Source organism: Eumetopias jubatus, unplaced genomic scaffold, assembly GCF_037043125.1.
Source record: "Eumetopias jubatus isolate StellerSeaLion01/CBP00866 unplaced genomic scaffold, mEumJub1_p1.0 scaffold_9, whole genome shotgun sequence".
Taxonomy (NCBI): Eukaryota; Metazoa; Chordata; class Mammalia; order Carnivora; family Otariidae; genus Eumetopias; species Eumetopias jubatus.
In genome coordinates this window covers 112,495,164-112,638,057 of record NW_028274815.1, presented here as the reverse complement: position 1 = coordinate 112,638,057, position 142,894 = coordinate 112,495,164, and the positions used below count along the sequence as shown (strand labels likewise).

The window sequence follows — 142,894 nt, the reverse complement described above, 5'->3', positions numbered from 1 at the left end:
TTTATCAGATATGTTTTGCAGATATCCTCAGTCTGGAGAAGTGGCTTATCTTTTCAATCTAACATTTTTTCACAAAGCTGAAGTTTTTACTTCTAATAAAGTCCAATGGAATCATTTTTTTCTTCTATGGATTGTGCTCTTAGTGTCAAGTTAAAAAATTCATTGCCAAACCCAAGGTCACTCAGATTTGCTCTTATGTTAGCTTCTATGAGTTTTATAGTTTTACGTTTTACATTTAAATCTAAGATCCATTTTGAGTTTACTTTTGTAATAAGTATAGGGCTGAATCTAGCTGCACTGTTTTATACATGGATGCCCAATTGTTCTAGCATCGTTTGTTGAAAAGATTATCCTTTCTCTGTTGAATCGCCTTTGCTCTTTTGTCAAAGATCAGTTGACTACATTTGTGTGGGTCTATTTCTGGGCTTTTTATTCTGTTCCACTGATCAACCTGTGTGTTCCTTCACCAATGCCACACTGTCTTGAATAACTGTAGATCTATAGTAAGTCTTAAAGTCAGGGAGTGTGAATCCTCTGACTTCATTCTTCTTCAGCATTGTGTTGGCCATTCTGCGCCTTTTGCCTTTTCATTTATAAAGTCAATTTGTTAATATTAAAAAAAAAACTTGCTGGGCTTTGATTGGGATTTTGTTGAATTTATAGATGGAATTAGGGAGAATTGATATCTTAAAAATATTTAGTCTTCCTGTCCATGCACATGAACTCTCTCTCCATTTATTTATATCTTCTTTGATTCTTTTCATTGGAGTTTTATAATTTTCTTCATATAAAGCCTATACCTATTTTGTTGGACTTATGCCTCCATATTTCATTATTTTTGCTTCTAATGTAAATGGTATTGTGTTTCCAACTATTCATTGCTGGCAATAGAAAGCAATTGATTTTTACATACTAACTTTATATCCTGTGACCTTCCTATAATCACTTATTAGTTCCCAGAGTTTTTTTGGTCAAGGCTTTGGGATTTTATACATAGACAGTCACGTCCTCTATGCAAAGACAGCTTTATTTATCCCCACCCCAATGTGTGTATCTTTCCTTTTCTTATCGCATTAGCTAGGACTTCTAGTCCAATGTTGAATAGGAGCGGTGAGAGGGGTACCTTCGCATGTCCCTAATTTAAGGGGGAAAGTATCCAGTGTCTCTCCATTAAGTATGATGCTAACCATAGGATTATGGTAAACACCCTTTATCAGTAAGTTTGAGAATGTTCCTATTATTCCTAAGTTGTTGAGAATTTTTATCGTGAATGAGTGTTGGATTTTGTCAAATGCTTTTTCTGCATCTACTGATATGATCATGATTTTTCTCCTTCAGCCTGTTAATATGATGGATTATATTAACTGGTTTTTGAATGTTGAATCAGATTTCCATACCTAGAGGAAGTCTTATTTGGTCATGGTGTATAAGTCTTTTTATACATTGTTGGATTTGATTTTCTAATATTTTTTGAGTATTTTTGCACCTACGTTCATGAAAGATATTGGTCTGCAATATTCCTTTCTTATAAATGTCTTAATCTGGTTTTTCTCTATTTCTTTAATAAATATAGGCCTATTCAAATTATCTATTTCCCCTTTTGTGAGTTTTGGTTGTTTGTGTCTTTCAAGCAACTGGCCCACTTCATCTAAGTTAACAAATTTATGGGCATAAAGCTGTTCATAATATTCCTTTGTTATCCTCTCAATGACCCCTCCTCCATGTCCAATACTTGTAATTTGTGTTTTCTTTTTTTTCTTGGTTAGCTTGGGAGGCTTACGAATTTTAATGATTGCTTCCCCCAAAGAACATGTTTCAGTTTTGTTGATCTCTATTGATCTGTTTTCAATTTCATTGATTTCTGATTTGATTTTTTATTTCTTCTTCTGCTTATATTGCTCTTCCGTCTCTATTTTATTTATTTTTTATTTAAATTCAAGTTAGTTAACATATAGTGTAGTATTGGTTTCCGGAGTAGAATTTAGTGATTCATCACTTATATATAATACCCAGTGTTCATCACAAGTGCCCTTCTTAATGCCCATCCCCCCATCTAGCCCATCCCCCGCCCACCTCCCCTCCAGCAACCCTCAGTTTGTTCTCTAGAGTTAAGAGTCTCTTATGGTTTGCCTCCCTCTCTGTTTCCATCTTATTTTATTCTTCCTTCCATTCCCCTATGTTCATCTGTTTTGTTTCTTAAATTCCACGTATGAGTAAAATCACATGATATTTTTCTTTCTCTTATTCTTATTTTTGCTTAGCATGATATCCTCTAGTTCCATCCATGTTGTTGCAAATGGCAAGATTTTATTCTTTTTGATCGCCGAGTAATAGTCTATTGTATATGTATATACCACATCTTCTTTAGCCATCCATCAGTTGATGGACATCTCTAGTTTCTTAAGGTGGAAACTTAGATTATTGCTTTCAGACCTTCTTTTCTGATATATATAATATATATGATATATATTTTAATATGTTGTATTTCATATTCATTTAACTCAAAATATTTGTAAATTTCTTGAGACTTCTTTTCTGATCCATGCATTATTTAAAAGAATGTTGCTAAATCTCCAAATATGTTGAGATTTTCCAGCTATCTTTCTGTTACTGATTTCCACTGTGGTCTAAGAGCAAACCTTGTGTGATTTCCATTCTTGTTCAGGTGTGTTTTATGGCCCAGAATGTGGTCTATTTTGATGAATGCTCCACATGAGCTTTCTAAGAATGTCTATTCTGCGGCTGTCAAGTATTCCATCAATGTCCATTAGATCTAATTGATCTTTGGTGCTATTCAGTTCAACTCTGTCCTTACTGATGTTCTGCCTGCTGGATCTGTGAATCACCGATTGAGAGGTGTTGATAATAGTGAATTCATCTATTTCTCCTTGCAGTTCTAGCAGCCTTTGCCTTGCATATTTTGTCACTCTGCTGTTAAGCACCTACAAATCAAGGATTTTCATTTTCATCTTTTATTATTAAGTGGTGCCCCTCTTAACCCCTGATAATTTTCCTTGCTCTGAAATCTGCTTTGTCTGAAATCAATGGAGCTACTCCAGCTTTACTTTGATTAAGGTTATCAATGGTATAGCCTTCTCCAGTCCTTCACTTTGTATCTATTTGTGTCTTTATACTTAAAGCGGGCTTCTTGTAGCCAATATATCATTGAGTCTTGTTTTTATCCACTGTGACAAGGGATTTCAATTGATCCTTTAATTGGTGTATTTAGATCATTCACATTTAAAGTAATGATTGAGGGGCGCTGGGGTGGCTCAGTAAGCTCCTGCCTTGGCTCAGGTCATGATCCTGGGCTCCCCGCTCCGCGGGAAGCTTGCTTCTCCCTCTCCCACTCCCCCTGCTTGTGTTCCCTCTCTCGCTGTGGCTCTCTTTGTCAAATAAATAAATAAAATCTTAAAAAAAACCCTAAAGTAATTATTGATATAATTGGACTCATTTAATTTCTATGTCTGTAACTGTTTTGTATTCATTCCAATTTTTCTTTGTTCTTTGATTTTTTTTAAAACTTCCCCTCTGACAAGTTTTCATTTTATATGTTACCATTTTCTCTCCTTTTAGCATATCAATCACTTCTTTAAAAAATGGTTAGTGGTTTCCCTAAAGTGTGCAATGTATGCTTACAACTAATCTAAGTCCACTTTTTAAAAATTGATGTATAATTGACATATTAGTTTCAGGTATGTAACATAATGATTTGATTATCTGCATGTAAGCACACTTCAAATAACACTATACCACTTCCTGCGTAATGCAGGTGTCTTGTAACAGGGTAGTCCCAATTCCTCCCTCCCATCCCTTGTAACATTGCTGCCACTTCCTTCACTTACCCATATGCTATAATCACCCGGTTTGTTGTTGCTATCCTTACTTAGACCTAGGTTATCTATAAGATTAGGTAGGTGTATAAACAACAAAGATTTTTTTTTTTTTTTTTTACTTAGGCTCCATGCCCAACATGGGGCTTAAACTCAGGACCCTGAGATCAAGAGTCACATGCTCTATCGACTGAGCCAGCCAGGCACCCCCAAACAACAAAGATTTTATTTTACCTTCATTTATGTAAATCTGAGTTTCCAACCTATTACCATTTTACTTCTCTGTGAAGAACTTTTAATATTTCTTGCAAAGCAGGTCTACTGGCCACAAATTCCTTCAGTTTTTGTCTAAGACTATTTCTCCTACACTTTTGAATGATAATTTTGCTGGATACAGAATTCCAGGCTGGTGTTTTTCTTTCGACACTTTAAATATTTCACTCCACTCTCTTCTTGCTTGCATGGTTTCTAATGAGAAGTCTCATGTAATTCTCATCCTTGTTCCTCAATAGGTAAGGTGCGTTTTGTTCCACTTTGGCTTCTTTCAAGATTTTCTCTTTGTCTTTGTTTTCCTGCAATTTGACTTTTCTTTCTTTCTTTTTTTTTTTAAGTTTATTTACTTTATTTAGTAATCTCTACACCCAACATGGAGCTTCAACTCACGACCCTGAGATCAAGAGTTGCGTGCTCTTCTGACTGAGACAGCCAGGCACCCCTATTTTCCTGTAATTTGAATATGATACGCTTAGGTGTAGATTTTTGGTATTTGCTCTCCTTGGTATTTTCTGAGCTTCCTGAATTTGTGGTCTGGTGTCTATCATTAATTTTGGAAAATTGCCATTACCATTACTTCTGCTTTCTCTTTCTTCTCCTTCTAGTTTTCCTGTCTTGTGTACGTTACACTTTTTTTTTTTTTTACTATATAATTATTATTTTTTAAAAGATTTTATTTATCTATTTGAGAGAAAGAGAGCACAAGCAGGGAGAGCTCTCTGGCTTCTCTGGCTTTTTAAGTCCAGGGAGAGTAGCCCACATGGACGTAAGGGTCTCATTCCAGAATTCCAGGAGTTAGCAATGGCCTTCTGGTTTTGGGGTATGATCTCCCCAAAAGCTACCCAGTCAATGGCTTTTAGAGCAATGGCTTTTATGTCTTTTGCCAAATTTGGGAAGGTTTCAGCTATTATTTAAGTATATTTTTCTGCACTGCACTCCTCTTCTTCTTGTGGGATTCCAGTGACATACATCTATTTTGGTATTTTCCCAGAGACCCCTGAAGTTCTGTTCATTTTGTTCATTTGTTGTTTCTTTGTTCAAGTTGTAGGATTTTTAGTGGTTTATCTTCAAGGTCACTGCTTTTCCTCTGTCATCTCTGATGGGCCACTACCCACCCAGTAAGTTTGTCGTTACTGTATTTTTCAGGTTTAAAATTTCCATCTGGTTTTTCTTTGTATCTTCTTTTTCTTTGCTGAAATTATCTATTTTTCTGTTTCAGGACTATTCATGCATGGTTGCTAGCTGAAGCTTTTCTTTTTCTTCCTTTCTTTCTTCTTTTTTGGGTATAGCTACTTTAAAATCTTTCTCAGATAATCCCAACATCTGTACCATCTTGATGTTAGCATCAGTTTTTTGGGGGGGTGTTGGTTTTTTTTTAAATTAAGGTAAGCTCTATGCCCAATGTGAGGCTCGAATTCATGGCCCTGAGATCAAGAGTCACTCACTGTACTGACTGAGCCAGCCAGGCACCAGATGTTAGCCATCTGTTGATTGCCCTTTCTCATTCCAGTTCAGCCTTCTTCTGGCTTTTGGTATGACACATAATATTTGATTTTAATCTGGACTTTTTGGGTATTATATTATGAATCACTGGTTCCTTTTTAAAACTATGTTAGTATGTATTCAACTTGTTCAACTTCAGAATGAACATCATGGCTCACTTTTGTGGTCTGTGAGCTTGAATGTCAGTTTAGTTTTAAATAAGTACGATTTTGGTCTGCCCTGCTGTGTGCTACGCCGAGGCCAATCTGAAACAGTACAGTATTCCACTTCATAGTTCGGTTCTCAAAGCTTTTACTATGTTAATTCTGGTGCGTTTCACACATAGGTCACTTGTGGGTGGGTGTGCCCTGGACTTCACACACAAATTGAAGCAATCTCTTTTTGCAGTTCTCTCTTCTCTGTAATCCTCCCCACACACTCAGGCTGTGAGAGGGTGGGTGCTGCCTCTTTGTTACCTTTGCTTAGTGCAGTGCAAGGGTAGCAACAGGGTTCTACCTTGCTGTCACACACTCCATGAGGATGGGAGAGGGAGGGGGATTCTCACTGATCACATTTGTGCAGAGTGGGGCTGACTGACAGAGCTCCACATCACAGTCATCACTGGTAAGGAGAGAGAGGACTACCCAGATGGTAGTGCATAGCAGGGATGGTGGACAGTCTCCACACCACAGTCTCCCCAAAACCTGCTGGAGAGGGAGGGTTGTGGCTTATTTCATGGTGTTTGCCCGGAGAAGAGCAACCATTGTCAAAAGGTCTATCTTTCATTGCTGTCCCTCCCTGCCCTTTGACCCCAGAAGGTGGGCTTTCGTTGGGACTTTGTGCTTTGGGGATGGTTTTGGGTTTGGGCTTCTCTGGTGCCCAGGCTGGGATCTAGTAAGCAGGAAAGCCTGTGAGGACTTCCAGCTATATCATCCCTTGAGACCCGAGTGGTCTAGCCAGTTCACCTTTTTTCCACCATCAGAGGAGTCTGATTGTTGCTTCATATATTTTTGTCAAGTTTTTGGTTGTAGTAAGTGGAAGGAATAGGGTGAGATCCACTTACTCATCTTGTCTGGAAATGGAAGCCCCGTGTGTTTTTTTAAAGTCAACTTTTTGAGGTAGAATTTACATGCAATAAAACATACCCATTTAAAGTGTACATTTCCATGAGTTTCAACAAAGGTATATACCCATGTAACCACGGTCAAAATATAGAACATTCCCATCTCCCAAAAAGGTTCCCTTGTGCCCCTTCCCAAGCAATTCCCCCCACCATCCCAGGCCTCAGACAAGTGCTGATCTATGTCACTATGGATTAGACTTGTCTTTTCTACAGAGTTTCAGATAAAATCACACAGAATGTATTTTTTTTTTTAAAGATTTTGTTTATTTGAGAAAGAACGACAGAGGTAGCAAGAGAGGGAACACAAGCAGGGGGAGTGGGAGAGGGAGAAGCAGGCTTCCCGCTGAGCGGGGAGTCCGATGCAGGGCTTGATCCCAGGACCCTGGGATCATGACCTGAGCCGAAGGCAGACGCTTAACTGACTGAGCCACCCAGGCACCCCAGAATGTATTTTTTTTTTTTTTAATAAAAGTCTGCCTTCTTTTGTTCAGTGTGTCTGTGAGATTCATCCGTATCACCAGGTGTATCAGCAGTTCATTCCTTTTCATCGCTAAGTAGGATTCCATTATATTTTTATGTATGCTTTTGTTTGGATTGTCACCATCCTCTGCTCTTACCTGGCAAATCCCAAGAGCGAAAGGACCACAGTAGCTCCTGCCACAACCACTGCTGTGCTTCTGCTCTCAGAGCTCCTCCTCTTTGATCCAAGGGAGGAAAAGCTTGATGCATCACTTAGTACTTGCTTCAAGGCATGGGTAGGATACAGTTTCAGAATAAAAAGATGGTTTCTTCTGGATTTACCTGCATTGATCTGCTCTGTCATATACTTACTAATCCCATGTTCAGACCAAAGTATATGAAAACAGTCATTCTCTTGGCAGGGAGTTTTATGGGCTTGTAACTTTGGTCTTATATTGCTGTGCCCTCTGAATTAGTAATAGAGGTGTGGACATGCTCTTCATTTTATGCAAGCATAACTATCAGATCGCTGTGTAGCATGACTAACACCATCCCTCCATGTTGAATTCCTGGTGGCTTGTGATGAATTGGGTACCTCACCAAACACTCTTATCTACATCCTCAGTTTCTCTGTTTTCTGTCCAACCCATACACTCATATCCCCAGTGGAAGAAATTTGGTACTCTAGGCAGCTGATTCACTTTGTGATGGTAAGTGACACACTAGCTAAGGGGTGACCTGAACCTGTAGATTCTCTCCTGGCTAGTTACGTTTACAAAATGGATACATGATTTCTCTGACTGCTGCCTTCACAAAATTCTGCATTCATACTCACAAATGAAGTGCTAAGTGGTTTTTATACAGAAAAACCAGTTTTGTTTTCTACCAGTGCAAGTTTGGGTATATTCTTTTAAAAAAGATGACTGAATATTTCCCATTTAGTCTTAAGGTAAATAGATGGTTGCCAGGTTTCTAGTTATATTGGTTTCTGTACTATCTATCTGTTCAGACACAAGCTCCTTTTAAAATGTGCCTAGTCAGAATTTCTTCATATACTGCAAAAAAACCCCCAACATATTGCGACAGATGGAATACAGAAGTAGATGTGAGAATTCAGCTGTCTTCTATTAAGCCAGGCATTAAAGAGATTTGCAAAAAACATAAAATAATGACACTCTTTTCTTTTTTATTTTTTTAAAGAGTGGCGAGAGAGAGAGCATCGGGGGAGGGACAGAGGGAGAGAGAGAATCGTAAGTAGGTTCCATGCTCAGTGCTGAGCCTGATACAGGGCTCCATCTCATGACCCTGAGATCATGACCTGAGCTGAAATCAAGAGTCGGACACTTAACTGACGGAGCCACCCAGGCGCCCTAATGCTACTCTCTTAATATGTTTTGTGAGAAAATATATTTGTGGAAAATTTAGCTATCAAAAAAATAATACAAGAAAAACTTTCAGACTAAAGAACACATTTCCCGATTAAAGTGACCTTCTAAATGCCCAGTATTGTAAATGCAAAACCGGAGGAGATGAAGAAAAGAAAAAAAAAGAAGACCCACACAACGCCATATTATGAAATTTCATCATACCATGGATAAGCAGAGGATCCTGGAAGATTTCAGAGGAATAAAAGCAATCACATATAAAGCAACAAATCAAAATGGCATCACCCTTCTCAACAACACCAGAAACTAGAAGACAATGCAGCAATGCCTTCATTCTTAGGGAAAACACTTAGCAATCTACAATAATATTCTCAACTAAACTATCACTCAGTTGTGAGGGTAGATGAAAGACATTTTTGGATATCACGTGGTAGAGTATTATAGTAATGGTCCCCAGTGAATCACAGCTCCCTTCTACTATACCCCTTTGGGATGTGACTTCAGCATTCCTCCCAGGGAGAGGAGTCTATTTCTTCATCCCCTTGAGTCTGGGCTGGCTGAGTGACTTGTTTTAACCAACAGAACACGGCAGAAATGATACTGTGTGAGTTCCACAGCCAAGGCTTTAAAGAAGCCTTGAAGTATCTCCCCTCATCTTCTATGGAACTGACACCAAGCTGTGAAGGTGGGGCGCATCTACTGGAGAATGAGGCCACATGAGAAGATAGCTAAAAATGAGGCATCAAGACAAAGCAATCTAATGTGAAATTCTTAGAGCAGCTTAATGGTGTCTCCTATTAGATGTCATTTTCTTTAGAATTGTTTATATATTATTGTATGTATTTCTTTTGTATTTTTATAATTGTTTATATATTATTATATATTTAGGGTACGAGATTTTTAAATTTTGCAAACATTTTCTCTTCATTATGGCTTATTTTTTCGTTATGCTGTCTTTCCGCATACAGTTTTGTTTTTTTATGGTCACATCTATTAATCGTTTCTTTTGTCTTTATGTCTTTGGATTTTTTTTTTTTTTTTTTTAAAGAGAGCACAAGCAGGGGGAGCAGCAGGCAGAGGGAGGGGGAGAAGCAGTCTCTCTGCAGAGCGGGGAGCCCGATGAGGGGCTCGATCCCAGGACCCTGGGATCATGACCTGAGCTAAAGGCAGATGCTTAACCGACTGAGGCACCCAGGTGCCCCATCTTTGAGATTTTTAAAAAAGATTTATTTATTTGACGGGGATGGGGTGGGGAGAGGCAGAGGGAGAGGGAGAGAATCCTCATGCAGACTCCCCACTGAGCATGGAGCCTGATACAGGACTCGATCCCAGGACCCCGAGACCATACCTAAGCTGAAATCAAAGAGTCTGACGCTTAACATACAGAGCCACACAGGTGCCCCCTTCTTTTCTTTTCTTTCTTTTTAAGATTTATTTAGTTTAGAGAGACAGAGGGTAAGAGAGAGTGGGAGGAGGGGCAGAGGGAGAGACTCTGAGCAGACTCCCCACTGAGCACAGACCCTGACACAGGGTTCGATCCCACAACCCATGAGACCATGACCTGAGCCAAAACTAAGAGTCAGATGCTTAACCAACTGAGCCACCCGGGCGCCTCTTTATTTTGTTTCTTAATCCTCACCACCACCATCAAACCAGTATAAGCTATTGGTGCAAAATGACGGTCACTGTCAAAGAGAGAACTTAGAGTTTTAGATAGTTGTTTCTAAGGAGTGGTCTGGAGTTAAGAAAGCCAGGCAAGGAGCTGCCGCTTTTCTACTGACTTTTCCCTCACAGTCCAGGCTAAAAGTTACATTGATAAAGTGTACCCTGAATCTACTTACTATCCTCGCTTCTACCAGTCTGGTCAAGGCCTCTATCATCTCTGCCCTAAATGACCCCAACAGCTGGCTCACTGGTGTCCTGCTTCCACGCTGGCCCCCATTTCAGTTATCCATTGCTAGGAAATAAACCACCTAAAGACCAATTTATTAAATCTCATAATTCTTTGGTTTTCCTGAGCTGAGGGAGGTGGTTCCTCTATTCATGTGATGTTGCTGGGGCTGTGGGCATTTGTGGGCAGAATGTCCAAGTGCCCCTCTCATCTTTGCTGAGTCCTCAGCTGGGACTCTGGGCTGTGGGTTTCAATTCTCTTCCATGTGGCCTCTCTGTGTAGCTTGGACCCAAGGGCTTGTGTCCCAAGAGGGAGGGAATTCTCTTAAGGCCTGAGCTTGGAAATCCCAGAACATTCCTTCTACTGTCTTCTACAGGTCAAAGCAGCCATAAGGCCAGCCCAGACTTAAGGGGAGTGGAGGAATCGCTGGGGGCCATCTTTGGATGGCCATGATCTCCTTCAGTCTATTTTCCACTTTCCAGAGACATCTTTTTTTTTTTTTTTTAAAGATTTATTTGAGAGAGGGAGAATGAGAGAGAGTGTGCGTGTGTGTTTGAAAGGGGAGGGACAGAGAGAGAGAATCTTAAGCAGACTCCTCTCAGAGCATGGAGCCCGACACAGGGCTTGATCCCATGACCCATGAGATCAGGACCTAAGCCAAAACCACGAGTCAGAAACCCAACCAACTGAGCCATCCAGGAGCCCCTCCAGAGACATCTTTTAAAAACAAATAGACATCACTCTCTGCTGAAATCCACCAATGATATGATCATGCTCACGGTACTGTCACATTTAATGTCCTGCCTTACCTGGCTCCTGCCCAATCCTGTACTTCATACTTCTGCTCTCCCTATATTGGTCCTTACCATCTTCCCAGCACCCTTAACTCACCACCCTGAACCTTTGTACTTCCTGTTCCATCAACCTGGAACAGTTTTCCCCCAAGCCGCACTTGGCTACTTCACCTCATACTTTGGATACCTGACATTATTTATTTATTCACGTTTTGGGTCTCCACTAGAATTTAAGGTCCTTGCCGGTAGTGCCTTTCTTGGTCCTATCCTGTTATTTACTCCTGACACCTAGAAAAGCATTAATCACGGGGCTGGCATACCACAAATATACCCTGTGGTTAACTGAATTTATTTCCCTACATCTTGGGCAGGTACCGCCTTCAGAAATGTATGCATTAATTTTAAAATAGGTGAACTACAGCGGTAATTAGCACACAGATCCAATCGTGTGCCCATGCTACATACCCACTGGCAAATATTTCTACCTTCCTAATAAAGCTGACAGCTGCTTTCCTGGGTGCCTTGCGGGAGAGCTGCTGCAGCAAGCCCAGCCTCTGATGGGTCGGTCTTCAATCTGTCCCGTGCATGCACGGGACTCAGGGAACTCAGAGGAACTCATCAGGCCACACTCTGGGCAGAAGCCAGGGGAGTGCTGCCCTCGGTATTTTCATTTTAATCCATTTTGGTGTCAGCTGTCCCTCATTAACTCACTGAATTTAATTAGAGGGTTGAATGAGAACCCCTAAACTATGGCATCTAAGAGACCACTGTAGTCCAACACTGTCAATCAAAGTGAACCCACATACACCCAGGAAGCTGGCTCGCGTTAAGGGCAGTATGTTTACAGACACGCATCCCATGGGTCAAAGAGAAATCTAGGTCCAAAACAATATTAACAAAGCTTGTTTATTCATAAACTTGCAGCAAGAGAACCCTTCTGCCACCACCCTTGTTTCAGCAGGGGTTCAAAGGTGTCAGGGAGTATATTTCATCGAGTCAAAAGGAAATGCTGTTTCAGTGAAAACCATTCTACAAGGGTAGGATCAGTGGTGTGAGGGAGACTCACGGGTGTTCCAATACATTTGGCCATCCTTGGTTAGCTGCAAGGGGGCAAGTAAGCAGTTTGGGGACATTTCGAAAGAGGAAAGGGCGGAGAGTTTTCTGTGGCCAGCCATTTCCTGGAGCAAGCGGGGGTCGACAGGATATTTACTTGTAGTCAAACTGTCATCATGGTTATTGGGGGTGGGGGGGTGGCTGCTTTCCTGTAGGAAGTTTCTCATATGATCGCTCAATTTAAAATAATTATAATTTTAGAGTTGAATTTTGACCCACCACCCATGGTCCCCACCCCGAGTCCATTCAATGAATGGAAAACCTCAGAAACAGGGTAATTCGGTGTTTGAGCCTTAGTTAAAAATGGTCAGAAGCAGAATCAGTTTTCCTGAATCCTAGGACTGTGTATATAACCACCATGCTTCTCAAAAATAAAACAAGAAGGAAAACAATGAAAATAGTCCGTAGAAACATAAACCAGTTCTAGCCACGCCTAAGGATACCCCTGCTTCTTTAACAGACCCCTGACCCTGTCTGTTATGGGGCTTGGAGCTCTGGGCTTCAGAGGAGCCTAAGCCCCTCCCCAGTACTGGGAAGAGAGTCCTCAACTGGTCTAGTCTCCACAGATTTCATTCTTGCTAGTGAACATAAGGGAAAAGTGGGTTGGGTGGGTGGGCGGGTGGGAGAGGGGAGGGCATCTGGAAAAGCAAGTTTGAGGGTGTTTTTTTAAGAGCCCATAGAAGTGGTATTTTCTGCAGTGGGACATGGGTGGGGTTTGTTTTCCGTATGTGGGGAAAAGGTTCATACAACTTGGCAATGTAAATTGAAAGGCAAAATCTCTTTTGACCCTACAATCCCCCTTCTAGTATGTTTTCCTACAGAATCAATGTATTTAGGAAAGAAAAAAATTAACACATGCAAAGACGTATTGGCTTTTTGTTCTAATAAAAGCAAAGAATTGGAAATCCCCAACAACAGGGCATCAGGAAACACTGTGAAAGACTTTGAAACAGGTCCCCCCCAACCCGCCCACACCTGAGTGTTTTATCTATAGCCCACATACTCTTTAAGCTACTTTATAATGATGTAGATTGAAGGAAACAGATCACGCCGGTGATTCTTGTCCATACATATGCAAACTGCACCCTGTAAAGTCCTAAGTGTAACTGATTATTACTCTGCAGATATTGGCCAATTCTGCCAGTTGTATATCCTACTAAGCAAATTTTTCAGCATTCCTACTGGGCTAATTGTATTTTTATTCCTTGGATTCTCCTTTGAACCAATTAAAATACCTTACTTGTTCTCTCATTAATGAACAAGTTAAATAAAATCCTTAACGTGTTCATTTTGTATTTGAGTCATGACTTTACTTTCTAAAAACAAAAATTATCCTTTAGCAAGGTGGTTAATTTAGTACATTCATTTGATCTTACCTACAGCCCTCTTCAAAATAGATATAAAGAACATATAGCAGGGCGCCTGGGTGGTGCAGTTGGTTAAGTGTTGGATTCTTCGTTTTGGCTCAGGTTGTGATCTCAGGGTTGTGGGATCAAGCCCTGCGCTGAGCCCCGCGCTCAGTGTGGAATCTGCTAGAGATTCTCTCTCCCTCTGCCCCTCCTGCTTGTGCTCTCTCTAGAATAAATAAATAAATCTTAAAACAAATAAACAAACAAAAAACTGTTACATGTTAAAATTGAGAGAGGGGCACCTGGCTGGCTGAGTAGGTACAGCATGCAACTCTTGATCTCATGGTTGTGAGTTAGAGGCCCATGATGGATGTAAAGATTAACTAAAAATCTTTTTTAAGATTTTATTTATTTGAGTGACAGAGAGGGAGCATGAACGAGCAGGGGGAGGGGCAGGGGGAGAGGGAGAATCTTAAGCACGCTCCAAGCTGAGCACAGAGCCCAATGTGGGGCTCAATCCCAGGGTCCTAAGATCATGACCTGAGCTGAAATCAAGAGTCAGATGCTTAACCAACTGAGCCACCCAGGTGTCCCTTAAAAATCTTAAAAAAAAAAAAAAAAAGTTAAAGAGAAACAAAGGCTCCATATTAGTTTCCTCTTGTTGCTGTAACAAATTACCACAAAGTTAGTGGCTTAAAAATGATACCCATTTATCATCGTAGTTCTGGAGATTGATTAGAAGTCCAAAATGGGTCTCATCGGGCTAAAACCAAAGTGTTAGCCAGGCTGGTTCCTTCCAGAGGCCCCAGGGGAGAAAAGTTTCCTTGTGTTTGCAGCTTTGTGAGGCCACCACAGTTCTTGGCTTCTAGTCTCTTCTTCCATCCTCAAAGCCAGCAAGCAAGGCATCTTCAGATGTTTTTCCTCGGACTCCTAAGGACTCTTGTTGATTATACTGGACCCACCCACACAAACCACGATAATCACCCTACCTCAGGGTTCATAGCATAATCACATCTGCAAAGTCCCTTTCCCCTTGTAACTAGTCACAGTCCTGCCTCACTTTAAGTTCGGTGTGAACTAACAGCATCCCTTGTTTCTGAGTGAAGGTATCATTATACCGAGTGCTGAATGCAAGAGCACCTAGTACAGGATCTCATTTAAATTTAATTCAGAAGTAACAGGCAATACTAGAGTAGGAAAATAAAACAAATGTTGCTTCTGGGGGTAGAGTGGGGACTGAGAAAGGGCATAAAGGAATTTTCTGAGATGGTGGTCATAGTCTGTATCTTGACAGTGTTGTAGGGTACAAAGGTATAAACAAATACGAAATTCTAGTATGTATTTAGAGGGAATTGTAGTGATGTCTGCCATTCTGAAATGTGATATAATAGGATGGATTAATAGAGGGATGGATAAATATGTGATAAATAGGTACAGTAACATGTTTATGGTAGAATCTAGGTGGTGGGTATACAAGTGTTCACTATAAAAATCTTTCAATCGTTGTTTGACAATTTTTATAAGGGAATTTTGCAAAAAAACAAGTCATGACCCTGAAATATCGCTCCAGTGACTTAAATTAATAAAGGGATGGACTGTGTTTCGACAGGTGCGGGAGTATCACTGATGGTCTCCATCACAAGGGAGGAGGGGAGTATTACTAGCACACACAGGGTGGGGGCCAGAGAAGCTACTGGAACCAACTAGCCTGACCACATGACAAAGAATTTCTACACCAATGTCACCAAGGAATGCTGATTTAAAACCCCAATCTTCCCTTCGTAACCTTCCATCAATTTGCTGCCGCACATCTCCAGCTGAGCGGTGGATCATTTCTTGAGAGCCGGTTGCATTTCCCACTTCTTGGTAACTCCGGAGAACCCAGCAGAACGCTCTACCCAGAATACATATTTAAAGAAACATCTGATGATGGGGTGGCGGGGGGGCAGGGGGGCTCCTTGACAGTTCTTCCACCAGTGAAGATGCAAACCTACAACCCCCCCACCCCCCAGAGGGGCCAACAGGGAAGGATGTTCCTGCTACAGTTCTTTTGCCAAGCCACAATCCCCAACGCGACATCCCCACCGGCAGGGCCCCTACCCCACCCCCTTGTACCAAATGGCCCAGGAGGCACCTGAAAGTAATCACCATCACACGGAGCTGAGAAAAGCCAGCATAAAGCACTTTTATTGCAATAATAAAACTTGAAACTCATACGTAGTGCGGGGAGGTGGGGGTGGGGGGTAGGCAGCAAAAATTTCTCTCACCAAATCACTACACAGGACAGCAAAGGGGTGAGAGGGGGAGGAGAAAAAGCCAGGAAACTCTGATAAGAGCAGGGGGAGCCGAACATCAAAAACCAGGAGATGCTGAAGCTGTGATGACCAGCATCATTTTCTCAAGACAACACTCAAGGGTTTGTCATGATGGCTGGGCTTTCATCGGGTGTTAAGTGTCTACAAACAGCACCTTCAATTTAAACTTTCGATTAAAATTCTTAAAATTTGGGAAGTGGAGCTTGGATAGCTATGCGATTACAAAAGTCCTGAATATCCGTTAGAAAAACCACAGGATGGGAAAAAAAAAAAAAGCCAGGCCGCGAAGAAGGCTTCAGAGGTCCCTGTTGGCCTGGGGACAGATACCTGTAGTGTCCAACATCGCAGTGAGAGCATCTGCTTTCAAAAGGCAGAGGGTTTAAGGGGAGGCTGGGGCGGGGCAGTGCAGGCAAAGGCTCTCCCCCCTCCCCGCTTCAGTTTTAGGTAGGGCTTTTAATTCAACCCAAGGACATCTCTCAACTGGGAGAGTAATTCGGCCCTCGACAGCGCCTCAAATCTGCTATGGCTTTGCAGCGCAGCAGCAAGAATGTTTTATATATAATAGATAAAAATTTCATCCAAAAAAAAATAAAATAAAGATTCTTGCATCCCACCCCCCCCACACCAAATCCTATTCTAAAGTTAACCCATTACTTGTGCTGTTAATACTTGACTAATACTTAAGTGGAAACCTAGATCCAAAAGACTGAAACTGAACCTTCACCCCAAAACAAAAACGAAATAAAATGAGTAACTTGAGGTTTATGGCATATAGTTTAGGTCAACACACATACGAGGAGAAAGGGAAAGAGCAAAGCCGGGTGACAGAACACATTCAGTCGGGGTCGATGTTTATACAAAGAGTGTAGTGGAACATCAGGAATAGCTCCGTACGGATTCGCGTGTGTGTGTCTGGAGGCGCCACATCCCTCCACGGCACATCTGTTGGGAACAGAAAATCTGTCAGTTCCAGCAACATGGTGCTCTGTGTGTGCGGTGGGGAGACACGGGCTGTCTGCCATATCAAGTCCCTTCCCCAGGAGCTGCAAGGTCTCACCTGGAACCAGCCACTTCTGCTCCAGCTGGGGAGAGCCTGCTGGGCTTGGGCTGGCTTCCCAGGTGAGCAGTCTCCTTCCTGCCTAAATTGGTAGTGTTTTTTTAAAAATAAGGTGACATCTACCTTGCTGAGGAGAGCCAGGACAGTTCCCCATTATCACTGGGTCTCCCAACTTGGCTGCACATAGGAATCACTTGGGGGCTTTAAAAACTTGTCATGCTTGGCTCCCACTCCCAGTAATTGTGGTTAACTGGTCCAAGGTGTGGCCTGGGCATCAGAAGAGTCTTCTATTAGGCTTCCTATGTGACTTTCATGTGTGCAGCACTAAGTTGGTACATCCCTCAGGTTGAAGAGATTTAGGAAGTGTCTGTGGTCTTGATTCATTTACTCAAACCTACAACTTCCTAGGTGTGCCCTTGGGCTTTCCTTTAAGACCTGTGCAAGAGCTCAGAGATGTTCTTTGGTGGCGTGGGGGGAGGCTTAGGCCAGGGTGACTCGTAGCCCTCTCTCCCCTTCATCCTACCAGATTGACAGAATGCCTGTACCCAAATCAGTGTAATTCCAAGGCTCCCTTCAAATACTTTTATGTCCAGAGGGTTCAGCTCTCAAAGAACAGGAAAGAGGGTTTGGACTAAGTGTAGACCTTTGGGCAGACAGAGGCTCTGTAAAATGTTATGAGTTCCTTCCTGGTGAGAATGACAAGTAGAGAAGCGAGGGTCACCAAACCTGACCCAGGTATGTAGGGCTCAAACCACACAGAGAGGAAATAGCTAAGAATTTAAAAAGCCCTTGTACTTAAAGAAGTCCGCAACAGGACAAGGTTAGACCGTAAGAGACAGGCTGGCAGCCACCTGTGACAGCTTTTGAACAAAAGCATTCTCACCCAGCTCCTGGCTATGGTCCTCTGGTTCCAGGGCCAGGAGAGGGGCAAACCTAGAGCTCTGGGGCCAAGTGGAAAGAAGATGGCAGCATTCATGTGTTTTATGATTCTTACCCACATGAAAAGTTATGAGCCATTAAGACACTGAGTTTGGTTTCCTAGAGACGAGGGTAAATGGAAGGAAAACAAGTCCAGGAAGGGGAAGCAGGAGAGGGGTTCTGGTCCTAGTCTGCCACTGCCTGGAAGTGACCTTGAGTAAAGTCTTTCTCTCTGGACCTCAGTTCCTTCACCTGTTACACAGGAAGGCTGATCAACTCCTCAGATCCCTTCTTAGGACCGAGAGCCCCTCTGTGCTTCACAAGCACCCCTTGGCCTCACCTTTCCAGCCACAGAAAGTAAGCGGGCCTGTGTGCTCCGGTATCCCGGGCCTGGCCCCGAGGCAGCTGGCCCAGGGGGACAGTGCCCCTCTCACACCCCCTCACAGGCAGTGGCCTCGCTCTACATGGCGAGGGGGCTGCACACACTAGGACGCAGTAAGCAGTCCTCAACAGTCTTCCTTCTAAAGAACTAAAAGGCTGGCATTATAAATTTGGCCACATTTCTGGTTCCCAACTCAATTTTAGTTTCTAAGTTGAATAGAAAAACATCCTTCATTTAAACAGCTACTATCAGCTGCCCCATCCCAATGAGTTTGCTGGACAGCATATGGCACAGGGTGACAAACTTTTGCATTCAAGGTGTATACTAATAACTAAAACTGAAATGCTACCCAACAGAGCAAGAATGCAGGGGGAAAAAAAAAACCCGTGGCATTTTTGGTTCTGCTACCCACCAAGCACTGAGTGTAACACGGGAGGTACAAAGGTAGGAAAAGACCCTTCGGCACTCACGTCCTTACCCAAGAATGGGGAGCTCAGGGAGGAGGCCATTCCTGTCATTCCAGCTTCAGAAGCTCCACGTCAAAGACGAGAGTGGCATTTGGTGGGATGATGCCTGGGTGCCCGGTGGCACCGTAGGCATAGTCTGGGGAGATGGTTAGTTTGGCTCTCTGACCCACACTCATCTGTGAAAAGAACAAAAAGACAGACTCAAGCGGACACACTCCCCAACTGTCTCTGTTAGCAGCAGGGCTGTTTATTCGGGTGTCCCTTAGCTAGTATCACGGGACTTGGACACACCAGGGACCATGTGGCTGCCCGGGGGCCGGGCACCTCCTGGTGCAGAACCTGGAGGTTGGCCATCAGGGTGCATGATCCCTGCATCTGGCTGAGGGGCCCAATACAGATGACGTGCACCTTTCTGCGCAGGGCTCGATGACCTGACTCTGGCAGCCAGCACTGTGCCAGGGCTGCCACCTGGGCCTTCACATGGTGAGTGGCATCTATGCTCCTAAAAAAGGAGTACTTTGACCAAAACTCTGCTTTAGAAGAAAACACGTACACGGAAAGTAATATCTGGGGTGGTCTGCTTTTCCGTACTTTCTGTATTTTATACTTAAACTCATACAGAAAAACTTTAAAAAAGACATTTTACAAAGTAGCATGTATAGTAGGCAAAAGAGGGAAATATTTGTATATTTGCACCTTACCTACATGAACAGAAAACATCTTTGGAAGGACACAAATAATACCAGCATTTTTCCATGGGGAGAACAGAGCACAGCGGTCAGGGTGGAGGGAAATTTTTCACTTTTTAAAATACGTTTCTACTTTTTCATTTCCTAATCAAATAAGTAAGTTTCAATATATATTTTCTGAACGGTGAGCAGGCTCTCTGCTGTACGTCCAACCTTTCAGCACTCTTTGCTCAGCCTCCTGGCAGGGGCTCCTGGCTCTCTGACCCGGCCCCAGCGACAGCGACTAAGATGAAGCCGCAGGCTGCGCTCAGACTCGAATGTGACTCAGAACCCATGCTCCTCACATCTCCTTTGGGAAACCGGGACATGCTGGACCAGGGTGGTAAGGGCAGTTAAAAGCATATGGCTTCATCTAATGAAATTCAAAACAGTCATGTCCTTTTACCCAGCAATTTCACTTCCAGAATCTTCTGCTAACAACCCAAATGCCCATTTGAAGGGGGGCGGTTTCACAGGCCCATCCACACCAGGGGTCAGCCACTAGAAAGAACACAGTGGCCTTAAGAGCAGGGAAAGATGGCGAAGACACGGAGGGGAAACAAGCAAGCTGCCCAAACAGTACCTGTGGCAGGCCCGAGTACTCGTCAACATGTAAGAGCAAAACAACAATATCAAAAGAAAGGGAAAAGGGGCATGAGACGACCCCCCCTTCTTCCTGTGCTTTTAACTCAAAGAAATATCCTGTGGAGTTTCAAAGATGCTCTGTGCAGGTCTCAGACCACCCAGACTTCTCAGAAGTGACAGGCCTATGACTTACCCCCAAGCACAGTGGGTCCAGGAGGAGACTGGGCACCTCCCCAACACCCAGTCAGGCCTCGCCAAGCTTGGAATGTCAAATAGGCTGATAACACTATCTCCGTGGCAGCCATGGCTCTTGGAACACAACACAGTTATTGTTCCAGTGCCGGAAGAGCCACAGAAGATGGCTGTCGTGTGGACAATGGTTGGCACGGTCATGGGGGATGGGCTACAGACCCAGAGCCAGCCAGACGCGGGCAGCAGGGACAGAGGTTTCCAAAGGGAAGTGAAGTACAAAGATCCTCTCATTCATTCTTGCACTGCCAACCCTGTACTCTGCAGGACAGAAATCTAGACACTTGGGAGTGGGATGGCTTAAAGTTTCTGCAAGTTGAGCAGTTCACTTGGAGATAACTCGGTGATGGTTTAGAGAGGAAGTAGAGCAATGTGTATTCTGGAAAAGAGAAAGACATCTTTCTCTCCACTTTGGTTACATCTCAATTCTCTTCCGTGAGAGGGAAACAGACGAATTACCTATGATGCAGGGCTGACTCTAAAGCTCCCTGAGTCTCAGGACGCTGGAACCTGGTTAGTGCCGGGAAAAAAACCTGCTGCGCTTCAAGGACGGCTAGCACCCAACTGAAATTTGGCACCCCTGGGTCCCCTGTTGTCCACTGGGAATTCTGTCGTGTCGGCAGAACAAAGCTGTTTACACAAATGGGGAGGGAGGGCTGAGGAAACAGACTCAAGACAAACAAAATGACTCCATAAGTATGACCTCTCAGAAGGGGTCTGACACAACATGGCCAATAGTAAGACAAACGCAAATTAAAACCACACCAAGATAACATTTTTCACTCATTGTATTGTCCTGAATCCAGAAGCTGAACGACACACTGCTGGCGGGGCTGGGAGGAGACAGGCACCCTCCCAGCCCACTGGTGGCGGCTCAGTGTAATCCCTATGGATGGCAACTTGGCACTATGTCAAAATACAGTGCACAAGCCAGTGAACCACTCACCCCTCCTTCTGAGAATCTGCCTGTGGCAACACTGACACAATGTAAAATTAAGTCCACACGAGATTAATCACTGCAGCATTGTTTATAATAGCACAATACGGGAAATGACCATCAACAGGGTACTGTACTGATCAAATAAATAAAATACACCCACCTAAGGGAATGTGGGAAGAGAGCTTCCTCCTCTTTTATGTCCGGATATATACAGTGTGAAAGATTAAATGAAAAAGCAAAATGCAGAACACTGTGTGTGTCTACAGCAAAAAAAAAAAAAAAAAGAAAAGTATGTTTTCGTACAATGCTTAAGGAAACTCTACCAAAAAAAATACCATGAGTTGCTGGGGATGAGGGGACTGGCAAAGACGGGGTGGGATGGAAGTGAAATCAATTTTCCACTCACACCTTTTTTTATTTTTGAACCATCTGAATGTCCTACCCAGAAGCATCATTTAAAAGGTAGACACTAGGAAACAAAACAAAACAAACGAGAGCATACCTGGGCAACCCCTTCTTCCCAGCCTCGGATCACCTCCTGCTTGCCTAGCATAAACTTAAAGGGCTTGTTTCTGTCCCGGGAGGAATCAAATTTCTTTCCATCTTCAAGCATCCCTGTGAAAAAGGGCAGTGGTAACATGAGCAACAAGGAGTGATGACATGAGGTGAGTCAGAAACCGGCAGCAGAGTGCCCATCCCGGACACCGGCGCTGAAGGGCCTGGCGGGGCTGCCAGGGGCCTGAGGAGGAAGCGCGGCGTCCAGGGAGGATTTCCTGTGTCCTCAGTGGGCCTCTACGGAGTTGGCATAGTCCCTCTCCCTGGGGGCTGTGAATGTTCTTCCCGACTCCCAGGCAGTAAGCTGACCACCAGAGGCAGGCAGGTGTCTGCCCTGGCCTGCGAATGGGGAAGTGTCCACGCTCCCGACATGAATTTCCAGCATACATGGACCTACTCAATCCTCCCCCAGCACTGCCCCCATTTCACAGAGGAAGGAAGTGAGGCAGAGGGAAGTGTGAAGCAACCTGCCAAAGTAGTCAATCCCAAAGCCATGTTCATTCAACTACTCCGGTGTCCCAGAAGCCAGACAAACCACAGTGGCAGCCTCTACCAAAAGGGGGACTTCCAGAGATGGAGAGGCTAATGAGAGGAACAGATACCTGCCACTCCTCGTTCAAAAAGGACCATCGCAGTGGTTTCTCTGGAAGCCAGAGTCAGCCAATGAGATAGCTATCACTGAGGTCCTGAACTGTCAAACCACCATCCCAGACTGGAAGGGGTAAGCCAGCTGTTGATCCACAACTAACGCAAGGCAGATTTTATTGGAGGCTGAGGGTGGGTGCCCATGATCATTCTAAGTGTCACTCAAAAGACCCAGCAAAACACAGAATTCTGTTGTGTTCGGATGTTTTCAGAGAAGGAGGGAAATCCTAACATAAACCCCAATGTAAAAAACAATGTCAACCCTTGTAAGTGGGATGGGGAAGCAGAGATCAATTGAGAGCTTTATCAGAGCCACCAGGCTAGCTGAACTTTGACAAAATAGGAAATGGGCAATGGCGGGGACAGGAACTGCTGTCCTAACAGAGCAGGAAGGCAGACAGATGTCCTGGGCAGAGTGGGTGCTGCCGTCGCCTGAAGTCTGGAGTTGGAGGCTGAGGACTGCGAGGGTGGGGATCCACCCCTGCCAAGTCAGTGCAGGGCCAGGAACTGGGGCCCCAGAACTAACAAGCTGGGGTGTCCACGGAACGCATCTCTTCCCCAGAACACAATCATGGCTGACAGAAGAAATGAGAAATGGCAGGACTTGAGTAGTTTCCTATAAATGAGCAGCTGGGGGAAAAATAGATGTCCGCCCTCCAGAACTCTCACGATAATCTGTCCCTTCTGAGCTCTCCTGCACACACTGAACCTGACCTACTTGAACCCTGCATTAAGGGTGAGAGTAGGCAATGAGCAGTCCGGAGTCTCAGAATCCTTTGACTAGGCAGAAAGCCTTTCCATTCACCCACCCGAGCCTGCTTAAAACAAAAATAAGGAAACCAGCTCCAAGGCTTAGTTAACCTACCCACGGTCAGAGTCAGTGGGTAGTGGCGCCTGGCTCTAGAAAAGGCAAAAAGAAAAAATAAAAAAGCACCAAATAAAACACAAAACAAAACCCCCACATAAGAAGAGAGCGAGAGACAGAGAAGCAACACAGACAATAGCTAAAATGTGGTTTTTAAAACACCGGACACAGCAATAAAGGAGAGTAAGCCCTGAGGGGAAACTAACAAGGCAAACCCGTGGACTGCCCAGCTAATACCCTTGGGCGTTTCCAGGGAGAGGAACCTGGATGGAGCTCAAGGCAGCTCCGAGTCCAAAGGACACAAACCAGGAAGGAGAGAGGTGTAGAGTGAAATCCCTAGAGATTTGCAGAGGGTCCCGCTTGAGTCTTCAGCAGAATTCTAATCAGTGCGTGTGTTTGAGGAAACTACTTAAGGTCAGGAAAAGAACTACCCCAAATTGGAAGGAACAGTGCCCAGCGCTTACACAGAAGTGAGATCAATGACTATTCCCCTAGGCAGACTGGAGAAAATCCTGGTTTATGAGGCACTGGGTAGGATACCCAGAAGTCTCATCTCAGTAGTGGGGAATAATCAGCCCCAAACTGAACACTGCTCCAGACCCACGTAGCAAGTCATTAAAGCAAGACACAAAAGGATCAAACTGTTTCCAAGTAACTTAAATGTTTCCCAGTACAAAAGCTCAAGAAAATTTACAGGAATAAAAATATCCAACACCCCAAAAAGGTAAAATTCACAATGTCAAGCATCCAAAATTACCAAGCATGCAAACAGGAGGGAAAACACGACCTACAATGAGATTGATCAATCAAGTGAAACCACCCGAAACTGACAAGAGATGTAAGGACAGTAAGAGTCAAACCAAACGTCCAGACATGAAAACTACATTGGGCTGGAACAACTGGATACCCACAAGCAAAAAGAAAAACCTGGGACCTATACTTCACATCAGAATCAAATCTCAACCCCAAATGGATAATAGACCTAAGCGTAAACCTAAACCTGTAAAACTTCTAGAAGAAAACACAGGGAAATAATCTCTGTGACTGTGGGTTAGGCAAAGATTCCTTAAGATATGAGGCCAAAAAGCACAATCCATAAAAGGATAAACTGAACTTCATCAAAACTAAAAACTTCTGCCCTTTTTTTTTAAGAGAATTAAAAACTCAAACCACAGACTAGGAGAAAATCTTTGCAAAGCACATATCTGATAAAGAACTTTGTATCCAGAATATATAAAGAGCTCTCAAAACTCAACGATAAGAAAACAAACAGCTCAATGAAAAAAGGGCAAAAGATTTGAACAGATACTTCACTGAAAAAAAAAAAACAAACAAGTGGCAAGTAAGCACGTGAAAAGATGCTCAACATGATTAGTCATTATAAAAACGCGTATTAAAACCACTAGGAAATACAACAACTACTTATTAGAATGGGTACAACTAAAAAGACTGATCACATCATACACTGGGGTAAGGATGTGGGGGAACTGGAATTCTTACACACCGCTGAAGGGAATATAAAAAGGAACGGCCACTCTGGAAAACAGCTGGCCGTCCAAGTTAAACATATACCTCCCATATGGTCTGACCATTCCATTTATCCTGGATAAATACCCAGGAGAAACGACAGCCAGACAAAAAGACATATACAGATGTTCATAGCAGACTCACTTGGAACAGGCCAAAACTGGAACAACCCAAACAATCTGCCAACTGGTGAATGGATAAACAAGTACATCCCTACAACAGGTAACTATTCAGCAATAAAAAAGAATGAACTACTGATAACATGGGACAACATAATAATCTCAATTATGCTGAGCAAAAGAAGCCAGACACTGGTCTATACACCGTACAATTCCATATATACAAAATTTTAGAAAATGCAAACTCTGCTGACAGAAAAGCAGGCCAGGGGGTTGCTGGGGACGGAAAGAGGAGGTTTCAAAGCATAACAAAGAGACCTATCAAAACTTATGAAATTGTACCCGTTAAACATGAGTGGTCTGCTGGATGTCAATTATACCTCTACAAAACTGTTTTTTTTTTAAAGGGAAAAAAGTGAGATTCACTAAAATCCTACATGTGTTTCCCTCCTACAGCCAACTTGGCAGCTGGTGGCGAGGTACTTCTTCTGTAAAGGGAGGGAGCAAGTAAAGCGGGAGGCCCGTCAAGTCTCCGCCGCTGCTCCCATTTTAACTCTGGACATCCGTGTGCCAGGACCTGGAGCCCTTGAACAGCAAAACCAACTGCCAAGCTAGTGCCATAATTTCCTAGAGAAAGCACACTCTGATGAGAGAAGGCAACTGAGGTTACAGTTCAGACATGACAGCTGACACTCTGAGCTCCAGAGGCCACTCTTAGCAAAACCCATCCCTGGCACGGCCCTCTATTTGCAGCACTGACGGATTTCATTTCTGACTGCACACAAACCTATGCCTCACACCCCACAGACTGCCTGGGACAGCTCCGTATTCTCCATTTCGAGAACGACTTGTCTCTCCTGACTGAACACAGCTTGGGGTCACAAACCAGGCCTCAGAGTCCTTCGTCCCTATGGGGGTCAGCTCAGCCCCTGGCACCCGCCATGCTGGCAGCACTCGTGCCCACTATAAGACTGGCTTTGCCTGCACAATTTTTAAGAACCAGCAGGACAAGCACAAGGCCTCCATCCATATTTAGACCTCTTCCCTGTGTGGTAGGAAGAATCTGAGGGGTAATCCCAGAATGACAGTTTTTACTTTTAGCACCTTTAAATGACGAATCAGTGAGAAAAAAAATGGGAAAACTTGGGGGTCTCTAGCTAAAAGCACAAGGACCATGAAAGGAGCAAAAGCTATGGTGGCATGAGGGACCGTGAAGCAGCCTCTGGCTGCAAGACCGTTGATGTCACCTCCGTCTGAGCTGCCTCCCAAACGATTCAGCTGTTCTTTGGGGGAAGAATCAGACTCCAACCCTTGGAGAGGGAGCAGGAGAGCTTTAAAAAAAAAAAAAAAAAAAAAGATGTGGAGAAGAATCCCAAGTTCACCTCCCCCACAGCAGCCTGCTGGTTCCTGCTGCTCGCCTGTTTCAGGGTGTGCTCGCTCAGAAGGAACCAGCAAAGGCAGACCTGGCCAGCGGCTGCTGAGCAAAGTGCCCTTGGACTATGCTCCTGGTACTTGGCCCAAGTCACAGAAGCAGTGGTGAAGACCCAGGGCCAGGATCTGGAGATTCAAGAGGACCACGGGGTTATTATTTCACTAATAATGCAACAGCGCGTCATGGAAGACAGAGCGCCCTGGGCCCTCGCCAGGGTGGGGAGGGGGACCGCTGAAGGACCTGAAGGGAGGGCTTCACACCCGCGGCACTTAAGGCTCACAGCTCACCATGTGGTCCTCAGCTGCTGCTGGCCTCTTTGCAGGGGGTTTCATAGGCAGCATTTTACAGGGTTCAAACTAGAGAGAGTCTTAAAATTAAAGACGAAAAGCCGAAACCTAAATCCAACGATGACAACAACAAAACAGAACATCCCACACTCCAAACTTGCCAAACAAAATAAAGCTCTTGCCATTTACAGATGGAAGAGGGAGAAAGGACTTCTGCTTTCAACTCAACAGGTATTTTTTTTTTAAGATTTTATTTATTTATTCATGAGAGACAGAGAGAGACAGAGAGAGAGAGAGAGAGAGAGAGAGAGAGAGAGAGGCAGAGGGAGAAGCAGGCTCCCCAAAGTGCAGGGAGCCTGATTCAGGACTTGATTCCAAGACCCCGGGATCATGACCTAAGCCGAAGGCCTTCACTTAACCATCTGAGCCACCCAGGCGCCCTCAACAGATATTTTCTTAAGTACAAAAGTACAGTGATTGAATGGAGGAGGGGAAACCAAAGTGAAAGTCACCAATTTTTCTGCAGAAATGCATCTGAAGCCCTTTGGAACATTCCCAAATGGATGTACTGACCCAGGTGCAGATGGGCATACTGACCCAGGCTGGGCTGTTTCCCTTCCTCCCCATTATACACAGAAGCTCCCTCAACTGCCTTTCACCTAACTGCCTTGCCAAAGACTCCTACAAACCACAGCCTGCACAGCCCCGGCACAGCAAAGGAGCCTTCAGCCACCAGTCTCTAGTCACCCGTCGTTCTTCTTCCCAACGTGCGTTTTATGCTTACCAATGGCCGGTCAGCTATGTCTACTCTCAGGCTCATTTATGTCAGTTACACTTACTGAATATAGAAAACATAAACAGTGTGCAAAGAAAAAAGAGTGGTCCTAGCTGACCCTTTGGAAAGACTCAACAAAGGCAAGTCACAAGAAATACTGCTAGGGAATAAGTGAGTGTGAATGAGACTAATGAATGATTGAAGAAAGAAATCTTAAAAACCTAGAAAGCTTTTTGGGGTGCCTGGGTGGCTCAATCGGTTGAGGGGCTCTTAGAGCCCTGGGATTGAGCCCCACGTCGGGCTCCGTGCTCAGCAGGGAGTCTACCTGAGGATTTTCTCTCCCTCTCCCTCTGCCCCTCCCTCCGATCTCGCTCTAAAGTAAATAAATAAATCTGGAAAAAAAAATCTAGAAAGGTTTGGCACTGATACACCCTCACAAGAGTCCTTACTGTTTTGATTTTAAAAGAATCCAAAATTCAGACTTTTGCAAGAACTTTGATGGGAAACTCTACCAGATGAGCCATCCTAAAAGAAAGACGTGGGCCTTCAGCAAATGATTTATGTTTGGATTTGAAATAAAATGAAATAAAATGTTTAGAGAAGCCATGTCACTTTAACGATCAGCCATCCCACTTGCCCCCGTCACGATGACTGGAAAGAGATTCTCCACCCGGTGGCAGCTAAGGGGTATGAATCCAAAGCTTATGTCTTTGCTCCATTTCCAGGCCTCGCTGGTTGCATGCCCTGGGCAACCTTCCTGAATTGGGGGTTCTGAGAACTCCACGCGCATGATACGATCAAAGGTCAAGTGCCCACCCAAAGAGGGAGCCAGCTTCTTCCTCCCCATCACACAAACCCAGTGCAAGAACGTATCCCATTTCTTATCTGGAAATGCTCCTAACCTTTTGCTAAATCTTTTTCAATTCTATGACCAAAAGTGTATTTTCAAAGGAGGTCCCATGACGGGAAGAACACACAGGGTCTCAGAACACGAACCAGAATGCGTGACCTTGTGGGCATGCCTTTCCATTGCCCACTTTATCACAATACAAATAAAAGGACTGCCACATTATATGTCATGGGGCTGGGACCGGGCAGCGGGGAGACGCACAGAAGGAAAACAATACTTAACAGTGGCTATTTGGTAATGGTAGAAATATGTGTGATCTTTAGCTTTTCTTTTTTTCTGTTTCCCAGAAAACACAGAGGCAGGAAGCCGTAGGGTAAAATGGGCAAAGGCATGAGTTCTGGGGCTTGGCTCCAGATGCTTATAGTAATCCCCCCCCCCCGGTGTCCCTGCTTCTGCCCTCTTTCTCCTACAGTTTAAACTTGGCACAGCAGCTACAAGGACATTCTTCTAAAATACAAGGCAGACCCTATTACTCCTCTGCTCCAGACTCTTGCATGGCTCCCCATCTTACTCAGAATAGAATCCAAAGTCCTAAAAATGGCCTAGAAGCCCTGCAAGGGCTGCCATCCCACGCCGGCATCCTGCTGACTTCATCTCTGATGACTCTCACGCTTTTCCACTCCAAGCACATGGGTTCCTTCTGTTCTCTCTAGACACCAGGGATACTCCCACCCCAGGGCCTTTGTCCCTGTTGCTCCCTCTGCCTAAAATGCTCTTACCGGACAGTCACATGGATTACTCCCTTACCTCCTTCAGGTCTTGTCTCAAATGTTACTTTCTCATCGAAGTCCTCCCAGGTCTAGCTAAAATCTCAAACTTCTCCTGTCCCCTCTTTTGTGCTTACTGGCTAATGTACAATATATTTTTGCTTATTAATCATATTTGTTATCTGTCTTTCCTACTACAGCATAAGACCTATGAGGACAGGGACTGTGTTATGTCTTCTTCATTTCTGTATTCTTGGTGCTTAGAACAGTGCCTTGCCATCAGGGAAATCCAAATCAAAACCTCAATGAGATACCACTTTACACCCGTCAGAATGGCTAAAATTAACAAGTCAGGAAATTACAGATGTTGGCGGGGATGTGGAGAAAGGGGAACCCTCCTACACTGTTGGTGGGAATGCAAGCTGGTGCAACCACTCTGGAAAACAGTATGGAGGTTCCTCCAACAGTTGAAAATAGAGCTACCCTACGATCCAGCAATTGCACTACTGGGTATTTACCCCAAAGATACAAATGTAGGGATCCGAAGGGGTACGTGCACCCCAATGTTTATAGCAGCAATGTCCACAACAGCCAAACTGTGGAAAGAGCCAAGATGTCCATTGACAGATGAATGGATAAAGAAGAGGTGGTATATATACACAATGGAATATTATGCAGCCATCAAAAGGAATGAGATCTTGCCATTTGCAATGACGTGGATGGAACTGGAGGGTGTTATGCTGAGTGAAATAAGTCAATCAGAGAAAGACATGTATCATATGACCTCACTGATATGAGGAATCCTTAATCTCAGGAAACAAACTGAGGGTTGCTGGAGTGGTGGGGGGTGGGAGGGATTGGGTGGCTGGGTGATAGACATTGGGGAGGGTATGTGCTATGGTGAGCACTGTGAATTGTACAAGACTGATGAATCACGGATCTGTACTTCTGAAACAAATAATGCAATATATGTTAAAAAAAGAAGAAGAAGAAGATAGCAGGAGGGGAAGAATGAAGGGGAGTAAGTCGGAGGGGGAGATGAACCATTAGAGACGATGGACTCTGAAAAACAAACTGAGGGTTCTAGAGGGGAGGGGGGTGGGGGGATGGGTTAGCCTGGTGATGGGTATTAAAGAGGGCACGTTCTGCGTGGAGCACTGGGTGTTACACACAAACAATGAATCATGGAACACTACATCAAAAACTAATGATGTAATGTATGGTGATTAACATAACAATAAAAAATTATTAAAAAAAAAGAAAAAAAGAACAGTGCCTTGCACAAAACATCTGTTTTGTCAGTAAGTACTTGGAGAAAAGTACTTTCCCCTTCCAGGCCTTTGCACACACTTGGCCAGCTCTTTTCTCCTACCAGCCTGAGCCATACACGTCCAAGACCAGGGGCACTTCTACCCCAGGTGTGGGCTGCTAAGTCACCTCTCTTGTAAAAGTAAGGCACAGGGGAAGGCACTCCCTCAAGGTAAGCACCTCAAGGGCAAGGTCGAGGCTTTCCCCAGCTCCTAACACGTTTGATGAATGACTGAGGGAAGGGCTTGGTGTGCTGACCTGTGTGTAGGAGGTGTGAGAGGAAGTAGTCACAATTTTATTAATCCACAGGAATGGGGCAAAGTCCAAAACGTAATTTTCTCATTCTTATTCTAACTTAAAGGAAACAGAAATATTATACCAAACATAACAGGAATGTGGGCTTTGTCTGCCTCTGCTAGAGTCCTAAATGACCAGCGTGAATCCATGCCAGGCACTGATGGGGAGAGACCCTGGAGACCACCACCAGTGTGGGTCTGGTCTCCTGAGGCCTGCAGGCCACTGGGGAAAGAGGGGAGGCAACTGTACACAGCCTGCCTGTGAGCAAGGCCACAAAGGAAATGGACGGGCACTCTGCCGGAGAATCAGAGGTGCATGTTGTATGCATGGGTGAAGAACCACTCGAGCCAAGGTCAGTCAGGGGAGACTCAGTGAGGGGTGCCCCGTAAGCTGTGACTGACAAGAGCCTGCCTGTGGCGGGGAGTGGCGGTAGTGTGGTGGCACCTAAGCGCAGGGCCAGAGAGCTCCCTGGGAGGGACAGGCTTGCTGGGTCAGGAACTGAGGGCAGGCCAGGGTTGTCTGAGCTCCTGGGAGGGGACGGGTAAAGGCGGGGAGAGCAGAGATGGCAGCACCCAGGAGCAGACTATTCCTCCCCCCACCCCACTCCCTTCCCTGCTCCTCCTCCCCCTCCTCCTCAGTGTCTTTGCACTGCTAGAATTTATCCGGCTCAAGTTCAAGGGAGCTGGGGGAAGGAATACAAGGACTCAGTTGAGTTCTTCAGCAGGTAAAAGAACAGGAGAAGCAAAAGAGAAAAATGACCCATCACCATGAGCACCAAAGGGAGAACTGGATAGTACACACCTAAGTTATCCAAAATACCCCTGGCCTTTTCCATGAGAAACAGCAGGGGACAAGACTATATTTAGAGAAAATCCCAAGGCAGACAAGCGATCCCTAGTTTACGGATACAATGACCCCATCAACACTTCATAGAATCAGTTTAAGCAGGCTCCACACCCAACATAGGACTTGAACTCCCGACCCCAAGATCAAGGCACATGCTCTACTACCACCAAATCAGTTTTTGACCACCAAAAACGTGCAAGTTCAAAAGCCTATGGGTGAATGGGTAAATTTCATGGTACATAAATTGTATCCAATAGAGCTGTTAATGAAAAAAAAAAAAAAGTCTATGAGACCCACCAAAAGGAACCAGAGCTCTCTGGAGAGATGACTGAGGCCAGGACCAGAGAAGGGGAACCAAGGAAGTGATTAAAGAATAAGGGGAGCATATCAAAAAGGTACCGGAGGCAGCCCAAGGGGCTCCGACTGGCCAAATCTGGGACAATGTGAGTGTCAAAAAGAATAATGAATATCAATGATTTTAAAGCCCCGAGGAAATTTATGAGTCCATAGTATAATGACAACAAAAAAACAAGTCAATGGGGGTAGGGAGAGTCATCTGTCACCACTGGGGAAGATGACAAAACAAATGCCTCACTTTAAAATTTGATAATTAAAGGAGAAGAATTAAGCTTTACCCTATTTTATGGAACGGCAGCTGATAAATGTAGAACGTATAAAGGAATTTTAAAACTGCCACTCTATAAATGCCAATGAGATGGTGTCTTCCAGCAAGAACGATCGGGGTGCATTGCCACAGGTGGAAGGGGGATGAGAAGCAGGCACAGGAGGATGCCCGAGAACCCCAGAGACTGCCAGCCTCCTGCAAAGGGGAAGATGTACCTTCAAACTCGGCAGCACAAGCAGGGGGGTGCCCCGCGGGGTGCTGAGCATGGAGTCCAGGGTGTCACGTGTGAAGTGATGGAAGACGGCCCCAGACGGGGGCGGGAGTCCGACAACACTGGAGCAAACCGGGGACCGGCGCAGGGCATTCAGAAGGTAACAAGCCCGCTCTCTCTCTCTCTGAAAACCCAGGGTCATTAGGAAAAAAACCAGTGTGAGGACTCATCTAGGTTGAGACAAGACACAATATCCAACTGCAGTGAGCCAACCTTCAAAGAATTCTGGTTTCAAAAAGGTAAACACTTCAATGACATCTGGGGTGGTTTCGAGAGGAATTTGGCTTCAGGTACTATTAAATCATTTTAAGTTTTCTTAGATGTGGCCGGGAGGAGGATAAGGAGAATATTCTCATCCTTAGAGACTCGAGTACTCAGAGGTGCCGAGCCGTGTGCAGCTGCAGTGACTACGAACAACCCACAGATTACGCATACATGTGTGTCTGTTCTCTAAGACAGAAACGGCAAACATGACGAAACGTCAACCATCGTAGAATCTGGGTCGTGGGCACAGGGGTATTTATTTTGATTTTTCTCTCTGTCTGAAAACTTCACAAGTAAGAGTTACACATACACACAAGTATGCTACGGGGCCTTCAGTTCACTTAAGACAAGCGAGCCTTCTGCTCGTACCTGTGCAAGGAGAGAAGAGGACACCCGCGTGACTGCGTATGTTGGTAATCACAACCCTAGAAGAAAGATAATAATGCTTCCAGAGCAAGGTCTATTTCCGAAATGTTACAACCCCATTACGTTCAGGAAATCTGAGGGGAAAACGAACGGACACCCTCGCACGGCAGCTATGCCGGTGGGGGGCACAGCGTAATGCACAGACTTGTCGGACCGCTGTGTTGTACACCCGAAACCAATGAAACGTTGTGTATCAGCTATCCTTCACCCAGAGAAAGGACTGGCACCTCGACTTACACAGCCAGGCTGGTATAGCCCAACCCTGCCTCTCTCGTGTCCGCCAGGAAACAAGGAAAGGGAAACAAAAGCTAACAACCTCCCTCGGTACGTACACTTAGCAGATCGGCTGCGCCTTTCTTAGCCAGTATGTTCTCTTTGGTAGGTAATGTGTAGGTCTGTTTGAACATGAACCCTCCCTCAGACCTGTCTCTCTTATCAGTGCCTACTTCCCTACGTGTAAAGGAGTGGAGGCCAGGGTCTGGGCCCCAACCCTGTCCTGTGTGAGTCTGGGCCACTCCAGGAGCTGAGGGTTGACACCTCTCTCCCACTCTAGGCATGCCAGGTGGTGCTGGCTGGCTGAAGGAGCGGCGGGGATACATCACCCAGCGCCTGGGACACAGGCGCCCCGTGAACGTACTCGCCCCCCGCAGGCTGTTGCGCCCATTTACAGAGGGCACACGGAAGCTGACATGAGTGGGACAATTTGCCCACGCGCTCATAATGTTACATAGCGGAGGGAAGATCCGAAACCCAGCAAAGGAACTCACATGCCCTTTGGGGCTCACCGTCCACCGGGCACCACCTCTTCCCTCCTGCTCAGGCTGGCGCACGGCGCTCAGGATACAACCAGAACCCTGTTTCTGACCCTGCCCTCAAGAGTTCAGTGTCCACACAGTGGCCAGAAGGGAGTGGGCCTGTTAAAATCCAAGTCAGCTCATGACCCTCTGATGGCAGCCGCCTCCCTCAGAGAGAGAAAGCCAACAAGGCCCCACCATCACCTCCTCCTCCCACCACCCAGTCCAGCCACACCGGTCTCCCTGCTGTCCCCCAAGCACAGCAAGCACGGCCCAACCTCAGGCCCTCTTCCTGGAAGACTCTAGCCCTGGGCAGCACTCTGCCAGCTCCCCAATCTCCTTTGGATAAATACTACAATGTCATTTTGTCAGAGGCCTTCGCCATCCACCCTCACCAAAAGCAGCACCCTCTCCCCAAGCCCACACTCTGCCTTCATCTCTCCACAGTGCTTCTCGCCACCTGACATTCACACCGGCCTCGTCACCCCAGGGAAGGCCCACCAGATCAAGTCTTTGCCGATGTAGCTCACTGGCCACGTCCCCAGTGCCTGGCTTGCTGCCGCTGCTCGATAAGCACCGGCTGCAGGAAGCAAAAGGGTCCTGTCGCAGCCCCCCTGAATAGTACAGCCTGCCTGACTGAGGACACCATGCCGTGGGGGTGGTACCGGACCCACCTGCGGAGCCTCTGGGGGTGAGCCTTCCTCCCAGCATCAGAGCAGCCAAGAAACACCAGCAGGCGGGTGGGTGGACGAAAGCAGAGAGGAGGGGGGAGGCAGAGGTGAGAGAGAAGCAACGGGCTGGAGACGGGGCTGCAGGAGAGTGGCCACCTCAGCTGCCCTCCATGTGGACCTTCTGAGGAGGTGGGGCTGAGGGACCCCCGGTTCTTCTCATCTAGAAAGCCAGGTTACTGACAACTTAAACCCAATCCCAAGGGTGAGATGTCAACTAGTTTTTAGGAGGATAAAAAAAGAATTCCTTCAATCCACTTGAGGTTGCTCTGACAATGGCAGGCATGTGGCCCGCTGATATGAGCAAAAGGGACATAAGCCTAGCTGTGTGTCAGGACAAGCTCAACAATAAAGATGACGACGCTACCGAAGGCAGGGAGGGCGCTGTGAGAATCCACTTGATCCTCAAGGCACATCCTTGGCAGGTTATCCTTCCAGCTCCTTCCTCCCACCTCAATGCCTGTCATGCCACTAGGAGGTGCTTGGCTGGTGACAGGAGAGTTTTCATTTTCCCTTCTGGCACCAGAAAGAGGTGACGCAGGCTCTTCTTTGAAGCCATGTGCGTGCTGTGCTCTGCTAGAGGCCACAGAATGCACCAGAGGGAGCCTTGAGAGTGGCCTCAAGGCTAGGACTGGCAGCCACCAGCAGCACTTAGAATGTCCATGTGGTGAAAGTCAGTCTGTGCTCTGCCTATCTCCGGCGGCCGAGAGGGGAGTCTGGCCACCTTCCTTCCACTGCTGTTACTCTGGACCTGCCGCCAGAGTCAGCAGCAGCAGACGCACGCCAGAGAAGGCTGGAGCAAGTGTTTGCCTGACCCGAACCTGGGTCAATCAGAGTATCCCTCCTAGGAACTGTAATCACTGGAGTCACACAGCCAAGCAATGTGAGAAACTGGGCCCGGGGGTGGAAGGGCATGCAGGGGACTTCCAACATCCCCCACTTGGGAAAGGCGGAGAAAAACAAATCTGACGAGGGAATACTGACGCAGCCAGGCAGAGAAAAACAGGGATGAAAACTAGGAGTATCATGCAAATTTCTTCTCCCTTCTTGAGGCCCAGTGGGCTTCCTGCCTTTGAAGACCCTCAAGTCCTTATGGTACTCCCCCACCTCCATCATGTTCCCTCAAGATGAATTCTGTTCCCACAGGCTTGAAAGCCCTTGCTGCTACAGATGAAAATCTCAAAGCGCCTACCCATTCCTCTCACGCCCCCACAGGTCTCAAACAGGTTCTTCCTGGGAGGCTGGTGGCAAAGACCCGCAGGAACAAAGCTGCCTGCCCAAGAGCAGCCTATTCTGTGAGCAAGAGGCAGAGCTGGCTTCTTACTAAGGCGCCTTTGTAGGGTTTATCAAAAATGAAATGAAAAAGAAAGCTTTTGTACCAATGCATACCAGGGTCCTGCTGCTGTGCTGGGAGCGTGTGGGTGGGTGCCACCCTCAAGGAAAACACAGACGTGGAGAAGAGGCACTGGGAGCCCTGATGGTGTTCTGGGTCCCACGACCATCTGTTCTCTTAGGAAAGGCTCCAGACATGCTGTGTGGGGACGTTTCACCAAAAGGCACAGTGAAACATGGTTCTGCCTACACGCTGTGGATCCAGTCCTGCCATCAGCACTACAAGATGGGTAAGCCATGGTTGAGGGACAGAGACTTGGGAGTGAGACAGACATAGCCAATTACCCTAATGTGGCTACTTATCAAATGGGGGTGGGAGAAGTCACTTCATCACCTGAGTCCCAGTGTCTGCCCCAGTTGGCTGTGGGAACCAAATGAACTGCCCACTCACCCCAGCACTACAGAAGGCAATGCTTACTCTTTTCATCCCACGGATCAAAAGCAACCAAACTGACAAGCTTTCCTCCATTAGAGCTCCTAGGCTCAGGTGCTGACCATGGCCTACAAAGACAGCCATTTAAAATGTCAAAAGCACTTTCCAGTTTCATTTCACAGGCACGAGAAAGTTCCCTATGAAGATGGGTTTCAATACTTCCTCCTTGGGTAGCCTTTTAAAAGGTTCTAGTTCTTAACCCCCCTCCACCCCCTGCCCCCATTTCTGCCCTTGGAGAAGGGCCAGAGAAACAAAGCAGCCAAATAAGTAAAAGGGCATGGGAAGGGAGATGTTAGGTGCCTTTCTCTTCCTTCCCTATGAAAGTCATTTCCCTTAACAGAGGGCTCCCCTCATAATCTGGGAGAGAAGGGTAGAGCTCATCCCTCAGCAGCTTAGTCCTAACTGCCTACAGCCTACTACCCAAGAGGAGGAGAAAGAGGAAAAGGGAGGGAAGGAGAAGAAACAGAGGAAGGGGGAGGAGGGAACAGAGGAAAGGGTGGGAAGGGGGAGAAAGGGGAAGGAGGAGGGGGAGGGAAGGTTATTCATATCAACAACTGTGGCTACACCAATCCCCCCCCCCCCCCTCCAGCCCACAGCCATTGAGTCTCCGCCTGCTCAGCCTCCACCCCCCTCCCCAATACAACCCAGGAGGACCTTGTAAGGGCATGGAGTAAAAGATGGTCTCAAGGCATCCACTCTGAAGTCTGAATTCTGGCAGAGTCTAATTCTGGCTGAAGGTCTACAATCTCCGTTGGCTTACATTACTGTTTGCTACTCTAACTGGGCCTCAGTTTCCTTCTCTTTAAAATGGGGGGGGGAGAGTTTCTACTCCTAGGAGGGCTGGGAGTCGCGGGCTAAATTACACGTTCAGTCAGCCTGGCCCGTCGCTGCCACTGAGGCTTGGATTTCTAAGTGGCTCAAAAGTAAAAAGAGGAAAAGGACTGTGCGGACCGAGCTCCTCCAAGGCCAGGCTGAACCAAAGCAGCGCCTTAGGAACCCGGGCGCTTCTCCAGCCGTGGCGGAGGGATGAATCCCGACTTCGGAAGAGGCAGCTCCGAAGACTGGAAATTACCTCGCCTTTATCTCCATCCGAGGAAGGGCCCGGAAGGGGAGGTAGGGTGTCACCCGGGACACAGATATGGTACAAATCCTTTCTGATGGTCCCTGGCCAGGGCGCTGCCCGTTCCGGGGCATGTGACCTTGCGCCAGCAACTTCACCTCCCTCCCCAAGCCTCAGTTTCCCCATCCGTGCAGTGGGCACAGACTTGCTCTGGAAACGCGAAAGCGCCGGCCAGACCGTCCCGGGTTCGGCAGGCCAGAGGTCGCCCCCTCGGGGCTGCTGCCACCGCCTGGGCCTCCGCCTTGGGCCACGCGGGCCCCGCCGCCACCACGCCCCGGGCCTTTGCCCCCAGGCCGCCTTGGCCAGCCGCCCGGAGCCGAGACCCCCCCCACCCCGCGAGCCCGCCGACTCACCCGTGTAGTGAACCACGCAGGTCTGGCCGCGCTTCGGGAAGGTGCGCCCTGAGGAGGGAGACAGACAGACAGACAGACAGACAGACGGGAGCGGTGAGCGGATGCGCGCGGCGGCGGGGGCACTCCGGGCCCGCCGAGCGCGCCTACTCACCGTCTCCGGGGGAGATGGTTTCCACCTGCACTCCCATGGCGGCGGCGGCGGCGGCGGCGGGGGACGCTGGGCGCGCGGGCGGGCGGGCGGCGCGGCGGGCGGCGTGGACCGACAGCGGACCTGGCGGCGATTCCCCGGCTCTGCCTCGGCTCTGCCTCGGCCCTCGGCGCCTCGCCTGCGCACGCGCGCGCCCCCGCACGCCCCGCCCTGCGTGCGCGCCCCCACACGGCGCGCACGTCCCCGCAGCCCGGGCCGCGGGCTGGGGGACCGGAAGCTCGGCGGCTCCGAGGCCTCCGGATGCAGCCGTCTGGAGGGCAGTCCTGCTTCCCCCACCCTTCCTTTCCCGTGCTCCCGGCCGGGCGGGCGTCTCTTTCCCCAAGTTTCCGCATCTGGGAAATGGGAGTAATGACTGGGGGCTGGCCGCTTACCGGCTGGGTGACTTTGAGCAGGTTCACACTTTGAAGTACACACTTGCTCAAGAAGGATGGTTGTGGGAGGTCAGCGCATATGTGCTTTCATGTTAGCGTTCACCAAATGGTTCAAGATTCTGAGCTCTGCTTCGTTGGAAGAGGAGTCGGTATTTACACTGCCCTGCATGAAACCTGTCATGTCGTGTCGGGATTTCACTCATTCACTCACTCGTTCATTCATTCATTCGTTGCTTACAGACTAAGGTGTTTTTTTTTTTTTTAAATATTTTATTTATTTATTTGAGAGAGAGAGAGAATGAGAGATAGAGAGCACGAGAGGGAAGAGGGTCAGAGGGAGAAGCAGGATCCCTGCCGAGCAGGGGGGCCCGATGCGGGACTCGATCCCGGGACTCCAGGATCATGACCTGAGCCGAAGGCAGTCGCCCAACCAACTGAGCCACCCAGGCGCCCCTAGACTAAGGTTCTTATTGAGCCCCTCCCATATGCGGTGCGCTGTGCTGGGCGCTGGGGAGACAACAGCGAAGGAGACAGATTCAGTCCCTGACCTCGCAGAACTTAGAGTCTGGTGAGGGAGAGACCATCAAATTGCCATAGAGATAAATGTAAAGTTTCAAATTTGTTAGTACTGTGAGTGATACATATTGTTATGCTCTGAGGCGCCTATAACAGAGATGCCTAACTTAGTCTGGGGTGTATGGATCGCTTCCCTGAGGTAGCCAGGTTTAGCCAAGGTCTGAAGGAGTTGACCCGCTGTGTGTATGCCAGTAGAGAAGGAACACACAGAGGTACTGTGGCCCCAGGGAACACTGTGACACAGCGCAGGACTGCAGGGAGGCGGATGTGCATAATCCTTCTCTGGGTCTTCCTATATGTGCTCCTGAGATATTTTAAACATGTCCTCAAAGTTCTTGGACACTCTTCCCATCATCTATGTCCCCTTCCCTAGAATCTCAGTAAGAGGGATGCCTGGGTGGCTCAGTTGGTTAAGTGCCTACCTTTGGCTCAAGTCATGATCCCAACGTCGTGGGATTGAGTCCTGCATCAGAGCCCGCTTCTCCCTCTGCCTTCTACTTCCCCTGCTTGTGTGCTCTCTCTCTTTGATAAATAAGGTCTTTTAAAAAAAAGAAGAAGGAGAAGAAGAAGAATCATCTCAGGAAGCTTGTGACAGCTTTGGTATTTTTATATTATTTCGGATACGGGCTGTAACAGAAACCAAAGTAACAGTGGCTGAAAGGAGACTGAAGTTGTTGTCTCTCTCTTCAAACAGTCCAGAGGCAGGTAGGGCAGGCAGTTCAGCTTCACAGGCTGATCCTTTTACTTGTGCTTCTCCATCCCTAGGATCCTCCTCTCCTGTGCATGACCCAAGTTGGCTCTCCAGAATGTTTGCATTGCCAACCAGTGGAAAGGGGGAAAGGTGGGAGGTGAGGGCATATCTCCGTCCCTGTAAGTGCATGACCTAGAAGTTGCATGCATCTCTTCCCCTCACATCTCATTCGCTGCTACATAGTTGTGTGGCCAAATTGAGCTGCACAGGAAGCTGGGATATATAGTCTTCATTCGGGATGTCCCTGTGCCCAACTAAAAATAGGGGTTCTCTGCCTACAGAAGAAGGGGAAATGGATATTAAGAGACAAAATTAGGGGTACCTGGGTGGCTCAGTTGGTTAAGCACCGATTCTTGATCTCAGCTCAGGTCTTGATCTCAAGGTCCTGAGTTAAAGCCCCGTGTGGGTTCCACCTACTTAAAAACAAAACAAAACAAAACAAAACAAAAACAAAATTAAAAAGGGAGAGCTCCCCAGTGGGCAGGACCGCTGCCCCACCCCATCCTGCCTCCTCCACCACCACCTGGGGAAAGTCAGACTGCAGAGTTCCTGGCCCAGCCCACCCTGTGGCTTCCCTCATTTTCATTCTGTGATCTGGTGGTTCTCTTATGGCTCTGGACTGGGCATCAGTTCAGAACATAGACCGGTCTTTGAGGCAACGTCCATCCCAATCCACAGATATAAGATTTTGCTTACCTTTCCGTTAGGGGATTTGCCGAGAACCTCAGGTTTGCACCCCCTCTTCTTCACTGCTTTGGGGAATGGAAGCATGTGACTACATTTTGGCTGTCGGTAGTGAGATGTAGGGCGGGCCTGAGATGAATTGGCGCCCAGGGCGGATGTGTGCTCTATAACATGAGGGACACTTAGTAGATATTTGTAAGACTTTTTAAGTAACTGGGAGAGTTCCTTTCCAACCTGGCTTTTTTTTTCTTTTTCATTGAAGTATAGTTGACATACAATGTTACTTGAGTTTCAGGTGTACAACATAGTGATTCCACCACATTATGCTGTGCTCACCACAGGTGTAGCCGCCACCGGTCACCATACGACACTGTAACAATACTGTTGTTTATATTCGCTATGCTGTACCTTTCATCCCCATGACCTGTTCATTCCATAACTGGGAGTCTGTACCTCCCACTCCTCTTCACCCATTTTCCCATTCTCCTGCTCGCCTCCCCTCTGGCAACAATCCGAATGTTCTCTGTATGGGACTGTTTTCGCTGTTTTTTGTTTGTTCATTTGTTTTGGTTTTTAGATTCCACAGTGAAATCATACGGTATTTGTCTTTCTCAATCTGACTTACTTCACTCAGCCTAATGCCCTCTAGGTCCATCCATGTTGTCACAAATGGCAAGATCTCATCCTTTTGTATGGCTGAGTAATATTCCACCATATATGTATATTGCATCTTCTTTACCCATTCATCTATTCATAGACACTTGCTTCTATATCTTGACTATGGCATATAATGCTGCAGTAAACATAAGGATACATACATATTTTCAAGTTAGTTTTTTGGTTTTCTTTGGGTTAAAAAATACCCAGTAGTGGAATTACTAGATGGTATGGTATTTCTATTTTTAATTTTTTGAGGAACCTCCATACTGTTTTCCACAGTGGCTGCACCAATTTACATTCCCAACAAAAGCACAAGCTGGTTCCTTTTTCTCCACGTTTTTGACAATACTTGTTATTTCTTGTCTTTTTTATTCTAGTCATTCTGACAGGTGTAAGGTGATATCTCATTATGGTTTTATTTACAATTCCCTGATGACTACTGATGTTGAGCATCTTTTCATGTGTCTATTGGATGTCTTCTTTGGAAAAATGTCTATTCATGTCATCTGCCTGTTTTTAATCAGATTTTTTTGTGTGTGTTGAGTTCCAAGTTGGTTTTGGTTCTATGTTCATACGTACCTAGTTATTAATTTTTTTTACAAAATTATTATTTATTTTCTCATAAGACTTAATTTGTTAGCTTAAGCCTAATTATTCATTGATAAAAATGTTGTGTTCAAATCTTTTATTTTTTTAATTTTTAAAAAAGATTTATTTATTTATTTTAGAGCGAGTTGGAAGGAGGGGCAGAGGGAAAGGGAGAGAGAGAGAATTTCCAGCAAACTCCCTGCTGAGCGCCAAGCTGAGCACGGGGCTTGATCCCAGGGCCCTGAGATCATGACCCGAGCCAAAATCAAGAACCAAATGCTTAAAAACTAACGATGTAATGTATGGTGATTAACATAACAATAAAAAATTAAAAAAAAAAAGAATCAAATGCTTAACCACCTGAACCACCCAGGTGCCCCAGTGTTCAAATCTTTTAAAAATCAAACTTTAGTAACCAGAAGAACTTAAAACAGAAATAGTGAGTGACTCTAAGAGATGAGACAAGGAGAAAGGAAGATTAGACTTTTCATTTAATATCCTTCTGAACTGATTGAATTTATTTTTACTCTCTGTGTGTATTATTTTCATGGTTTATAAAGGACACATGATGTCATTTGAGTCTCAAGTTAGAAGCATCCCTGATGACAGGGGAAGTGATTCCTTCCTTGCAACTCCAAAATTTGAAAAATGGGGCTTAGATTTCTTTGGGTTTATCCTGTTTGTGTTTCATTCAGCTTCTTGAATGTGTATGTTTATATCTTTCACCACATATGGGAAGTTTTCAGCCATTAGTTTTTCAAATATTTTTTTCTGCACCACTGTTTTCTCCTGTTCTTCCCAGATTCTGATGACATAAACATTCATTCTTTTGGAATTGTCCCCACCAGTTCCTGAAGTTCTGTTCATTGCCTCCAAATCTTTCTCTGTGTTGTTCAGATCGGATGATTTCTTTTTTTCTTTTGAGAGAGAGAGAGAGTGCGCACACACAAGCTGGAGGGAGGGGCAGAGGTAAAGGGAGAGGGAGAATCATAAGTAGACTCCATGCCCATTGTGGAGCCTGGCACGGGGCTTGATCTCATGACCCTGAGATCACGATCTGAGCTGGAATCAAGAGTAGGAAGCTTAACCAACTGAGCCACCCAGGTGCCCCCAAGATTAGATAATTTCTATTTTTCTATCTTCAAGATCACTGACTTGTTTCTCTGCCATCTCCATTCTGCTAGGCACCCATCCGAAGAGTTTTTAAGTTTTTGCTTATTTTATTTTTCAATTCTAAGATTTTCATTTTGTTCTTTATATGTTCTATTTATTTGCTTAAAATTTCTATCTGTCCATTTGTTTCTAGATGGCTTGCCCTTATTTGCTGGTGCATTTTTATAGTAGCTGTTTTATTTTTCATTTTTTTTAAAGATTTTATTTATTTGAGAGAGAGAGAAAGAGAGAGCACAAGCTGGGGGAGGGGTAGAAGGAGAAGCAGGCTCCCCACTGAGCAGGGAGCCTGGCACGGGGCTCGATCCCAGGAACCCAGGATCAGGACCTGAGCCGAAGACAGATGTTTAACTGACTGAGCCACCCAGGCGCCCCTATAGTAGCTGCTTTAAAGACTGTCAGATAATTCCAACAGCTGTACCACCTCAACATTGGCATCTGTCGATTGTCTTCTCCCATGTGAGTTGAGATTTTCAGGTTTCTTCATATGTCAGGTCATTTTGGAATGTATCTGGACATTCTGAATATCATGTTGTAATACTCAGAGTCTTTTAAAAATCCTATGGAGAATGTTGACATTTTGTTCTAGCAGGCAATTGATCAGATTGGCTCAGGCTGTGAGTTCCAACCAGCCTTCTGTGGGTTATGACTTCGAGGTCATTTCTATTTTCAAAGCCTCTCCCATGCCATTTGAATCCATCCTGTGTGTGCACCACTCAGTGGTCTGTCTAGGGCCTGGGCAGTAGTCAATCTTAGAGTAAATTCTCAAAGTCTATGTCAACTGTTTAATGTTTAATTTACCTATATGAAACAGGGGGGTGGGCCCAGAAGTTTATAAGCAACTTTTTAGGTTGCTTTCCTGAGCTCTTCCCTCTCTGTGATTGCCTCAATAAATTTTTGGTTTGCTAGCACTCCTCTTTTTGGTCCTCCAATCAGAAATCTGGGAACTTATTTGCTTAGTTCATACTTATATGTGGCCTGTCCAAAGGTGTTTGGCTTCCTTACAGTGTGGTGGCTGGATTCCAATAGGGAGTGTCCCAAGAGAACCAAGTGGAAGCTCTATCACATTTTAGGACCTAATCTTGAAAGTCACATCACATTACTTATTCCATACCCACCCCCACCCTAGATTAAAGGAAAGGAAACTTATACCTCACTTCTCAGTGGGAGGAGGGTAAAAGTCACATCACTGAGAAGAGTAGGCGGGATGGGAATCTTTGTTATAGCCATTTCTGGGACATACAATCCACCTCAAAGATCTCAGTGATTATTAAAATACTAAAATACCTCCAAAACAGTTACTAGATAGCAGTGCCCCCTGTCCCCTATTGCCTTTCTCCCTACTCTTCTCTGGGGCACCGCCTTCTCAGACCTCTCTGTGACCTAGCAATTGAAGAGTTGATAACCTGGCACAGCAGGGCCCCCCAGGAACCTGTTCCAACCTAGGGCCAGTCTTGTGATCAGCATTGTCCTGCTAGTTGTTAACTCTTTTGAGTATCACCTCTGGCCCTGAGGTGCCCCACGCTGGCAGCTTCCCCAGCCTACTCTAGAAGCGTGGGGAACTTCAGGGAACTTTGTAAGCCTCACCTAAGATGTGGGGTTTTACCTTCGGGTGTGACCTTCTCCAGTACTTTTGATTTTCCCCTTATCCTAGCTAACTCTGCCTTTTGCAGGATTTGTGCCCTCAGTGGGAAGCCAGAACACAGAGACTCCTACCCACCTGCCTCCCATCCTTTGTGACCCCATCCTCCCATGGTGGAATCTTTTTACCCATCTGGCAAGGCAACAGGTGGCTGACCTGAGTATACGAAATGCAGTGATGGGTGTTTTGTATATAGTGGTTTATCGAATCCTCATCCCAACATCACTGTTACTAACCCCCTTTTACAGAAAAGAAAGCTGAGGTGTAGTGACGTGAAGTTGTCTATGGCTACACTTGGTAGACTGAAAAATGGTCTCCCAAAGAAGTCAGGTCCTAATCCCTGGGGCCTGTAAATGTTACTTTACATGGATATAGGACCTTTACAGATATGATTAAGTTAAGGATCTTGAGATGGGGAGATTATCCAGGATTATCAGGGGGCCCTAAATGCAATTGCATGTATATAAGAGGAAAGCCGAAGGAGATTTCTCTGTCTCTCTCTCCTTCTCCCTCTCCCCCCTCCTCCCCCGCCAAAAGAAAGCGATGAGACATTTGAAGATGCCGGCGTTAAAAACCAGAGTGATGTAGCCACAAACCAAGGAAAAACAGCCGACACCAGAAGCTGGAAGACTCAGGTAACATTTTCTCCCCTAGAGTCCCCAGAAGGAGTGTGGTCCTGCCGACACCTCGGTGTGCCCAAGAGATACTGATTTTGGATTTCTGTCCCCCCAGAATGGAGAGAATAAATTCTATTGTTTTAAGCCACCAAGTCTGTGGTAATTTGCCACAAGAGCCTTAGGAAACGAGTACCACATAAAACCAGAAATGTGCCCGGGTCCGTCTGGCTCAGGTAGGCAGCCCTGGATTGAAGGGAGCCTCAGCTGAGCCCAACAGCACTAACAGTAAGCATGCAGAGCACTCACCTTTCCCACAGGGAGACCCGGGGGGTGAGCAGGTGGAACAGGCAGGATGGACCCTGGCCAAACAAGCAACCATAGTAGGTCCGATGCTTCCCTCCCTACCAAGAGACACAGGGCAGCCAGGGCTGGGGAAACCCCGTCCACCCTCCTGGGAGCACGAGTAGCACCCAGCAGGAGACCCAATAATACCAGATAACCCAAACTGACCAAAATCATATAGCAAAGGCTCTAAAAACTAAACTGTCGTTGGAATCGCAGCCCACAAAAATGGTCCAGGACCTGGATGTCAGACCTAAATAGGGTGCCTGCCTGCTAAAATAAAGGGCTTAGATAGGACCTGGCATTTCCAAGCATGATAAACAAAATGCTCGGATACAACTGAAAATCACCCATCCTAATAAGACCCAAGAAAATCACAACTTGAATGAGAAAAAAAATCAACTGACTCCAGCATTGAGATGAATCTGATATTAGAATTATCCAAGGAGGTCTGAAAGCAGCCATCATAAAAATGCTTCGACAATGAATTACAAATTCCCATGAAATGAAGGAAAAAAATAGATAATCTCAGCAATGAAATAAACATTATAAAAAAGAGATGTAAAAAGAGCCGTCAGTAAAAACTATGTTAAATTTAATATAGATACAGATGGCTACACACAGAAATATTTATGGATATGTGTATATTACAGATTAGTATACACACATATATTTCTTTGCTCTGTTGGCTGTCAGGGCCTAAAAGAAAGACATGCAAAGAGCAAGGAGCCCACTTAGTGCCCAGATCTCGGTTTCTAATACCATTCTCCAATAAAAGGAACCAGGGCTCCTTGAAGAAATACCCAATCCAGGATCAGGGTAGGAAATATACAAGATGATCCTGAAGCATCTTGTAGTGATAGGAAGTAAGAAAGTGCTCAAAACCAACCAACTGGCCGGCCGACCGACCGACCGACCGACCGACCAACCAACCAACTGACCGACCCAGGATCCTGCCAAGGAGTCTGGGAGGGGCAGGTGCGTGAGAGCAGGGTCTCTGTAAGCCCTGAGGGGCCGGTGGACACTCTATGGAGGCTACTGGGAGGACAAGCAGCCAGAGCAGTGGCCATTGGCCTTGGCGGTGTGGAGATGTTGGTGGCCTTGATAGAGCAAAAAGGCAGGAGAAAAACAATTGTCACAATCCGGGCTGCTCCCTCCACACCAGGGCAAAGTGGCTCTGGCCAGGCTGGTCTCCACTCTGCCAACCCTCCTGGGGTGTGGCCAAGTTCAGTGTGGGATTGAGCCTCACTTAAGTGTTCCGGTGACATTTCTTGTTTGGGTGTCCCCACAGTCTCGTGCTTACAGTCCCTGGGGCATGAGACCACTCCCACCCTCTTAAACCCATTAGCCGCCTTACGTGCTTCCTGCTTCCTTACCAGGCTGTCCCTTGGCCCCCAGAACTGGCAACAGAGGGCGCCCAGCCAGCATGCGTGCTCTCTGAGAGGGAACAAAAACGGAGAAGCACACTTAGGACCCTGTGCTCAGTCCCACCTCCCTACCTCTGTGCAGGGAGTCCCACCTGGAGAGCCTTCTCTCCCCAACTCCCACCTCTCCAAATCCCACCCCCTCTTTGAGTCCTGGCTCCAGGCCTGCCTCCTCTTTCAGGTCTTCTCTGCCTCCCACTGATCTCTGTCTGCTCTGAGAAACTTTGGGGCCGTGGGGTCATCGCGGAAAGAGTGACCACTTCTGCCTCCCTACGGAGCCTAATGGTGACAATCACAACCCTAATAGTAAGTGCTAATAATTACTGAACAGTCGCTATTAGGTTAGCTCATTTCATTAATGAATCTCTGCACTCAACATGGGGCTCAAACTCGAACTTGAGATCAAGAGTCTGATGCTCTACCGACTAAGCCAGCCAGGCACCCCCTAGCTCATTTCATTTTTGCAACAGTCCGCGTGGTGGGCTCTATGATCAGCCCAGTTTTACAGATGGGAGGAGGACCGAGACTCAGAAAGGTTAAGGACTGAGCCACAGAGCTCATAAATGGAGCCAGGATATAGGCCAGCTGTTCGGAGTCAATGGACAAAAGTCTGTTTCCCCGAGGATGTCAGTTCGTGAGGGTGGAGCTTGCGTCTCTTTCCCTTGCTGCAGCCCCAGTACTCAGAACGGTACCGGGCACACCCGAGGGCCTTGCTAAGTATGTGCTGAGTGGGTGAATGAATATGGCTGGTAGTAAAAATTGTCACAAAGCAAAACAAAGCTGGTTGAGGGGGGTAGGGATCAGGGGAGGCCTTCCAGGGGGAGCATTTAATCAGACACCTGCATTTAGTGTGTGTGTGTGTGTGTGTGTGTGTGTGTGTGTGTGTGTGTGTGGCTGGGCCATGTAAAGATCTGGAAGTGTGTCCCAGGTAGATGGAAAAGCGTGTGCAAAGGTGGGGAGGTGGGGCCTGCCAGGCAGGCCTGGGGACCAGCAAGGAGCCCCATGTGAGGACAAGGATGGAAGATGAGGGAGGAGGACAACTCATTTTACTCTCCGTGCCTCGGTTTCTTCACCTGTAAAACGGAGGGAAAATGGCACACGCTTCCTAAGGTTGTTTTGAGAATTACATTTATAATTCTGTCGTGGAAAGTTTTCACTTGAAGCGCTCGGAACCCTGTCTGGCAGGAAGCAAGCACTTGATGAGTCTTAACCGTCATCCTAGAAGAGAAGTCCCCAAGGCTCGGCATTCGGTGATGTCGTTATCTTGGGTGGTGATGGCGGACCATGGAGGACAGTAACTTGTTGTTTTAGGTGTTTGAAATCATCGGGTATAACCAGAAAAAATTACTGGTAATAGCTTTCCTTTAAAAAAAAAATGTTTCCCTGTGTAGTGTGGGCCTTCTCAGAGAGCTTGAGTTTGGAAGAAGCAGGGGTGAAGGCCCTAGAAGATGGAGAGACTGCGGCGGAGGAGGGGGCAGAGGCAAGGAAGCCCATGCTGCTGGAATCGGTGGTGGAGACTGCAGTGGTGGGCGTGGAGGGGCCGGACGTAGGGGGCGGGTAACTGTGGGCATGCGCAGGGGCAGGAGGTGGAGGAGTGGATGCTAGGGCAGCAGGGTGTAGGGCAGCAGAGAGATGGTGGAGGAGTGGCGGTGCGGGCAGTCTGGCACGTGGTTAGGTGCATTGCATCTCGTGCCCCTGGGAAACGGACACCTCGTAATGGGATCCTCCGACTCTCTAAGAAGGGGGCATATTTGAGGCTCTGTAATAAGACTACATGAAGCTTCTTTGTGAAACTTCAGTTTCCTTGTGTCCGCCGCCTTGAGTATGGCACAGACCATACCACCTGGCAGTGGCCAGTGGACTTACTGTTAACTCAGCCCGTGACCTATCTCCCCCTCAGGCTCAGGCCTCGGGGAACATCTACTCCACCCCTTCTCATTCACTGAGCTTCCTGAGCACCTGGCCCCAGAGCCCTGGCCACCCCCTCGGACCCCAAGCTTCTAGACCTGCCAGGTTCCATCAAGGCCCCAGGGCTCTGGGGATAAAGCTTAGAGGGAACAAAGCTATTTTTCCTGACCAGATAGGTTCCCAGTGAGTAGGATTCCTCCTGGAAGGAGCTCCAAGTTGGACTTTGCAAAATCAGAGATTCTAGATCTTCCCTCTGAACCCAGACGCAGCCAAGCATTTCTTGGAATGGCGTCTGTCCGGCACATCCCCAGGCACCACAAAAGCCACGCTCCTCATACTCCCGCAGGCCTGTGCCTGCTCCCAGATCTCTCTGGCTGCACCATAAGCAGCAGCCCAGAAGCAGGGCGCCCTCCTGGCTTCTCAGGCTTCCTCACTGCCCCTCTCCTCAGCCCCCTCTCCACCCCACCGTAGCTCCAGGCAGGGCCCGGCTCTCTCATCTCTCACCTTGACAGTTGCAAACACCTCCCGGCTACTTTTTCATTCTTGAAGCCTTTTATTCATGGGTGACATACATACAGATAATTCACAGTCAAAAGTGTGATCTTGATGACTTCTCATCGACTGAACACACTTGAGAAACCATCACCCGATTCAAGGACCAGTCCCCGAGAAGTCTCACTGAGCCCTTCCATTTGTTCCTTTCCCCTCTCCCAGATGGTACCCTTGATCCTGACTTCTGACACCACAGATTCGTTTTGTATCAATGGAATCAGGTGGTATGTGCTTTTTTTGTGTCTGGATTCTTTGGATGAACGTTATGTCCGTGAAATTCATCAGTGTATTTGTGCAGTGGTCCCCTGTTCGTTTGCCTTGCGGTGTGGTAGTCCATTGTGTAACTAGACACATTGATTTGTATATTCTACCGTTCCTGGGAACTTCGGTTGTTTCTCGTTTGGGGCTGTATTGAAATGCCTCTTTTGTATATAGGCACTCGTTTCTCTTGGGTTTACATCTAGGAAAATTCATTTTCCAAGTTGGTCCTAGCAAGTTGCACTCCCATACAAAGCCTACGTGTTGTGAATCCATCCTCTCCCCCCAGTCAGCAGGATCTTTAATAGGCATTAAAAATGCATGATACAAAATTCTAAAGCAAAAAGAAAAAAAAAAAAAGGCAGTGTAAAATAATCCCCCTCCCACGCCATCCCTCAGCCCCCCAGATGCGCCAGTTCCTGGCACCCACAATTACTGTTTGGTATGTCTTTCCAGAGTGGAGGGGTCTCTATAGATATAATCAAATATGTATTTATAACCATTTTATTTTATATGGATGGAAGTGAAGGAAAGCAGAATATGTCATCCCAAAATATGCCTCTTTGACATAGAAATTATTTTGAGCTGAAGGCAATTAAGAAGGAGCAAGCCCAGAAAAAGCTCCCTCTTTTCTGCCTCAAGGCAGGAATATAAATTCTCCTTTTATTGGAGACAGATATAAATCTAGAGAGGACATCGGAGGAATTTGCAAACAAACCTTCCTCCGTTCATTCCCTCCCATGTACTTACCTTTCCAGTCTGCTGCCCTCAGAAGCCTTAAGTCATTTCCCTTTGTCCTGTCATTTTTCTGCAAATGTGTTGTTCTTTGTAGAAGATACTGATACTGTCTAGGTTGGAATTCTAAGCTGCCATTTTGAGTTGCTTTTCATTAGGTTTCTCCGAGTAATGTGTACGGCATGAATTAATACAAGGGTTTTCTCTTGTTAATCTAATTTTTGTTAGAGTCCCAGGTGAAAACCTAAGATGGGTAGCGGTGACATTTTGTCTCCCCTACAGAAGCAAACTACACAATTCTGAAGGAGGGAGGGAAAATGGTCCAGCACAGATGCTGGATGCAGGCCCCAAGTTCAAATCCTGCCTCCCCCACCTGCTGGCTGAGTGACTTGGCACAAGTAACCTACGTTCCATGTTTCTCTTTTCTTTCTCCCGAATGGGGCTGGTGTGAGGATCACGAGCTAATTTTCATCAAGTGCTTAGAACAGTGTCTGGCACATGGTGAGCCCTATTCCTGGAAATGACTTATCAGGTATCTTGGAGAACACCCATTTTCATGCATGGAGAAACTCATTCTTTACAAATGGCTGCGCTGTATTTACTATGTGACTGTATCCAGAATTTACTTAACCATCTGGGTGGATGGACATTTAAAATTCATTTGGAAACGTCTTATATTACAAAGAGTGATCAAAAGCTATCCATTCATTCATGTGTGCATGTCTCACTCCCAGAATGCTCCACACTTTCTTGAGCTAACCGGCCTTTGTGCCTTCTGTCCCTCCTCCCACAACATTCTCCACCTACTCTCTGACCACCTGGTAGATATCTGTGCAACATCCAGTTCTCGGGTCCAAAGTCCCCTCCTTGGAGAAGGCTCCCTTGGCCCCCTGACTGGCCACATCCATCTGTGAGGAGCTCCCGGGGTCGGTCTCTCCCCCACCAACCTCACCGTCCTTTAGCTACCACCCTTCTCTGCAGACTGTACATGGGGTGGGACCCTGGACGAACCTGGTGGCTCACCATGAACCCTGGGGCCTTGGCTCACCACGAACCCTGGGGCTTTGCACCAAGCAGGTGTTTACCAACTCTTGTTGCCTGATGGATACCATGGGCTACATTTCTCTCACTTGTTTTAATTTTTTTTTAAATTTTAATTTTTTAAAAAAGATTTTATTTATTTATTTGACAGAGACAGAGAGAGTACAAGCAGGGGGAGCAGCAAGCAGAATGAGAGGGAGAAGCCAAGCAGGGGGCCCAGCACGGGGCTCGATCCCAGGACCCAGAGATCACGGGGACAGAGCCGGAGGCAGGTGCTTAACCCACTGAGCCACCCAGGCGCCCCCCTCTCACTTGTTTTGATATTTAACTCTTCGAGAGACCTGGATTTTAGAAAGTGCATTTTCTTGTGCTCAAGATCTCAGCTGGCCCTGTGAAAACAGAGGGCTCTTAACAAGCTCACTGGTCTACCTCTTGCCCTGGCCAAGTAACACTGGATGCTCAAGTGTGAGCCTCTATGGGTTATTTCACTTAATTCTCACAGTAACCATCTGAGGAAGTTACAATCATGTCTTCCTTTAGAAATGAGGGCATTAAGGCTCAGAGAAGGGAGTGGCTGGTCGAAGGACACACAGCCATTTAAGGGGTGGGGTGAAATTCAAATCCAGGCCCAGCTCAGGGCCCTGGGAAAATCGCCTCTTGGTTACTTCCCCCTGAGCCCTTGGGGCTTCAAGGACTTAGCCTAGATAATTGTCAGGCCTTCGTGACAACTCTTAGCCCCAGGAACTCCCCCGCACCCCCCGCCCCCACTATAGATCTCTGTCATCTGGCTGGAGAGTTGAGAGTGTTCAGAGTTCAAAGTCTCTCTCGAAATCTGGCCACCACCGGGGATTTGGGCACCTGTCTGGTCTGCCTGGAGGGGAAGCTGTCTCATTTCTCGGGATCGAGGATCATTGATAAGCCACCTGTTCAGAGCCTCTTGCGTCTCAGCTGATTGGGACCTTGACTTTCAGGTTTTTGGCTGAAAAACCAAGCCAGAAAGGACAGACCCTGGACCCAGGGAGGGACGGTGCAAGGGTCACTCAAGCTACCAGCCACCTTATCAGTCTGAAATCTTCTGATAAGCCCTATCACCCGTGGGGAGTTAGTTGTCCCAAATCTGCCCTGGAGGCTGGAGTGTGGGTTTCCAAGCCGACAGTACTGGCTGATCTGGGGACACGGGAACTCAGAGGTTTGGGAAACATTGTTACTGACAACTTGGGTCACTGGGCTAAGAGCATTAGGTGTGCTGATTCCTTTAATTCTGCAGACAAACCACTCTAAAAATGGGAAAACTGCAGAGAGAGGGGAGTTGAGGAGGAAGGGCTTGGGCCCCAGCTTCTGGGGTCCATCTGGGTTTCATCAGTTTGCTCTCATCTCACAAGCCTGATGGGGGGCTTACTCTTGTAAGTAGCGGACCAGATGCTGTCCCTGGCGCTGGCCCCCTCTCAGAGCCCAAAGTTCAGCCAGAGCTGCCTGCCCTACACCTTCACACATCCTTTTGGCTGGTCTCTGAAGGAAGGGAAATCTTTTTGCCTCTTTGTCAAAGAACCAACCCTTGATCATCCTTCATAGTCCAGCTCAAGGGTGCCCTCTTCTGAGAAGCCCTCCCTGAGCTCCCCCTGCCCCAGTCATCTCTGCTGCCTCTGTCCTCGGGCCTTGCCTTTTTCACAGCAATTGTTTGGTGGTCAAGGACTGTGGCTCTGGGCAGGTGGTTGGGATTCAAACGTTGGTTCTGCCTCTTTCTCAGGGTGGGACTTCAGGTTAGTCCCTTTACCATGCTAAGACTCAGGGTCTTTCTGCATTAAATGAGCTAACCATAGTGCCTCTGGTTGCTGTCAGACTACGTGAGGTCAGGTACATGCAGGGCCTGGCACAAAGTATTGGATGCGGCTCTTATCATCAGTCATAGCTAAAGACCCGGTCTTGACATCGATGGTCTCAGGTGCTCAATATAAAGGGTAATTGGCCCTTAATACGTCCTAGTCCAGCTCAGGCAGTGCAGGGAAAGGGCGAGGGGGCATTCCCTTCACACCCTGCTCCCCCTCCCTAATACACCCATTTTTAGCTCCACCTTCTTATTGCCTTTGCTGGAAGCAACAGGTGCCCTTTGGGATGATGCCCCCCTGTGGCTGAATGAGAACCTGCTTTGGGGAGAAGGGAGGGGCTGCAGTTACCGAAGCACGACCACAGGGGGCATGCCGGACCGCGCAGTCGTCCCCCTTGAGCTGAAGAGAGGGAGGTCTTTCTCCCAGGTTCATCCAACCAGTTATTTGTTGAGGACCTGCTATGCGTCAGGCACTGTGGCAGGGGCTCAGGGTGCACGAGTGAAGAACACAAAAGCCCTGCCTTCATGGAGCTTATCTAGTGGAGGGATGAAGGAAACAAACACATAGATAGAATACATAATGCACCAGAGGGAGGTCAGAGGAGAAGGAAAATAAAGGACACGGGGGTATCAGTGACGGGCAGGGGCCAGAGCTCTCCAGGCCTCAGTGAGCAGTTTCCAGCGGTAAGTGGGGCGGGGCGGGGGGGGCGGGGGAGGACGGGACGACGCATGAGGGCTTTGAAGGAAGCGGTGGGTGTGGTGCCTGTTTGTGAACAGACTGCTGGGGCAAGGGCAGAAGCAGGGATCAGTGAGGTCGGTGCAGTTGTCCCCGGCGAGATGATGGAGGCTGGGCTGGGAGACCCCAGGGGAGGGACAATGGCTTGATCTGGGATGCACGTGCAGCTGAGCCCAGAGGACTTGCTGATGGACTGGATGTGGGGTGAGGCTCCGGGCCATGGGGACGGGGGAGAGAGAGAGAGAGGTCAAAGGTGCATGAGCTGTTCAGCCAGGGAACAGGTTGGACAGCAGAAGTCAACAGTGTGGTATCTGCTCTGCTTCCCAGTCCTGGCCCGAGAAGAGTGGACCCAGAAAGAAGGCAGGGAGGCCACAGCTAATGTCCAGGAACAGGAGCAAAACACATTTAAAGAAGACCTCCCTTTATTTGGCCCTGGGAGGGAGAAGTCCTGAAGCTGTCCCTTCTGAACATGCTGGTGGCTAGGGCAGAGGGTGCAAAGCAGTGAACCCACCTTTCTGCTCCAGCTGCTTTCCTCAGTGAGCTCCACGTCAGCTTTAAGGGGCTCCTGGTGGGCATGGAAAGGGACGCTGCTGCCCTGGAGGGCACTTTAGCAATGCCATCCAAAGCCATAGAGCTATGCCCGGCTTCCGCCCCACATGCTTGCTTCCTCTCGTGGTCACCTCCTGAGGAAGTGACCAGATGTATCCCAAACGGTACCTACAGGGTTGGGCATGGTGGAGTTTGCAAGATCAAACTGAAACAATACACATGTTGTACGGTAGAGAACAGTTTAAACTGAACTTGGTGAGGCATCATCATCACAGTTAACTTGTGTTTTTCACTCAGCGCTGAATTTTAAATATCGTTCCATCAGGACAGGTCCCATGTTTTGCAATATATCCTTGGCCCATGCAATTGCCAGGAGGTTCCCTTACCAACCACCCAATTTTGGGGATGACTCAAAATCCTCCCCCCAGATGAATGGAATGTCTAGTTGAGAACTGCCCTGAGTTCAGAAGCCCCAGAGGCAGTGGTTGTAATCTTTTAAAAAAAACCTGTGATGGACCTTTCCATCTGAGCCACCCAGAACAGAAAGCTAGGGCTAAAAACATCCTGGCCTGGCCTGGATCCAGACCAGCGTGATCTCTGGCTTGGTGGCTGGCAATCCGTCTGACCTTGGGCTAGACACCCAGTCCGTCTGAACTGTGGTGGCTGCAACAGTTAGATTAGCTGCCTCACCCACTTCCCCAGGCTAGGTGGGAATGTGAAGAGCCCTTTGTAAATTCTTCCAGATGATGCAGGTTCTACGCGGTGTTTTCATGATCTGGGTATGTACTAATTAATGTAAGCAGAATTAAAGCAAGCAGAGTGTACTCATACAGGGCCGGGGCTTGGGGTGTATACAGATACAGGCCACAGCGGTGAAGGGCACGAGCCTTGGAAGCAGACAGTACCTTGCCACTTACCAGCTGTGACCTGGGCTTTAGGTTTTGCGCTGTAGTAGTTACTGTTATTACAGTCCTTCAGAGCAACCCATTAAAAAGTACAAAACTCTGTTGTCCTCATTCTGGTTTTTAATGGTCAAGGTGACAACAATTTACAAAGTTTTTCCAGACCCGCATTTAGTTTCCATGGTCACCTCTGCCTGCCAGACACGCCGTGGACCCTGCCCTGGCAGGCCCCCGCCAGTTGGGGGTCAGACACACCAAGCCACATCCCTTTCTCGGGATGGGTACTGGGTGAAAGCCCAAGCCCTTCCCTAGCTCTGGGGGGACGCAATATTCTTGTCTCGCTGCAGGGGTGAAGCACGAAAGAGAAAGTGTGTGGTGAGGAGTGCCTGGGAAGAGGGCTGAGGCACATTATTATGATTCAAAACCAGGAGACTCTGAGTCAGTGCTGATTTGGAGTCTGTGGTTCAGCTGATAGGGTGGTGGAAGGACTTCTATCCAACACCCCTGTGATCCTCCTCTGCCAAACTCGCACAGGAAGCACGCTTCTGGGGGGAGGCCTCTATCGGGGAGCTCCTGCTGGGGCTGCTGCCAGTTGGAAGGCAGCAGGGCAGAGAACTGCGCACAGGACCTGCACACTAGAGCTGTGGACACTGTACTCGCCCTCAAAACAGACTCAGCAGGAGCCTCTTGCAAACGCTCACACAGTGGAAGCGGCTCGTGGCACAGGGAACCCACCTCTCCTTCACCATTTGGTTTGCTCTGCACAGTGAGTGGACAGCTCAGGGACGTCTCAATTCCGCTCCTCTTCTAGGCCAAGATGCCCTACTCTGCCCTCATTTGGGCTGGCAGGAGCTGCTTCCCAATGAGGAGACACCCTGTCTGTCTCCCAGGTACAGATCTCTGCACATGGAGTAAATAAGGCAATGGCAGAGCGGCTGAGAATATCAGGGTGCGAGTAGCCCAGATGAAGGAGGAAAGGGCTGGGGCAGGCGGGTATCATCAGAATCCCAACTGGCCCAGGCCCAGGGAGCTCGAATTTCCCAGAGTTTGAGTGAAAGGAGCACAGGGAATTATTTACTTTCACTTGAAGGGCTCGTGTGCATCTAGACCTGACCTCACGCTTCAAGCACTCCTGCTGTTGCCGTCTGATCCAGTCAAGAGGTTTGTTCTTGTGGGAGGAAGTGGCTACAAAGCCTCTTTCTTCAAGTGCCTGCCTCCCTTCCCAACAAAGGGGGAAACCCTCCACTAGTCATCTCAGGGATGGTGGGTGGACACTAGTGGATGGGTGTTGTGGGCCACAAGCAAGTTTTAAGCAGAGATGATGGAAGGGAGGTTCCTCCCCACATACCCTGGAAATTAATGTGATTTTAAAGCAATCAAAGCCGGCTTCAGTGGGAGAGGTTCCGTACAACATGCTGGTGATAGTCCTTCAATTTTTTTGGTTATTTTTATTTTTTTCTTTAAAGTCCATTGATCGTCACAAAAACCCAGGAAATGCAACTAAGGAGAAAACAAACGTCCAACCGAGATCTAAGAACCCAGAGCTACGGAGGAGACGTGGCACTGGACTGCTGGGTGTGCGGGAGGGGGTGGGAGGGGTGGTCCCACGGGGCAGCTGGCCATGGGAGACGCAGGAGGGAGATGAGGCTGCCGGCCAGGCAGGCGGTTATGTTAACCGCTGCACGATGACAGCGTTGAGCAGGTTGGCTTCCTTCAGGGTCTGGCTCTCGTCAGCCAGCTCTTTGTTCGGGAAGGTAGTCATGAGGACAAAGCTGGTGGCAGCCATGGCCGGCCGGGCGTCCACGATGAAGAGTCGGATGTCGCTGATCCTGGTGGAGTGGGGGTGAGTGGGGAGGTGGGTAAGCAGGGCCCTTCTCTGCTGTCCACGACCCCTGGCCATCCTTTTCCACAGGGCAGCCAAAACACTCATTTGGAAGCACATCAGATGTCACTTCCTTGCCTAAAAACCTTCACAGCTGCTCGCCATCTCTTGGAATAAACACCAACCGCCTTACTGTGATCCCAAGCCCTACCTACTTTGACACCACCCTCCTTCCCCTTGTTCTCTATCTTCTTCCTCCTAGATTTTCATCATGCTGGGCTTTCTGCCCACACTGGGGTCCCTCCTCCTAGGGACTCCCCTGCCTGACCCATCTCCTGTAATCCTAATCACACTCGTTTCACAACTTAGCCCATATGACACCCCTGTCAGCACTCAAGGACTGTCAAGACATTCCCTAGGCCCCACATGTGCTTCCAGTTTAGTTGGCCTGTGACTGATGAAATTTAAATACCGCTATTCTAGAAAAAGGAGTTGCCAAATACCTATAATACCAGTAACAGTCCTCCCCTCCTAATCTCTTCAATCTCTCCGTGCCTCAGTTTCCCCATCTTTAAAATGGGGTTGGCACAGTTAGCTTTGATCCAGCCTAGATGATCTGAAACAGTAGAGCAGGTGTTCTAGTATTCTCAAAGGGCAGACCTAGAAGAGACTTTCACAGCCCAGTGGTTTTCAGAGACCCCCTGGAGGGGGCTGGGTGGAGGAAGCCAGTTGGAGGGGATGCCGGCACTGTGCCCCCCTCCCCCTCCATCAACCACGCCAGTTCAGATTTTATTCTTCTGCACCTGGACTTTACCATGAAATTTCCTGTGAACAAATACTGTGTGTGGGTGCTAAAAAGACCCTGAGAATTCCAATCCCAATTTTACAGGTGAGAAATGAGACCCAGAGCAGGGAAGTGAGCAGTGACTGGCCTCACTTAATGCAAGAGCAGGGACTAGAACCAAAGGCTTCAGACCTGCAGACCTTCCCATCCCACTGCCTCCTTCGGGGACAGCATGGCGTGCCTGCTGGTGTTTAGGGGGCCCTCCCAGAATAAGTGAGGCCAGATGGCGCAAGGCACCTGTGGCTGTGGTTAAACTTCTGCACCAGCCTCCCGCCGTCGGCGAGCCGAATCTGGATGTTTGTGGTGGGCTGGGACTCGTCGATTGAGACAGAAGAGCTGGCTTTGGCTTCGTTTTCTGCCTGCTGTGCTGGAGAGCTGGTATTCAACACCTGGGGGGCCGTGCTGAGGAGAGAGGAGCATGTCAGGCCGCACAGAAAAACAAGGGCCCTGCAGGAGGGCAATCCTGCCTCGGAGTCAGCCTGAGCACTCGCTGTGTCCGGGACTGGGTCTGCCGCTGCTGCCACAGGGAGCGACTGAGACAAGCCCTGCCCTTGTGGCACCTACCTACGGGCCCAGCAGAATGCGCTCAGGCCCTGAGCTGCTGCTAGCTTCCTCACTCCTGAGCAACCTGGGGCAAGTGACTCACCCCCTTCTTCCTGGGTGTCCTCACCTGAACAAAGGCTGAAAGGGAGGAAAGCAGTATGCATGACAGCCTGCAGCGGGACCAGACCAGGCTGAGTTTTAGCCTCAACGAGAGAGGGCAGTCCAAGTCTGCAGCAGAGGAGGGCCCAACACAGCCTGGCAGGTGACTGCCGGGATGCAGGGACCAGTCCAGACTCCTTTCCTGTCGCAGAATTTTCAGGCCTGCACTCCCTAGTGCAACCTTACTCATGTGCACATTTATTCTCCTGTGTCAACTATCAGAAGGGGGCAGAGATTTCCCACAAGCCAACCAAGTACCCCGCACCATAGGGATTGTTTACACAGTAGGAACAGGACATGGTGTCTGCTCAGTGCTGAACAGTGGTTCAGAGCTCAGATCTTAGATCAGATGGACCGGGGTCTAAATTCTCCCACTAGCTCTGTGGTGCTGGGCAAGTTACTCAAACGACCTTAGTGTCAACAAGAGTAGTAACGAGGATCTTGAACAAGGGTTAAGGCTACGTGCCTTACTCAGTTTCTGTGAGAGCTATAAAGGAGAGAGCTACATATAGCACTGACATATACAAAATGAACCCCCAATTCTCGGGGTGCCTTGGCTGGCTCAGTCAGTTCAGTGCCCTACTCCTGATTTCTGCTCCGGTCATACCTCAGGGTTCTGGGATCGAGCCCCACGTTGGGCTCTGTGCTCAGCGTGGAGTCTGCTCGTCCCTCTCCTCTGTCCCTCCCTGCTAGTGTGCACGCTCGCTCTCAAATAAAACCTTAAAACAAAAACAAAAACTCCCAGTTCTCCCCAACTGTTGGGAGGTTTCCTCTCCTGTAAACGCCCGTGCATCTCACTCCCAGCCTTCCTCTTAGCAGACACCCGAGCCCAGACCCATGCAGAGAAAAGGCCATGAGATGCCAGCTTGTTTGCTTCCCCAAGCCTCTAATTACATCAGTTCTTAAACCTCTCCCTTCCCCCTGGATCTTTATAAGCTAAAAACGGTACCTGTAGCAAATCCAACAGAAAGTGCTTTCCCAAGTCTGTTTTCTGGGACCCTAGTCCCTCTACAACCCAGGAAGATTGTGGAAATGCCACATAACAAACTGGAAGCATCAGAAGCCACTTGCATATTAAACGTCTTGAGAGACTGTGCAGTTAAGGCAAACTTATTTAACCACCACATCCGTTTTTCATGGGATAACTTGTTAAACCTCCTGCACACAGAGTGTGTCATGTGAAATACTGCCCCAGAACACACAGCTAGCTTATTCTGTTCTGTAAATGTGAAAATGAGGACTCAGAGAATCACCAAGTAGAGTTCAGGAAAGAAGCCTGACCACACTTACCAGCCGTGAGAGGAGCTGCTTCTACGCATCAGCCTCCCAGCACGTGGGACTCAATGTGGGCCAGGGCACACAGAGAAATCACACCACCACAGACTTCAAGAGAGGCTCAGAAACAGTGGAAAGTCCAACGTTATGTCTGTAAATGCCTAAGACTGACTCTGTTTTGCTCAGGAGTTTCATGGGCGTTAGGTCAACTGTCTAATTAGACTGTAGGTGGCCTGTCCCTCGTGGGACTCAAACGTGGGCCAGGGCACACAGAGAAATCACACCACCACAGACTTCAAGAGAGGTTCAGAAACAGTGGAAAGTCCAACGTTATGTCTGTAAATGCCTAAGACTGACTCTGTTTTGCTTAGGAGTTTCATGGGCGTTAGGTCAACCGTCTAATTAGACTGTAGGTGGCCTGTCCCTCAACTGTTTATGGAACACTTCCAAGGACGGAACAGGTATTCAGTGAAGCTACTGCCTGCCAGAAAGGGAACTCTCACATCTTCAGTCAGGCCTACAATGAGAGAGAAGCTATTCTAAGACAGCCCAGAGTATCCCTTTGGGCAAGGGTGGGGAAGGCAGGGACACGGGAATGGCGTTCACTTTGCGCACGCACTGTCTCGGGGGGGTGTGAAAGCCACAGCCTCATGACTCAGCACAACCGTCCTTTGAGATGGGTATGGTTTCCATTTTATGGAAGGGAAAACAGCAGTGCATGTTGTAGGGTAGTTTCTCAATTTTTAAAAACTTACGTGACGAACAAGCTTTCTCCCTCTATGTTCTGTGTTCCTACCAGCCAGGACTTTGCCATGCTTCACTTCACAGTCTATGGTTTACTTTAAGAAACAAAACTCCTTTCTCAAACTTGTTCCCAGCTCCCAGAGAATCTGATACACCCTCACTCATGAGCTGGGTGACCCTCAGCAAGTTAGTGAACATCTGGGCTTCTCAATTTCCTTTTCTGTAAAAGGGGAATACTACCCCTACCCCACCTCTATACCTCTTAGTGCAGGCAGTCCACTACGTGGCAGCCACTCCTATGAAGGAGTTAGTGTGATGGCTGGAGAAACAGCACAGGACCGGCCATCACCAAGCTGGGCCCCAGGCTGAGTATTTCACACAGCGGTTCATCTAATCCTCAACGGCGTGTGAGGTAGGAATTCATCATTTCTACTTTACAGGTGAGGAACCTGAGGCACAGTAGGATTAAGCAATGTACCCAAGACCTCAGTGTTGGTCTGAGGTGAAGTCAGGACACAATCCAAGCTGCCTGGCTCTTGTCCTGTGCTCTAACACCTGCCATACTCTCCCGTCAAGCCTTGGAGTCAGGCAGACCTAGACCTGGACTTATGGAACACTGCCCCCAAGACACAGTTTGCTCGTTGATAAAATGGGAGTTAAATGAAATTTCTGGTTGAGATAATAGCTTAAAATAATGCACCGTATCCAGCATATACTAGGAACACAAACAAATGCCTATGTGGCTATGTAAGAACATCCCAGATGCAATGCAACATGGCAGGTAAGAGCAGAGACTGGAAGGAACCTATCTCTGCACTGACCAGCAGTGTGACCTTGGGTGTGACCTGACCTCTTCAAGGCTCAGAGTCTTTATTTGTACACTAGGGATTGAAACAGGATTAAAGATGATAACATATATGAAATGCTTACTCCAGTGCTTCGCTAACAGCAGAAAAACACTCTAAAAGCTGATTACTATCATTCCTCAGGACCTTGCCCCACTTATATTGTCTACATTCTGGACCCAAATCAGCTGGAGATGTTACTGCCTAGCCATGGGCTGCAACTGGAAGGTCACCTAAGGGGTACTCCCAACCTACACAGGCTTCAAGGAGGGTGAGGACTGGAGTAGGAGGAACGTCTATACCAGATCTTATGGTTCTTATTTGTAGCAAGACACTCAGAAAGTAGTAGGTCCAAACTGCTCTAGTTGTGCACGACAGCCACGTGCATGGGTTCAAGGGAGCTCAGCCTTGGGTTTGGTGTCTCCGGAGAGCTAACACTTGAGCCATTCCTCGCAAGGAGTGGCTGGGTCATCTGAGGCAGTGAAGGCACTTCACCCAGGGACGGGAATGGTCAGATCAGACATCCAAAAGTTTCTTTACTATCTCACTGCAAACACCATACAACTCACAGGGCAACAGAGCCTCACCCAGATCAAGAGCCTGAATCACCCAATTGCTCATTTCCTTTGTAGTCGGGAATTAACGGCACTAAGGTGCTTTGTTGTCACAACTGTTAAGTGCTGACACCTTGCCATCTCTTCACAAAATGACCACTGCAGAAAGCATGGTGAGCGGCCGTAACTCAATCTGGGTAGCAGCAAACCCACACCCCCCAGGGCGTTCTCGGTGTTTGCTACTCATTATCAAATAAATGCAGTCTTTCTGGACCTTCAGATTAGTTCCCATCCAAACAGATGGAAAACCTGTAACAACAAAGTTTAATACAACTCTTAAGAATTTTCTCAAATTTTTGAACTGATAACAGTTTACTCATTCAGATAATTGGAGAAAAAAAACCCAGGACTGATTTTTGAGGCAAACCTGAGAACATTTTCTTAAACCTTTGGCTCTTGATCATTTTAGTTGACAAGATGACAAATGGAAAATGTTGCAAAATTTATGGGGAAAACTAGAAAAAGCTGTCCATCTGGTTTAGACTGAAAAGCTAAAACCTTACTTAGCTTATAAAATTTCATTTATCTGTATAAAACATGTCTTTTGCTCATTTTTCATAGAAAGCCAAACTGGAATAAAATGAAAATGGCACTGGCAAAGAATATTTATTTAACCAGCAAAATCAAGCTCTGTCACACACCTGATTAACAAGATCCGTCTGAACTTGTTGGATTCATCCTCCACAACAATAAAATTATTTACTCCCGTCTTGCTAAAATAGACTTCCTTAGAAACATTTTAATTTTTGGGGGGGGGTGCCTGGGCGGCTCAGTCGGTTAAGTGTCTGCCTAGCTAAGGTCATGACCTCGGAGTCCCGGGATGGAGCCCCGCATCAGGCTCTCTGCTCAGCAGGGAGTCTGCTTCTCCCTCTGCCCCTCACCCTGCTCGTGCTCTCTTTCTCTCAAATAAATCAAATCTTATTTTTTTAAAAATTTTTTGAGATGTGGAGTTTTGCACAAATAATACAGACTTTCCAGTAGTAGCATTTCCCATTGGTATCATGAAACCAAACAAGCCCAAATGTATGGTGTTCTGAGTTCTGAGCCCTTCCTTATAATAGCTGGTGGGTACAAATGGATACATCCTTTTTGGAGGACAATTTGACACCATCTTAAAAATATGAAGACCTTTTGAGCCAATAATTTTACTTCTAGCCCAAGATTAGGGGGTATACAAAGATTTAATTAGAGATACTCATTGCAATGTTGTTCTTAATACTGGCAACTGTCTAAATGGTTCACAGCAGGGACTGGTTAAACTATGGCACATACATAAGATCGAAAGCTATGTTAGCATTAGAAATGAGGTTGAAGAAATACATTTACTGGTACAGACAGCCATACTACTTTCATTAAGCAAAACAGCAAGTGATAAAACAGCACACACAGTTTACACACACACACACGACTAGAATACTACTAACTGGACATATCTGGATGTTAGGTTGTTTTTATTCTTGATCTGTATTTTCTATTATTTATCAAAAGATAAATACGTTTTTGTTTTAATACTTTAAAAAGACTTCTCTAGTAAGCTCTACAAGCTTACCGCGGCTGGCAGGGAAGCCGCAGAGAGGACCACTCTGAGGACAGCTATCTTGGGACTAACCCGCAGGCCCAATGCGGTAGACGAAATGAGAGCAGGCTAGACTTACTACTGGGTCCTGGGAAATCAGTCTATTGGTCTCTAATGTCCCGAGCTATTATTTTGCTCCTGATAAGGCATGAATGGCCAACAGGGAGGTCGGGGATTCCAGGAGGGCCCGGCTGAAGCTCAAAGGGTACAGCTGCTGGCAGACCACACTCTGATCCCTAAAGATGGTGATGAGGTGAGCATCTTGAGGCAGTGCCTAGCTCAAGAGCTGCCAGATCTAGGTCAGAGAGGGTGCTTGCTGTGCAGGTGTGGGAAGAAATGCGTCAGAAGGCCTGGGTTCCAATCCTGGTTCCACCACATACCAGTCATGCACCCAAGCATAACCCTTAGAGTCCCAGAATCTCAGCGTTCCTTCTGTAAAATTATTGTACCAGCAGGGAGGGTCACAATTCCCTGAGTGCCTCTTCTGTGCACAGTTCTCCCTGAAGAATACTGACCAAGTGACCCCATGGACAGAGCTAAGTGGACCTCTGAGAGAAGGCAGCCTGAGTATGGGTTGGCCAAGGTCTGGTGGGAGAACTCTGCCTATCAAAGGCAAGAGTGACTTCGACCAATCAGATCGTATCAGGGATCTGAATGCAAGATGGAGGCAGCAGCAAAGGACACAAGGCAGAAAAAGTCACAGGAAGTGACAATGAGTGTCAGGCAGGGCCAAAGGAGAAGAGGTAAGCACCGCCATAATGGTGGGGCATCAGCCTGCTCAGGGCAATAATGTCCCTGAGCTTCCCTGGATCCCGAACAAAGCTGCTGTAAGGCTGGGTTGGGTGAGAGAGTCCAGGATTTTTCATCCCTCCAAACCCCCATTTCAGGTGACCCAGGAAAATGTGTCTGTTTCAGCCATAAGCCACGAAGGAGGTTACTACTGCCATGAACATGCTGGATTACGGAATCTAAGCAGCAACGTATTACCCTTCCTGCTCACACTAACTGCTCACTGGGGGGCAGCACTCTGTGCTCCTCACAGTGACTAAGGAGGGAAGCACTCATCAGTCACATTTTAGCAGTCAAAGGTCATATGGCTAGAAAGTGAAGAAATTTTAAACGCAGGTCTTTTAACACCAAAGCCCACGTTCTCCACACTCTTCCTCCTATACAAATGAAATATGCAGTACTCTGTAACAGTTGAAGAGCTACATGTCCAGTGAGTGAGATACAGAGTCTGCGGGTCTGGTAGAGGTACCAGCACGTCCCGCTTCCACCCGTGCTGCTCTTACCTGCCCAATTTCTGACCCTCGCCAGTGAAGGCTTTGAAGGCTCCCTTGGGTTTCACAAAATCCTCATCCCGATGGTCTTCCATGTCCAAATTCACCTGCCCACCGTGAGCTAACCTCCGTAGCTCTGCTGGCACCTCCCTGCAGAACAAAAGGCAACGCTGGGGTCCACACAGAGCAGCATGGGAATGGCAGTGATGGGGGCAAAGGGAGGAGAAACATCCCAGTTTCAAACGTGAGAACTGCTGGGCCTCCACAGGAAGTGGCTACTTTAGTGGCTACTGTCTGCCTCCCACTTGTCTCTTGCCTGCTCAAAGCCACAGTTGAGACCTCTATCTTAGTTGGTCACTTGGTTCTGTCCCAGGCCCAGAAGGGAAAAACAGACACACAAGGTTTTAGATCTGTGAATCTGTATTTCAACTGTGTTAAATCTGCTTAAAATTTTTTACTTCTTGGGCGCCTGGGTGGCTCAGTCAGTTGAGTATCCAACTCCTGATTTGGGCTCAGATCATGATCTCAGGGTCCTGAGACTGAATCCTGTGTCGGGCTCTGCACTGGGCGTGAACCTGCTTGAGAGTCTCCTTCTCCCTCTGCCTCTCCCCATGCTCACGTATGCACACACGTGTGCTCTCTCAAAATAAATAAATAAAATTTTTAAAAAATGGGGGTGGGGGGCAGTGCACCTGGGTGGCACAGCCAGTTAAGCATCCAAGTCTTGGTTTTGGCTTGAGTCATGATTTAAGGGTCATGGGATGGAGCCCTGCGTCAGGCTTCGTGCTCAGTACAGAGTCTGCTTGAGATTCTCCCTGTCCCTCTGCCCCTCCCCCCGCACTCTCCTGCTCTAAAATAAAATAAATAAATCTTAATTTTTTTTTTAACTTCTTAAATAATAAACATTTCAATCAGCCTCTTCTTTTCCATCTGCCATTCCACTCACTGACATGGAACCCAGAGGAAGGCTTCTCTGCTTACCCTCTGCGAATAGACTCCAGAAACTGGGCATTGGATGGGTCTTGGTAGCTTCTGAGTTCACCATTGTCCAGGCTGAACCCACTCTTCCAGAGCTTCAACACTACATGAACCTGTGACAATAGGAGGTAGCAGTCCATACATTGTCAGGAAACTGGCAAGCACACCAATGTGACCCTGTAAATTAGCAGGTTCTTACTATTTTCTTGTGTCATTATCAAAACACAGACAGACATACCACATACACGCATGCACGAGGAAATCTATCAACCACCAAGTATTCATCTAAAATAAGGTGACTGGCAACAGGTTAAGAGCATGGACTTTGATTTGAGCAGACCTGGGTCTACATCTCAGTTTCGCCCTCACTAGGCTAAGTGGCTCTGAGCAAGTGAACCAAGTCAAAGCTGTGGCTTATCTGTACGGTTGTCAGTGCACTTGGCTTGTAGCTCGTGCTCAACTAAACTGCCATGGCAAATTTACTCATGGGGCATTCTGCAGTCATTACAAATGCTATCTACAATCTCTGTTAACTCCCCCCACATATTCATTGGAAAGGGTCGAGGCTACAAACCAACATATTAGCAGCTGCTGCCTCAGGTGCATAGTTTTTATTTTTCTCCTTGTTCGACTTTATTTTGGAATAAAACCCAAAATGATTAAAAACAAATACATAATAGAAACTAATGGTCACAAGGCCAAACATTTGCTTCTGACATAATATTAAATTCACAAACCTCACAATTATCGATACAGTATGAGACACTTATTGGTGAGGGAATCCTATACAGAGAAAAAAGGACTGAACAATAGTAACGAACATTTTTTCAAAGTTGTGTCTTAGGCCTCCTTGGATGAACTGAAGACTAAGTTCTTTAGCCATGTCCGCAGCACCAGAAAACCCCAGAATCATGATCCCTCTGCACAAGCTTCAGTGGAATGCTCAGACAACGTCTTCATTTGTCCGTCTCCTCTGCTCAGCCCTTCTCACGAGTGCCCCGCCCAGTCAGGTAAATCCTCTCCATCTAAGGACCACAGTAAGGTGGCCTCTTCCCTTTCAGAGGCTGCTGGTGCACACATAACATGTGACCAATCACCTCTGAAAAACGGCAGAACAGTCTATGAGCTTCCCAAAGAATGAAGACGCACACTCACATCCTGGCCGGAATGCCGCCTCCTTTCTCCTGCCACGTAGGCAGACTCTTCTTCCGGTGCTGCCCCAAGGCGATAGCCACCCCCTGCAAACGGCTATAAAACACAAGTTCATAAACACTGAGGAGACAATGGTGGTGGGTCACTCAGATACAATGACATACCTCAAGCTTGTTACCTACTAGGTGCACTTACTCTGGTACTGAACTCAGAGCCACAGGGCCAGGCAGTATGGGAGATGAATGAAATGACCTGGACTGGTGAGAACTGGTGGGCGGGGGGAGAAGCAGGCAGGAGGCACCGCTTGGCTAAAGGGAAGAGCTGCTACTAAGTTCTAGTTAATTATGGTCATGCAGGAAACTGGGGGCAGGATAATACCAAAGACTTTCTGACTTTCCCAAAGACAACAGAAATCTAGAATTTATGTAACACAGGTGGCTACTAATTTAATTAAAACAAAATAAAGTAAAACACTGAATAAATCAAGTCAGCCAAATACAACATGTGTATAGGACCTGTTCCAACCCACAGGCCAAGATTTGAAAACTGCCTCAAATCTTCATTTCATGTTGAAAGGTGAAACAAACTGCATTGCTCTTGCACTTATAAGAGCAAATGAGCAATGAAAGACAAAACAAATTCAGTCACTACTAGGGTGACAAAGGGCTCCCCCCAGCCCTCCCCAGCTCCCAAAAACCAGAGTCTGGTGGCCACAGACAACAACCCCCTATGCTTACTCTCGGTTTACTGGTTTCTCCAGGGCTCTTGGTCACTCGCTCCACAGCTACAGCTCCATGTTCCTTGGCACCTTTAAAGAGATCATCCACCAGCTCGTTGGGACTCTTCTTCCTGGGAGGGCCGACAATCTGCTGTCCACTTCTCTCTGAGCCCCCGGCATAAAACCTGTACAGAAAACACGTGTCTTACACTAAACGCACTTGGAAAACATGAATACAGCATGTGCCAGGCTCTGGGCTAGGTGCTAGGCACACGAAGTAAAGGGTGCAATGCCCATCTTTAAGGAATTTACTGTCTAACTGGGGAAACAGGTAAGTAGGCAGGCAGGCATAATGCAGTGTGAACAGCAATGGAGGTCAGTAAGGGGTGCTCTGGAGCACTGAGCTGGGGAGGATCTTCTGGGCTGAGTCTTGAGGATGAGGATATGTTTATCAGGTGAAGAAACCAGGGAAGGGCATTCCAGGCATGCATGACAACATGCCAGCTCCAGAAAGAGTCCCAACTGGGAATTATCCATCCGCTGGCCAGCGCCCTTCTAGGAGATGGCAACTATGGTCACGGTCAGAAGCAGCTCTAGGTTAACAGCGGCGGCGGCGGTGTGGTTAGTACAAGCAGCTAGGCTCCAGGGTTGGCTCTGCCGCTGAGTGCCCCTGGGCAAACTGGTGCAGTGCCCTGTAGCTCATCTTCCTTATCTTTGAAATGGGAGGGAAGGACCACATGCCCTACCTACCTGCTCCTTAAGTCAGGGCCATGAGGTTCAAATCAGCAGATGTATGCAAAAGAACAAGCACAGAGTAATGCACACATGTCAGGTGGTGTGATAAAGCACGGAGAGCTCACCCAAGCTTCACCTCACCTTGCTATTCTGGTGATATCCACTGGGGGCAATGAGAAGATGGTACTGAAAAAGGTCAGGGAGAGCCAAATACAAGCCCCAAGATACCCACACCAGGCTCTGCAATGGGCCACGTATGGCTTGAGATTAAGTTAGCAGTTTTTAACCTGGTTCTGAAAACCAGTACTCATGTAGCCTGGCTAGCCACCTGCTTGTCACTCCTATTCACTGCTAGGTCAATGGCATGTCTCTCAGTGGGGAGAGCTGAGAACCTATAAAATTAGTCTCAGCCTTCTATTTCCTGACATTCCCCACTGAATGCAAGGCAAGCCACAGGCCTAGATAAGGACAACAGCACCAATGTCATCAGGTCTGAAATGCTGAGGGGCTGAGGATGTAATCAGGATGTGAAATAAAGGAAGGTCATCACCTGGAGGATGTGACAGGACAGGAAAAGGAGGCAGCGGCCATTTAGAAGTTGGGCATTCACATACTTGATGGCATTGCCTTTCACTCAAGGAGTGTAAAACTCTGAACCTTGAATGTATCTAAAAAGAAGGCTGTGAGGCAGTGTAAAGGTCACTATATGGATGAAAACAGAGAATAGAACACATGTCATTTCTCAGCCCGCTTCCCAAAGAGTGACCATGATGAGATAATTATATTTCCCTAAGAGTTACTATAATGATCATTAAGAACATCTGACAGACTGAGGCAGGGCCCATGGGGAACTAAAACCCGTGAAATGAGGCTGCAGATGAAGTTCTGCTCAGTGGACTGAGAGGTCTTTATTATGGAATCTCAAAGCCTTGGCTTGTGAACTAAGAGCCCGTGATCAAGTGCTTAAGAATATTCATTCCCTTCACCTGCACTTTCATTTCTACAAACTACCGTAAGAAAATAATCTGAAATGTAGCCAAAGATTAATATACAGAGATGTTCACAGCACTGATATTTATGATAGTAAAAAACTGTCAAAAACCTAAATATTGGACAATCCATATGATGAATTATTATTATAGTTGTTGAAAACACTAATGAATCTTAATGGCATGGAGAAGTACTGAAGAAAAAGCATTAAGCCATTAAAAACAAGAAACAAAAATATCTGTCACCATGCAAATTATAATACCAAACAAAGTACATTTATATACAGAGCAAAGACTGAATAAAAATATGCCAAAACATTAACTCTAGTTACCAAGCGGTGCATGAGTGTTACATTTTTTTCAGTACACGATTCTGTATCTTCCACAACGGACACTATTTTTATTATAGCATTCCTAACGGTTAAAAACAAACAGACAAACAGTACGTGTATGTGTGTATATTGGGGGAATACACACTGATAAGCTTTTTATTATTATGTAATATATTGCCTTTTTAATTAAAAAGAAAAACCTGGAAAGATAAATACCCAAAATATTGATACCTGGTGACCACTGGGTGACCAGGTATTGTGAATAACTTTCTTTTCCTTCTTACTGATTTGTTTCCCTTCCCCAACACTCCTTAACAAATACATGTTCTTTTAATAATTAAAAAAAGAAAAACCCAGAATACGCCAAAAGAAAAAAATAGTAACAGGGGAAAGGGATGGCTTCTAAGCTACAGGGAGTGGGAAACTGTTTCTAGAATATAACCACCCAGACTAGCCCACAGTAGTAATGGCTAATGATAACCGAGCACGTTATCCTTCTAGGTCCTTCTAGATGGTTTACACATTATCATGGACTTTCCTGTGGACTGCACCCCCCCAACAAAGACTCACCTCTGGCCCTCTTCCTCCTCTTCCTCCTCATCTTGGTCATGAATGAGGTCTCTGAAGGATGTGACCCTATTATCGCTGGAGACACAGAAAGGAGCAAAATGATACTGGGGAGAGTTAAACAAAAGTAACCCCCATTATCAGCTGCTAAGGAATTGAGGACATAGGGGTTAGATTTCTTTCTTTCTTTTTTTTTTTTTTTTGGTGGATCTAAGTGAAAGAGGGCGAGCCTTTCTATCAAAATAATGTGGCATTTTTCTTCACGGTAACGCAGGACTGCAAACAAATTAGGAAGGACTATTGTGAAATAAGATGGGAGTCCAATTTCAGCTCTCCTAGAGGGAGGAGAGGGAACAGTATGGGGTGTATGGAGATATGGGGTATGTACTACTTTAAAAACTTACAACTGGATAGCTGTTTTCGACATTTAATTCTTATTACTTTTTTTAACAGATTTTTATTATTTTTAAATAATTTCCACACCCAACGTGGGGCTCGAACCTACAACCCCGAGGGCAAGAGTCACAGGCTCCATTGACTGAGCCAGTCAGGACTGAGCCAGGGCAAGAGTCACAGGCTCCACTGACTGAGCCACCTCATCATTTAATTTTAAATACTGAACTGGATACTAGGTCTATAAAGATGATCAGACACAGTTCTTATTCTTGAGTTCCTTATAGGCTCATGGCCCCTGAGCCAGGAAACCATCTGTTAAATACTGTGCAGTATGGGCTGTGGCAGAAGGAAGCACACGGGACACATGGGTACAGAATGTCTTGTCCCTCGTGGGGTGGGGATGGCGGAATACCAAGAAAGGTTTTCTAGGAAAATGCAACACTTGGACTGTGTGCCAAAGAATGAATGGACCATCAGCCAGGTGGAGAGAGGGCAGGAGGCTGGTGGGGGTAGGTAGGCACTGCAGGAAAGTGGTATATGTACATATGCAAAGTACCACATTCCAGGAAGGACAAGCTATCAAGAAGTGAAAAGGAAATGAGTATGTGGCTGAGGACACCTCTGCTTCTGCTGCACGTTACTCAAGAGAAAGTGTTTACTGGTGTTTAGGAAAAAAGCAGAGCTGTCTGTGGGGCCAGAGAGGGCACACTAAAAATGGGTGTGAGAAGAGTCACCTTCCTCCTCTTTGTTTTACACTGTCACTTTTTTTCTAGTTTAGAGTGTCCTCAAGGAACTTAGGAATCATGAGACACATTTTATAAAAACATTTTCTGAATTTCTTAGGGCAACAGGTAAGTTCTTTATAAAACGATAGGGGGGGAAATACAGGTTTACTGAGGCTAGACCGAGAAGCCTCAAGGAGTTATTTTCTAGGGAGAAAGCTCCAGTTCAATCTTGAAGATTTATATCAAGGAGACAATCAGAGGACAGAACAGGCTTTGAAGTGCCATCAACTAGAAAGGAGAGAACAAAGACCAATTAATGTAGCAAATGCATTCCCTGCTTGAGTTAGCTGAGAGCAACCTCCTGGGCATTCCTGGATGCTCTATATGACATAGTTCAAAAGGATCCAAGTGATAGATGTGCACTATGGCCCTGAAAGGCTAATTTCACTCATTATCTTCCCAGGGGGAGTTTTCCACAGATGTTCAGGCTAACACCCATGGCGACAAAAGCCCTCTCTCTGTTGTTAAACACCTTCGAACACCACATGTACACGTGCTTGAGCAAACCACTTACTCTGGCAGCAGGTTTGATTCTTTCTCTGAAAGTTCTCACATCCAGACTCTGACACCATCTGACACAGACTCTGGTGTCCATATACCTGGTTCCAATCCCAAGTGAGCCCACCCGGGGATCTGGGGCATGCTAATGAAGTTCTCGAAGTCTTCATGTTTTCATGTGCCAACGGGGCCAATCACAGCACCAACCCCTCAGGCTTTCTGTGAGCTGTCAGGGCACTGAGCCTGGCGCAGCACACTGCAAGTGCTCCTCTCAAGCAGTGGTTCTCAAAGTGCTGGTCCTTAGACCGAGAGCATCAGCAGTATCTGTGAGACTGTGAGAAATGCCAGTCCTTAGACCTGCCTCAGAGCTCCAAAGTCAGAAACTTTGGGAGGAGTGCCCAGCACCCTGCATTTGAGAAGCTCTCCAAGTAATTCCGACACATGCTTAGAGCTGAGAGCTGCTCTGGGGTAGTGTTCTGAGAGTTACCTTAGGCGTGGACGTCCAGGGGACACCATCAATTTTAGAACACTTTGTCCTCTGTCCTCCACAAAGTGGCAAAATGTCTCAGAAATTTCAATTTTTCACCATCAAAACTCCATCTCCCAGGTACCCTGGCACCCCGAGTACACGGAAGTCCTCTGTCAGATCCGTTTTTCATAGTGATGGAAATGCTGTACCCATGCTGTCCAGTATGGAAGTCAAAGTCACAGGTGACTACTGAGTATCTGAAATGTGATCAGTATGCATAACTGAATGTTTATTTAATTTTAACTAATTTAAACAGCCACACGAGGCTATAGGCTCCTACAATGGATAGCATAGTTTTAGAGAAGCAGAAAATGGCAGTCCCTGGCATCCTAAGAAAGTATAGTTAAGTTGGATGAAAGAAAAAAAGGAAGAAACTCACCACTATCTCTTACTCTATCCTGTGCTAGGTACAGGGGTGGGAGGTGCTGGACAAGGAGGTAGTATGGGGCAGAAGCAGCTCTGTATATACACAGACTTGGACTTGAATCTGTCATAACAGGAGCTGTGAGTTACTCAATCTTTCTAAGACCCAGCACCCTACCTACTTCCAAAGTTGTTGAGGCATAACAACATAGGTTAAGACTATCTGGCAGAGCTAGACAGATGGTGGGTGCTCCTGAAATCCCAGCCCTCCCACTTCCAGGAACTTAAAATTTACCGAGGGAGAAAAAGTGAAGTTAAAGATAAGGAGAAGAGTTCAAGACGACCCACAAGAGATGTCACCAAGTAGTACCTGGATATAGTCAAAAACTGAATGAATTATAGGTGACTGGATTTCTGAGTAACAAGACCATGGCGTGCTGCCTATAGGTTGGGGATAATGCATTCAAAAGAAAAGGTAGGGACTGAGCTAAACCTGGAAGGACCCATGGGAGCTGGACAGGAAAGAGAGCAGGTATGTCCAGTTAGGTGAAAGGCTCAAACAAAAGCAGGAGAGCCAAAAATGAGGCAAAATTGAGATACCAATGAAATCAGTTTGGCTGGAATAAAGATTTGAGAAACAAGGGAAAGGGGGTAAGATAAGGATGGTAGGTTCAGGGCCAGCTCTGGAGGACCCTGAATGTCCATGAAGGGAGGCAGTACATCATTCTGGCTGAGAGCTGAACGCTGGAAACAGAAACAGATCTGCATTTAAATCCCTGTTTTACTAGCTGTGCATCTTGGGAAGACACCCAGCTTCAGCATCCTCATCCGTAAAATGGGTAGAGTAATAGTACCCACACATACAGTTGTAGTGAGGACTAAAGAGATGTACATGTAAAGGCTTAACCTAGGGCCTGGCACCTGGTAAGTGCTCAATAAACGACAGCTGTTATTACTGAGGAGTTTAGACTATCTTACAGCAATGGTTAACCTTTTTATGTCCCAAAGATCTTGGAAAATCTCTTAAAAGCTATGGATTTTCTTGTCAGAAAGGATAAAACATACACATAAAATTCTGCAACTTCAGGTCATTTATAAACCTTCTCACATCCATTCCAGATTCTAGAACCAAAGGAGGACCTCACTAACGAGTGCTGCTCCACAGCACCAGTGACGACACGAGAGAGCAGTCGGGGAGAGAACGGCAGGGGTGGGGCGAGCCAGCAGCAGGCTAAGTGTCCTGCAACAGTCTGGTCCCTCGGGGTGGGGGCAGAGGCAGGTTGCACACACAACTCCTCAGAGATGCCAGTACAAGTGTGGCTTCTCCGGTCCTTCCGGACAAGGACAATGATGTAACAGACTATGTCCTCCCTCTCTGTTTTTCTTGGCTTCACCCAACTGAGTACCATGCTTGAGGCTTACCTGAAGCAACAAAGAAAAGCCTTTAGGCCTGCAAATGTGTTCAGTCCCCCTTGGTCTTAACATTAAACTCCATTTCTTTGATTCTTTTACTTATAGATCTATTTTTTATCTTTGTGGAAAGAGAAAGGGGACACATAGAAAAAGAATGGGGATGATGAAAACCAGTGCTGATGATGATAATAATAAAAGGACAATGGCTAACGTTCTGTGTTCTACGTGCTTTGTAAGTTAAAAACTCATTTAATCTTCCACGTGGTAGGCACTGCTACCATGTCTATTTGACAGGCAAGGAAAACCGAGGCACTGAGATGTTCAGTAAACTGTCAAGGTCACGTTGCTTGAAAAGAAACAAACAAAACATACGCACACATTAAAAAAAAAATCCATGAAAAAAACAAAACAAAACAAAACTGTCAAGGTCACAAAGCTCCCAAGTAGCAGAGCTGGGATCTGAATGTAGGGAGCTGGGCTCGTAGGCTTCTGCTCCAATAAACCACTGCCTCGATAGGACTTTAAGGCTACTAGAGGAGAGAGGTACGAACATGTGACTGATACCAGAGGCGACATTTCAACTTCTCCCCCTCTATGGGTCTGACACGCCAACATCCCAACAGTAACCATGAAAGACTCACACCCAGGAAATCAGCCATCTCCCTAACAACCATGTTCCAGGTAGTAACATCCAGATGAGCCATCACCCATACCTCTGGACATGGGAGACAGGGAAAGAAGTCGAGGAGGAACAAAATCTGGGGTTAGAGCTCCTTCTTCAAAGGAGGAAATGTAATTTAAAGCTTGGATGCCCTTAGAGAGAAACACAATTTACCACTCCATTGGCAAAGAAACATTCTATCTGTATTCTGGGGTTGATTTAAAAACCAAACAAATTTTTCTGGTGAAAACATATACCAGAGAGTAGAAACAAATCAGGCTAGAGCAGAGAGGGGAGCTGTAGTTCAGACACCTTTGTAGGAAGAGGCCCTGCCTGTCTCCTGGAGGACCAGCACTGTCTCGCTCTGCAGATCACACTGCCATGGGAACTTTGGAGTTAGGTGGCTGGGACAGGGGATGCAAATGGGATCATAAAGGTTAACTCTGTTTCACCTAATCAATCTGGGAAAGAGTGGGTTACACAGGTTTATTTTCTCTTAGACTTCTAAATAGGGTAATGGGCATCCTAAAATATCAAAAGAGCCTTTCTAAAGTCATCTAGTCTAATCTTTTAAATCTACAGCCCCCAGAAAGGAAGTCCTTTGGTTTCTACTTAAAAACTTCCAGAGATGAAGAGATCACTCCTCACATTCATAAATAAAAGACCCTCAAACATCTTCAAAGTAGGTTCTGTGGTTTTCCCAGGACTGGGCCATAAACCACACTCAGGTAAGAGTTTCCACCTGAGTGTGTTGTGCCTATCTACAGGAAAGGAACATGTCATGTGAGGAACTAGTATCCACCAATTAATCTAACTTTCTTACTCCAACCCACTGGTCCGTATCTCCAGGCCTGAATCCTCCATTAAGTCAGGAAATTGCTCCTCATCACTGTTGGAAGCACACCCAAGTAGCAATAATTGAAGTTGGCCCTTACCTGGGGGCTGTGCCTCTGGACACTGAACTGGGGGTTGCCTGCGAAATGGTCACAATGTCTTCGTCCCCTCCATCCTCATAAAAGCTCGCTAGGGCGATCTGAAACAGAGAGGCAGTAACTTGGGATTCTTAAACAGGCCTTCATCTAACACATATTTCCTTTGAGTGCAAAAAAGCAAAATCACAAAGATATGGCCCACACTTATAAGGTGGTCTCTATCTGGGGACCACAGAAAATGAGATCAAAAGATAGCAAGCAGCCCAACTCTTTCTCTTCATATCATCTGAAACAAATTCCACCCACTAAGGTGAATAGAAGGCAAGAAAGAAGGCTGGGATGGAGTCACTCCTCATTCTCATTTTACTAGGAAACGTGCTCCAGTAAAAGCAGTGTACATTTATTGAGCATTTATGTGCCACATTGTTCTGAGCGTAACTCTACATGTGTTAACTCATTTAATCCTCAAAGAACCATATGTAATTGCTGTTATTATTGTCTCATTCTATAGTTGATACAGAAACACTGAGAAATTAAGAATATTGCCCAAAGTTAAGCGGTTGGTGAGTAGAGCCAGGTCCCATCCCAGGCAGTCTGCTCAGGCCCTTACTCTCAGCTTTTATGGGACAGTCAGGAGTCAGGAACAGAGAGACTGGTCCAGATTGCTATGTTTACTTTCTCACTAAGGCCCAGTTTCCTCATCTATGCAATGTTGACACTTGTCCCACCAACCCCGCACAATGAATGAGAGGACCCATCAACATTCCTGCAGAGTCATGCCTTAGCTCTCTACATACAGAAGGTATACGGGAGTCTCTTGGCCATTTGTGTTTGGTTGTTTCTCTCACTGACCTAACGGTTAGGTACTTTGTACAAAGAAATAAGAAAGAGCACTGCGGTCTACAGAGATGAAAAAGATATGGTTCCTGTCCTCAAAATCACCAGCTTTATAGTAGGCAGTGAGCCCGTGTGGGACGTAATCAGCCTGTTAGGAGCGTGCCTTCATAGGATATAACCAGTCCCCTGGAGGCAGTGTGCTGTCATAGGACACACACTGAACTGGTAGTGAGGGGGGCCTACATTCAAGTCCTGGCCCTGCCAGGCAAGTCATGTTACAAGCATGAGCGTGTTTCCCTACCTGTGGTGTGAGGAGACTGGGACTGATGACCTGGCAACTGTGTAACATTGTGAGCTTCTAGGTTTTCCAGGCCGCGGCTGCATTTTGTATTTCTGCCCTGCACAGGGGCTTCACACTGTGTGTGTGTACAGGCGTTATGCTATACCTAATTCTCTTACTCTGCGGAAGCAATTTAAATGGTGGAGTCAGCAGACCCAGTTCAAATCCCAACCTCACTACTTAATGGCTGTGGGATCTCACATATATCACTTGCCTTCTGACCTTCCAACTGCTCACCTATACAGCGGAGCTAAGTCTTCTTTACCTCAGTGTTGCTAGGATTAAACAAATCATCACCTGTAAAGTGCCCGGCACTCCGTGGTTCAGAGCCTGGGCTCTGGAATCAGACAGAACTGAGTTCTAACGCTATCTTTTCCACTTGGTAACTAGTGATGCCTTGAGCAAGTTACCTAACCTCCCTAAACCTCAGCTGCAAAATGCTAAGATTAAGTAATTTAAGACACGTAAAGCAGTTAGAACAGCACCTGGCTCATGGCAGGGAATCAAGAACTACTAATCATCGTCATCCACCCAAGACGCAGGCTAACCAAGACCATTTACGCAATTCTTTCTACAATCAATTACTGAGTGCATATTATGAGCCAGGAGCTGTTCCAGGTACGGGGGATTCAACAATTTTAAAAATCCCTCCCTCGTGTAGCTCATCTGAATGCCTTAATTAACAACTATTTAGTGAATACGTAATATGTGCCAGTACACCAGACGATAAATTCCACGAGACTCCCATTTTACAGATGACTTGACTAGGAAAGACGAATAGGCTCCAAGGTTGCGCCACCACCCTGGAGGTATTCTCCTAGGAATTGGGTAGGAGGGGGCGTGGGCCAACTCCTGGGCCGGGAGGCTCCCTCCACCTGCGGCAGGGGCGGCGTAAAGGGAAATAAACGATCACCTCGTCGCCGGCGCAGTTCCACCCCGGACCTGGTCATTCCCGCCCTAGCCCCAGCCGAGCCTCGGCGCGGCCGCCACACCCCCAGGCTCCCCTCTCCACGCGGGTCGCGGCAGTGCCCAAAGTCTCGCTGACCCCACCAGCGGGCGAGGCGGAGGGGGAAACCGAGGCCCGGCAGAGCAGGGCCGGGCCGGGGTTGGCCCGCGTTTCCCCACGCCCAACCGAGCTGGCGACGCGTGGCAAGCGGCCTCAGGACCCTGAGGCCTGGGTCGGGCCGCAGCCCGGCGGGATGACTGTGCGCTTCGGCCACCGCGGGCTTGATGCGCCAGACACCCGCCTCCCGCAGCCCCTGGCCGGCCCGACGCAGCCGGCTCCGCGCCGCTACCTGGAGGTCCCAGCCGGCCGACTCGAGGAAGAAGCGGGCCCGGTCCTCCTCGGCCCCAGTCACCGCCACGAACTCCCTCAGCGCGTCCTGTCGCTCCGCCGCCATCTTCGCTCTGTGCGCCGCCCGAACCGCTCCGGCTGCCGCCGCAGAGCCTCAGCCCCGCAGCCGCGTTCCGCCCGCCGGTCGACTCGGCCCAGCCGAGCTGCGCCCGCCCGCAGGCCCCGCCCCATGCGGTGTCTCACGCAAAGCCCTCCGTGCGGGAAACTCTCCCTGCTCCACGCCCTCTGGCGGCCGCGTCGCGGACCCGCAGCCTAAGGGCGGGGGTGGAAGCCGGGCGGAGGAGAGGCGGGGCGGGTCTTCCCCGCACCTGTGGGATGAAGTATCTCTGAAGGAGTCAGATCCACAGTTCTTCATCGACTCGTTCCTTCATTTCCTTCATTTATTTATTCGTTCATTCACTTCCTTGTTCACATATTTACTAAATGCGATCAAAGGGCCTGGTGCTTTTCCAGGGATGGGGACAGGCAAAGAGCAAAACAAAGTCCCTGCCCTCACATTCTAGGGGAAAAAAATAGACCTGGAACAACAAGTCCCTCCTCTGCTCCCAACACGAACGTGCCTCCCGGTCTCACACCGCGTAGCAGACAAAATCTCCTGGCCTGCAAGACCGGTGTGAAATACGCCAGCCCGTCCATCTCATCTCCCAGGCTTCCCACTAAGTTCCTCTGCCCCAGGCACACTCCCTTCTTGCTGCCAGGTGCGCATTTGCTTCAGAGCCTTACCAGCGGCGGCGATTCCCTTTTCCTTTGCTGGTGGGCAAGGTGTTCCCTCACTTTCTTCAGGCTCCTGTTCCAAGGGCACCTTCTGAGACCCAATCCCGTCTTTTAGGTCCTCAGCTTCTTTGCCCTCTTGTCTCTTGCCATCCTGCCTGGGATTCTCTTCTCTTCCTCTTTCCTTTGTCAGCTTCTGCACACCCCTTCCCCTCAGTTTAGGTATTCCCTCTTCAGGGAGGCCTTCCTACATCCCTGGGCTCTCTGTCAGACATCCTTGTGCATGCCCTGTGATGCCTTCTTAAGTGTTAGCCTTCCCCAAGGGCCACCATCCCTGTGACAGAAGAGGCTGTGGCTGTCTCTGGCACAATATGGCTTATCAGCACTCACTCTGGACTCAGCCTGGGGTTGAAGCCCAGACATTACTGCTTGTAGGATCGTGAGTGGATTATCTCTAGCGTCAGTGTCCTGATGGGTAAATGGGGCTCCTTACAGTACTTCAGAGGGATGTGTGAGGATCCAGCGTGAACTGCTCTGCTTGACACTTACTAAGCCCTCTGCAAATGTTAGGGGTCATTTTATCTCCTGGGACCTGCAGTCACTGGTATTAAATAGCCACTTGATGATCCTTTGCTGAATTAATGAAGGAATGAATGAATGAAACCAAGTATCTGAGCATCCAGATGAGAAATTCAAGGTCAGAATCTGAGGACAAGGATGCAGGGCAGGTACCTGGACCCTTGATGAGTGGTGAGCTGACTCTGGGATGTGATCCAATTTCAATACATAAAACTTTTCCTTTTCCATAAAACAGATGGTGGGGAGAAATGACCTGAGCCCTCCAACCCATAAATGTGCCTTTCCCAAGTGAGGTGGCTGCAAAGACATTGCCCTCAGTATTCATCATGGCTGCAGGTTGGGCTCTCGGGCACAAGCTGGGTGGCGAGGGCAGTCCTCAAAGGCGTTGGAACACAACTTGGCAAACCTAGTGGAGTTGAAGAATCGTGAAACCTAGATCCCCTGCCAGATCCACTTGTGGGTGTTCACCCCATGTAAATGTTGGCCTGCGCACACCAGGAGACATGATGACATTGTTTCTGGGGGCGATACCGAGAGAATAGAACAACTCAGTTCTCCAACCTCAAGAGAATCACAAATGTGATGTATTGCTACAATGGAATACCACAGAGCCGTGAAGATGCATGACTTAGACCTACAGGTAACCAACCTGAATAAATCTCGAATGTGGAGCCAAAAAAGCAAGGTTGGGAATGGCGTGTGGAGTAAAGTGCCATTATATAGTACCATCTAGATAGTTTAGAAACATGGAACACCATGCTTGGCTAGGCCTGGCACCCCTTACTGCCCCACACCCAGCCCAGGGACCCAGATGCGTTCTGAGCTGTGTGTGTGTCCTACGGGCGGTAGTGGGGTATACTTGACCAGGCCTGGCACCCCCTCTTGCCCCACTCCAGCACAGAACCCTCAAGGCCGTCATCCTCAGGGTGGCGGGATGCAGGAAACCTCTGTCTGTCCTTCCTCTTCCTCCAGCTCCAGGCCTTCTCTGCAGGAGCAAGTGGGAGGCCTTGGAGGCCCAAGGAGAACAATGTGGACAGACCCATCTCTCTCATTAGGAGCTGTCATGGAGGCCAAGCCTGGGCAGGCTTGATAGGGGTTTTCTGGGGAAGACAGAGGGGAGGGCAAGAACTATCAGCGGGGAAGGAAGGAGAGAAAGAAGAGCAGGAAAGGAGAAAACAGAATAGGTGGGAAGAAACGGATGCTTTGATTCAGGGAGACCTGGGGGACAACCACTGACCTCCAGAGGTCTAGATCCTGAGGCTCAAGCAGGATGAGCCTCTGGCGGGAGCTGTGGACCCGGGTCATCTTGCCTGCGTGGGGCTCCAGGCCTCAAAGCAGGGGGCAGGGGTGCTGAGCAGCTCTGACTCCAGTTCCTTCCCCACTCTTTCAATCTGTCAACAGCAGGTTTTCCTGAGCGCCCACCAAGGGCCCTGAGTTACCCATGGTTTGTTTTATTTGCCAGCACCCTCTCCACCCCCTCTTGGGACTGCTCCCGCCCACACATCCACTGGGCCTGGCACAATTAATGCCTTACATGCACCAATACGTTTCAGCCTCAAAACGACCTAAGAAGGGAGATGCTGATGTCATTACCAGTTTATGGATAAGGAAACCAAGACACTCTGAGAGAACTCACCCAAGAGATGAATAGAAGAACTGGAATTTCAATCTGGGTAGATTCCCAAGACTGTGAATTTTACCTCTACCCTCTACACCCCCTCAGATGTTACAGGGGTCTAACATGTGCCAAGCACCTGCTTGGTGCTCATGATTCTTGTGCCATGTCAAGCACACTCCTGCCTCAGGGTCTTTGCCCTTGCTCTTCCTTATCCTATTACACTTTCCCCTCAGATATCTATAAGGCTCTCAACCCACTCCCTTCAGGTCTTTGCTCAATTGTCACTTTACCTGTAAGGACCCTTCCGACCACCCTAAATAAAATGTATCTCCTCTCCCTTGCTCTGGTACCCCCCTCCTCCGCTTCTGCCTTATTATTCCTTTAGCACTCACCAACATGTGACATGTTGCTTACCTACATTTACTTGCTCATTGTCTGTCTTCCCCCAATAGTAGGTATGCCCTGAGAGAACAGACTTTTCTCTTTAATTCTCAGCACACTGATGGGTGTCTGGCTCATTGTCGGCCTTCAACCACTCTTTGTAACTGAGTGGCAGGGGCTAAAATGGTGAAAAGTGAGGCCCCTGCCCTCAGTAAGCTCAAATTCTAGAGGAGACAACTGGCTGTCCTGAAGGAAATACACACATGTTTATTTCAGGCAGTGGTGAGTGCCGTGAAGGACACATCCACGGCGTGAGGACAACGAGAGGGATGGAGATGTCCTCGTGGACAGAGCCATCTGGGAGCCCTCGTGAAGGAAAGAGTTGAGCAGGGAGACTTGGATGAGTTAGGGAATGTGGCGTGGCCAACGCCCAGGTGGGTGTCAGGGCGGAGTCAGTTTAGGGGGTGATGGTGGGAGATGCGATTGGGGAGGGGAGTGGTTTGCAGGGACTGGATGGTGCAGGGCCCAGCAAGTCCCGGAGGTTTCTGGAGCAGAGTAGTTCTTCCAGAGGCTCGGTTCCATGCTTCCTTCCCTGCTGTTTATTTTCTGGGGCTGCTGTGACAAATGACCACAAACCTGGTGCTTCAGAACAAAGAAATTTATTGTCTCATCGTTCTGAAGGCCAGAAGTCTGAAAGCAGCATCACCGGGCAGGAGTCAAGGTGTTCAGTGGGCCCTGCTCCCTCTGGAGGCTCTGGGAGAGAAGCTGTTCTGGCTTCTTTTAGCTTCTGGGTGCTCCCGGCATCCTTTAACTTCTGACCACATCACTCCAATCTCCGCCTCTGTGGTCACATTGCTGTCTTCTCCTCCGTGTCAAATCTCCCTCCGTCTCTCCCTCATCAGGACACTCATGAAAGCATTTAGGGCCCACCTGGATAATCTGGGATAAACTCCTGTCTCAAGATCTTTAACTCCAGCTGCAAATTCCCTTTTTGGCCATGTGAGGTCGTAGTCACAGGTTCCAGAGATTAAGACGTGGATCATCTGGCAGGCGGCTATTATTCTGATGTCTGGTCACTCAATGATTTATGCAATTCTCAGGCTACACTAGCATCCCCTTTGGCTTAGGTTTTGCAAGCTGTTTTTCTGTTGTCATAATGAAAAACAGCCAGGCTAATACACTTCCCCACAGAATGGGTGCTAGTAAGTGTTCACGTGGAAAGCAAAAAGGGAGCTCACAGGCACTGAGTGTACCTGGAGCACACAGCATATAGGAAGCCCTCAATAAATGAATCCAGTTAATTCTTAGACAACGCAGAGAAGTCCATGTTATGATCTGCGTCCACATTATTATCCATGAGGGTCCAAGAGGTGAAGCGACTGATTAGTCACTAAAGGCATACGGGGAGGGAGTGGGGGCTTTGGGATTGCAAGCCAGGCGTGTCACACTTTCCCCTACATTGGGCTTCTCAGCTCCAGCACCACTGATGCTTTGGACCAGAAAACTCTTTGTTGTGGGGGCTGTCCCTGTGCATTTTAGGATGTTTAGCGACATCCCCCTGACCTCTACTCACTAGACGGTGATAGCCAGTTGTGACAACCCCCAAGTTGTGACAACCAAAAGTGTCTCTAGACATTGCCAAATGTACACTGGGAAAAAAAAACCTCCTCTTCTTGAGAACTACTGCTCTCTATTATACTCCCTAGTGGAGGTGGTGGTACAAAAAGGTGCTGTTTCAGCTGGGAATTGAACTCAGAGCAAGGAAGAAGCTTCCCCTTGCCACCGAGGTAGATGTTACTGGTTATCTACTGACATTTGCCTCCTGGTTCTTTTAGTGAAACATTGCAGCTGGGCACACTGCTGCCAGAATAAAGACTACATTTTCCAGCCTTCCTTACAGCTGGGTGTGACCATGTGACCATATTCCAGCCAATTAGAGGTGATGTGGGCAAGTTCCCAGCTGTGCCCTTGAAGGGGCGGGTTATACTCCCCTTCACTTTTGCCTTCTTCCCTAGTCTTAACGGCCTGGGGTGTGGACGCGGTAGCAACAAGATGAAGGAATCCCCTGTTGCCTGGCCTGCTTATGCTCAGTTATTACTAGAGAAATCGATTTTCTTCTGGCTTAAGCCACTGTGATTTAAGAGTTTTGTTCGGGGCGCCTGGGTGGCTCAGTCGTTAAGCGTCTGCCTTCAGCTCAGGTCATGATCCCAGGGTCCTGGGATGGAGCCCCTCATCAGGCTCTCTGCTCAGCGGGAAGACTGCTTCTCCCTCTTGGACTCCCCCTGCTTGTATTCCCTCTCTTGCTGTGTCTCTCTTTGTCAAATAAATAAAATCTTTAAAAAAAAAAAGAGGGAGAGAGAGTTTTGTTAAAGTTGCCAAACCTGCATTTACCCATTACAGCCACCCAAGCCAGCCATGGTGGGAAGGAAATAAGGCGGGAAACGGGGAGAGAAGAATATAAATGGAGGGGCCTGGGCAGTCTGGCTCTGCAAGCTCAGAGGTGCTTAGGAAAACCTTCCGGAAAGGACTCTGAGTTGGATTTTGAAGGATGAGAAAATGTGAAGAGTGGAGGAAGGGAGCAGTCACTCCAGACGGGGCTGTAGCAGGAACAAGGGCCCCAAGAAGAGAGCCGGGCCAAGCCATGAAGGACCAGGAAGGCTTGCACAGGCTGTGAAGGGAGAGCACGCGTGGCACACCAGAAGGCAGCCCAGTCAGTGCCCGGTGGGGAACTTCACCGGGTGAGTGGAAACCAGATATGGGGATCCCGGAGTTTGGCACGAGGCCTGGGGAACATCTGGAGGTTGAGACCAGAGGCAGAGAAGTGGCTGAGGAGCCCTGGTCTCTCTCCGACTCAGAGGACCCACTCTGGGGCTCACCCCTCACCCATGCCCCGTGACCCATGCTCCGTGCCCCCATGCTAAGGGGGGCCCAGTCCTGCTGGGCCTGGAGTCTTGATGTCTTCTTGCTGACGCCTCCTCCAGTATGCAGCCAGGGCCAGCAGGAGTGCAGCCAAGGTCATTGTCTTCAGCCCCAGGACCACAAGTGTGAACACAGACAGGAGGTCTGGAGGACACAGGGGAGAGCTCAGGAAGGACCCTGGGTGATCCCCCAATAGTCCCAGACCTCAGTGTCCCCACAAGGAAGATGGCCCAGTGGCTGTAAACCTCTGGAGGCACATTCTTTCTATGCCGAGAGAGGAGATCTAAGACCTCCCCTCCCTCTGTCCTGGGCCTGAAGAGGCTTTGCCCAATATCCTGCTGATACGTTTTGTCATCTTGGCAGCATTCCTGACTGCTGACAGTGATAGAAAACTGTGTTCATTTACTGGCTGTTCAGCTCCTCTGCCCCAGACCTTGAGCTAAGCACTTCCTAATTGCCTAATATAGTCCTTAAACTTACCTTGCAAGGTAGGATAATAATGCAATTGGTACAGATGAGGAGGCAGACTCCGAGAGGGGGCATGATTTGCTCAGGGACATGTGTGTCAGAGAAGTGATGGGACCGGGTGGTCTGGCTCCCAAGAATGGCAGGAACAGGGCTGAGCAACAGGGAGCATCTGGGGCCGCTACCCCAAGTCTCATCCCCAACCCCACCCCAGTCCCAAGCACCCCTGAGTATTAAGAGGTGTTGTGACATGCACGGTTCTGGGCACTTGGCATGCGTAAATCTCATCGGATTTACATCCAACCTCAGGAGATAGGCTCTCTGATTCTTATCTCTTTTCCCCTCTAGTTCACAGAGCAGGACAACAGCCATTTAAGTAAGGAGCAAGGCTACCTGCCCGCAATCACACAGCTAGAAAGGGGCTCAATCCAGGATGCCTGGCTACAAAGCCATGTTCTCCAGCGCCGTGATGTATATAGCTTCATGGTGTGTCCTTGCACTGGCTCACAGGGAGCTCACTACCTCTCAAGCAAGACTGCCCACTGACCAGTCAGCACCGGCTGTTAGAGAGTCCTTTCTCTGATTGAGCTTCAACATGGTTCTCTGGCTTCAACATGGTTCTGCAGTTGAGATGAAGTCCTGGGGACTTTCTTGGTGGCAGATGGCCCTAGAAGTCAGAAACTGCTCCCTTCCCATGGCCAAGCCATGTTTGGCCGCCCTTGCCTGTGGGGACCAGTTACCTTCACAGGAGGTAGGTACACTCACCTGATGGAAATAGCCTGTCTACATGGTCACTGGTGAATTCTGTCTCTTGGGGAGAAGTGTGGTTTGCTGCAAGGAAGAGAGACAGTCTCACATTCCCCTTTTCTATCTGTCCTGCCACTTTCCCAAGCCCCTGTGCTAGCACCTGGGGTCATCGAGATGGGTCTGCCTGCGATGGGGGCCAGAAGTCAAATCCTGCAACTGTGAGGGACTAGCTAGACCTGTGGGAGCATCTCTGGGGTAGGGACAATGTCTGATTCACTGCAGTATCTACAGCACCTAGTATAATGCAAGGCAGTAAACAGGCACTCAACAGATGCTGTTAAATCACTGATGGTCTATACAAAGTTTTGTGGAGCCCAGAATGGGGAGAAATTAACTCTGCCTGGGAGAAACAGAAGGTTTCACAGAGGAGGAGCTGTTTATGCTGGGCTTGAAGGATGAGTAGGAGCTCTCCAGAGAGAAGGAGAAAGAATTCCAGGCAGAGGGAACGGTCTGCGGAAAGGCTGGAGGCTGAGAACAGCTGGTTTATTTGGGACACGATGGAAAGTTCCTTGTAGACCACCTCCCTCTCGCCCCCAATGCCTCCTAGACCACCTGTCTCACCTTTTACTCTCAGCTTGGTGCCCGGTCCGGACAGGTATTGTCTGTTGAGTTTCCTCTGAAACTTGACACAGTAGTAGGTGCCTGCCCGCTCCCCAGAGGCACCTTGCAGAAGAATGCTAAAATCCCTGCTGGAGGCCCGGACTGCTGTCACGTTGGGGTGGGAGATGCCTTCAAAGTTGTAAATGGCCTCCCGGCTCAGACCAGCCCTGCAAAACCACCGGATGGGTCCTGAGGGACCATCTCCAAGCACTGTGCAGTTCAGGAATACAGTGTCTCCGGTGGTTGCCAATACCAACTCCTGGGGCTGGATGATCCAGAGGTCTGGCTCTGGGTCCCCAGCTCCTGAAGCCAAAGAGAGGGGCCTTGGTGTATTCCGTTTCTTCCTCCGCTGTCTGCTCATGACCTCCCTCATATCTGCCCTCCCTCCCCTCTTCCCTAATTTCTTTACTCAGCGACTCCCTCTGCATGCCCAGTATTCACTCAGTAAAGAAGTTCTCAGTACCTACTATGTGCTGATGTTAAGGTTGGGAAAAATGAAGCTCAGCAAGACACACGGATGTCCTTGGGCTGGGAGGAAGTTCTCAGTCTGGTGGTGGAGATGGCCCAGAAAATCCCCCTGAGGTTGGAAACCCAGAGGACTGTAGGACCAAGAGAAGGTCCCTGTCACAGCTTGGAAGGAGCCCGAGAAGCCTTTCTGACATGCTTGCGTCAAGTTAAAATGAGCCCCTCCTCCTGCCCCCAGCCACCTGCCACAGATATTCTGCCTGTCAACAGTCTACAGGGTGGTTCCACAAACATCCATTCTCCTATTTCATCACCCGAATGACCCTCAAAGTAGGAATCATGTCACTTATTCTACAAGTTAAGCACTTGAACTATATAGAGCTGAAGTGACAGATTTAAGAACACACTCTTACTGATTGGCAGACACAGGATTTCAGTACCCAGGTCACTGTGGCTAGACTTAACAGATAGCATGACTGATGACGTGGGGAGTGCGGTAGATGAAATTATCAGCCCTAGTTCTTGATTCTCCTGGTAGTATGGTACATCCCTACTCTTGCCATGGCCTCTACGTGGGAGGGTACACAACACGGTCTCTCGACCTTGAGCTTAGCCACATGACTTGCTTTAGCCAATGGGCTGTTAGCAGACATTATGTGATTAGAAGCTAGAAATGTGCTTGGGGGCATTGGGACGTGTCCTCTTTGCTTCTTCCATCTCCACCACACAGATGTACTGTGGGTAGCTGCGATAAGACATGGCCCTGGAACGAGGCACACGGGGCAGAACCACTCCAGCTGCCTGTATGTGTGTGAGTGAGACACACTTATTTTGTGTGCCACTGGGATTTGTGTGCAGAGCATGGCTGTGGGTAGAGGCAGCTGACGCAGGGATGCAGCTCAGAGCCGAGTGCTTAGACCTGCAGAGCCTGATACTTACCATTCACAAGTATGGAGGTGCCCTCCTCTAAGGTCTTTTCTGATTTCTCACTCAAGTCACTAAACCCCACACAGTGGCAGCTTCCAGCATGCTTGCTGGTGACATTGTGGATATAGATGGAGTAGTCACAAATACGTGGCTCCAGTGTCCGCTGGGCGTCACCCCAGGAAAGAAGCCGTGTTTGAAGTTATAAATCTCCTGGAGCTGATGGCTCACCTTGACCCATTTAATCATGTCACCAGTGCAGGAGCTGTCCACTGAACACCACAATGGGAGTGTGTTACCTTCTGCCACCAGCATGGGGCCCTCAGGCTGCAGCACCTGCCGCTCACTCCCATTGCTCAGCTCAGAGGCTCCTACAACAGAGGAAGAGAAGCTTTGTGCTGAGCAGGAAGGCCCTGGAGCCCTCAGAGCTGAGCTTGACCCAATCTAGTCATTAGCCGGCCAAGAACAATTGCTCAGGATGCTGGAGGGATGTTGTTGGCGGAGGAAGTGCAAAAGATGGGGAAGTTGGCTCGAGAGGCTGGACAGAGCTATTGGTTGGAGAATTTACAAATTATAGATGGCGCTTAAGTGCCCACCATGTCCCAAGCCCTGCATGTATTACCATTTATTCTTCCCAACCCTCCTGTGACATGGGTGGCCTTATTCCTATCCTCACAGAAGACACCGAGAGCCTGGACGATTAGGTAAGTTTCCCAAGATCACTATTTATGGGCTGAATTGTGTCTCCCTGGCCAAATTCATATGTTGGAGTCTTAACCCCCAGTACCTCTGAATGTGGCTGCATTTGGAGACGGGGTCTTTAAAGAAGCAATTCAGTTAAAATGAGAGCATGAGGGTGGACCCTAATCCAATATGACTGGCATCCTTATAAGAAAAGAAGATGAGGACGCAGACTCACATAGAGAGAGGCCCACGTGGAGGCAGGGGGAGAAGGCGGCCATCTTCAAGCCAAGGAGAGAAGCCTCAGAAGAAACCAACACTGCTGATACCTTCACCTAAACTTCTAGCCTCCAGAAGTAAGAGAAAATACATTTCTGCTGTTTAAACCACCAGTCTGTGGCACTTTGTTATGGCCACCTAAACTAATACCTCATCCAATAAGAATGTGACAGTCTGTTTCTGGAGCCCCTGCTCTTAGCCCTCAAATGTATCACACAAAATGTGTGTGCCGTGGTGTTCAGTGTAAACATTCTCCCTGTTTCCTGTGAATTCTTTTTAAAATTTTTAATTTTTTTTTATTTTTAAGTAATCTGTATGCCCAACATGAGGGTTTGCACTCACAACCCTGAGATCAAGAGTCACATTCTCTACCAACTGAGCCATCCAGGGCCCGCCCTGTGAATTCTTTTTTTTTTAAAAAACTACCTTATTGAGGCATTATTTACATACAGTAAATACCAGAAATTTTATGTACTGTATACAATTGTGTAACTTTAAAAACATTTTTTTTAATTTGAAGTAGAGTTGACATGTAATATTATATTATTTTCAGGTGTCTTGTGTGAATTCTTTGCCAAACTGCAATGCTTATTGGTGTGTTGGGAAGTGGGTCTATTTTGGGGGTTGAACTGCTGAGTTTGGCCTCAAAATGGGCACGGAGAAAGAGGGCCGAGGCCTCCCATGCAAGTTCTTTCACACCTGGGTTATGAACATCATCTCAGGTGCTCCCCTCAAGAACTCCCTGAGGTAGGTATTATTGTTACCTCCATTTTTCAGATGAGAAAACTGAAAAGGGAAGGAACATGAAGGGACCATATATTCAGTCAGCATCATGACCAGGATTTGGACTCAGGTCAGATGACTTAAGGTTCTGCTCAACATAGGTCATCAGCTTTGTGCCCCAAATTTCCCCTGGTGTATGTGACCATCAGGCCTGGTGGATGACTCCGTCTCACTCCAAGACCTAAGTTTGCAGGATACCATGGTGTTTCTTAGTTGCAAGTGAGGTGTGGGAATAGGGAGGTGAGGCAGATGTTCCCTTCTAAGAGGATCTGGGGAGGGGATGTGGAATTCTAAATTCTTTTCCTGCCCGTCCTTGTCTAGGCATGTGCTAGTCGCTTCTCTAAGAACCGCCTCACAGTTGTGACTAAGTGATACCGCATGTTCAGCCCTAAGGATTGCTTTTGTCCTTAGTTCCGAGAAGTTCAGCAGCATCCACCCTCACACACCACGATGTGAGCCAGTCAGATCTCTTCTCTCTAATCCTTTCTGTTGGTTTGTTCCCTGGCCTCGGGTAGTTTCCTCGCACCTCGCACACATGCACTGAAAGATGCCCTCCACTCACACAGGGCTGAGAATAGTGCCTGTTCCCACCAGCCAAGCTGGAAAACCTCATGATTGACAGAGCAACGGGTAGAACACACAGAAGAGAGTACTCAGAAAGAAGTGCTCTGGTCTCATCTAACAAATCTGAACAGCAAGGCCCTGAAATGATAAAAACAAATAACATTCTATTGTGAGGCTTTGACACATGTTTAAGTAAAGTTCTGACAACAACAGAATAAAGACTTGGGGGGGAAAATACTAGGATACCTTCAAAAGTTTTCTATACTGTATGCTATGTGGTACGCTGTCATTTAAAGGTAGACGGTGTTACATTACAGATGTATACTATAAACCTTAAAGCAACCACTAAACAACAAAATGAAGAGTTACAGCTAATAAGCCAATGAAGGAGACAAAATAGCATTATAAAAATATTCTACCATCAAAAGAAGACAGAAAAAGGGAACAAAGAACAAGTAAGACAAATAGGAAAGTAATAAGATCTAAACCTAATCCTATAAAAAGTCACTTTGAATGTAAATGGTCTGAATACCCCATGTAAAAATTAGAGATTGTTGGATTGGATAAAAAAGTAAGACCTAACTATCTGTTGCCTACAAGAAAGCACTTTATTTTTTTTTTTAAGATTTTATTTATTTATTTGACAGAGAGAGAGAGAGAGAGAGGGAACACAAGCAGGGGGAGTGGGAGAGGGAGAAGCAGGCTCTCCGCTGAGCAGGGAGCCCGATGCGGGCCCGATCCCAGGACCCCTTGCCATAGGCCCTGTGCTGGGCACCCTGGAAGGAAGATGAGCATGCCCATCCTAGCGTGCGTCCAAGTCGGCCAGACTTAGGGATCAAGTATTGGGGTCTGCCTCTTCTGGGTTGTGTGACCTTTCAAACTCCCTTGCCACCTCTGAGCCTTTGTTTCTTCATCTGCAGAATGGGGACGGTAGTAATCCCCTCCTCAGAAAGGTTTTGCGAGGATTATAAGATATGTGGGTGAGGGCTCTGCACAGTGGAAATGCTGAACACATCAGCCATCATTATTCATGATATGCAGGAAATAGAGAAGGTGGCATTTGCTTAAGAAGAAGGATTTATTGGGGCACCTGGGTGGCTCAGATGGTTAAGCGTCTGCCTTCGGCTCGGGTCATGACCTCAGGATCCTGGGATCGAGCCCCGCATTGGGCTCCCTGCTCCGCGGGAAGCCTGCTTCTCCCTCTCCCACTCCACCCTACTTGTGTTCCCTCTCTCGCTGTGTGTCTCTCTCTCTGTCAAATAAATAAATAAAATCTTAAAAAAAAAAAAGAAGAAGGATTTATTATAAAGCAAGCCCCATGAGGCCTCCTTTTGGCAGTGCGGTGAAGGCACAGACCCCATTCCTAAAAGTATAAGAGTGGGCAACTCTTAAAACCTCTATTTCCTGGGGTCCAAATGTAACACACCTAGAGCATATAAAAATTTGTGTTTGTGGCATCTTAATTTTCTGTAACTTCCTTGGGAGCCCCTATCATCCTGGCTATCACAAAGGAAAAGCTTACTTACGTTTGCCAATTAAAGCAATCCCAGACTCTTCCAGGTTCTGTCAGTGTGTTTAGCGGCACCATCTGGGCTCAAATCTTGGCTTTATCCAATCATGACTATCATTTGAGCACTTTGTGCCTCAGTTTCCTAATCTGTAAAACAGGAATAAAAATATGGTTGCACGTATGAGGTAGAGTGAGCATTGTATATGGTGCAATCATTCTCTTTTAGGTTAACTCAGTTTTTTCCCCAAAACAAACAAACAAACAAACAAACAAACAAACAAACCCAAAACAAAAACCAAAAACGCTCAAGCTTTCAATGCTCCCCTCCCTCCTTCCTACTTCAGGTGGTCCTGGGTGCAGAGGAGGCTGAAGTTTCTTTCCCAGCAGGATGGTGGGTCTTTGTTCTGAGTCCTGTCTCAGGGTCTGGTGTGTGCCATGGGGAGGTTGGTCTGGCCTGGTCCCTGAACACTTTGTACTGGGTCTGCTGAGGTGTGGCTGGCCCTGTCTTCTAAATCCCATTGCTCCTTCTACTTGTTCTCCTGTTTAGGAGACCCATATTTTGGAGACTCTTTGAAGTGACCACAGACCTAGAAAGTTCTGCCAGACCCCCAACCCCTCCCTGTCATCCTCCCAGGAGAACTTCTAAATCACCTGCACACACATCTGCCTGGATTCCTTTCTCAGCTATTTCTTTTCTTCTCAAGAGCTACTTAAAATGAATTTTATTTATTTTAATAGGTAAGGTATTGAATTGGTTAGCTATTGCTGTGTAACAAACACCCCCTCCAATGTAATGGCTTAAAACAATCACCATTTATTTAACTGGTGATTCTGTGGGTTGACAATTCTGCCTGGGCTCAGCTCCATGGTTCTTCTCATCTCAGTTGGTTTTGGCTGGGATTGCTCCTGCATTTGAGATCAGCAGCAGGCTGGCTAGGGGAATCTGCTGCTGGGGTCAGCTGACTGTCGCCTGGACCACCTCTGCCCTCCTCCACGTGGTCTCTCGTTCTCCAGGAGGCTGGTCTGGCTTGTTCACATGAGAGGGGCAGTGTGGAGAGAGAGCAGAAGTTGCAAGGTCACAGAAATGTCACTTCTGCTTCAGTCTTTTGGTCGAAGCAATTCACAGACCAGACCACACCAGACTGAAGGGATGGAAAACAGACTGCACCTCTTGATCGGAGGAATATTGCCAAGGGTGTGGAGGTAGGGAGGGGGGAAAGAATTATGGACATTCTGGTAATTTATCTCCCACGGGCATCCACAGGGAGCAGAATTCACAGGATTCAAAATCTCCTCTATAGGGCTATACCACCTTCCTTAGGGTTGACCACAGTTACCACTTTTGGAGATATTCAATTCCTGCTCTCTTGTTGATCCATTTCTCAGAAGCCAGGTTGGACATGGCCCCTGTGGCCCCCTGGACACCCTAGGAGGCCAAGCCATGGTCCTTTCTGCTCGAAGAATCTCTAAACATACCTGGGATATCTATACTCCATTCCCACCCTAGCCCAGAGTTTTGATCCCAGGGCATGGGGGTGGTAGGCCCTGGGATCTCAACTCCTGCCCTTCTCCCTCTTTTTCTTACCACCCTTCACTAGAGTCATAAGGGGAGGCATTCCCCTTCTTTTCTTCTGCAGGGACTTTCCTAACCTCAGCCCTCTCCTGAACACATGATCTTCTTTGTTCCAGCTGGATTCCCTCCAGCCCCCTGCCCAAAGCAGCAAATCTTAGGCTCTAGCTTTGCTAAGGGGCAGCTGAACCAGAACTAGAACTAGACTACTGGGAGAGGAAAAAATGCACAAGAGAGTGCTTCAAAAATATTAGCCCTGTCCCCACTTATCTGTAACATGGACTCATGCACAGCTGGGGCACTGGTTCCCAGTAAGGGCTCAGTAAGGGTCAGTGTGCTGGGTAGTCGCAGGCAGTGACTGTAACCAGCTGGAGGAGTTAGCCCAACATATATATATATAAAGATTTTATTTATCTGACAGCGAGAAGGGGTGAGAGAGAGAGAGAGAGAGAGAGAGAATGAGCAGGGGGAGGAGCAAGGGGAGAGGGAGAAGCAGGCTCTCCTCTGAGCAGGGAGCCTGATGCGGGGCTCGATCCCAGGATCCAGGATCATGACCTGAGCTGAAGGCAGATGCTTAACCGACTGAGCCACTCAGGCGTCAGCCCAACATATTTTCAACAAGGGCTTCTGAGGTATGAGTACAACATGTCTACACTTAACATTGCCTTCTATTTTTCTCCCTACCAAAAAAAAAAAAAAAAAAAGAAAGAAAGAAACTTAAACTTTTTAAAACAGCTTCTTCATTGTTTACTGCAAAATGGAAAACACAGGAAGCAAGTCTAGGGAAAACATTCAATCTCATCAGCAACCAAATAAACACCAATTAAAAAAATAGCAATACTGGTGTTTTTTCAGTCAGGCTTTATCTCCATTCCTTTCTCTCTTCTCCTCTTTATTGGAGGGCTGAAAGTCTGGGAACCACATTTTCCAGAGCTCCTTGCCAGTGTTGCTCTGGATTAGGTTCTGCCAAGGAGAGGTGCTTGCATTAGATTTGGAAGGTGGACGAGGGAAGGCATGGTTTCTCTTCTGGAAATGGAGAGAGGCAGATGCGGGGGCATCGGCAGGTGGTGAATGTGAGGGTTGCAGTGGTCCCCAGGCTTGCCTCCGTAAGCCACCTGTAGACCACAGGAAGCTGTCATTACTGGTGGCGATCCTGTGGGTCTTGCAGATTCCTGATTCTCCAGGAGCTCGCAGTGACCTAAGGCAGTGAGGATTTCCAGTGGTCTGTAAGCACCAAATCCCACAATTCCCCGGGGAACAAAGCAGGGATGCATGGCTTTTTACAGCCTAACCTTGGAAGTCAACTAGCATCATTTTTGCCATTCTCTTCATTTAGGAGGATTTGACATCTCATTAATCCTGAAGCCTCTGAGGTCTTTGATCCTGACTTTCTGCTACTTGCAACGGGTCCTTTCCTATGGCTTGGTTGGCCTTTCTCGTTTTGTTTCCCGGTTCTTTGTCAAATCCCATGATGCGCTTATTGGTGTCGTTTGAAGGTTTTATTGAGGTAGGACACACATAGTACTGTATGCAAGTGCACAAGTATTACCCGGGGTTCACTGAGTTTTTAGACTTTTTATATCTGTATACACCTGTGTAATCACCACCACGAGCCATAGAAGGGTCCTTCTTGTTCCTTCCCATTCGATCTCTGTGTAAGGCCCCAACAGTTGTGAAGGGGAAGCAAACTGTGTCCTGCCTCTTCTTACAAGGGCACTAATCCCATTCCTGAGGACTCCCCCCCCATGACCTAGTCACCTCCCAAAGGCCCCACCTCCTAACACCATCACACTGGGGGGTAGGCTTCAACATAAGAATTTGAGGGGGACACAAACATTCTGTCCATGGCCAGTGTAGTGGGGGTGTCAGCCACCCAAGCAGACAGCAGGTGTGTGTTTCCAGGATGTTGAGGAAGGTCATCGAAAAGATGTGGCTGCCCATTGACCCGTGAGCTGAACCTGGGCACTGGGAAGCTCCACACCTCCTCCCGTCCTTGGAATATGGGCCCCACTTGCCCTTCCGCTCCCAGAGGCTGCTCCAAGGACATGGCCTGTGGTGTTAACATTTGTATGGCATATGTGACTGAACCCAGTTAAGGCCACTATAGAAACGTTTAAGATTGGCAGTGGGGGGCGGGGATCCATTCGTCTTGCTGCCACCTAAGACAAGCCTTGTATGTAAGTTCCTTTTGCTTAGCGCTGGGCGTGGAGCCTGCTTAAGATTCTCACACCCTCTGCCCCCCCTTCCCTCCACTTTTTGTGCTCTCTCTAAATAAATAAACAAATAAATAAACACACAAGTAAAACTGCTGTCTATCAGACTGGAGTGGCCTGCCTGTTTCTTTGGTCTCTCCCAGCCCTTAGCCCTCAGTGCGTTTGCCCGCCAGTTTCAGATTACACACAGGAAGTTCCCCCAGAGGGTTGTGAACTGACAGTTGTTCCTTTTTTTCTTTTTTTTTTGGTAATGCAAGTGCCTGACTTAAGCTTTGATTGCCAAGACATCCATTTCAAGGAGGCACCCACTTCTCAAATAAACACCAGGCCAGCCCCCAGGCTGGATAAAGAGCCAGGCCGCCTCCACCCACAGGCTCCTTTGTTTTAGAGATCTTGGTTAATTTCCGTAACTGACCATTTGGTTCTCTTGCTTTTTCTCTTCCCGCGCTTTAAATTCCTGCTATCCTGTTTTTAAATTCAGCAATGGTGAGCCCACCAATCCCTAGCCCCCTACCTCTGACTCCAATAAAAACAGAACCCCATGCCCATGCACATTTGCTCTCTTCCTGTGACCCTGTGACCTTGCTGTGCGGCTCCGGGTTTCCTGTGTAATTTCCAGGTCTCCTAAGTAATAAACCTTTATTTCTTTTGCAAAGTTTCCTGATGGTTGTTGCTGAAGGGCATCTTGCAATCATAAGAACCACAAGGGCCAGTCCAGCCACAACAGCGGTTATTAATAGGCCAAGACTGGCATTCAATGCTCTGGCCCCATAGGTTAATACTGCTTTACAAGAGGTGCTGAAGACCGCCCTCATCCACGATGGCCTAGCACGTGGAATTCGCGAAGCTGCTAAAGCCTTAGACAAGCGCCAAGCCCATCAAACGCTTGCATCCAACTGTGATGAGCCTATGTATGTCAAGTTGGTGCTGAACACCAAATCAACCTAATGAAGGTTGATGACAATAAGAAACTAGGGGAATGGGTAGGCCTCTGTAAAACTGACAGAGAGGCAAAACCCCCTAAAGTGGTTGGTTGCAGTTTTGTGGTGGTTAAGGACTACGGCAAAGAGTCTCAGGCGAAGGATGTCATCGAGGAATACTTCAAATGCAAGAAATGAACAAATAAACTTGGTTCTTGTTCCACACACAACCCCCCCCCCCCCCGCCAAAAACCCATCAGATTTACCATAGATTGGTTTTGCTCATTCTTGAATTTCATATAGAGTCATACAGTGACTGGTGGTGTCTGGCTTCTTTCATTCATCTCAAAGCTTTGTATGTGTATGTGTGTTCTTTTGTCTTTATTGTGGTAAAAAAACCAACCCATAATATTAAATTACTTTCTTAACCATTTTTTTAGAATTTTTTAAAGATTTTATTTATTTATTTGAGAGAGAGAGAGAATGAGAGATAGAGAGCACGAGAGGGAAGAGGGTCACAGGGAGAAGCAGACTCCCTGCTGAGCAGGGAGCCCGATGTGGGACTCGATCCCAGGACTCCAGGATCATGACCTGAGCCGAAGGCAGTCGCTTAACCAACTGAGCCAACCAGGTGCCCTTCTTAACCATTTTTAAGCGTACAGTTCAGTAGTGTTAAGCGTATTTACCTTGTGGTGCAATAGATGACTAGAACTTTTCATCTTGCAAAACTGAAATTCTATACCCATGAAATACTAATTCCCCCTCCTTTCTTCCCTCAGCCCTCGGCAACGATCTTTCCACTGTCTGTCTCTATGATTTTTGACTACTTTAGATACTTAATTTGAATGGAATCATACAGTATTTGTCCATTTGTGACTGGTTTATTTTGCTTAGCGTGATTTCCTCGAGGTTCATGTATATTGCAGCATGTGATGGGATTTCCTTCTTTTTAAAGGCTGAATGGGTCGCCCGGGTGGCCCAGCTGGTTAAGCGTCTCTCTCTCTTTTTTCTTTTTTTAAAGATTTTATTTATTTGACAGAGTGAGGAGCACAAGCAGGGGTATCGGCAGGCAGAGGGAGAAGCAGGCTCCCCCCTGAGCAAGGAGCCCGATGTGGGACTCGATCTAGGAGCCTGGGATCATGAACTGAGCCGAAGGCAGATGTTTAACCTACTGAGCCACCCAGGCATCCCTCTTTCTTTCTTTCTTTTTTTTTTTTTTTTAAGAGAGAGAGAATGCTCACCGAGCAGGGGGAGGGGCAGAAGGAGAAGGAGAGAGAGAATTTTAAGTAGGCTCCATGCTCACCGTGGCACCCCATGCAGGGCTCCATCTCAGGACCCTGAGATCTTGACCTGAGCCGAAATCAAGAGTTGGAAACTTAACTGACTGAGCCACCCAGCTGCCCCAGCGTCTGACTCTTGATTTCCCATTTCTACTTGGAGAGGTTGACCATCTATTTTCATAGGCTTGGCTATTTCATATGTTGGCTATTTGTATGTCTTCTTTGGAGAGGTGTTTGTTTATTCAAATCCTTGCCCATTTTTGATCAGGTTATTTTTGTTGTTGATTTGTGGAAGTTTCTTATATGTTCTAGAAATTAACCCCTTATAGATACATGATTTGCAAATATTTTCTCCCATTCCATAACTGCTTTTTCTTCGTGTTTATGTTTTCTTTGATGCACAGGTTTTTTTTTTAATTAAAAAAATTTTTAAAGTAATTTCTACAGCCAATGTGGGGCTCGAATTCACGACCCTGAGGTCCAGAGTCACATGCTCCACTGACTGAGCCAGCCAGGTGCCCTGATGCACAGAAGTCTTAAAATCTGATGTAGTCCCATTTGCCTATTTTTGCTTTGTTGTCTTCGCTTTGGTGTCATCCAAAAATCATGGCCAAACCTCATGAAGCTCTTCCCCTATGTTTTTCTCTAGAAGTTTCTAGTTTTAGGTCGTATAGTTAGGTCTTATATCTATTTTTTGGTTAATTTTTGTCATATCTGCCTGATGATTTGATTCTTCTATCACTATATAATGATCTTCTTTGTTTCTTGTGACTTTTTTTTTCTGAAAGTCTATTTTATCTGATATAAGTATGGCCACCCTTACTCTCTTTAGGTTCACATTTGCATGGAATATCTTTTTCCACCTTTCACTTTCAGCCTACATATATCCTTAGAATTAAAGTAAGGGTTTTTTAGATGACATATATAGTTGGAGGGGGGCATGTGGGGGGAGACAGGCAATATATAATAAATAAAGTAAATAAGTAAATCATGCAGTATGTTAGAAAAGTGATCATTCTTATGGAAAAAACATAGAGTGACAAAAGGGGAATGAGGAGAGGGGTGGTAAGAAGCCATGGGGGCCAAGGTAAGGACTTTGGGTTTACTCTCCGTGATATGAGCAGCTATTACAAGGTTTTGGAGTAGAAGAAGGACAAGATCTAACTATTGTTTTAAAGGGATCCTCTTCCGGCTATATCGAGAATGGATGAGAGAGGCAAGGGCAGTTGCAGGGAGACCAGTGAGGAGCTAATTGCAGCAATCCAGGAAAGAAGAGGGTGAATTCAGGCAGTGGAGATGGAGAGATGTCGGTTTCTGGATACATTTTAAGGCAGAGTTAACGCTTCTGACATGTAGTTATAAAATGTGCCTGTTGGTGTCACTGCAGAGCTCTGCAGCCCAGTTTTTACCCATGCCTTTCTCTCAGTGTCCTGTGCTTTATCGTGGCCAAGTTAGGGAGCAGACAAATGTAATGCATCTATCTCAAGGGAGACTGTCACTGCAGAAATAGAGTATAAATGCATCTTTGAGTTTCAGAGGCTGAGCTCCAGATGAAAGATGCGGAAGCTTGGAAAAACAGTTTCCTGCAGAGGCAGTCTCTCCTTCCTTACCCCCGCCCCCAACCCCACAAGCCGCTCGCCCATCTCCTTACACACACTTCTGAGACTAAGGCAATATTGCCCCACCTGTGGGGGCGCGGAGGGGAGCTGGAGGGAACCAACACTGGTGGGGCCCTGAGGAGGTCCTGCAACTTGCTCCTTCTGCAAAACCCAGCTCCAATTTGGAGGGATTGGAGAGTCAGGACTAGTGCGTTCCTTCTTGGTGACACGGCTGGTGGAGCTCCTGCCCCCGGTCTGGCCCGGCAAAAGAGCAGATCTGGATATGTGCTCTGCCTGGGTGGAGAGGACCCGAGACAGCCCTGCAGAGTTTCCTGGGGTCCCAGAGTAGCCAGATCTTCCAATGTGTTTAGGAGGATTGTGGGCAAAGTTGAAGGTGAGCGGATGTAGGGAAGCCCCAAGATCAGGAAGAAGTTAATTCTAGCGCCACTTGTGTGGATCTGTAGTTAAAGGCAGCACAGGGTGATGGACGTGCTAGCATATGCCTGCAAGAGATCGATGTCATAGAAGCAACTTAGATGCTACTGGGGAAGGAGAGACTGGGGGAGCCCTGATCTGATCGTCTCCCATCCATCTCTTTGGCATTTTTCCACGTCCCACTACTCTCCAATGCCAGCCCCACTGGCCCCCTTCCTCTTCCTTGAAGGTTTCAGATTCCTTCACACCTTAGGTCTTGGCGCAATGGGTTCCCGTAACAGGAGTGTCTTTCCCCAGGCTCTTGCAACTTTCAGATAGCAGCTCAAAAACTCCCTTTTCCGAAAGGCTTTCTCTAGATAGCTGTCATTGCAATCTGCAGTATCTTGTGTACCCTTTTATTTTCTTCAGCACATGTATCACTTTCTTCTTCCCTCCCTCCCTCCCTGTCTCCTTCCCTCTCTCCTTTCTTTTGTATTTGTACTCATCAGACTGTAAACTCCACAAGGTAAGAACCATCCTTACCAGTGTCTACCAGAGTTTCCTCGGTGTCGAAACAGTGCCTGTTACATAGTATAAACTCAGTAATATTTGCAGAATAAATGAAGGCATTACCTTCCTTGCAATGAGCCATTATTTGTGTGGAAGCTATGCGCTTGCTCAGGACATGAGCTTTCTCCTAAAGGGATGAGGCATCTTCATGTCCAAGCTGGGACTCTTATGACTGCTTCATTTTCCCTCTGGTACCAAGGTATGGGACACCTGGGGTAGTTGCTATCACCTTCTCGAGGTATGACTTAGGGACTGAGGAACTATCTGAAGGTTTTTTTTAATGTATTTTTTTTTAAATTGAAGTGTAGTTGAGCCAATGTTTGGAAAAGACCATTCTGAGGTCTGTGTAGGGTGTATGGCTCAGAGAACTCCAGAGTGAGAATCGTGAGGTGGCTATTAGCGTGATCAAGGTACATGCCGATCAGGATTTGAGCAACCATGAAGATGAACAGGAGGGAGCAGAAGTCATGGCACTTGGACACCTAGGGCATCTAGGACACGAAATATGACGTGGCAAGTCCTTGCTGTCCTTGCTCAACCCAGAGAGAGTGTCTCTCTACATTTTGCTCCCTAGGCCCTTTGCTGGCCTCAACCTGCTCCTGGCCCTGCTTCTGGGGTGGGGGTGGGGGAGGGAGGCCAGGGCACCCCAAGGCTCCCAGCATGGGAGGCCGGGGATGGGAATGTTGAAGTGCAAGCCACTCTACTGGGAGTAGAAAATGTTGAAGAGGAGACTCATGTCTGAGGGGGGAACGGAGGTTGGGCTCAGCACCCCTGTCTTTGTGACTACAAAGGTTCAAGGCCACAGTGAAACAGACACAGTAGGATGCCTGTTTCCACTGAACATATTTATCCTTCAACAGAGAGCCTTTCTCCAGAACTTGGCCTACACTACCTCCCCCGGATCTTTATCAGGGCTATTTTGGGGCTCAGGACTAATCCTAGGTCTCCTCCACGACTGGAAAAGTGTTCGTGTTCTTCCCTTCTGCTCCCAACTCGGAGGCACAGGGTGGGCTTTCGTGTAGAACAGCAGGCCCGAGACATTGGGAAGCAGTAGAATGAGGGCAAGTCAAGGTCTCCCCATCTGTCCACAGACAGTAGGCAGTGTGGCTCCCTGGAAAGCACTGAGCAGAGCTGGGTTTGAATCTGGATTTTTTGATTTCACCACTTGTGATCCGAGTAACACTGAGTAGGTTCCTTTAGATTCCTCACCGCAAAGTGGGGAATGGTGCCCACCTTGTGGGATTTGTATGAGGATGAAGTAAGATCCTGCTTGCGAAGTGCTGGACCCGTGGTGACACCCATCAACTATGCTTTCCTCCTAATGTGGATTTGTAAATGTCATAATAGGAAGGGAACTTGGGGTTCTTTAGGTATTGTCCTTCTATTTATTTTTCCTTTGGATCTTAAGTACGTAGAATTGTACCTATCATAATTCTTGCTTCATCACACCCTTATCATTGATCCATTAATGACCCTCTTTTATTAATCTACTTATCCATCCATCCATCCATCCATCCATCCATCCATCCATCCATCCATCCGTCCATCCTCCCTCCCTCCCTTCCTTCTTTCCAATAACCTGCCCGTCTATCTACCTATCTATTGACATACCTATTTATCAATCTTATATTGTTTTTCTATTTTTAATTTATAATGATATAAACATTCATGAAGCCACCACCCAGCACGGAAGCTAGAATCCTGACATTAACTTCCATCTACATATACATACCCACCCTTCTCATCCCTTTCCCTGCCCCCACCTCAGGTAACTACTATTTAAAATCTTGAGTTCATCCTTTTGGAAAAAATATGGGTTTATCATTTTTATATGTATCCCTAAAAACCATTTGTTAGATGTTTTTAGCTTTATAAACATAGTATCATGCTGTATGAAATCTTTTGGGGCTTACTCGCTCCTAATATTCTTTCGCTAAGATTTATCCATATTATTGTGTGTAGCTATAGTTCATTCATTTTTATTAGTGTATAACATTCCATTCTGGGATTGTACTACATTATTTGCCCTCCATCCTGTGGATTTGCATTTGGATGGTTCTCTCAGGTTTTTCTAATTTGAAACCATGCTACCATGTATATACTTGAATATTCATCTCCTGGAGCACAGGTGAAGAGTTTCTTTAGGGTATGTATATAACTCAAAGGTGGAAATAGCAGGTTATCGAGAATGCAAATGTCCAAGTTCAAATTTTCCAAACTGTTTTCCAAAGTAGTTGTGCTGATTTACATACGTATCAGCAACATAAGAAGGAGCCAGTTGCTTCTTTATTTTTTATCCTGGAATAGGGAGAAAATGGTTTTGCTTTGGCTTTTCCTGATTACTAATGAGATTGGACATCTCTTCATATGTTTATTGGCCATAAATGTTTCTTTTAATCCCATTTTTAAAAAATTTTTTTATTGTTATGTTAATCACCATATATTACATCATTAGTTTTTGATGTAGTGTTCCATGATTCATTGTTTGTGCATAACACCCAGTGCTCCATGCAGAACGTGCCCTCTTTAATACCCGTCACCAGGCTAACCCATCCCCCACCCCCCTCCCCTCTAGAACCCTCAGTTTGTTTTTCAGAGTCCATCGTCTCTCATGGTTCGTCTCCCCCTCTGACTTACTCCCCTTCATTCTTCCTCTCGTTATCTTCTTCTTTTTCTTTTTTCTTAAAATATGTTGCGTTATTTGTTTCAGAAGTACAGATCTGTGTCTTTTAATCCCATTTTAATGACGGAGCTGTAAAGGTTTCATGCCAGTTTGGGTGTCCACCATGGGCTTTCCTTGAGGAGTTGGGGAGGGGCCTTCAGAATTGCAGGTTTGTGTTTCTCCCTGGGTAGGAGCTTGTTTTGCCTCTGCTGGGTTTCCTGCTCAGGGTCATGAAGTTCATGCCCAGAATCCCCGGAAAAGCTTCTTTCCTTCATAGGATGTGACAGCCTTCCTCTCACTACTGACCCTCCTGGTCCAGGCTCTCACTTTCTCTGGGGCCTGCAGGAGACAGGGAGAGACAGCCCGCAGGACAGGTCTCAGAAGGCTGGTGAGGCATGAGAAGCTTTGGTAGTGGTTGCAGACTTCATGGCCAGTGCCTCTGCTGCATCAGTCCTCCTAAATAAAACAGGAGGGGACTGAGGGCCCTGTGTCCCTGAGGAGGGCCTTGTGGCACCTGTGACCTGCAGGGGAAGCAGGGAGCTGGGGCAAAGCCCTTGTTCTCAGACTTCTCCTCACAGACCCCCTCAAAAGTGTTGTCTTCATATTAACTCCCCCTCCTTCGGTGCTCCCCCTGCCCAGACCAGGGGAGCCTGCATCTTTGTGGACCTTCAGACTGGAGCTGTGAGGGGCAGAGGGGAAGGTTTGAAGGGATTGGGGTGTGGCTCTTATAGGGACGCTCTGGATTCCACATGCCTTCAAGGTCAGTGTGAAATGGGAGTGCTGATGGGGCCCCTGGGTGGCTCAGTTGGTTAAGCAGCTGCCTTCGGCTCGAGTCATGATCCCAGGGTTCTGGGATCTAGCCCCGCATTGGGCTCCCTGCTCAGCAGGGAGCCTGCTTCTCCCTCTCCCTGTGCTCTCTCTGTCAAATAAATAAATAAAATCTTAAAAAAAGAAAGAAAGAAAGAAAGAAATGGGAGTGCTGTGTGGCTTCTCCTCACAGTGCCACCTGTTGGCCTGGAGTCTCCTGGCCCCCAGGAAGCCCAACCCCTATCTGAGGTCCCCCTTACTTGGAAGGGAATCTCCTCTTGAGGACATAGATGATGCAAAGTGCAGTCAAGGGAAACAACTTCCAGCCAAGCAGGATGAGGGTCCCAGAGAGGGAGCTGGACGCCCTGGCATCTGGAAAGATATTAGGATGAACGCGGCTTCTGGTTCCCACCACTCAACCCCTAGGCAGGCCCAGCCTCACCCCTGACTCAGGTACCAAGACTACACCTTGGACTAAGAGGGAATCCCCTCACCTCTCTAAGCTGTTTCCTAGTCTTTAAAATGGGGATGATAACGTATACCTTAGAACGTTCCTGTATCAAAGGAGAACACCAAACAGAATACCTAATAGGCACTCAGTAATTGTTGAATCTGAATGTCTTTTGAGAGGGTGGGTGGAAAAGGGGGACGATAATTCGTATGAACTTATTCACTGGAAGAGCCGGTGCCATGGCTGCTTGGTCAGGATCCCACTGTGTGACGAAAAGTGGTGCTTACAGCTCTTTGGTCCCTAAGGCAGCACACTCTGCAGAGGTTGCTCTAACTGCTGTCCCATTTTATAGATGAAGGAACTGAGGTACCGAAAGGTGAAGTGACTTCCTCAAGTTCACACATGACAAACATGGCAGAGCCAGTGTGTGAACCTGGCCTGTCTGTGTCCAGGTCTGAACCTTGAACTGCTGGGTTATTCCACCCCTACTCACCCAAACACATTGGCTGGTCTCTGGACTCACTCAGCCGCACGTGGGCCTGGATCAGTGGCTGGGCCTCTTGCCGTACTTCGCAGGTGAACAGCGCTTTGTCCTCTGAGGTGTAAACCAGGATATGATTGTCTTGGCTGAATGTGCCATCTGGGTTCTTGGTGGGGGTGGGAGGCTCACAGGCCTTAAAGCGTCTGTTCACCTCCAGCCAGGTGATTTGTATGACTTCAGGGTAGAACCTTTGCACGTAGCAGGTGAGGATGGCCAACTGGAGGCTTGGGACTCGGTGGGATGAAACAGTCACTGTGGGTATAACTGAAACAATAGCCCTTCCTTTGTTGAAGTTCAAGGAGCATCCTTACCTTTCTAGGCACTGCCCTTGGTTCTTGAGCTACAGCAGTAAGAGAGACACACACTGAGCTCCTGCTCTGGTGGGGAGAACAGGGAAGAAGAAAAGCAGTCACGTGAGCCTCGGAGGGGTTCTGAGAACCTACACGGGGGTACCTGACCAGGTCTGGAGGTGGGGCAGGTTAGGGAAGAGTTTCTGGAAGAAGTGACCTTTCAGCAGAAGTATGAAAAACGAATAGGAGTTAACTATGTGTGGCAAATTGTATTTTCCAAAAATGGCCACAGCAAATTCCCAGGTGTTTTCCGGAACCTTGCCACTCCCCACTGGAAGGCGAGTCTACTTCTGCCCTGGAACCTGGGTGGGACTTTGTGACTGCCTGATGAAGAGAGTATAGCAGAGGTGACACTGTAACTTCCAAGGGTTGGTCATCAAAGTTGATGTGACTTCCCCTTGGGACTCTTGGGACATTCACTTTTGGAACAGAGCCATCAAGCTACAAGGATGCTCTAACTAGCCTGCGTGGAAAGATAATCAGGAGAGGCCGATGCCAAGAAGAACTGAAGCCCCTCGCCCATAGCCAGCACCAATGGCCAGACATGTTAGTGAGGCAGCTTTGTGATAATCTCAGCTGTGGAGTCATTCAGGTGAGGTCCCAGACATCATGGGGCAGAGATAGGCCATCCCTGCCAGGCCCTCTCCAAATTCCTGCCCTACAGAATATGTGAGCATCATAATTTGGGAGATTTGGAGTAAGTTTAGAGCATTGGAATATGTTTGGGGAAAATTTTTTATGCAGTCCTGGTAACTGGAACCTTAGGCAAAGGGGCTGGTGGAGGGCCAGAGGAAGGCAGGCTCTGGGCGAGGGGAGGTATGGGAAAGTGCATCTCAGGCAGAGGGTAGGGCATGGGCAGAGGCCTTGAGGTGAAGCCTAGTGTGTCCAAGGACAGAAAAATGATCAGAGTGAGTGAGGGGGAGCATGGGCAAGATGACCAGTGACCATAAAGGCTGTCTGCGTTTACTGGTGCTATACTTACCCCTGAGGGCACATAACGACATCCTAAGGAGTTCATATGTTGGTAGTTTAATATAATTAATTTCCGGGTCCTGAGCCCTCATATGATTCTTTCCTGAAATTGATCTGCCTGAGAATGCCTACTCCTGTCTCCTCTTCCTCGGGCCTTCTCCCAACATTACAGAAGGAAGGCCTTCCTCCCACACATCCCGAATCTAGCTACGGGGCAGTGCCCTTGGTGTAAAGACTCTGGGACACAAAACAAAAGGACAATTCAAAAATCTTGCGGGCCGGAAAGCCTACTTTAATCAAAGCATCATAATCTCCCCCATCTAGCTCACTGAGCTGCGTTTCTGATAACATTTTAATGGTTATTTTAATAATTGTTTGTCACAATTTGTTGGATATTTAGATTGTTTTGATCAATTGTGTAATTCAATCCAAAAGAATTTTTTAACACTTAGAGCCTATGGTCATGAGAAAAAGTTTTAAAAATTCAATTTATATATATAATGAATATTATACATAATAAGTTATATGTAATTTGTTATATATAAAATTCAATACATATATATATTTATGGTAGTCCTCTGTTTTCTCAGAGTTCTCTATGATATGTGTGATGATGTGGTCAATAAGGACTTTCAAATATAAAATATATTTACAGTGGGGTAAAGTTCTCCCCAGGAATTAGAATGGAAATACAAATTTAGGAAGAAAAAGGAATGTTATAAAATTTCTGATTATCAAAGAAGAGCTTGTTTATGTCTGTTGTAATGGATGATGGTGGAAATCAAATCCATATGGCTTTATTTTTCCGTTGAACATTTCAGAGAGATGTAACATTTGTAAAATCCCAGGGTTTTCTGGCCTGTGCAACTACTTAAGTCTGTGATGAACAATTCTGGATGTTAACTTTAAAATATATGAGGAACTACATAGTTCTTCACAATTACCTCAGGGGTATATGAATAAAAATGTTTGAAGATTGCTGTTGAACGCCCTGATAAGGATTTTATTTTGTTATATTTTTGTAAAAGGAGTGGTGAGCCACCGAAGGGTTTGAAGGAAAGGAGCGACAAGACTTGGCTTCCTTTATAAAATGTCTTTGACTGCTGGGGATTTGGGGGCTGCACTGTTGAGGGTAATGGTGGATATGAGAGAAGGCGGCTGTGGTGTCCAGGTTGCCTTGAACTTGGGGATGAACCTGGTCAGTGACAGTAGAAAGAAATGGATGGGTTCAGAGAGACGTGAGAAGTGAATTTGGTAGAACTTGGTGGTGGGTTGGGTAAAACAGGTCTCTGGCTTGGATGATTGGGGTTGATGGAGTGTCTCTTCATTGGTATGGGGAAGGAGGAGGAGCCAGAGGTTTGGAGAGAGTGCAAAGAGCAGCACAATGCCCATCTCTTAGCTGACCATGACCAAAGCACCTTCCCTGGGGAAGGGGGACTGCCTTGCTTTGGTATCTCTGCATGGGGACTTCTTACAGGAGGGAGGTCTGACATGATCATCCAAGAGGTGTATTACTGGGTTCAAATTCCAGCTCACAAACTTAAGAGCCATGTGACCTTGGACAAGTCATTTCATTTCTCTGAGCCTTGATTTCCTCATCTGCATGAAGCAGGGACACATAGCTTTTTTGGGATACTCTAGGTGGAGTCTAGAATTCCGTTTCCAAGCTGGAACCCTCTTGTGGTATCTTTTGGCTAAGCAAGGGCAGACTACTATTTAGGGAGGGAGGCATTTCCAAAATGATGAGCTAAACTCTTTACCTTGGTACCACAAATTATCTCCAGTGGTGAGGGGGGTTGTGGAGATTGTGATGCTGTTAATGGGTTTTCTCTTTGATTTGCTCTGGCTGGAGCAGACGGAGAAGGAGCACTGGGGCTCTGGAGGCCTGGAAAGGATGTGCCCATTTGTAGGAAGTGAGTGGGTCTCTGCCCTCTGAGGTTGCTGGGGGGTGGTGGCTGAGGAGAGTGCAAACACCTTCGGGACACCCTTGCCCAGGCCAGGCTGTGGCCTTCCAGAGCAGAAAGGGTGATTTCCTTCCTTTACTTTCCTTCCATATTGAACACTGCAGTAATGGCCTCATCCTTATGAGGAGAGCAAGGGGGGCAGGGGTGTAGTCTTGCATTGTCCCCTGCGTTGTCCCCTCCCCTGATGTGGGGGTGGGTTTAAGAAGTGTGTTTCAAATGCAATGACTGGCAGCAAAGCGTGGTGGCTTGCACAATGGTGTTAAGAGTTCACGTAGACAGTGCAAGAGGGAGAAACTTCTTTCTTGTGGCTTGAAGCCCTGTGTGGTCTTGCTCCTGCTCCTCTCTCTCCAGCCTCCGCCTTCTCCATGCACCCTTCTTCTCACTAAGCCCTGACCACATGGACCTCTTCCTCCTCTCTACTGTTCAAACATGTCTTGCTCCCCACCCCCGTCACAGGGCCTTTGCACCGCTGTTTCTTCTGCCTGGAACACTCCACTTTTTCCTTGGCTGACCCCTTTCATCTTTCATGCTATGATTCAAACATCACTTCTCCAAAAAGGCATTTCCTCAGTATATTATATTTCTCCTGTTTTCATCTATTTTAATACTCAGTTCTTTTCTCTCATAGCACATGTTATAAGTTAGAAGCGTGTGGGGTGCCTAGGTGGCTCAGTCGGTTAAGCATCCGACTCTTGGTTTTGGCTCAGGTCATGACCTCAGGGTTGTGAGATTGAGCCCTGCACTGGGCTCCGTGCCCAGTGGGGAGTCTGCTTGGGATCTCTCTCTCCCTCTCCCTCTGCTCCTCCTCCCAGCACTCTCTCCCTCAAATAAATAAATCTTAAAAAAAAAAGTTAGAACTGTATATAGTTTTTGCATCTTGTTGATGGGGCTCATGTGACTGTGAGTTTAGTGGAGTAGAACTAGGTCTGGTCTGTTTACCACAGACTCCGCAGCACGTAGAATGATACTGCCACATCGCAGATGCTCAATAAACTTGTTGAATGAATGAATGAGCTTCCACCCCCCAAATACAAGAAAGTGAAAAGAGCTCTGAAGGAGAAGGACCCGACCATGGCATCGTGTAAGAAGAGGATGGTCGGATAAGATAGGGGACCTTGTACCCATCTTATGTGGGGTTTGGTGAAGAATAATGGGAGGACGCAGGTGAAGCGCTCCAAACAGGGAACTGGTGGTGGTCACCAAGGGTTGGCCATTTGGGTGGGACGTGGGGGCCCTTACCTTGGAGGAATTTGGAGATGTTCACGTGCCTACTGAGGGGGCTCTGTAATGTACTGTGAGCCACTTGGCAGGTGAACTGGGAGTGGAGTGAGGATAAGTCAAGGGTCACCAGCACCGTGCTGACGATGGTGTAGGATCCAGCATCTCTAGGCAGGAAGACCAGGGTCTGAAATGCCGGAAGCTCCACATCATTTTCAAGCCATTTCAGGCGTATGCTTTTGGGAAAGAAGCCAGTTGATGTGCAGGTGAGATTCACTGTCTGGCCTGGGCTGATCCTGTTGGAGGGGCCAGAAACCTCTGGAAGAGAGGGCTTAGCTTCTGTCAAGGCAAAGTTGAGAGGGAAGAGAGAAATATAAAGATGGCAAGTTACTTTCTAGTGCGATACCCGCCCTTATGGTTCGCCCAGCTAGACTCACCTCAATCTCTCATCTCCAGTTTTCTCCTCTGTGTAATTTTTATTATGACACTTCTTACTGTAATAGCTTTGCCAACTGGCCTCACTGACCGCTCCTCGATCCTTGCCACATGCACTCGACAGACCTTGGTGATCATGTTAAAATACAGATCAGATTTTGTCATTTCCCTCCCTCTCTCCCCTCCTTCCTGAAGTACATTGTCCAAAAAGTCATATAAGGTAGAGAACTAAAAACATCAGATCCTCTTGCTTCCTCTTCTAGAAAAAAAATTACAGGCCAACCACTTTTAACTATTATATCTGATTCTTTGGACATTTCTCTCTGTGTTGAGCAGGGAGGGGCAGAGGGAGAAGGAGAGAATGTCAAGCAGGCTCCACAGTCAGCACGGAGCCTGACACGGAGTTTGATCCCACGACCCTGAGATCATGACCTGAGCTGAAATCAAGAGTTGGATGCCTAACCAACTGAGCTACCCAGGTGCCCTCTCTCTGTGTTTCTAAATAAGATGCTTATACAGTTATTTCTCTTTTTTTCAGTTTTATATATTATGAATATACCTACTACTATGGAAGATGATGGTTTAGCTCTCACATCTCCTGCCACCTGTCATTCACACTTCCTTTCCTTACATCCTCTTATCATAGACACATCAAAATCTTTTATCAGTATTCATCATTTATATTATTATGACCAAAGGAGCATTGTTCACAACTGGGCCCTGTAATATATCATGATTATATTTCCTTTCTTGTATAGCTTCCCCCCCCCCAGTTTTTAATTGTCTCTCTCTCTTTTTAAAGTTCTTATTTATTTAAGTAATATCTACACCCAGTGTGGGGCTTGAAGTCATGACCCTGAGATCAAGAGTCGCATGCTCTTTTGACTGAGCCAGCCAGGTGCCCCTAATTGTCTTATTCTTTTTATTTGCTTAGTTTTTATGAGCCTATAACAAATTCATCCCTAAACTTTCTGCCAGATAGGTATAACTCCTCCCAGATTGTTTGATACTGCTAAGTACTGTAGTGAACTTCAGTTTAGGGTACATGAACCCCCAGGAGTGCACAAAGACTTTTCAGGGAGTATACAGGCTTGGGTTAAAAAAAAAAACGTTTATAACACACCTTAAAAATACAAAGTACATGGGTGCCTGGGTGGCTCAGTCAGTTAAGGGTCCAACTCTTGATTTTGGCTCAGGTCATGATCTCAGGGTCATGAGGTCAAGCCCTAAGTCCAGGCTCCATGCTGGGCGTGAAACCTGCTTAAGATTCTTCTCCCCACCCCCACCTTCCCCCGCTGCTCACACATGCTTGCTCTCTCTCTCAAAAGAAAAATACAAAGTACTCATCCTGGGACTTTAACAATTATCAACCAATGTTTCATTTATACTTCTCCCATCCATTGCGTTATTTTGAAGCAAAACTAGACACTGTCATTTCATTCACAACTACCTCAGCATGTATACTTAAGAATTAAGAATTATTTTTTAAACATAATCAAGGGGTGCCTGGGTGACTCAGCTGGTTAAACATCCAACTCTTGATTTCGACTCAGGTCATGATCTCAGGGTTGTGAGATCGAGCCCCACGTTGGGCTCCGTGCTGGGTGTCAAGCCTGCTTAAGATTCTCTCTCCCTCTCCCTCTGCCCACTGTCCCCCGCTTGTGCTCTCTCTCTCTCTTCTCTTAAAAAAATTATTTTTAAACATAATCAAAATCTCATTATCATATTTAAAATTTAATAATAGTTCTTTTAATATTATCTAATACTTGTCAGTATTCAAATTTTCCTGCTTGTCTCATAAATATTTTATAATTGGTTTGTTTGAATAAGGATGTAAACAAGATCCATTGTTACATTTTGTTGCTATGTCTTTTTTTTTTTTTAAGTAGGCTCCCTGCCCAATGTGGGGCTTGAACTCAGCACCTTGAGATCAAGAGTTGAATGTTTTACTGACTGAGGTAGCCAGGCACTCCTTGCTATTTCTTTTACATGTCCTTTTCTAAAAGAGTTTCCCTTTCCTCTTATTTTTCTTAATATTTATTTGTTGAAAAAACCCAAGTCTGCTGGAAAAACCTGCAGAATTTTCCATATTCTTGCATATATTCCTGTTGTATCGTTTGAAATGACTTTCTTTCCCCTATATTGCCTGCAGTTGGATCTAAAGGATCTAGTTGATTAGAACAAGGTTCATAATTTTGGCAAGAATACTTCATAGGTATTGCCAACAACTTCCTAATGCATTACATTAGGAGGCATGTAATATCTAGCTATTTCTTTTTATGGTGTTCAGATTGACTATTGGCTTTGGGTGTTGTCAGCTTGATCTATCTGCTGTGAAGCTCTCTACCAGCCTTTAGCTCAAATCTTTAACAAATGTAGATAAAAATGTCTAGACCCATCATTCCACCAGGGGTTATACACTGGTGACTAGTAATGTTACTATTCCTTCTGTCTGTATCAGTTGAAATTATTTTTTCCTTCCAACTATTTTTGGTTATTTTGACATACAGTTCATAAAGGAAAGGCAGGGTAAAAATGCCTTTGCTTACTCTCCTTTAGATTTTAGAACAATGAGCTGGTGCCTTAGTAGCCCCCAGAGGTGACCAATGAAGTTTTTATTTTTGTATCATTATAAAATCATGGTTTTTAACATGGATTGATAGATGTCAATCTATTTTTATTTTTATACTTTTTAATGCTCAAATCATCTCATCTTTAGCCAGTGGAAGCCTCCTTGAAGTTGGTTCCTGAGTTTTTTTTTTATATAATTTCAGTAAACATCGATAGCTTCCTTGCTTTTCACACAATAAAATATTCCGTGCTCATTTTGCACATTTCCTGTCCAAGATCCGGAATCCGTCATTGCCCTATGCAGCCCTGGTTGTTTTTTGTGGAAGTGCTATTAAGAGACCATAATCTGTGTTTTAGTGGTGCTCATTACTACTAGGTTGTCACTGCTTCCAGGTCCTTTTTGGGGGACAGGGCTATGAAGTAAGTATTTTTTAAGGAGGGAGACAATTAAACAGGTTAATACTGATAGTTATAATCCAGTTTTAAGAATGCAGTTTTTAGGGCACTTGGGTGGCTCAGTTGGTTAAGTGCCTGCCTTCAGCTCAGGTCACGATCCCAGGGTTCTGGGATCGAGTCCTGCATCAGGCTCCTTGCTTGGCCAGGAGTCTGTTTCTCCCTCTACCCCTACCCCCTGCTTGAGTGCGTACGTGTGCTCTCTCGCTCTCTCTCAAATAAATAAATAAAATCTTAAAAAAAAAGAAAAAAGAATGCAGTTGTTAAACTTAACGTCTTTGTTTCTGCTCTGTATCTTTCTCTCATGCTGAAAATTCCAGTTCCTAAGGACATCAACACATTTATTTGCTTTAACCTACAACACATATATAATACTTATAAACACCAACACCAAATATTATTACCAAATTACTGAATAGAGTTTTGGATTTCTTCATGGTTCTCCTTGTTCTTAAGATACGTTTCATTGGGGATATAGATACAAATTATTATGTATAACGTATACTCTCCAAGGCACACCCAGATTCCTTGAGCTTGACCACTCCAGTGCACGCAGGACTACTTCCAAATGCCTGTATATGCATGTTTTCTCCCGAAAGCTTTTTCAGAAGGTTGCTTTTATGGAAGGTTGTCTGTGCACATGGAACACTGAAAATATGGGGCATCTAACACCCTCTGAGAAGAGTTCTCAGTCAATGACTGAGAGGGAGTTGGTATATAATTAGCCCAAACTTCTTTCCTTTCAAGAGGGATACATCTGATACACGTTCTGTATCATTTCCCATAGTTTCTCATCTGATTAAGCTCCATTTGCCCACAGTGGTGGCGGGCTTGATGACACACCCTTCACTAACTGTCCGACTTCACCACTTGCCTACTGGGGTTCCTGGCACTCAAATATTTGTCTCAGATCTGCTTGGTGAATCTGAGCTAAAACCCTGTGTTTCAAAGTCTCTTGAAATAATTGCTCCTTATCTGGGTAAGCCATCAATATATGGTTAGTTAATTAGTTAAATTTTAGATTTCGTAGTCTAGATATTTAGGAATTTTTTAATTTTTAATTTATTAATTATTTAAAATGTGCATACATTTATAGAATCAAAACCTCAGGCAAAGGACAGTCAGAGAAGTCTAACTTTCATCCCTGTCCCTTCTACCCTCTTGCCTTCTTCCCTGATAGGTAAATTTTTTTTCCTATTTTTATTTACTTAAATTCAATTAGCTGACATATAGTACATCATTAGTTTTTGATGTAGTGTTCAATGATTCATTAGTTGCATATAACACCCAGTGCTCATCACATCACGCGCCTCCTTAATGCCCGTCACCCAGTTACCCCATCGCCCCACCCACCTGCCCTCCAGCAACCCTCAGTTTGTTTCCCAGAGTCAAGAGTTTCTCATGGTTTGTCTCCCTCTCTGATTTCTTCCCATTCCGTTTTCCCTCCCTTCCCCTATGATCCTCTGCACTTTTATTCCTCTTTTAAAAGAATATAACCAAATATGGATATGCTTGTATTTCCCACTCTTCTTAACATAAAAGATGGTGTGCTCTGCTTCTTGTTTAATGATATCCTGTGGGTCATGCTGAAGCAAAGTGCTGACTTCTTCTCATGTCTTTTTAAAGTTATAGTACTCCATTGTGTGACTCTACCGTAATTTATTTAGCAGCTTGTCTTTTATTCTTACACATAGTGTTGTAATCAAGAGCCTAACCATAAATCATCTTACACTTATGTTAGTATATCTTTGGGATAAGTTTCTAAAAGTAAGATTGTTAGGACACAGGGTAATGTATATATGTATATGTAACATGCAATTTTGCTAAATATTGCCAAATCCACTTCCTTATGACTTACGTGATTTTGAATTTCTACATACAAAATATGGAAATATCAGTTTTCCCATAGCTCCTCCAACAGAGTTTGTTGTCAAACTTTTGGAGTTTTGGCCAAGCAGATAGGTGAGAAATTGTGTCTCAATGTAGTTTTAAATGGCATATCCTTTCATGTGAGGGTGATTGAACATACTCTGATATATTTAGGAGATGTTTCTATTTCACTTTCTATAAATTGTCTTCTCATATTTATTGCCCATAATTCTATAAAGTTGCTTGTTGTAAAATTTTAGAAGCTCTCTATATACGTTAGGGGTGATTCTTTGTATTATAAGTTGCAACATAGTGTGTGCACACACACTTCCATACATGAGTTTCTTTTCATAGAATATGATCAAATTATCATTTTTTCCTCTTTTTGTTCCTGCATTTTTAAAAAAATTGTATTATGTCATGTTAGTCACCATACAATACATCATTAGTTTTTGATGTGGTGATCCATAATCCGTTGTTTTCGTATAACACCCAGTGCTCCATGCAGTACGTGCCCTCCTTAATACCCATCACCGGGCTAACTAGTCACCCCTCCCCCCTCCCCTCTAAAACCCTGTTTGTTTCTCAGAGTCCATAGTCTCTCATGGTTCATCTCTCCTTCCATTCCCCCCCCCATTTTTCCCTTCCTTCTCCTAATGTCCTCCCTGCTATTCCTTATGTTCCACCAATAAGTGAAACCATATGATAATTGACTTTCTCTGCTTGACTTATTTCACTTAGCATCATCTCCTCCAGTCCCATCCATGTTGATGCAAAAGTTGGGTATTCATCCTTTCTGATGGTTGAGTAATATGCCATTGTATATATGGACCACATCTTCTTTATCCATTAATCTGTTGAAGGGCATCTCGGCTCTCTCCACAGTTTGGCTATTGCGGACATTGCTGCTATGAACATTGGGGTGCATATGGCCCTTCTTTTCACTACATCTGTGTCTTTGGGGTAAATACCCAGGAGTACAATTGTTGGGTCATAGGGTAGCTCTATTTTTAAATTTTTGAGGAACCTCCACACTGTTTCCCAAAGTGGCTGTACCAACTTGCATTCCCACCAATAGTGTAAGAGGGTTCCCCTTTCTCCACAACCTCTCCAACATTTGTTGTTTCTTTCCCTGTCCATTTTTGTCATTCTAACTGGTGTAAGGTGGTACCTCAATGTGGTTTTGATTTGAATTTCCCTGATGGCTAATGATGATGAAAATTTTTTCATGTGTCTGTTAGCCATTTGTATGTCTTCTGCAGAGAAGTGTCTTTTCATATCTTCTGCTCACTTTTTGACTTGATTATTTGTTTTGAATTATAGTTGGGAAGGTTTTCCCCATTTCCGGATTACAAAAGAATCCAGACATGATTGCTTCTCATACTTGCACAGTTTCATTATTTAAATATCTGATCCATGTGGAATTAATTTTGGCTTGTGGTGGGAGGAACTGTTCTGGATTTTTTATTCTGTTCCACTGGTTTGCTTACTAATTTTCCAATCGATCCACCACTATTTTTTAAAATTTTTTTATTGTTATGTTAATCACCATACATTACATCATTAGTTTTTGATGTAGTGTTCCATGATTCATTGTTTATGCATAACACCCAGTGCTCCATGCAGAACGTGCCCTCTTTAATACCCATCACCAGGCTAACCCATCCCCCACCCCCTCCCCTCTATCGATCCACCACTATCGTTGCAGGCTTCTTTCCTCATGAAATTGCCTTTACTTTTTTTTAAAGAAATCAGTTGACCATATGCATGATATTATTTCTGGAATCTATTCTGTTTCATTATCTATTTGTCTATCTTTTGTTTAAGTTTATTTATTTTTAGTAATCTCTACACCCAATGTGGGGCTCAAACTCATGACCCCAAGATCAAGAGTGCTCTTCTGACTGAGCTAGTTAGGCACCCCATCTACTTGTCTATCTTGATGCCAATATTCAGTGAATGATCTTTGTAGCTTTATAATAATTCTATGTTCATGAGGGATATTGGCTTCAAGTTTTCTTTATTTGGCTTTAGTATCACAGTAATGCTGGTTTTAAGGATTGATTGGGAAGCATCACTCTCTCTCCAATTTTCTGGAAGAATTTGTGTAGAATTGTTAGCATTTCTTTCTTCAGTGTTTGGTAGAGTTCCTCAGTGAAGTCATCTGGGCCTGGACTGTTGTTTGTGGGAGGCTTTTTAAACTACAAATTCAATTTCTTTCTTTTTTTTTTAAAGATTTTTATTTATTTATTTGACAGAGAGACACAGCGAGAGCAGGAACATGAACAGGGGGAGTGGGAGAGGGAGAAGCAGGCTTTCCTGCTGAGCAGGGAGCCCGATGCGGGGCTCGATCCCAGGACCCTGGGATCATGACCTGAGCCGAAGGCAGACGCTTAACGACTGAGCCACCCAGCCGCCCCCAAATCCAATTTCTTTAATAAATATAGAAATAATCAGGCTATTGACTTCTTCTGGAGTGAGCTTTAGTAGCCCGTGTCTTCTGAAGAATTTGTGCATTTCATCTAAGTTGTTGAGTTTATAGGTATAAAATTTTTCATAGTTTCCTTATAATCTTTTTAATATATGCATTAAAGAGGTAGGGATGTTACCTCTCTCATTCTTTTTTTTTAAGTTTATTTATTTATTTATTTATTTATTTATTTAGTAATCTCTACACATCCAAGGTGGGGCTTAATGTCATGACCCTGGGATCAACCGTCGCATGCTCTTCCAACTGAGCCAGCCTAGCACCCCATCTCTCAGTCTTGATATTGGTAATTTGTGTACTCTCTCTTTTTTCTTGACTGACTGTGTGGCTAAGAGTTTATAAATTTTGTTGATTTTATCAAAGAACCAGCTTTCAGTTTTATTGGTTTTCTCCTAGTTTTCCATTTTCTATTTTTGATTTCTGTTCTGTTATTATTTCCTTTCTTCTGGTTACTTTGGGTTTCACTCGTTCTTCTTGTTCTAATTTTTAAGGTCACTGAGTTGAAACTTCTCTTCTGTCCTAATATAGGCATTTTAGTGCTATAAATTTCCCCCTAAGCACTGTTTTGGCTGCATCCACAAATTTGGTATGTTGTGCTTTCATGTTCATTCAGTTTAGAATATTCTCTCATTTCCCTTTTACTTCTTCTTTGATAACATGTTATTCAAAAGTGTATCCTTTTGTTTCCAACTATCTGGGGATTTTCCAGACATCATTTTGTTATTATCAATATAATTCCAATAAGAACACATTTTGTATGACTTGACCTATTTTAAATTTACTGAGACAATTTATAGCCCAGGATATGATGCATCTTGGTAAGTGTTCCCTTTGCATTTGAAAAGAATGTGTTTTTACACAAAGAATGTGTACTCTGCTGTTTTGGGATGGAGTGTTCTATAAATGTCAGTTAACTCAGATTGTTTTATAATGCTGTTCAGTCTTCTACATACTTAGTGATGTTCTGCCTACTTGTCTTACCAGTTATTGAAAGAGGAGTGTTGAAACCTGAAACTATAGCTGTGGACTTGTCTCTCCATCCTTACTATTTTATGAGTTTTTGTGTCATGTATTTTAAAGCTCTCCTATTGGGTGAATAAACATTTAGGATTGTTATATTATCTCATTTAAAAATGCTTTGAAGATGTTTCTCCACTATCTTTTGGCTTACATAATTTTTCAATGGGAAATCTGCTGTCAAATTTATCTTCCTTTGTATCGAATATTTCCCTTTTCTTCTGGTTGTTTTTAAGATCTTTTCTTTATTACTGATTTTATGCAATTGGAATATGATACACTTTGGTGTAGTTTTCTTCATGTTTCTTGTGCCTGGGGTTCACTGAGATTTTTGGATCCACAGGTTCATAGTTTTCATCATATTTGGAAAAATACAACCATTATTTCTTCAAATACTCTTTCTGTCCCCTTCTTCCTTTAGAGTCTCTAATACATATGTAGTAGGCCACTTGAGGTTTTCCCATAGCTGACTGATGCTCTGTTTATCTTTTCTCAGTCTTTTACATTTTTGTGTATAATTTTGGATAGTTTCTGTTGCTGTATATTAAGTTCTTTAATTTTTTTCAGTGTCTTAACTGCCATGAATCCCATCCAGTCTACATTTTCATCATAGACATTGCAGTTTTCATCTCTAAAAGTTCAACACGGATCTTTGAGAATATTTTTCATGCTTCTACTTCACACATTCACTCTTTCCTCTATTTGACCACATAGTGTAGTTATACTAACTTTACTGTCCTTGTGTACTAATCCTGTCATCTGTCTTTTCTGGTTAGGTTTCAGATGATTGATTCACAGTATAAATTGTGTTTTCCTGCTTCTTTCATGCTTGGTAATTTTAAAAATTTTATTGAAATATAGTTGAAATACAGTGTTATATTAGTTTCAGGTGTATAACACAGTGATCCTACAATTCTATATATTATTCTGTGCTCACCACGATAACTGTAGTTACTATCTGTCAGCTTGGTAGTTTTTTATTGCAGGCCAGAAGTTGTGAATTTTACTTTGTTTAGTGTTGGATATTTTGTGATCCTATAAATATGCTTGAACTTGTTTTGGGACCTGGTTAAATTACCTGGAAACAGTTTGATGTTTTCATGTGTTGTATTTAAGCTTTGTGATGCAGGACCATAGCATCATTTGGTCTAGGGCTATTTTTTTTTTCCCTTTTTACCTCTTACTGAGGCAGAACCCTTCTGCATACTGTACCAGATGCTCCATGAATTATGAGTTTTTTTGCTCAGGTTGGTGGGAACAGGCACCGTTCTTGGCCTTGTGTGAGCTCCAGGGATATTTTCTCTTGAGGCCATGTACATATACTCGTGTACATGTATGTCCTCATGAACATACTCTTCAGTACTCAGCTAAATACTCAAGATCTTTGGAGTTCTCTCTCTGTGTAGCTTTCTCATCTTTGGTGCTCTCCTCTGAAAACTCCAGCCACTTTGCCCTCCTTAGACTTCTAGCTCCTTCTTTCAACTTGAGGAGGCCTCCATGCTCCATCTGAGTTCTCTCCTACTGCATGGTGGCATGGAAGCTTTCTCCGAGAGTAAGCTGGAGGCAACCTTGGGTTCCATGTCATTTGTCTCTCATCTCTCAGGGATTACTGTCCTTTGTTGCCTGTTGTCCAATGTCTTGTCAACCATTGTTCCATGTAGTTTGCCCAGATTTTTCGTGGGCAAGTAAATCCAGTCCCTATCACTGTTTTGATAGAAGGTGCCCAAAGTATTAAATTTGCTATTGTATATGTGGTCATCTACTCCATTATATCTTCTAACTGGTTTTTGTTTGCTTATAAGAAGTTCATTGCTTTCTGTTTATTGGTTTTATAACTTGCCACATTACTAAAGTATCTTATAGTTTGTAATAGCTTAACCTTGAGTCCGTTAAGTTTTCCAGATACCATATCATCTACAAAGAGAGATAGTTTTTCTACTTCCTTTATAATTTGTATGCTTTCTATTTTCTCCTTTCTGAAAGCACTGGCTAATTAGAAATGGTAGGCATGAGTTTGAAGACTAATGTTCTAGTGATTCAATCTTTTTGAGATGCCTTCTTAAAGCCCTCAGTCCTCCTGTTCTGGAATGGCCTGGTGGCTATTCCTATGCCTCCTGCACAGCTCTTATCTTGGAATCTCCAGTCCCCTTTTCTGGTTCCCATTCTTACTTTTCTTTGTTTAACTTTTATCTTGGTAAAACAGAAAGGTTACATTGAAAGGTAGCTCTTGGTGATGTCACAAATTCAACAGATTGGCTGGATCTAGAATTTTAAGTTGGACATCATTTTCCTTAAGAATTTTGAAGGCACCACTCCTTGTCTTCTAGCCTCTAATGCTGCCTGTATACATCTCATGCTGATCTCATTCAAATGGTTCTCATACAACTTGCTTTTTATTTTCAATTCTTGAAAATCATATGACCTTCTCTTTGTCTCAGAAGACTGCCTACCAGTTCCCTTCGCTTTTCTGAGGCCCGGAGGCGCTAACATTTTAATTAAAAAATTCTGTTGATGTATGTTTCTATTCTGTTCTGTTAGAGTAAGTTATCGCATTAATTTTTTTACAGAGAAAACAACATGATCATTAAGTCATCAATATGAACAGGCCCGAACTAACTGCTCTGCTTCCCAGGCTCTCCTGTATGGATGCTATTTAGAGTCTTTGTGGGCTTTGTCTTCAGCCATGATTCTATCAGCCAGGACCAAATCCAAAAATATACAGGTCTTAAAGAATCAAGGGCAAATTTTGAGAAATATAAGGATTATATATTCCACATCCCCAGATGTGATTTTTATAATTTTCTGCCTCAATAATTCTTTCATTCCTTGTTTCTGTGAATCTATGGTTTCATGCCTTTACGATTATGTTTTTAGGTCTAATTGGTTTTAACATCCTGAATAGTGACAATATACACTAATACAATAATTAGGTTACAGGTGCTCTTCTAAGTGTTTTATATGTATAAACTCATTTACGTTTGTTCTCCTCATAACAAATCTACGAGGTGAGTACAATTATTATTCCTATCTTACAGATGAGGAAATTTAAATTCTCTACAGAGAATTTAAGGAAGTCACTAAAGTCACACAGCTTGAAAATGGCAGAGTTAGAAGTTGAATCCAGGCCATTTGGCCCTGGTGCCTGTAATTTTACTCACTCTGCTTTCCGGTCTATTTTGTGGCCTTTGAAAATGTAAGATTCTAACTCTCTTGCTAGGAGCCCTGGGATTATATTTCACTCTGCTCCCGTGCTGTGATTTCTCACTATCCCCACCTTCTATCCTCAACTTTAACACAAGGGCTGACAAAGGGGGAGCCTTGGGCTGAGAGCCTGGAGCTTGTGATCTGTCTTTAGAACAACCAGGCTGGGTTTTCAGGAATCCGGACTTACCACGTACAAACATCCTGGTGCCTGGTCCAGACTTAAACTCCACGTCAGGGTTCCCTTTCCGGAACTTCACACAGTAGTAGGTACCAGCATCTGCTGGGGTGATGTTACTGATGCGGATGGAAAAGTCCGTGCTGTTTCTCTTTGTGGTGTCTGCAACATTTGTCACTCGGGGGTAGTGGCCTCCTCTGAAACTGAAGATTAACTGCCGGGCTGGCCCTGTTCCCCTGAACCACTCAACCGGCCCACTGGGGAGCAGGGAGGTCAGGGTGCAGCGCAGAGTGGCTGTCTGTCCTGCTGCGACAGCCAGTGACTTCTCAGGCTGGATCACCTGCAGCTCCATTTCACCTGCCACACCTGGAGGGAAACACAAGTCAGCTCCACGTGTCCCTTGCCTGGCCCAGGGGACTTCTCTTACGGCTTTGTTGTAAGACTGAAACTGGAAGCCATTGAAAAACACTCAGGATTGTGCCTGAAGGGCCTGGAATGTGTGGACCTGGAGTCAGGCTGATGTGGGCTCAAGGCCCGACTCCAGCTCCCACAAGCCTGCTGCTGTTTGGGGGAAGCCCCTCCCTCCCTCTTCTGCTTTCCGTGGTTTCCTCTGTCAAGCAGGATGGATCAAGCCTTTCCCCATCAGTGCTGTGAATTTTCAAGGAAGACATTGGTTGTCAAGGACATGCAGTGAGTGCTATAATGGCCAGAATCAGGAGGACCATTTTTTAGGTGTTCGTATTTGCATTCACTAAATCCTAGCAAGATTCGACAGGGAGTTTCCATAGACAAGTCTGTGTACCAGACATCACTCTAAGCACTTAAAGACTTAAGCACTTATTCATCTCTGTTTCCAGACAAGTAAATGGAGGTAGAGAGAAATTCATAATTTGTTCTAAGCCAAATAGTTCATCAGGTATAAACGATGAACTTGGATTTGAACTCTGGCAGATCTGTTTCAAAAAATATCTGTGCTTTTAACCGCTTTCCTGGACAGCCTCTCAACTGAGATGTCAACCCGCTGGGGAGGAGAAGGGGCACTTCACCTGTCTGCGGGGTTTGGGGTCAGCTCTGGGGAAAAGGGAGCAGACAGGCAGGACTACCTCCCAATCAAGAATAAAATAATAATAATAATAATAATAATAATAATAATAATAATAATAAAGACTATGATTTTAGAATGCTGAGATTTTGGGAGACTTAATGGTCTACAAAGTACCACTTTCCAGTTTTCTAATCGCTCTGCATGGCATGTGGAGTACTTGTGATCTACCTATCTACCTACCTATCATCATCTCCATCTTAATTAGGGCGGCTCTGACTCCCAGGTTCTAGGGTTTTCAGCAGGAGTCAGATGCTGCACCCCCATCTCCTCCCTCAGGGTGGCCCCAGGTCCTGCAGGTCAAGCCACAGGGGGTCATGGAGGCTTCACAGGGTGACAGGGGTGTGGGAAGTGAGGCAGGGCTGGGAACACCCTGTCACTGAGAAATGCCTGGTGGGGTTAATCCTGTCTGGATCTGAGCGGGAGAGGAAAGGAGCCCTCTGACTAATAAGCCTTATGGGGCCATTTGTTTGGGAGGGCCTTGTTGTAAAAGAAAACATTTAGGCGGGGATGCGGAGAAAGGGGAACCCTCCTACACTGTTGGTGGGAATGCAAGCTGGTGCAACCACTCTGGAAAACAGTATGGAGGTTCCTCAAACAGTTGAAATTAGAGCTACCGTTCGATCCAGCAATTGCACTACTGGGTATTTACCACAAAGATACAAATGTAGGGACCCGAAGGGGTACGTGTACCCCAATGTTTATAGCAGCAATGTCCACAATAGCCAAACTGTGGAAAGAGCCAAGATGCCCATCGACAGATGAATGGATAAAGAAGAGGTGGTATATATACACAATGGAATATTATGCAGCCATCAAAAGGAAGGAGATCTTGCCATTTGCAACGACGTGGATGGAACTGGAGGGTGTTATGCTGAGTGAAATAAGTCAATCAGAGAAAGACATGTATCACATGACCTCACTGATATGAGGAATTCTTAATCTCAGGAAACAAACTGAGTGTTACTGGAGTGGTTGGGGGTGGGAGGGAGGGGGTGGCTGGGTGATAGACATTGGGGAGGGTATGTGCTACGGTGAGCGCTGTGAATTGTGCAAGACTGTTGAATCACAGATCTGTACTTCTGAAACAAATAACGCAACATATTTTAAGAAAAAAAAAAAGAAGAAGATAACAGGAGAGGAAGAAAAGGGGAGTATGTCAGAGGGGGAGACGAACCATGAGAGATGATGGACTCTGAAAAACAAACTGAGGGTTCTAGAGGGGAGGGGGTAGGGGGATGGGTTAGCCTGGTGATGGGTATTGAGGAGGGCACGTTCTGCATGGAGCACTGGGTGTTATGAACAAACAATGAATCATGGAACACTGCACCAAAAAACTAATGATGTAATATATGGTGATTAACATAACAATAAAAAATTAAAAAAAAAAAGAAAAGAAAACATTTAGAGAAATGTCTTCAAGAGGAAGCCACGGTGAAGAAAGAGGGCCTAGAACCGAGATCCATCCGTCCCACTGCCAATGGGGAACGCCGTACCTCAGCCCCCATACTCAGGTGAGCATCCTTGCACCGTGCTCCCCGAGAGCGGCACTCACCTGTGAGGCCCAGCAGCAGAGGCAGCAGCAGGGATGGCCGAGGCAGGCGGGGTGGGGAGGCAGGTGCGGGCATCGTGGTGGCCTGGAGCCTGCTCTGTCTGAATGTTGCCCCGGAGAGGTCTCGGGGACTCCAATCTCCAATGCGAGGAGAAGCCTGGTGTCCCTCACGGAAGAGGAAGTGACTGTGGGACCGGTGGAACGAGCTGTGGGGTTTTCACAGTTTCTGCTTCTGGATTGTGAAATAGGAGTCAGACCCAGTTACGAAATGACCGAGAGAAGGCTCCCAAGATGCCCGGAAGGTTGCGGGAGGTCCCCTTAAGGCCGGGGCTGTGTCCCTGGGCCCCCTGACTCCAGGTCAGAGGCCCCGCTGGCCGTTGCTCATCCCGGCGCGCAAAGGTACAGGGTCCGACAGAGTGGAGGGTGTGTTCCGTGTTTGGGAACAGTGCAACACGCTGGGCTCAGGCAACTGCCCAGCTGTCTGGGAGGAAGGCTCCTGGGAATAGGACCAGGGCGGGGGGCTGTTTTCCCCACTCCAGAGGGGTCAGTGGTAAAAATGAGCCACGTCTGACGGGCGCCCCTGGCTTTGAGAGTGCACTTTCAGGGGGAAGGGGCTTCCAGTGAGCCAAGAACTTTGGAGGGGCGGGATGACTCCTGTTTTAGAGGGTGGAGGGGGCCTGCGTGGAGAAGGGACGTTAGCATGTTCATCCTGCAGGGACAACACACCCCACACCTAGGAGGAGGAAGAGGGGTGCCTCTTCTGTTTCTCCGGCTCTGGGGCCAGCTCTGGGCAGAGGGAGTGCTTGCGGAGGAGAAACCACCACATCAAAAATGCACCCCCTCTTCACCTGAACAGCAAGAGCCAGCACACAAGATGGCGTCCAGCGCCTGAGAAGCTGTGGGCTCTTCCCTTCTGTGGGACCCTGCCTTCTGTGACTTAGTTTCCCCACTGTTCCCGGCCCTTGCCTCCATCCCAGCAGCTGACTGTATGTTGTCGATGCGAAGTAGCCGAACCGAAGAGGGAGTCAGAGATGGGTTTAGATTGTCCTGTGGTAGAACATGTTTCCTCTTCCCTTGAGATGCTGTTATTATTCTAGCTTTTTATTTTTTCCTCCCTGAGAGAGCTTGACTCTGGGACCCTTCACAAGGCAGAGTGTTCCCTGTGGTTCCATTATTCCAACCCACTTTCTCCTTTCGGTGGTGACAGATTGTATTTTCCAGAGCTGACTGCAAACAATATCCTTCCTCATGCTCTTTAACACGCCTCCCATTGAGAAGTGGGTAAATATTCCTTCCCCCTGGGCAGGCTTGTGGTAACACATGATGTGACGTCACTTCCAAGGCTAGACCATAAAACTTCCCTATACTTCGACCTTGCTCTCTTGGGATGCTCCTTTTTGGAATCTTGCCACCAGGCTCGGAGGAAGCCCAAACTAGCATACACACAGAGACCACACCGTAGGAATACACGTAGGAGTTCTAGCTGAAAGCCCAGTGAAGGGTCCAGCCAGTAGCCAGCATCAAGCATTAGACATGTAAAATGAGGAAGCATCTGGATGGTTCCAGACTCTAGAAGTTGTCACCCCTAGCTGAGGCCCCAGACATCATACAGAGGAGACAAGCCATTCTTGTGCCCTGTCTCAATTTCTGATCGCAGTATCACTGATCATAATGAAATGGTTGTTGGGGCGCCTAAATGGTTACGCATGTGCCTTTGGCTCCAGTTGTGATCTCAGGGTCCTGGGATCGAGCCCCACTTTGGGCTCCCTGCTCAGCAGAGAGCCTTCTTCTCCCTTTCTCTCTCCCTCTGTCTCTCCCCCTGCTCGTGCTCTCTGTCAAATAAATAAATATTTAAAAAAATAATGAAATGGTTGTTTACTAACCCTAAGTTTTGGGGTGTTTTGTTACACAGCAAGAGTGACTCCAACACTGCCCTTGGCAACCTTGTCCCCCTCCCCACTCATTAATGTCTACCTCTTTTCCTGGCCTTGGTCCTTGCTGGCAAGGACCATTGAACCTGGCCTTAGGAGACAGGCTTAGGGGCCCAAAGGACCTTGGTTGGAATACTGGACCCACCTGGTCCCTGCATGATCATGGCCAAGTCATCTATGTGCCCATCTATCGTACTGTCTGCTTAGCATCTGCAAACCATTCTCATCACTCATCTCCCCATCAGGCTCTCCGTCTGTGTCCCCATTTCAGTGTCTGACACCCCCAGTGAGCCACTTAGTCCAGCCGGAGACATTGGTGTCATTTTTGATGACCCCCCCTTCTCCCCCTGACATCCTTTCATCTAAACACATCTTTTTTTTTTTTTTAAAGATTTTATTTATTTATTTGACAGAGAGAGACACAGCAAGAGAGGGAACACAGCAGGGGGAGTGGGAGAGGGAGAAGCAGGCTTCCCGCGGAGCAGGGAGCCTGATGCGGAGCTTGATCCCAGGACCCTGGGATCATGACCTGAGCCAAAGGCAGACGCTTAACGACCGAGCCATCCAGGCACCCCTCATCTAAATACATCTTAAATCCACCTGTGTCTGTCTCTCCACTGTCACATCTGCTTGGCTAGCCTGTCAGTTCGCCTCCCCCTCTTTTCCTCTGTTGCATGCAGTCTTCTCATCATACTGGGGCCAGAGTGCGATTTTTAAAAGAGACTTCTGATCTTGTCATTCTCTTTAAATGGCTTCTTAGGGCCCTTATGGTCATATGGGATTTTCCTCATGTGCCTGACTGATCTAACTGCTCTGTCAGACTCACCTTCTAGCTCTTCCCTCATGTTTGGGCTCAGCTGCACTGGCTTTTCACAGTGACTCAGGCCCCATACTCCTCCCTCTGTTCTGTGTACTGGGGATGTCCACCCACTTCTCCTCTTCATTATAGATAAACCCAGGGCACCCTTAATTACCTGTCCGAATTTGTAATCATGTATTTATTTTCACTGTTTGTCTTGCCCACTAGAGCATATGCCTCAGAGAGAGTGGGGGTTGAGTCTGCTCTGTCTCCTGTAGAGAATACCCAACAGGTGTTTTTAAACTCAGGAGGGAATGGTGGATTCATGGTAAGTATGTGTGCTGTGACCCCAGGTGTCGGCCTCTGGTCTGGTTCTTCCCAGAAACACTAGAGCCACAGGATCCTGACGTCGCTTCTCTGGTATCTTAGAGCTGCTTTCTCCTCCCTTTGTTCCTTCTTGGGCTCCTCCATCCCTGGAAACCCTTGGAGCCTGACACTCACTGTCAGTGATGGCTTCACAGCTACTTCATTCTTGACCCCCTTTGGTCAGGGCTGGGCTCTCCTCTTAGTGCTGGAAGCTCCCCTGCGTGGATGTTATCAGGGAACAAAAAGACAGACTTCTTGGGTCTCTACTTTGGTGCCTAGTTCTCCTGGTAGGTATCACAGAAAGGAAAGGGGGTAAGCCTTGTGTCTGTGGGGTGGGATAAATCTTGGGGTATTAACACAGAAGACCCCACCAAAAATTTCCACACAACATATATACAGACCATTCCCTCAAGCCCCCCTGTGGATTAGCCCGTGAGACTCAGGCACCATTAGTAAGGGCGAAGGTGGCACAGGGGAGAACAAAGAGGTGGTTGAGTTCCTGGGTGGGTTTTTTAAGCTCAAAGCCAAGGCAGTAGAATGTAGAGCTAAGGCTTTTGAATGTGATAAACAAGTGACTTGTGGAGAACAGTTTTTGATTTCCACCCATTTTATATTGAAAAAAGTAACCAAAGTTCTTTGAAAAATTTTTTTTTATTTTTAAAGATTTTGTTTATTTATTTGACAGAGAGACACAGCGAGAAAGGGAACACAAGCAAGGGCAGAGGGAGAGGGAGAAGCAGGGAGCCTGATGCGGGGCTCGATCCCAGGACCCTGGGATCATGACCTGAGCCAAAGGCAGATGCTTAACGACTGAGCCACCGAGGTGCCCCGGGAGCCATTTTAGAAACTGTCCACCACATACGTCAAAATTCTTGGAATGATTCTTGATCTTCTTTTCCCTCATACCTCATGTCCCAGTCACACTCCACATCTTATCTCTATGTTCACAACAGACCCGGAATCCAGTCACTCCCCACCACCTCCAAGGTACCACCTTGGTCCATGTCAGTGTCTACTCACCTGGATTATTGCTATAGTCTCCTAACTCTGGTCTCCCTGCTCCCTCCCGTGCACACCTCAGCCTCTTCTCCTCAGAGCAGTGAGGGATCCCATTACTCTTCAAACCTGTCAGTGCCTGCTGATCTCAAGGAAAGCCAAGGGGAGTCCATGATGCCCTACCAGCCCCTGTCCAAGCTGCCCGCCCCCATCTCCAGTCATGTTCCCATTACACACTAGGCTGTCGCCAGTTGTGGACCCTTGACCTTCACAGTTCCCCTCAGGAACTCTGCCTTTGCTCTCCTCTCTTCATGTAACACTCTTCTCCAGGTAGCTTCATAACCACTCCTTCACTTCTTTCAAATATCTCCCCAACATCATGTTATTTTTTTTATTTTTATTTTATTTTATTTATTTTTTTAAATAATTTTTTATTGTTGTGTTAATCACCATACATTACATCATTAGTTTTTGATGTAGTGTTCCATGATTCATTGTTTGTGCATAACACCCAGTGCTCCACGCAGAATGTGCCCTCTTTAATACCCATCACCAGGCTAACCCATCCCCCCACCCCCTGCCCTCTAGAACCCTCAGTTTGTTTTTCAGAGTCCATCGTCTCATAGTTCGTCTCCCCCTCCGATTTACTCCCCTTCATTCTTCCCCTCCTGCTATCTTCTTCTTCTTCTTTTTTTCTTAACATATATTGCATTATTTGTTTCAGAAGTACAGATCCGTGATTCATCAGTCTTGTACAATTCACAGTGCTCACCATAGCACATACGCTCCCCAATGTCTATCACCCAGCCACTCCATCCCTCCCACCCCCCACCACTCCAGCAACCCTCAGTTTGTTTCCTGAGATTAAGAATTCCTCATATCAGTGAGGTCATATGATACATGTCTTTCTCTGATTGACTTATTTCACTAAGCATAACACCCTCCAGTTCCATCCAAGTCCTTGCAAATGGCAAGATCTCATTCCTTTTGATGGCTGCATAATATTCCATTGTGTATATATACCACCTCTTCTTTATCCATTCATCTGTCGATGGACATCTTGGCTCTTTCCACAGTTTGGCTATTGTGGACATTGCTGCTATAAACATTGGGGTGCACATACCCCTTCGGATCCCTCCATTTGTATCTTTGTGGTAAATACCCAGTAGTGTAATTGCTGGATCGTATGGTAGCTCTATTTTCGACTGTTTGAGGAACCTCCATACTGTTTTCCAGAGTGGTTGCACCAGCTTGCATTCCCACCAACAGTGTAGGAGGGTTCCCCTTTCTCCGCATCCCTGCCAACATCTGTCGTTTCCTGACTTGTTAATTTTAGCCATTCTGATGGGTGTGAGGTGGTATCTCATTGAGGTTTTGATTTGGATTTCCCTGATGCCGAGTGATGTTGAGCACTTTTTCATGTGGCTCTTGGCCATTTGGATGTCTTCGTTGGAAAAATGTCTGTTCATGTCTTCTGCCCATTTCCTGATTGGATTATTTGTTCTTTGGGTGTTGAGTTTGATAAGTTCTTTATAGATTTTGGATACTAGCCCTTTATCTGATATGTCATTTGCAAATATTTTCTCCCATTCTGTCGGTTGTCTTTTGGTTTTGTGGACTGTTTCTTTTGCTGTGCAAAAGCTTTTTATCTTGATGAAATCCCAATAGTTCATTTTTGCCCTTGCTTCCCTTGCCTTTGGCGATGTTTCTAGGAAGAAGTTGCTGTGGCTGAGGTCGAAGAGGTTGCTGCCTGTGTTCTCCTTTAGGATTTTGATGGACTCCTGTCTCACGTTTAGGTCTTTCAACCATATGGAGTCTATTTTTGTGTGTGGTGTAAGGAAATGGTCCAGTTTCATTCTTCTGCAGGTGGCTGTCCAATTTTCCCAACACCATTTGTTGAAGAGACTGTCTTTTTTCCATTGGACATTCTTTCCTGCTTTGTCAAAGATGAGTTGACCATAGAGTTGAGGGTCCATTTCTGGGCTCTCTATTCTGTTCCATTGATCTATGTGTCTGTTTTTGTGCCAGGACCATACTGTCTTTTTTTTTTTTTTAATTTTTTTATTGTTATGTTAATCACCATATATTACATCATTAGTTTTTGATGCAGTGTTCCATGATTCATTGTTTGTTCATAACACCCAGTGCTCCATGCAGAACGTGCCCTCCTCAATACCCATCACCAGGCTAACCCATCCCCCTACCCCCCTCCCCTCTAGAACCCTCAGTTTGTTTTTCAGAGTCCATCATCTCTCATGGTTCGTCTCCCCCTCTGACATACTCCCCTTTTCTTCCTCTCCTGTTATCTTCTTCTTTTTCTTTTTTCTTAAAATATGTTGCGTTATTTGTTTCAGAAGTACAGATCTGTGATTCAACAGTCTTGCACAATTAACAGCGCTCACCGTAGCACATACCCTCCCCAATGTCTATCACCCAACCACCCCATCCCTCCCACCCCCAACCATTCCAGTAACACTCAGTTTGTTTCCTGAGATTAAGAATTCCTCATATCAGTGAGGTCATGTGATAATACATGTCTTTCTCTGATTGACTTATTTCACTCAGCATAACACCCTCCAGTTCCATCCACGTTGTTGCAAATGGCAAGATCTCATTCCTTTTGATGGCTGCATAATATTCCACTGTGTAAATATACCACTTCTTCTTTATCCATTCATCTGTCGATGGGCATCTTGGCTCTTTCCACAGTTTGGCTATTGTGGACATTGCTGCTATAAACATTGGGGTACACGTACCCCTTTGGGTCCCTACATTTGTATCTTTGTGGTAAATACCCAGTAGTGCAATTGCTGGATCGAACGGTAGCTTTAATTTCAACTGTTTGAGGAACCTCCATACTGTTTTCCAGAGTGGTTGCACCAGCTTGCATTCCCACCAACAGTGTAGGAGGGTTCCCCTTTCTCCACATCCCCGCCAACATCTGTCGTTCCCTGACTTGTTAATTTTAGCCATTCTGATGGGTGTGAGGTGGTATCTCATTGAGGTTTTGATTTGGATTTCCCTGATGCCGAGCGATGTTGAGCACTTTTTCATGTGCCTGTTGGCCATTTGGATGTCTTCTTTGGAGAAACGTCTGTTCATGTCTTCTGCCCATTTCTTGATTGGATTATTTGTTCTTTGGGTGTTGAGTTTGATAACTTCTTTATAGATTTTGGATACTAGCCCTTTATCTGATAGGTCATTTGCAAATATTTTCTCCCATTCTGTCGGTTGTCTTTTGGTTTTGTGGACTGTTTCTTTTGCTGTGCAAAAGCTTTTTATCTTGATGAAATCCCAATAGTTCATTTTTGCCCTGGCTTCCCGTGCCTTTGGCGATGTTTCTAGGAAGAATTTGCTGCGGCTAAGGTCGAAAAGGTTGCTACCTGTGTTCTCCTTTAGGATTTTGATGGACTCCTGTCTCACGTTTAGGTCTTTCAACCATTTGGAGTCTATTTTTGTGTGTGGTGTAAGGAAATGGTCCAGTTTCATTCTTCTGCATGTGGCTGTCCAGTTTTCCCAACACCATTTGTTGAAGAGACTGTCTTTTTGCCATTGGATATTCTTTCCTGCTTTGTCAAAAATAAGTTGACCATAGAGTTGAGGGTCCATTTCTGGGCTCTCGATTCTGTTCCATTGATCTATGTGTCTGTTTTTGTGCCAGTACCATACAGTCTTTATGATGACAGCTTTGTAATAGAGCTGGAAGTCCGGAATTGTGATGCCGCCAGCTTTGCTTTTCTTTTTCAGTATTCCTCTGGCTATTCTGGGTCTCTTCTGGTTCCATACAAATTTTAAGATTATTTGTTCCCTTTCTTTGAAAAAGGTGGATGGTATTTTGATGGGGATTGCATTGAATGTGTAGATTGCTCTAGGTAGCATTGACATCTTCACAATGTTGGTTCTCCCAATCCATGAGCATGGAACGTTTTTCCATTTCTTTGTGTCTTCTTCAATTTCTTTCATGAGTATTTTATAGTTTTCTGAGTACAGATCCTTTGCCTCTTTGGTTAGATTTATTCCTAGGTATCTAATGGTTTTGGGTGCAATTGTAAATGGGATAGACTCCTTGATTTGTCTCTCTTCTGTCTTGTTGTTGGTGTATAGGAATGCCACTGATTTCTGTGCATTGATTTTATAGCCTGCTACTTTAATGAATTCCTGTATGAGTTCTAGCAGTTTTGGGGTGGAGACTTTTGGGTTTTCCACATACAGTACCATATCATCTGCAAAGAGTGAGAGTTTGACTTCCTCTTTGCCGATTTGGATGCCTTTGATTTTTTTTTGTTGTTGTCTGATTGCTGTGGCTAGGACTTCTAATACTATGTTGAATAGCAGTGGTGAGAGTGGACATCCCTGCTGCGTTCCTGACCTTAGGGGAAAGGCTCTCAGCCTTTCCCCATTGAGAATGATATTCGCTGTAGGTTTTTCATAGATGGCTTTTATGATATTGAGGTATGTACCCTCTATCCCTATACTCTGAAGAGTTTTGATCAAGAAAGGAAGCTGTACTTTGTCAAATGCTTTTTCTGCATCTATCGAGAGGATCATATGATTCTTGTTCTTTCTTTTGTTAATGTATTGTATCACGTTGATTGATTTGTGGATGTTGAACCAGTCTTGCAGCCCAGGGATAAATCCCACTTGGTCGTGGTGAATAATCCTTTTAATGTACTGTTGGATCCCATTGGCTAGTATTTTGGTGAGAATTTTTGCATCGATGTTCATCAAGGATATTGGTCTGTAATTCTCCTTTTTGATGGGGTCGTTGTCTGGTTTTGGGATCAAGGTAATGCTGGCCTCATAAAATGAGTTTGGAAGTTTTCCTTCCATTTCTATTTTTTGGAACAGTTTCAGGAGAATAGGCATTAATTCTTCTTTAAATGTCTGATAGAATTCCCCTGGGAAGCCATCTGGCCCTGGGCTTTTGTTTCTTGGGAGATTTTTGATGACTGCTTCAATTTCCTTAATGGCTATAGGTCTGTTCAGGTTTTCTATTTCTTCCTGGTTCAATTTTGGTAGTTGATACATCTCTAGGAATGCACCCATTTCTTCCAGGTTATCTAATTTGCTGGCATAGAGTTGCTCATAATATGTTCTTAGAATTGTTTGTATTTCTTTGGTGTTGGTTGTGATCTCTCCTCTTTCATTCATGATTTTGTTGATTTGGGTCATTTCTCTTTTCTTTTTGATCAGTCTGGCCAGGGGTTTATCAATCTTGTTAATTCTTTCAAAGAACCAACTCCTAGTTTCGTTGATCTGTTCTACTGTTCTTTTGGTTTCTAGTTCATTGATTTCTGCTCTGACCTTTATGATTTCTCTTCTCCTGCTGGGTTTAGGCTTTATTTGCTCTTCTTTCTCCAGCTCCTTTAGGTGTAGGGTTAGGTTGTGTATTTGAGACCTTTCTTGTTTCTTGAGAAAGGCTTGTATTGCTATATACTTTCCTCTCAGGACTGCCTTTGCTGCATCCCAAAGATTTTGAACAGTTGTATTTTCATTTTCATTGGTTTCCATGAATTTTTTTAATTCTTCTTTAATTTCCTGGTTGACCCATTCATTCCTTAGTAGGATGCTTTTTAGCCTCCATGTATTTGAGTTCTTTCCGACTTTCCTCTTGTGATTGAGTTCTAGTTTCAAAGCATTGTGGTCTGAAAATATGCAGGGAATGATCCCAATCTTTTGGTACCGGTTGAGACCTGATTTGTGACCTAGGATGTGATCAATTCTGGAGAATGTTCCATGGGCACTAGAGAAGAATGTGTATTCCATTGCTTTGGGATGGAATGTTCTGAATATGTCTGTAAAGTCCATTTGGTCCAGTGTTTCATTTAAAGTCTTTATTTCCTTGTTGATCTTTTGCTTAGATGATCTGTCCATTTCAGTTAAGGGGGTGTTAAAGTCCCCCACTATTATTGTATTGTTGTCAATGTGTTTCTTTGCTTTTGTTATTAATTGCCTTATATAATTGGCTGCTCCCATGTTAGGGGCATAGATATTTACAATTGTTAGATCTTCTTGTTGGATAGATCGTTTAAATAGGATATAGTGTCCTTCCTCATGTCTTATTACAGTCTTTGTTTTAAAATCTAATTTGTCTGGTATAAGGATTGCCACCCCAGCTTTCTTTTGGTGTCCATTAGCATGGTAAATAGTTTTCCACTCCCTCACTTTCAATCTGGGGGTGTCTTTGGGTCTAAAATGGGTCTCTTGCAGACAGCAGATTGATGGGTCTTGTTTTTTAATCCCATCTGATAGCCTGTGTCTTTTGATTGGGGCATTGAGCCCATTTACATTCAGGGTAACTATTGAAAGGTATGAATTTAGTGCCATTGTATTGCCTGTAAGGTGACTGTTACTGTATATTGTCTGTGTTCCTTTCTGATCTATGCTGCTTTTAGGGTTTTTTTTTGCTTAGAGGACCTCTTTCAATATTTCTTGTGGGGCTGGTTTTGTGTTTGCAGATTCCTTTAGTTTTTGTTTGTCCTGGACCCTTTTTATCTCTCCTTCTATTTTCAATGATAGCCTAGTTGGATAAAGTATTCTTGGCTGCATATTTTTCTCATTTAGTGTTCTGAAGATATCATGCCAGTCCTTTCTGGCCTCCCAGGTCTCTGTGGATAGGTCTCTTGCCAATCTAATGTTTCTACCATTGTAGGTTACAAATCTCTTCTCCCGAACTGCTTTCAGGATTTTCTCTTTGTCTCTGAGACTCGTAAGTTTTACTATTAGATGTCGGGGTGTTGACCTATTTTTATTGATTTTGAGAGGGGTTCTCAGTGCCTCCTGGATTTTGATGCCTGTTTCCTTCCCCAAATTAGGGAAGTTCTCTGCTATTATTTGCTCCAATATACCTTCTGCCCCTTTCTCTCTTTCTTCTTCTTCTGGGATCCCAATTATTCTAATGTTGTTTCGTCTTATCGTATCGCTTATCTCTCGAATTCTGCCCTCGTGATCCTGTAGTTGTTTCTCTCTCTTTTTCTCAGCCTCTTTATTTTCCATCATTTGGTCTTCTATATCGCTGATTCTTTCTTCTGCTTCATTTATCCTAGCAGTTAGTGCCCCCATTTTTGATTGCACCTCATTAATAGCCTTTTTGATTTTGACTTGGTTAGATTTTAGTTCTTTTATTTCTCCAGAAAGGGTTTCTCTAATAACTTCCACACTTTTTTCAAGCCCAGCTAGTATCTTTAAAGTCATGATTCTGAACTCTAGGTCCGACATCGTACTAATGTCCGTATTGAGTAGGTCCCTGGCAGCCGGTACTACCTCTTGTTCTTTTTGCTGAGGTGATTTCTTTCATCTTGTCATTTTGTCCAGAGGAGAACAGATGAATGAGAAAACAGAATGCTAACAGGTTAACAACGTCTCTAGCAAATATACTCTATACAAATCAGAAAAGACCTGAAACCAGGGGACAAGAAAGGGAAAGAAAGAAGAGAAAAAAAAAGGAAAAAGAAAAAGATAAAAACAAACAAAAACAGAACAAAACAAAAAAAAAACCAGAATATGATCAAATATGATCAGGCTAGTGCATAGATCAGTGCCACACACTAGCTTTTGGGCATATTTTGGTCTGTTAGAAGAATGTGCCTGCTAAAATTTTAAAGGAAGAAAGACTTATATATGTACAAAATAAGGGTTGATACAATGAAGGGATTGAAGATGACTGTAAAGATGAAAATTATAAAAGATTTTATAAAAGGAATTGATAAGAAGTTGTTTTTAAAAAGAAAGAAGATTTAAAAAGAAAAAGAAAAAAGAAAAAAAAGAAAAAAAAAGGGAAAGAATGTGATCAGGCAGGAGAATAGAACAAAGCCATACACTAGTGATTTAGGGTATATTTTGATCTGTTAGAAGAAATTGTATCTCAAAATTTTAAAGAGAGAACAACTTATATATATATATGGCAAAAATAAGGGTAACTACTATGAAGGGATAAAAATTTGACTCTAAAAATGAAAAATAAAAAAAATTTTTTTTTAAAAAGGGATTGATAAGATGTTGTTTGAAAAAGGGAAAAAGAAAAATTCAAAAAAAAGTTAAAAAAATTAACTTTGAAAGACTAATGAATTATGGTAAAAAAGCCATGAATTCTATGAGCAGTATTCCCCTAGCGCTGGAGTTCTCCTGTTCTCCTTGATCGGTAAACTTGGTCTTGGCTGGCTGGCTGTTCGTGCTGATCTTCTGGGGGAGGGGCCTGTTGCCGTGGTTCCCAAATGTCTTTGCTGGAGGCGGAATTGCCCCGCCCTTGTGAGTCAGGGCTAAGCAAGCTGCTCGGGTTTGATCTCAGGAGCTTTTGTTCCCTGCAAGCTCTCCGTACAGCCTTGGAGGACCAGGGCAAAAATGGTAGCCTCCCAATCTCCACCTGGAGGAGCCGAGAACTCGGGGCCCCGCTCCTCAGTGCGCCCCCAGAGAAAAGCAGTCACTCCCGTCTCCCCGGTCTCTGGCCACACTGCGTGTTCACCTGGTCTGTGATCGAGCGTTTCTATGTCTGGCACCTGACCCCGTGTGGAGTCTCCAAACCCAGCAGATCCCTGAGGTGCGCTCCCGCGCCGCTCCTCCCGGGGGAGGAAGGGGAGTCTCCCCGGATCTGCTGCTTGTTGGGTCCCTGCTGGAGGAGCAGTGGCCCTACTGGGCCATGGATCACAGTTTATGGCAACCCTGAGCTGAGAGCCCGGGCCTCGGCTCCGTCTCTGCAGCCAGCTTCCCCGCTCCGATACCTGGGAGCTCTGCCGCACTCACGCACCCCCGGTCTTTCTGTGACCCCGAGGGTCCTGAGACCACACTGTCCCGCGAGGGTTCCACCCCCGCTTAGCCACTGGAGCGACGTCCCTCAGCGGAGCCGACTTTTAAAAGTTCCAATTTTGTGCTCCGTGGCTCTATCACTTGCCAGAAGTGGCCGAAGGAGGCCCCCTCCCCCGCCGTCTATCCTCCTGAATATCGCCTCGGATTCACTTCTCCGCACGTCCTACCTTCCAGAAAGTGGTCACTTTTCTGTTCAGAGTGTTGTTACTATTCTTATCTTCGATCTCCTGTTGAGTTCGTAGGAGTTCAGAATGGTTTGATCCCTATCCAGCTGAATTCCTGAGACCAGATGAAATCCAGGTCTCCTACTCCTCCGCCATCTTGCTCCACCAACATCATGTTATTTTTGAAAGATAATGACTGTCCTAGGCATGCCTGGCTGGCTCAGTCGGAGCATGCAACCCTTGATCTCGGGGTTGTGAGTTCAAGCCCCGTGTTGGGTGTAGAGATTACTTAAAAATAAAGTCAAAAATAATAATAATTTCAAAATAAAAAAAAGACTCTGCCCTATATAAACCATCTTCTTGCAAGTCGAGCATCCCCTTCCCCAATACACCGTCATATACTTCATGTCAGTCTATGTATTCACTTGGTGGTTACTACGTGACACACTCACATGCATGTGAGCTCCCTGGGGACAAGGGTGTTGCCTTTATTCTTTCTCACTGTTATATCCCCAGTGCTTAGAGCAGTGGCTAGACCCAACAAAATGCTCAATAAAGACTTGTTGTGTGAATGATTGGATGTTTCCTTAAGAACTTTGGTTATGTTTTCCGGGGGGTGGTGGTTTCCTGCCTGGTTCTGTCAATAGAAGATGTGACTCTTGGTCTCAGGATCATGAGTTTTGAGCCCCATGTTGGGGGTACAGTTTACTTAATTAAAAATTTTTTTTTCCGGGTGCCTAGGTGGCTCAGTCATTAAGCGTCTGCCTTTGGCTCAGGTCATGATACCAGGGTCCTGGGATCGAGGCCTGCATCGGGTTGTGGAGTAATTTTTTTATGCAGCAATGGAAAACTAATATAGCATGCTAGAGCATTTATACTTAGAAATTTAGAAAGAATGCAGCATGCTATAAAATTTTTCCTTTTATAAGCCTCCTCCCCACCAAGGTGGAGAAGTTGGAGCTGGGCTGAAAGGAAATGAACAGAGCTCAGGAGAATTTAGACAGGAGAATGGGACTCAGGACCCCTCATTCTCCCTCCCTAGAGAGGTGGGATTAGTCCCCCCCAAGGTCTCCTATTCAGCTTCTCCAGTTCTTGTCCTGAGACCCCTCCATGGGGGCTATGGTGTGGACAGGTGCATGGAGGGCAGGTGCCCAGTGAGGAGGCATGTGGAGCTCTTCAGACCTCCATGGCTCCTCTCAGGCCAAGTTTCTCTGGGGGGGGGGTGGGGGACAACAGAGACTGAATTTCCCACAGTGCCAGAAAGGGAGCAGCTGTGGGAAGTATATCCATGCACCTGTTCAGTCAGTCAGTGCAGGTTTTCCAAGCGTCTACTCGTGCCAGCATCTGTGTTCTGCCTGGGGAGGAGTAGGGGGTGTCGATATTCAGCCCTGTCAGATCAGACACTGCCCTCTCCCTGCGCCCTAATCCCCTGTACTGTTCCTCAGACATCTTTTGCAAACCCTTGATCCAGCCCTGTTTCCCCCATTACCACACCTAAGATAGAGCTTCTAAGAGGGTTCTAGGAAATTCCTGGGGAGGTCGGGGTTTTGTGTCCCTCTCTTACTTCCAGATGCACGTTGGCCCCATGTGAACTAGTGAGCCCTTCTTGGACTGACTCCTCTTGACCTTCACCTGCACCTGGGCCAGGCTGTGGCCACCACCTTGTCTGTCCTCCCTGAGCCTCCTCTCAACTTTCAGTCAGACCCTCTGCTTCCTGCAGAATGGAGGGTTGAGACCTCCATCACCAGCAGCACCTTGTGGCATAGAAGGAGGGCCACAAAAGGAAGGGTGGGCAACAGAAGCCATCAGAGGGCATGGGAGTCCATACTCCATGGCCTTCACTTTCCCATCGTTGATGACAACCGTTCGTCCTGCACTGTTCTCTGCCTGGCACAGAAACCTGGGGAAGCAGCTTGGCCAGGCAAACACATATGCATCTCACCCTTCTCTAGAAGAAAGGAGGGCAGCCTTAGTCATTCAATTATCTTGCACCACCTTGTTTACTTCTCAGCATAGTCCTCCTACATGGGTATTATTATCTCCAGGTTGGTGAGAAAATTCAGGCTCAGAAATTTTAGGAAACTTTCCAGACTCACAAAGCAGTGAGAGGTCTAAACCATGTCTGAAATATGATGCTGATCACTGCTGCCCCTCTAGATCAAGAAAGGACAGGATATCCAGACATCCAGAGGGGAACCAGGAGCATAACAACACATCAGGCACAGCAGTGTTTGTCTACACTGGTAGTAAATGGAGTATAGACGTGTTTCTGTTGGGAGAGTTTCAAGGCTGCACTGCTCAGCACAGGATTTAGGTTCAACAGAATCTGAGGAAATCCTAAAACACCTGGCAAGAAGCCATTCAATGAAGAGGTCATTCAAGGGAACATGGACCACCCCCCCCCCCCCCCGGCTTAGGGATCTCAGACATTACCTTGTCCTCCCACCACCCAGGTCCTGAAATACACTTTGTGGAAAGATGAGATCTAAAAGGAAGTGCAGCACATCATAAGCAGGAGATCTCCCTAGGGAGTTGGATTGGGTGTACTTCATTTCTAACAGATATTTAGCTTCTAATATATAATTTTTGGATTATTTGTGTGTGTGTATGTGAGAGAGAGAGGGAGAGAAGGAGCAGGTTTTACTTTTATAATTTAAAATGTCATGATTTAGGAAAGACAGTTTTTTTTTTATTTTATTATGTTATGTTAGTCATCATACATTACATCATTAGTTTTTGATGTAGTGTTCCATGATTCATTGTTTGCGTATAACACCCAGTGCTCCATGCAGAACGTGCCCCCCTTAATACCCATCACTGGGCTAACCCATCCCCCCAACAACCCTCCCCAAAACCCTGTTTGTTTCTCAGAGTCCATAGTCTCTCATGGTTCATCTCTCCCTCCGATTCCCCCCCTTCCTTTTTCCCTTCCTTCTCCTAATATCCTCCCTGCTATTCCTTATGTTCCACATGTAAATGAAATCATGATAATGGACTTTCTCTGCTTGACTTATTTCACTTAGCATAATCTCCTCCAGTCTCATCCATGTTGATGCAAAAGTTGGATATTCATCCTTTCTGATGGCTGAGTAAAATGCCATTGTAGGTATGGACCACATCTCCTTTATTCATTCATCTTTTGAAAGGCATCTCGGCTCTCTCCACAGTTTGGCTGTTGCGGACACGGCTGCTATGAACATTGGGGTGCATATGGCCCTTCTTTTCACTACATCTGTGTCTTTGGGGTAAATACCCAGGAGTACAATTGTTGGGTCATAGGGTAGCTCTATTTTTAAATTTTTGAGGCACCTCCACACTGTTTTCCAAAGTGGCTGTACCAACTTGCATTCCCACCAACAGTGAAAGAGGGTTCCCCTTTCTCCACAACCTCTCCAACATTTGTTGTTTCTTTCCCTGTCCATTTTTGCCATTCTGACTGGTGTAAGGTGGTACCTCAATGTGTTTTTGATTTGAATTTCCCTGATGGCTAATGATGATGAACATTTTTTTCATGTGTCTGTTAGCCATTTGTATGTCTTCTTCAGAGAAGTGTCTTTTCATGTCTTCTGCCCATTTTTAGACTTGATTATTTGTTTTTTGGGTGTTGAGTTTGAGAAATTCTTTGTAGATCTTGGATACCAGCCCTTTATCTGTAGTGTCATTTGCAGATATCTTCTCCCATTCTTTGGGTTGCCTCCTTGTTTTTTTGACTGTTCCTTTGCTGTGCAGAAGCTTTTTATCTTGATGAAGTCCAAAAGTTCATTTTTGCTTTTGTTTCACTAGCTTTTGGAGATGTATCTTGAAAGAAGTTGCTGTGGCCAATGTCGAAGAGGTTACTGCCTATGTTCTCCTCTAGGATTTTGATGGATTCTTGTCTCACATTGAGGTCTTTTCATCCATTTTGAGTTTATCTTTGTGTATGATGTTAGAGAATGGTCAAGTTTCATTCTTCTGCATGTGGCTGTCCAATTTTCCCAGCACCATTTACTGAAGAGACTGTCTTTTTTCCATTGCATATTTTTTTCCTGCTTTGTCGAAGATTATTTGACCATAGAGTTGAGGGTCCATATCTGGGCTCTCTATTCTGTTCCATTGGTCTATATGTCTGTTTTTGTGCCAGTACCATGCTGTTTTGGTGATCACAGCTTTGTAATATAGCTTGAAATCGGGCAACGTGATGCCCCCAACTTTTTCTTTTTCAACATTTCCTTGGTGATTTGGGGTCTTTTCTGATTCCATACAAATTTTTGGATTGTTCCAGCACTTTGAAAAATGTCATTGGAATTTTGATCGGGATGGCATTGAAGGTATAAATTGCTCTGGGTAGCATAGACTTTTTTTTTTAAAGATTTTATTTATTTATTTGAGAGAGAGAGAATGAGAGATAGAGAGCACGAGAGGGAAGAGGGTCAGAGGGAGAAGCAGACTCCCTGCTGAGCAGGGAGCCTGATGCGGGACTTGATCCCGGGACTCCAGGATCATGACCTGAGCTGAAGGCAGTCGCTTAACCAACTGAGCCACCCAGGCACCCTAGCATAGACATTTTAACAATGTTTATTCTTCTGGTCCATGAGCATGGAATATTTTTCCATCTTTTTGTGTCTTCTTCAATTTCTTTCATGAGTCTTCTGTAGTTCCTAGAGTATAGATCCTTTACCTCTTTGGTTAGGTTTATTCCGAGGTATCTTACAGTTTTTGGTGCTATTGTGTAGGTCTCAGTTTTTCTCACTTTTTGGATCATAAAGTGCACACGTGTAGTTGTATTGTGCCTACCCGGTGTCTTTTTATGTGAGAGTTTCCCTTGCCATGTGTCACTGGTTTGGTGGAGTTGGCCATCAGGGCAGGGCATGGCCTGTCAACATGGCTTGATTCAGTATTAGGCACAGGACCACAGAATGGTTAATTAATAGGGCCATCTGCAGTCTCCTAGCCTATGGGGTTGTTTGTGGATGAAGAGGCACAGTATATAGTATGCAATAATGATTTGGTGCATATTGCAGATTTTTAAACGTTGATCTTTACAAATCCATGGATGTATGCCAGACTCTACTTACCATTTACATACACATAGGGTTTTTGAGGGTTACCTTATGTGGTCTGTGCACCACACTCAGCAAGTACAGTTATACAGTAAAGCAAATTTTAATACTGCTAAGTGTTTTAACTTTTACCTTAAATTTTTTGTTTAGTGACTTTTAACCCTGCATTTAATGAAAAGAGCAAGCTTTATATGTACTCTTACCATTTATAAAGCATGTGCACATGCACATGCATGCACACACACACATACATAGTAATAAACAGAAGTACAT

General features: G+C 46.1%; 4 protein-coding genes and 1 pseudogene across 11 annotated transcripts; 1 reads left to right on the top strand and 4 right to left on the bottom strand.

The window, feature by feature from the left end:
- Window positions 1–15,863: 15,863 nt before the first annotated feature.
- FKBP1A (FKBP prolyl isomerase 1A) lies at window positions 15,864–38,328 on the bottom strand. The gene is made up of 5 exons (XM_028118620.2): window positions 38,174–38,328; window positions 38,023–38,070; window positions 21,846–21,958; window positions 18,853–19,017; window positions 15,864–16,959 (listed from the first exon to the last, which is right to left on the bottom strand). Exons 1-4 carry the CDS (start codon window positions 38,208–38,210, stop codon window positions 18,889–18,891), a joined length of 327 nt encoding a protein of 108 aa, XP_027974421.1. The 5' UTR covers window positions 38,211–38,328; the 3' UTR covers window positions 15,864–16,959; window positions 18,853–18,888.
- Window positions 38,329–55,666: 17,338 nt separating this feature from the next.
- Window positions 55,667–78,962, bottom strand: NSFL1C (NSFL1 cofactor). Its single transcript, XM_028118727.2, has 9 exons — window positions 78,784–78,962; window positions 76,315–76,412; window positions 70,738–70,812; window positions 68,131–68,296; window positions 67,397–67,489; window positions 66,245–66,354; window positions 65,276–65,413; window positions 58,465–58,629; window positions 55,667–57,390 (listed from the first exon to the last, which is right to left on the bottom strand). Exons 1-9 carry the CDS (start codon window positions 78,886–78,888, stop codon window positions 57,228–57,230), a joined length of 1,113 nt encoding a protein of 370 aa, XP_027974528.1. The 5' UTR covers window positions 78,889–78,962; the 3' UTR covers window positions 55,667–57,227.
- A 3,809-nt stretch (window positions 78,963–82,771) lies between these two features.
- On the bottom strand, window positions 82,772–88,926 carry SIRPB2 (signal regulatory protein beta 2). The gene is given in 6 exon segments (XM_028118845.2): window positions 82,772–85,194; window positions 86,281–86,346; window positions 86,884–87,225; window positions 88,327–88,479; window positions 88,482–88,682; window positions 88,908–88,926. Coding segments are annotated over 6 exon segments (927 nt in total). The 3' UTR covers window positions 82,772–85,048.
- LOC114220804 (signal-regulatory protein beta-1-like) lies at window positions 82,772–124,723 on the bottom strand. Of its 8 annotated transcripts, none has more exons than XR_015768992.1 (7): window positions 124,528–124,722; window positions 121,883–122,236; window positions 109,680–109,997; window positions 105,107–105,418; window positions 104,423–104,534; window positions 92,145–92,275; window positions 82,772–84,464 (listed from the first exon to the last, which is right to left on the bottom strand). XR_015768992.1 is itself a non-coding variant. In XM_088026731.1 (6 exons), exons 1-6 carry the CDS (start codon window positions 124,598–124,600, stop codon window positions 94,684–94,686), a joined length of 1,296 nt encoding a protein of 431 aa, XP_087882857.1. In that variant the 5' UTR covers window positions 124,601–124,722; the 3' UTR covers window positions 94,602–94,683. The 8 variants fall into 8 exon arrangements, 6 of the variants coding, with proteins under 6 accessions (XP_027974708.2, XP_087882857.1, XP_087882856.1 ...); XR_015768991.1 differs by lacking the exon at window positions 82,772–84,464 and adding an exon at window positions 88,598–88,682; XM_088026731.1 differs by lacking the exons at window positions 82,772–84,464; window positions 92,145–92,275 and adding an exon at window positions 94,602–94,813 and having other exon boundaries at window positions 109,680–109,994.
- LOC148163588 (small ribosomal subunit protein eS12 pseudogene) lies at window positions 95,170–97,029 on the top strand (annotated as a pseudogene).
- Window positions 124,724–142,894: the final 18,171 nt, after the last annotated feature.

Excerpts from the sequence above, each read along its gene's own strand:
- FKBP1A (XM_028118620.2), bottom strand. The coding sequence starts at position 38,210 with ATGGGAGTGCAGGTGGAAACCATCTCCCCCGGAGACG. Across the intron at positions 38,071-38,173 it reads AACCATCTCCCCCGGAGACG|GGCGCACCTTCCCGAAGCGC; the intron begins GTGAGTAGGCGC and ends CTCCCTCCTCAG. Across the intron at positions 21,959-38,022 it reads CTGCGTGGTTCACTACACGG|GGATGCTTGAAGATGGAAAG; the intron begins GTGAGTCGGCGG and ends CCTTTTTCACAG.
- NSFL1C (XM_028118727.2), bottom strand. The coding sequence starts at position 78,888 with ATGGCGGCGGAGCGACAGGACGCGCTGAGGGAGTTCGTGGCGGTGACT. Across the intron at positions 67,490-68,130 it reads GAGAAACCAGTAAACCGAGA|CCGTTTGCAGGGGGTGGCTA; the intron begins GTAAGCATAGGG and ends TGTGTTTTATAG. Across the intron at positions 65,414-66,244 it reads CTGGAGTCTATTCGCAGAGG|GGAGGTGCCAGCAGAGCTAC; the intron begins GTAAGCAGAGAA and ends TTTGTTCTGCAG.
- LOC114220804 (XM_088026730.1), bottom strand. The coding sequence starts at position 124,600 with ATGCCCGCACCTGCCTCCCCACCCCGCCTGCCTCGGCCATCCCTGCTG. Across the intron at positions 105,419-109,679 it reads CATCTCCAAATTCCTCCAAG|TTATACCCACAGTGACTGTT; the intron begins GTAAGGGCCCCC and ends CTATTGTTTCAG. Across the intron at positions 94,814-104,422 it reads AAGAGGAGATTCCCTTCCAA|GTGGCTTACGGAGGCAAGCC; the intron begins GTAAGGGGGACC and ends TGTGGTCTACAG.